This window comes from Chelonia mydas, chromosome 2 (assembly GCF_015237465.2).
Source record: "Chelonia mydas isolate rCheMyd1 chromosome 2, rCheMyd1.pri.v2, whole genome shotgun sequence".
NCBI classification, from domain to species: Eukaryota; Metazoa; Chordata; order Testudines; family Cheloniidae; genus Chelonia; species Chelonia mydas.
In genome coordinates, this window is record NC_057850.1 from 23,124,298 (window position 1) to 23,268,476 (window position 144,179).

The 144,179-nt window shown below is 42.4% G+C and overlaps 1 long non-coding RNA gene across 1 annotated transcript; it reads left to right on the forward strand.

The window, feature by feature from the left end:
* The first annotated feature begins 26,143 nt into the window (after positions 1-26,143).
* On the forward strand, positions 26,144-120,331 carry LOC122464218. The gene is made up of 3 exons (XR_006288158.1): positions 26,144-26,178; positions 113,461-113,537; positions 120,030-120,331. It is a non-coding gene; the product is annotated as an uncharacterized LOC122464218 (long non-coding RNA).
* The last annotated feature ends 23,848 nt before the right edge of the window (positions 120,332-144,179 follow it).

Consider the following 144,179-nt stretch of genomic DNA (forward strand, 5'->3'; position numbering starts at 1 on the left):
ACCCCATTATTCTGTCCATGTTGTACTCCTGGGGGAATTCTGCACCACTGCGCAATGCAGAATTTTGCTGAAATTAATGTTGTGCACACAGAATTTCCTTTTGCCCCCACAGATATTGGCTGCAGAACTGCTGGATGCCACTGGGGGAGTGGAGGGAACTGGAGGGTTCCCAGCAGCTGCAGTTCCCAGCACACCCTGAAGGAAGATAGGCAGCAGCATGTAGGAAACTCCATGCACGCCTGGACCCCAGCGTCAGGCCATTTCTCCTTCTGGATCCCTGGGCCCTGGGGGGTAGAGTGTGTGAGTGTCTAGTCTGTGGGGGGGGGCATGGCTGTGCTCTGATGTGTAGGGGGTGTGAGTGTCAGGGCTGGGAGGGGGCCTTGCATCTGGCCTCTGGGGGGTAGGAGATGTGAGCATCTGGGCCAGGGGGGACCAGTAGCTGGCTTCTGGGGGGTAGGGGGTGTGAGTGTTTGGGCGGGGAGGGGGGGCGCAGATGGGCTCTGAGTGGGAAGGGTGAGAGTGTCTGGGCCAGGGAGAGCCCTACAGCAGGCTCTGGGGGGAAGGAGAGTGCAAGTTTCTGCCCCCCCCCCCCCCGCTGGGCTCTGGGAGAGGAGGGAGCAGAGAAACAGGAACTGGGTTGTCGTAGAGGTTTCCTTAACTCTCTACTCCTGGGGGAATTTTTGTGTGTCTGTATTGTTACAGGCATACTTGCTGACAGGTACAGCAACTCCTTACTTAATGTTGTAGTTATGTTCCTGAAAAATGCGACTTTAGGTGAAATGATGTTAAGCAAATCCAATTTCCCCATAAGGATTAATGTAAATGGGGAGGTTAGGTTCCAGGGAATTTTTTTTTTTGCCATACAAAAGACTATATTATATACAAACACACACACATACACACACACACATCCCGTATAAGTTTTAAACAAACAATTTAATACTGGTACACAGCGATGATGATTGTGAAGCTTGGTTGAGGTGGTGAGGTCAGAGCGTGGGATATTTCCCAGGGAATGCCTCACTGCTAAATGATGAACTAGCAATTGGCTGAGCCTCAAGGGTTAACTCATTGTTGTTAGTGTAGCCTCACACTCTACAAGGCAGCATGAATGGAGGGAGGGGAGACAGCATGGCAGACAGAGACACAAACTGTGTGTGTGAGAGAGAGAGATGCTCATTTCCCCTTTAAGTACGCTGACCCCACTCTTAAGTACACTGCCTTGTTAAGTTAATCAGAAAGCTGAGACCCCAGCTTCTGCCAGGAAGCTCCCTTCATCCTGAGCCCTGTAGTGTGTCCCCCCTGCTCTATGGAAGATGGGGTAAGCGGGGTGCAGGAGCAGCGGGGAGGGGGACACCCTGACATTAGCCCCCCTCTGGCCCCCACCCCTGCACAGCAAGCAGGAGGCTCAGGGATCAGCTTCAAGGCAGAAGGCAGGAGCAGCACATGGCAGTGGGGGGAGGGACAGCTGAACTGCCGGCAATTGATAGCCTGTTGGGTGGCTGCTGCACAGGGAACTTAGGGGAGCAGGGAGCTGATAGGGGGGCTGCCGGTCCACCCTGGTTCCAAGCCCCCACCAGCTAGCTGCAACGGGCTGCTCTTCCTGCAAGCAGAGGACAAAGCAGGCGGCTGCCAAATGATGTTATAAGGGAGCATTGCACAACTTTAAACGAGCACGTTCCCTAATTGATCAGCAACGTAACAACGAAACAACGTTAATTGGGATGACTTTAAGTGAGGAGTTACTGTATATTGAAATAAATTACCAAAATAATTGAAACTAGCGTGATTATCTAGTGTTATTTTGACAAATAATATTTGCAGAATTTTAAAATATTGTGCCCAGAATTTTTAATTTTTTGATGCAGAATTCCCCCAGGAGTAATGTTGGGCCTGATTTGCCACTGCCTTGCACCTTGTGTAGCCATTTACACCTGTGAAAAATGGGACCAAGAGTCAATGAAGTTAAACTTGCATGTTTTAGAAATGTCTCGTTCCCATCCATTCACTGTAATGGAGCTGGGAAAAGAAGTGAATGTTTCTGGCTAAAAGCTCCAGGGAAATCATGATAAAAGGGGACAACTTTGTCAGGTCAGTTTAGGGAAGTAAAGATTAGGGAAGGTAAAGATTTAAACTCCTTCCTAAACCACTTCCTGTGTTTTAGGGAACATTGCAGAAAGCTGATGTCAAGCTACTAGACATGGAGCTCTATTTGAACCACTCTGTTATAACCACATATATAAAACCACATGCTATCACTGTTCTCCAATATCCATATAACTAAAAATGAGTTTAGAATTACAGTAGGGGATGGAGGAACAAGGTCAGAAAAAACAAAACCTTTCATTTTCCCCATCAACTTTTAACCCACTTTTTGAAACCAACCCTTTTCTATAAAGTTCTGAAAGAATTAGATACATTTTTTGCACTTTCTGTTTTTAAACTATCAGAATTGTAAGCACCAAAATACTTCAGGAAAGGTTGTTTCCACAATATTTCTGTCCATAATGCAAAAAAACATTTACCAATTTTATAAGCTAAAACAATTGAGAGAGTTTGGATCAGACTTTGGTACATTTAGATATCCAAACCCACACTCCAAACACTTTTAGCTTCACTCATCACTAGCTCACTAAAAACTAATATAAAGCTGTTATTGACTTTGCTGTTGTAATAAATCAAGTAATATGACATAACAGAGTAAATATTTTAATTTTTTGTTCATAGTTTCTGTAGCTACATGTCAAAGCTAAAATGAGAAGTGGATTGTAAACAATACCAGATTCATCCCTATCTACAATTGCAGTTCATGGTGGTTTTTTTTTCCCATTTAGGAAAAGATGCAGCAGTAAGACCTTTTAGGTTGCATATTTTTGTGGCCTCAGAGTTTAAAGAGAATTTTTCTATACAATGAGAATATAATGAGGAGAAGAGAACAGGGATTAAGGAGGATAAAATTCAAACATTGATGTGGCCAACAGAGATATTGCACAGATTTAAAATGTCCTTGGAGACGAATGAAATTGTATGGAAAACGTATGTGAAATTACAATTTTCTTCTCCCAGGGAAGTAACAGGCGTTTTTAATTTTTATTCCAACCCCTATGACTGAAAAGAAAAGTAAAAAAAATAAGTGAATAAATTAGTTAGGTGTACAGTGTTTAGCACTATGAAAAAAAATACTCCAATCTCTAATCTCTACACAAATATTTGTAGCTTCTATAAGAATTTCTCTTGGAGATTGTATCCTTCATCAAATAGCATGCCAAGTTACATATACATTTGAATCTGAAACACCATTTGGCATAAATTAAAGATACCATATATCAGAATTATTTCTGTTTGCAAATTTACAGCTACTATTGGTGCAAAGTCACTTGAGCACACAGTCCTCACCAGAAATAAGCATTGTGGGAAACAATCCTCTCATTTTTCAGGAACTTTTACTCCTGTGTTTACCCCCCTTCAGCATGTTTCATTCTTCAGTTTGGACTTGTCTTGACTAGAAAAGTACATCAACTTAGAATGCATCTCTGAGGAGTGGTGTTAGCTAACACTATGTTGACCACAACTCTGTAGTCAGCATAGACTGGGATAAATCATGTTCCACATCAGGGTATCTGTTGGTGAGTAAAGCTTATTGGGATCAGAGTTTTCCCATAACCAGCTGACACCATAATGAATACAACTTGTCCTTGTCTACACCAATCGCAACGTTCTGGACAACATTGGGTTAGTTAAAACAACTCCTCAGGGCTGTGCTCTAACATATTGCGATATTCTAATAAAGACAAGCCTTTACCTGTGAGACTGAACATATTCATAAATCATTGAAATTAGACAGTTCTTATCTCATTAGATAATTTCCTTCATTCTTATGCCTAATCAAGATTGTAATCTAGAGTATATATTTAAAATCTTTGTCCAGTCTAATTTCATATGACTGAAGCCATCCATCACTTCCCTCAGAACCATTTCTCATAGAATGCAAAGCAAAATCTTCCTACATTTCCCTTTGTTCAGTCACATCCCATTACTCTCACCTACACCATCCTCAGCAATGCCTTTCATACGTTGATATTAAAGCCTTCAAATACTGTCCTTGCACAGTCTTATAGTCTTCTGGGTTGTCAGTGAGCCAAGCATAAGTCCCTCCATCAGTTTTGTTTCTCTTTTCTGACTTCCCTCCAGTTAGCATACTTCTAGCCTTGACAAGCCCCAAAATGAGTACAATATTCCACAATTAGTTTCTTTCAACAGTGGTTTGTGACGAGATGCCTCTGTGTCGAAAGCTACACATCACACTGGTTGTTTTGGCTATGAAATCACACTGTATGTTCCAATCTCCTTTACTGTATACTATCCTCCCTAATCCTAAATGTTTTTTGAATGTCTGTGTCTTGGATTATTTTTCACCAGACGTATTAGCATGCATTTATCCAGGTGCAATTCATTTTGTTTTATTTATTGATACTTTTAATAAAGCTGGATGAAACTTTTTCCATCAACATATTGGTTTCACAGGAAATTTTGACAGGAAGGTTTAGCAGACCCAGGATAGGGAGGAAGAGTATGGATATGTGTCCATACAAACCAGAATAATCTGCAAATTAGGATACTCACCTAAGGCACTTATTTAGACAGCGCAGGGGTTAGGACCTGGGTCTCCCTGATGAGTGCCTTAACCATCAGGCTATTATGGAGTCTTACTTGGCCTTACTTTTATGAAAACTTTTTAAAGGTCTCAGTTTTGTTCCACATCAGAAAAAAACCCAAGTTTTGAAACCTCAGTTTTTTTCATGAAACAGAATTTTTGGTGCCAGACAGCCAGAATTTCTAACCTCCTTAGGTTTCTTTATTATTTCTCAGCCTGCACTGGTGTTTGCAAAATTTTAACATCTACAAATAAAATCAATGTGCTGCAATTCCTCAATGCCATTATTAAAAATGTTAAATGAAACTGGCCTAACATTAGTGCAGGCAGAGAATTTTGAAACTCAGTTGAAATATATTAGGGTTTTTTGGTACAATTAATTGTTTATAAATACTTAGGGCCAACTACTACATTGATTCAGAACTTGTGCAACCCCACCGCAGACAATATAGTTACAAGGGGTGTAAATCAGCACAGAATTTGGGTCAAATTTGTTAGGGTTCTGTTATCCTCTAGGCCCTGATTCTGTGTGGCTGTAGGTACCTTTCAGTAATACTTCATTGGCACCGGAGGGTGCTCAGCATCTTCCAGGATCGTACACTCGGGGCCAGACCTTTTAAAGGCATTTAGGTGCCTGAAGATACAGATAGGGACCTCACAGTATTTACGAAAGTGTCTAGATGCCTAACTCCAACTGATTTCAATAAGAGCTAGATGCCTAGGCATATTTGAAAAACAAGGCACTTTACTTGTGATGGAAGCTGAGTGAGATTTTTTGACTAATTTTTTGGGGCAAAAAATGCAGATTCGGCAACATCAAAACATTTAATGAATTAGTGTCAGTTTTACTGAATTGTTCATTCTGGAGGAAAAAAATAAACAACCAACTCAAATATTCAAAAGAATGCAAAATGATTCATTTTGACCTTTTCAGATGGAATGTTTCAATTTCAGTTCAAAATGACTTAGTTTCAAAATGTCCTTTAATTTTGATTTTTAAAAAACACAATCTCACAAATGAAACAAAACATTTCAATCCAGGTTGAATGAAATGTTTAGTTCAACCCAAAATGAAATTTGTTGGCTTTTTGATTTATTGAAAATTTCAGTCTTTTGTTCACCCCAAAATTATTTTGTTTAGATTTTTCAGAATTGTCAGTGAACCAAAAACCTCTGTTATTTGCACAGATCTGCTTGTAATATTTTTTCCATTATTTAATAAGGTCTGAAGTTAGATTTACCTGGAGGTAAATACCAGGATTTGCTCTTATTCTCCTCTTTATATTTGCTCAGTCCTAGCAAGCTCTGGCTCCCAGAGTGGGTTCTGCTTTGTTTTTTTTCTGTCTTTAGGAGATGGAAATGGCCAGGACATTTATTTTAAAGGTTTATTGATTTATAAAAAATAAATATATTTAAGTCACCAGATGTGTTTCCCAACCTGTTCTCAAACACAGTTCAGAAATTATGAACAGTTCAAGTTCACCCCTTTCCTTGGGTTTAGTTTTGTTAACATAGAAGTTAACAATAAGATAAAGTTATTCTCCAAGGTTCCTCCCTCTGAACGGCTCAGCCTACATCCTTGATCCTCTGACTATGTTAGGGTGACCAGATGTCCCGATTTTATAGGGACAGTCCCAATATTTGGGGCTTTTGTTATACGGGCTCCTATTACTCCCCACCCCCATCCCAATTTTTCACACTTGCTATCTAGTCACCCTAGACTATGTCTTTAGATTTCAGACTCAATGGATCACTGGATCACTGGATCAGCAGAACCCACTTAACATTCCCCAGCAGGATAAAAGCATTCCCCCACTGGATCATTGGATCACTGGATCAGCAGAACACACTTAACATTCCCCAGCAGGATATAAACAATGAAGTGTTTCAGGCGAATATTGCAAGTCCATTGATCATACATAAAATATATACATACGTTACCTGTACTTGACAGGAGGAATATTATCTTTGTCATCTGAGATTACATGGTAATATGAACATTTTATAGTGAGTATCCAATGTTTTAAAAAAGTATTTTATTCCTCTCTATTGAAATTCTAACTTGCTGAAAGGAAAACATCCCATAACATGATACCCCACAAACAAGGAGTGCTAACACAAGCAAACATTTACACATTGACCACTTTTAATTTGATAGCTACATAAAAGTATTCAGTTAGTTGCAGAAAGTGGCATAGAAAACTGCAAAGTAAAAGCCTCAGTAGGAAGAACTGGTTTGTTGTGCATGGAGATTAGCAGATGGAGACTTGTTGAGGGGTCCTGAGAAGTCACCGTTCAAATATCTTGATAGGCTCACCATCTTTGGGATGTAAAGATCTTCCAAGAGGCTCATGCTGCAGATACTTAAGAGTATAAGAGAAAATCATGTTTGTAATATTCACATAACTCTTATAGCATTGCCAAACCATTGGTAATCTCAATTTATTTAACCTAACAAAATTTGTGACCTCCAGAAGGGTACTAGTTCATTGAACATTGCTTGGCTGACCTGAGATAGAGAGAAAAAAAAGAGGGTAATTTTCTTGTGTGTTCATGGCGGCTGTTAACAACTACCTTTTATTATAGTTATCCAGATTCATTAGTTGACTAGTAGCCCCCCAATAACAATTAAAATTCACATTGTATTTAAGCCAATTCCAATGGTGGACTCTAGCCAAATAAATTGGATTTTAAGCCATTCCCCCAGAAGGTGCATGAATGTACCTCTGCCGTCATGAAACTTCCAATATTTTTGGCTGTCATCCTGAGAAGTCTTCTTGGATTTCAGTACATTCTGTAAATTATTTTATGTTTTTGTATTTGCACCATTATAAAATATAATTCCATCTGTTTTATCAACTGTGTTATACTACTTATGCCAGTGTTGAACTAGTACCTTCTCTCTCCTTTGACTAGTACATTACTGTAGTTCACACTGGTTTTGTACCCCTACTTGTTTTTCACTATTTTTTCACTTGCACCTACATCAGTGATTTAGATAATGGTATACAGAGTACACTTATAAAGTTTGCAGATGATACCAAGCTGGGAGGGGTTGCAAGTGCTTTGGAGAATAGGGTTAAAATTCCAAATGATCTTGAGAAACTGGAGAAATGGTCTGAAGTAAATAGGATGAAATTCAAAAAGGACAAATTCAAAGTAGTACATTTAGGAATGAACAATCATCGGCACACACACAAAATGGGAAATGACTGCCTAAGAAGGAATATTACGTACAGGGATCTGGGGTCATAGTGGACCACAAGCTAAATATGAGTCAACAGTGTAACACTGTTGCAAAAAAAGCAAACATTGTTCTGGGATGTATTAGCAGGAGTGTTGTAAGCAAGACGAGAGAAGTAATTCTTCCGCTCTACTCCGTGCTGATTAGGCCTCAGCTGGAGTACTGTGTCCAGTTCTGGGCACCATATTTCAGGAAGGATGTGGACAAATTGGAGAGAATGCAGGGAAGAGCAACAAAAATGATTAAAGGTCTAGAAAACATGACCTATGAGGGAAGATTGAAAAAAAGGGTTTGTTTAGTCTGGAAAAGAGAAGAAACTGAGGGGAGACAAAATAGTCTTCAAGTACATAAAAGGTTGTTACAAGGAGGAGGGAGAAATTTTGTTTTTCTTAACCTCTGAGGATAGGACAAGAAGCAATGGGCTTAAATTGCAGCAAGGGAGGTTTAGGCTGGATATTAGAAAAAACTTCCTAACTGTCAGGATGGTTAAGCACTGGAATAAATTGCTTAGGAAGGTTGTGGAATCTCTATCATTGGAGATTTTTAAGAGCATGTTAGACAAACACCTATCAGGAATGGTCTAGATCAGGGGTCCCCAATGCGGTGCCCGTGGGTGCAATGGTGCCTGCTGGGGCAATTGTGTGAGCCTGCAGGACACCGCACTGCCGAAATGCCGCCGCTGAGCGTGGCCGCCAGAGAACCGCCCGCCGAAATGTTGCCAAGAAGCGTTGCCGTTTCTCGGCGGCATTTCAGCGGTGACACTTCTTTCCGCTGCTGTTTCTTAGCGGCATTTCGGCACCGGGGTGTCTGGCGCCTGCCACAGTCTTCTGGGAATAGGAATGTGCTATTCCCACAGAAAGGTTGGGACCACTGGTCTAGATAATACTTAGTCCTGTCATAAGTGCAGGGGACTGGACTAGACCTCTCAAGGTCCCTTTCAGCCCTATGATTCTATGATATTGACTTTCTTATAACTAACGTAACATGGCATCAGTTGTCAGCTGCTTCATTTGTCTATATTACACCTCTTATATATAATACAAATAATGATATTTCTTTCTATCTAGCAACTTATTTGGCTGCCATCACCACAGTATCTGAGTACGTACCAGAGAGTTCTTCTGTTCAAAGAGCATTTTGTATATTCTAGGAAAATTCTGCTTCCCATTATTCTGGTGTAAATCTATAGTGGCTTCTTTAAAGGCAGTGGTTTTACTCTGAATCTACACCTGTGTAACTGGAAAAAAGCAGACGGGGACAGAACTTGCCCATATTTTTCAGGGCTGCAGGATCCATTCACAAATTCTATGTCGGGACAAATGCTCTGCTCTAAGATTAGCATCCAGAGGAAATGCTCCATTGCCTTTCCATGCGGGGCTCTGTTCCTTTGGCAGGAGGTTTATTTGAATAAACTGAAACTTTCTCGTAGACCATTTCCCACCTTCATTTTTGTTGTGCCTTAGTAGGGCTGGTCTAGAAGAGCAAAAGCACCATTTGTAAACATTTGTCCAATTTTTAAATGATATTTGAAACCACATTCATAATCTGTTATTCACTATAGCTGGTTGAAAATTTTTGAATGACAAGTTGTTTCACTGAAAAATGGCCTTTTCCCAAAAACAAAACTTTTATCATTATCAAAATTTTCTTTTATTGGGAGTAAACTTTAACTATTCATTTACAACTATTTGTCACATATAATTGGTATTCTCCTGTTTACAATTTTTTAGTCTTCCAGTTAGGAAGCAGAAATAATACTATGTAACTCGGATTACCAACCATACACCTTGGATAATGAAGGATGAATATTCAAAGCAAATAGGATAAAGACACTCCAGAGGCTGAGGCATATTTGCATATATTATTTGGCAAATATCTGTGAATAATAAATACACTTGTAAAAAGTAGACTTGGTTGGCAAATGTTTTGCAAAGAGAAAAAAGGATTAAATTAATCTGATGATGTATTAGTTATGAATGATTTGACTAGCTCAGCCCCCTGAGCTCACTTCTCCCCTTCTCTAATACCTGGCTGAGTTCTGCCTCATTATTTTCAGTCTATCACAAGCCAAGTTGCTCTCTCAGCTCCCACACAGGGCTTCTAAACTCTGTTAAACAAGTCAGTAGCCAACTTTAAAAATTCTTAGCACTATATTTTCTGCAACACCACATCTGAAAGCATAAAATCTCAGCTTGCCTAAGAACACCCTTAATAATAACTTACTTCTTTGCTGCCTTCTGGCTGGCTGCTAAGGTCACCTAATTATTTTGCTTAGAGATGGTCAAAATTTCCAACTGCCAAAAAATTTTGTTAAAAAATGTTGTTTTTTTCTAATGTATTCCTTTTCCAAATAAACTTCAAATAAAAAATTGACATTCTTTTTCATTTTTCAGAATTTTTGTGGAGAAAAAAATTCACTTTCTCACTTTTTAACTTGGGGTCGATTTTTTCCCACTGGAAAAAAGGAGAGGAAAAGTAAAAAAGCAAGTTTTGCTCTCCACTTTCTTTCTCCCCTCCTTCTCTTCTTTTTTCAGTGGGGGGAAAAAGGAGGAAAAATTAAAATAATAAAGTGGGATTTTTCTCACCAAAATGAAATGGAAAATGTAGTGAAAAACATTTATCAAAATTAAAAATATTTTAAAAAAATTAGTCACAAAACATAATTATCTTTTTTCAATCAGTTGTAAATTTTGCTGTATTGTTTTTACCCTTGATCTCTGTTATCCCATGAGCTGCTAAGCATCCTAAACAACCAATATTGGGCTCTTAGTCATTTAGACCCAGCGTCTGAAAGGGTTTTAGGTGCCTTACTCCCATTGGAGTTAAGCACCCAAGTTCTTTTGAGAATCTGGGCTTTACTGCCATTCATCCACTCAGCATCTAATTACCACTCACATCAGAAGCCCTTTATATTAGAGCCTGGTCCAAAAGCAACTGGCTCCATCCCTATAGCTGGTGCAGATAACTTCCCCCCGTGTGCTGCATAGTTTGTTCAGGGGCAAAACAATGCCCCCACCTGCTCCACATACCTGCTCTGCCCATTCCCTATTAACCTGTGTGTGAAGGGGAGGGCAGCCCTGACTTCTTCACTTCTTCCATTGCTACCGATGTGCCACAATGGGAGTAAGGATATCACAATTGGACCCTGAATATTTCCTGTTTAATTTATTCAGGTTTTTTTTTTGTAAATAGCCAAGCTGGTGTCCTATTTTTTGTCCCCTCCCTGCCACACACACTTTGTAAACTTTGTTTAAATTTGCTGAAGGCTTGTTAGCACAGCACATTTGAAAAACCATTTTTTGTTTTAACATCATCTTGCATAACAGGCTGCTTTCCCCAAGCTTCCTCAGTTGTAATAATAATTGAGAGTGCTTAAGAATACCCCGGTGATGTCCTCAAAAAATGAACACGACAGTGTCTGAATACTGTAGCTGCTGATTCTTCATCCTTCATAATTTGACATTCCACCTTCCTGTCTGAGCTAGCTCCGTGTGATAAATGAAAGCAATGTTTAGGCAGTGATCTATGTCAATCATAGGATGAAAGCGACAGTGCAGGGCTACATTTAAAAGTGACTTCCAAAAAGCCGTGTACATGATAGAATGACAATTTGAGAGTGAAACAGGTAGATTTTCAGGCCCCTAAAACCACAGTTACATGTAGTACAGGGTGTTTTTCTAAAGGCATTATTAAGTTCACAAATAATGTATTTTAAGGACCTGTTATAGAGGAACAGTCTGGGGAGTAATGGGTTAAAGAACCTTTCAGCTCATGGGTACTCATTCAAATCTAGCCCAGGCTTGAAGGTGACTTAGAGTGCTTACCAACTGACAGCTGTTTATTGACCTACAGTATGTCAGACATGTTGGTGGTCTTGGTCCAATTGCTAATGAGAGAATGTTCACGTCACACACATACAAACACCCTCTGCACATCCCCATTGGAACTGGCCTGAAGGGGCACCCTTACTGACAGCCTTAGCAGAGGGATGCTGGGGATTAATGGGCAACTCTCATGAGGAAATAAGGAATAAAAACGAACATATCTAGGAATGTGACAATGTTATTTCAGTCGAATGTCAGCCATCCAGGTTTGTCTTGTTAGCATTTGATTTCACCCTAAAGAGCATCTAATTGTTTATTAAATGACCTTGGTGTTCCTGCCCCTGTAACCCTGTCTGGCAGGCCACTGCACACATTTATTATTCTCTGAATGAAAATGTGCTTTCCAACATCTGTTCTGTGTTTGTTTTCCTTTAATTTCCTTTAACTCCCCTCCCCCCACTCGCCAGATCTCTCATCTGTGCTGGTCTGAACAGAGTAATATGGGCTGATGTTAATTCAGGGCTTTACCTCTGCTATGGTGCAACCTTCTTGCCTCTCTGTGCCAGGCCAGCAAAGTGGATGAATGCAAAGGGGAGGGGGGAAACAGGACTATGCATCTGCCTCCTCCCTGCCCCCTTTGCGGGAGATGCATCTCCAAGGCACAGCTTGGTGTCCTGCACTCCCCCGAGAGTCATGAGTCTATTATCCCTTGTGCTGGCATGGGGAGGGTAGTGTTTGCAGAGGCTCCTTGCTCCCACACCAGCACTGCATGCCTGTGTAAGGATCTGGTGCAATGCAGCTCATACTGTCCCTTGTGCCTAATCCCAAACAGGGCTAGCTCACAGGAAAAACAGTCTCCCTCTTTAACAGAATGTCATGTGGTTTTATAAAACCTGTGCTGTGTTTTTAGACAGCATTATGGACAATCTACAGGGTGTTTAACAGGTCCAAAATGCACTAAGGAGTCGGTGCTCTTCAATGGGTTTAAAATAAACAATTGTCCTTCTTAGCAGCACAGCCAGTATCAGTGGTTATGAACTACAAATCCCAAACCCTTCTAATTAGTGCTCTAATGAAATGGCCTGGCTATTTCAGGGAGATTTATTGCATCAGTACACTCAGATGCTCGTGGTGAACAAGGAACCTACAAAATGACGTGGCTTATCAGTGGTAAACGGCAGACACCAACAAACACTCTTATCAGGAATAAACAAGGACACCTACTAACAACCAAAAGAACAAGAAATGCACTGGACAGGACACTTCAAAGAACTGCTGAACAGGGAGCCACCTAAAGAGGAAGTAAACATACAGGAGGCAGAAGAAGATCTTGATATCAGCACAGACACTCCAACTAAGGAAGAGATCATTCAAGCCATCAAATCCCTAAAAAAAGGGAAAGCTCCTGGCAAGGATAACTTGAATGCAGAATTGTTCAAGGTAAATCCTAAATTCATAGAATCATAGAATCACAGAATACCAGGTTGGAAGAGACCTCAGGAGGTCATCTATCCAACCCCCTGCTCAAAGCAGGACTAAGCCCAACTAAATCATCCTAGCCAGATCTTTGTCAAGCCAGGCCTTCAAAACCTCTAAGAATGGAGATTCCATCACCTCCCTAGGCAGCCCATTCCAGTGACTCACCACCCTCCTAGTGAAATAGTGTTTCCTAATATCAACCTAGACCTCCCCCACTGCAACTTGACACCATTGCTCCTTGTTCTGTCATCCTGCCCCCGATCATTTTCGTTGCCCTCCTCTGGACTCTCTCAAATTTGTCCACATCCTTTCTGTAGTGGGGGGCCCAAACCTGGACGCAGTACTCCAGATGTGGCCTCACCAGTGCCGAATAGAGGGGAATAATCACTTCCCTCGATCTGCTGGCAATGCTCCTGCTAATATAACCCAATATGCTGTTAGCCTTCTTGGCAACAAGGGCACACTGCTGACTCATATCCAGTTTCTCATCCACTGTAATCCCCAGGTCCTTTTCTGCAGAACTGCTGCTTAGTCAGTCCCCAGCCTGTAGCAGGGACTGATTAGCAGCATCTATCCTGGCCCCTCTATTTACATCAGTATGGGAAAGGGAAAAAGTGCCAGATGAGTGGACCAGTGGGGTTATAGTGAAGATACCAAAGAAAGGAACTCTCAGTGATTGTAATAAGTGGTGTGGTATCACACTTTTATCTGCGCCAAGCAAAGTATTGTGTAAGATCATAGTCAAGCGTATATCAGAGGCAGTTGATAGTGTTATCAGAAAAGAGCAAGCTGGTTTTTGGAAAGGGCATGGATGCACAGGCCAGATCTTCACTCTACGAAACATAATAGAACAGTGCTTAGAATGGCAATGGCAACTCTACATAAATTTCATAGACTTTGCGAAGGCTTTTGATAGCATTCACAGGACCAGCCTATGGCTCATTCTGCGGGCATATGGAATATATTTCCGTATAATCGATGTCATCAAAAGCTTCTATTTCAACTTTACATGCAGTGTTGATCACAGTGAGCTCAGTTTTGAAGTCAAAACAGGAGTATGTCCGGGGTGTATCATGTCTGCAATCCTCTTCAACATTGCCATTGACTAGGTAATGCGGCATACAACAGAAGACATGACAAGAGGCATAAAATGGACACTCTTCTCATCCTTGAAGACCTGGACTTTGCAGATGATATCACTCTCCTATCACATACTCAACACCATATACAAGAAAAAACAACTGGACTCAATGCATTCAGCCAGCAAATTGGACTGAAAATCAACTGCAATCAGCCAGATATCATGACCTTTAATATTGCCTCACCATCACCAGTATGGATAGAGGATTATGTTCTCACCAATGTAGAAACAGTCACATAGTGGGGCAGCACCATCAGCTAGGATGGTGGAACAAGCCAGGACATCCAGAACAAAATCAATAAAGCCAGGAACACCTTCAGGAGCTTAAATACAGTCAGGAAATCATCAAAATACAACACCAAAATGAAACTCAAGGTTTATCAGAGCTGTGTACTTTCAACAGTACTATATAGTGCAGGATGCTGGGGAATGAGAAAGTATGACATGTCCAAACTGTCTTCATTCCATACAACCTGCCTCAGAAAAATCCTCCATATCTTTTGGCCCAGAACAATCTCAAACCAAGATCTATTGACACAGTGCAGCCGAAAGGATCTGAGCACCATCATTGCCAGGAGGCACTGGAGATGGATCGGTCATGGGCTTCGGATGGAAACTGGTTCCATCACCAGAGTAGCAATAAGATGGACACCTGAAGACAAGCAAAAATAAGGCTGCCCGAAAACAACATGGCAAAGAGCTGTGGAAGCTGAGCTTTAAAAACCTGGGGCACAGCTGGGGAATCATTGAAAGACTTGCCAGAAACAGACAGGAGTGGAGGAGCTTCGTCACTGCCCTAAACGCCAGAGACGTAATAGGAACATGAGGTGATGAAACACTCAGATGGGTGCAAAACCAAAACCACAGATCTGAGCAGTCCAAACACTGAAGGGAATGTGGTTGCCAACACTCCAGGGTTGTCCTGGAGTCTCCAGGAATTAATCTTAATCTTTGATGAAAGATTGTGTCATGTGATGAAACCTCCAGGAAGCCTCCAAGAATACTTCCAACCAAAATTGGCAACCCTAGATGGGAAAGGAGAGGGTGTAAAGGTCATATCCAGGGCTACATCCCCCATCCCTGCCAGCACCTCCCTAATAGAGATATTGGAAAGGAAGAATGCCCTTAAGGAATTTCTCTCTCATTATTCCACTGAGGGTGAGGTTTGCCTTTCTGCAGAATAAGCCATGTATCCAGGGAGCTGCATGAGATTAGTGCCATGCATGCAGAGGCCTTGTGCCCTGAGACCAACTCTTGAGTTCTGGTGTACCTATCCCCACTCCATGTTTCCTGATCCACCTGACTCTAAAGGTGTGTTATCTTTCCCAGATAATCTCTGCTAGGCTAGAGGGAGGTTTGTGCTCGCTCTGCCATCTCGACCCCTTAGCCAATAGAGAAATGCATATTCCTGACCCCTAGCCTAACCAGTCCATGCCCTCCTTCATCCCTGTGGATCATATCCTCATGGAGAATCCTCCAAAGAAAAAGAGAGTGCTGCCAAGGACCCAGCTAGCCACCGAGTCATTTTGCATGGACAAGGAGACACCATCCTACAGAAGGTGCTCTCAACTCATGGATCAGAATGGCACAACCTGGTCCTCAGATCTGAATCCAACATTTGTGATTTGCCCTGAACTTAGGACCTGAATGTTGCCTCGTGAACCCTTCACTATTTACACACTGGAAATAACAGGTTACAATAGCTACAGGGTGGTTTTATTAAAACCTTCTCTGAGAAAGCTTTCCCATTCTAACAAGAATGACATTCATAAGATCCATGCCTCCCAAATCCACTTGCAACCAAACACCCCCAAACTAACATAGGAACCAAGCAAACAAAAAGAGTAATTCTACCGCAAGCAGAGTTTTATACCTGAAAAAGTAAGAAGAGTCAGAGTCGCTAAGAAGTTCACTGAGAACTTTGCTATTGCCAATCTACTTTACATGAAAGATGCTCAGATACCATGGTGATAGGTGACAACAACTCCCTCCGCCCCAAGAAAGATAGGTTTGCATTAGTATGATGCTTCTTATGTTCAACAGCTAGGGCCATTCAACACCTAGAGATTCTCTTGTGCTCCTTACCCCAGAATCTGGATGACAGCTCTATTCTGAATGCCCTCCTGCATCATGAGCTATAACCACTTTAAACTCCAAAAATTACAAATGGTTCATGTCTTGTTCTGAATGTTTGTAAAGCTATCCTTTGGTGCCCTTTTCTGTTTATGCCCTCTGTATTAGGTGGACTCCAGTAATGTTGGTAACTGAGCTACATTAATATTCTATTACTCATTAAAAACCTATGCAACTAGCCTCTTAGGAAGTTCAGACAGTGAAATGCTACTTAGCTACTGTTACAACTTAGGTTGGTACCTTCAATACATGAAATTAAACGGATGGTCTCCTTTGGCCTATTTCTTTTCCATTTTACTTGTTGGGCCCAGTCCTGATTGCAGATTGCAGGTGTGCATTGCTGAGTCCCTCATTAACCCAGAAATGGTTCTTAGGCATGCATGCCCTGTAGACGTTTTATAAGATATGAACTGGTGCACCACACTGAGTTTATATATTATTTAATGGTGCAGTGACCATAACTGAATATACCGTGGACTTCTCGTAGACATATGTAGCCCCACCCAAACTTTCTAGACATATGTTTTTAGGCTGTCACTATACACCAGCTTTGAAAAGAGTCAATTCTCAGCATCATAAAGACATTTCAAGTCTACTGTTTCTCAAAGGTCCCTTTCAAATCCTTCTGCTTTCATTTAGTTTCCTTCATTTGTTAGGCTTGAGCCAAGTGTATGTTCATTTACTTTTGTCAATGTTAAATTTTATTTGCCACATGGCAGCCCAGTTACAGAGCAGACCCAGCTCCATTTCTTGCTCCCTCATTTCATTAATCAGTGAATACCAGCATACAGTTTTCAATCTGTCTCAGTCATTTATATAGATTAAAAACAGCCGAGGACTGTTGTGGGGAGAATTCCCCACAGCTGGGTGGCTTGTCTTACAGGTAATTGCTTTTCGCTTTGTTTGTTTTTGTAGTCACTGCATTCTCCATTTGCATGTCTATAGATTCATAGATTTTAAGGCCAGAAGGGATTATTAGATCATCTCATCTGACCTCCTCTATAATACAAGCCATAACATTTCATCCAGTTACTCCTGTATTGAGCCCAATAACTTGAGCAGATCTGGTCCAGTTTTTTCCCCTTACCAGAACACTCTTAAGAAGTTATTATGAATTAATTTCAGTAGGAATCCTATAAAATTCCCACACAAAGCTCTACAGTTTTCGGGCCTTTTTTATTGTCATAATATTTGGAACTTATAAGTGCCAACACTTACATATAAATACGAGCACTAAACTTCTGTATAAGTGTGTTTTCTTTCAAAGCCCTATACTTACATTAATTAATGCATCCTCATATCTCACAATGTGGGTGAGCATGTATTTCTATTTTTTGCAGATTATTGATGATAGCTCCGTTTTTATAGATGGAGAAGACGAGTTTAAGGACTAAGACCCACATCCTCAAAAGTATTTAGGCATCTATGTCCCACTGATTCCAATGGGAGTTGGGTACCTAAATACCTGTGAGGAACTGGACCTAAATTTTCAAACTTGGTTGTCAAACACTGATGCCTAAAATGCCTTACCAGTTTGCTATGTAACATTCTTTTAATATTAAACTCAATCTACATAGTAAGATCATAACTCTCTCTGTGTGTCACACTGAAGCATAGAATGTTTGTTGAGTCAATGTGAAGAGATGGGAACAGCTCTAAGCCTAGTTGAGAGCTCTTTGTATATAGAATATCATGCAGTTGACTCATCACAGTGATTCATGGTGTATCATCCAATTTTTAAGTTCTCAGCCATTTTGACTTTACAAATTACACCTGTGTGTGCAGCTAAAGTAAGGCATGTATCTATGCCATGCCATGACCATTGTGATAACAAAGGTAACTCAACCAGTCACCAACCTTACTTACTCTGCAGCTAATTTGTATTCAACAGTTTCATTGGTTGTATGATGGAGACTGCACAGATGGTGATTACTTGGCCCCACTGGCACACCCATGCAACAACATGGGCTTTCAGCTACTAGTGTTTAATTTAATACACCAGTGGGAGGTTATTGGCCTGATTTTCCTCTTCCACCAGAATAAATAAGGACAACTCAATTAAAATTAGTGTAATCAAACTGGTATAAAACTAGTGTTAAATATGTTAGAATCAGATCCATAAAAACTCCCATTGGTTTCAATGGGCTAGGATTTCATCCTAAAAGAATGCTGCTTTGTATTAGAAGACTACTTCCAAAGATCTTAGATTATAAGGTGCTGAAGGTATAATGGATAATGTTTTAATTTGGGTTAGGGATCCGAAAGCACACAGTAATGGACTTAGGCAAGTTTTGCAAAAGAGCAGAAGAGAAACTGATTGTTCCAGCAACACTGAGAAAAACAACAACCAATTGTTATAATACATAGTACTCAGCTAGATGTTACAACATGTAAAGAAAGGGCAAGAGAGTTTTTGATTCCAGTCTGAGATGAGTGCTCAGATATTAGACATAAATCAGTGTGATATACATGATCACTTCTCAAAAGCAAACGTAAGAACCAATGTGAGATTGTGAGTTCCGTGACAGATCATGGCAAAAGATAGAAAGGGGAGGGGATCTGAATTTTATGAAGAAACCTTTTGGTATTTAATGGTTACTACTGTCATTTAATGGAAGTTTCAAAACCAACAAAATACAGTGATTATTCATATTAAATTAACTCACAGTATGCAAGGAATGGAATACCAGAGGTTTTGGTTGCTGAAAATTGACCCTAGAATTTTAATAATTTGCTAAGATCTACCAGTCTGAGCCCCATAACTTATACATAGGTTAGCAAGATGTTTTGAGAAACCTATTCATACAGTGAAAAACTCACATAAAGGAAGCTAAACATAATTTGGATTATAAAGTCCTCAGGAGAGAAATGGTCTCTTTCTCTTTGTTTGTACAGTGTCTACCTAACCCAATCTTATTTTTTTTAAAAAAGGAGGACTTCTGGCACCTTAGAGACTAACAAATTTATTTGAGCATAAGCTTTCGTGAGCTATAGCTCACTTCATCGGATGCATTAGTGGAAAATACAGTGGAGAGATTTATATACACAGAGAACATGAAACAATGGGTGTTACCATACACACTGTAAGGAGAGTGATCAGGTAAGGTGAGCTATTACCAGCAGGAGAGCAGGGGGTGGGGAGGAGCCTTTTGTAGTGATAATCAAGGTGGGCCATTTCCAGCAGTTGACAAGAACATTCAAAAACTAGTCGGAGAACACTTCAATCTCTTTGGTCACTAGATTACAGACCTAAAAGTGGCAATTCTTCAATAAAAAAACTTCAAAAACAGACTTCAACGAGAGACTGCTGAATTGGAATTAATTTGCAAACTGGATGCAATTAACTTAGGCTTGAATAAAGACTGGGAGTGGATGTGTCATTACACAAAGTAAAACTATTTCCCCATGTATATACCGTCCCCTCCCCCCGCTGTTCCTCAGACGTTCTTGTCAACTGCTGGAAATGGGCCACCTTGATTATCACTGCAAAAGGTTTTATCCCCCCTGCTCTCCTGCTGGTAATAGCTCACCTTACACCTATTTAGCTGATCACTCTCCTTACAGTGTATGGTAACACCTATTGTTTCAGGTTCTCTGTGTATATAAATCTCCCCACTGTATTTTCCACGGAATGCATCCGATGAAGTGGGCTGTAGTTCACGAAAGCATATGCTCAAATAAATTTGTTAGTCTCTAAGATGCCACAGACTAACAGGGCTGCTACTCTGAAACCAATCTTATTTAGGCTTCCCTGTAGTACATACAATTATAATGACAACAATTATTGTCATATCTAGATGTGTTGGATATCAGAAATACACCATCAGATGGATGGCTGCCCCTATCACGAGGCAGCCGTCCATCCAAGCAGACAGATTAAAAGGACTTTGCTTCCCACAAGACCTAAGTGAGCAGGAAGTAAAGATCCTAAACCTCTGAAGGTCCCCAGGAATTGCAGGACTGGGAATGTCCATAGACACAGAAACAGGAGCTGTCCACATGGACATGAGACACTTGGAGGCCATTTTTAATATGGCCGTGTCCCTTTAAGAATAGCAATAAATGTTCAAGTGTTTATCTTTTCCCATTTAACCTATGTTTGAGGTAATTTATGACTTTTTTCTTTGGGTCTGTTTTATTTGTTGAAATTTCTTTTTGATTTTCTAGTTTTTACTGACCTTAGAAGCAGATGGAAATAAATACCCTCCTGCAACTTGAAAGGGCCACTGGCCACATTTTTCTAGTCAGTGAACAGGGCCCCACTGTTCGAATTACTCAGAAACTGAAGTTTTAATTAAGGAAAGGTCGCACTGAAATCAATCATTAGCAACAAGTAATGGCTTGCATTCTAGATAACAGCCTGAGGCAAAGGGGTGACTCTAACAAAATGGAGACCTGACTCTCACCTCGCTCAGTGCCCAGTCCAAAGCATATTGAAATCAACAGGAAGACTTCTACTGGTTTCAGTGGCATTTGGATCAGGCCCTTTTATGTGTGCAACTTAACTTTAGATGACTTACTTCTGATTTAAGCTGGTGTAAATGAGAAGACAATCAGGCCATGGATGTTCCCAACACTTCTCAGCACTTCTGAGAGAACTACATCTATCTCAAACCCTAAATCAAAGTGTATGTTGACATTGCAGATGGAAGTGTACTTTCCAGGTCAAATCGAGCCACACATACTAACTTTGATCAAGTTAGTGCACTAAAAATAGCAGTGCAGCTAAGGCGGTACGGACAATGGATTGGGCTAGTCACCTGGGTACATACCTAGAGCCTCAGACAGGATTGTATTTGGGCCACTAGACAGTGCTGCCAGCCACACCATCATGGCTAAACTGCTATTTTTAGCATGTTGGCTTGATCAAAGCTACTGTGTGCACGTCTGCCCAAATTGGAAATTACACCTCTGGCTGCAGTGTAGACATACCCAAAGGGTTCTCTGTTTATAATAGCAGTAATCCGTTTTAAAAAGCTACCTTCCTGTGTCATGCAGTACTCAGTAAGGCTGACTTGACTGTTCTGAAAAATCAGCTCCCTTTTCACATTTAACGACCAGTGTTTGAAACCAGAGTTCAATCAGTTTATAATTAAATTTATAATCAGTTTATAATTAAACCTAGATTACCTTGAAACAGAACGTAACTGATGAGAAGACTGTATTTGCTAGGCTTGTCAGTCCTACCTCTTTCATGACCAAAATCAATAGTTAATCAACTTCAATGACTCACAAAACATATGAGCCAGATACCATTTCCCCTATTGTATTTTATTGATAGAATTAGTTAATATCAAATCATGAGCGATGAAAAAAGTGCTGTGGATAGAACATCTACTTTTGATTAAGTAGAGATTTTGATAGACCCCATGGCCCTGATCCTGTGGTTGGATTAGTTAGGGCAGTGACCCTGTGCCCATTCAGAGAGCCACCGATTTCAGTAGGACTCCACAGGGTCCTGTGTGGTTTTATATATATTTGAAAAGTCAGAAATACATTTTCCATGGAATGGACATTTTTGAAAAATTCCAGGAAGGGATCCGGCAACCAAGGGGATGTGTAGCCAAGGAACAGGGCAGCTGGAAGCCTGGGAAGCTGGATAGTCTGGGAGCTGGATAGTTGAGAACCTAGGGTAACTAGGCTGGCTGGCCACTTGGTTCCATTGAAAGTTTTGACAGAACGGACACATTCTCGTGGAACATTTCAGTTCCATCAAATCAGCACTTTCCAACAGAAAACTGTTCCTTAAGAAAAATTCCATGCAGCTCAATTCCTAGGTCACTTAGGTGCTTTTGAAAATTTTACCATGTGTCCCTTTAAACGATTACAGTGAAGCTCCTCACTCTCAATGGTCCTAGAGGACATTGCTATCTTTCTATTGTAAAGTAAAGCTAAATTTAGGCTAAAAATGGGCTGCCGGGTTTCTGACTTGAGTTACTGTGATGCTAAAACAGGGGTGGGCAAACTATGGCCCGGAGACCACGTCCGGCCTGTCAGACGTTTTCATCCGGCCCTTGAGCGCTTACCAGGGAGTGGGGTCTGGTGCTTGCCCTGCTCCACGCATGCCGTGGTTCCACCGAGCTCCCGGAAGCAGCGGTATGTCCCCGCTCTGGCTTGTAGGCATAGGGGCATGCTGCTGCCGAACCACGGCCTATGGGAGCTGCAGGGCCGGCGCCTGCAGATGGGGCAGCGCGCAGAGCTGCCTGGCTGCGCCTCCATGTAGGAGCTGGAGGGGCGACATGCTGCTGCTTCTGGGAGCTGCTTGAGGTAAGCGCTGCCTGGAGTCCTCACCCCTGACCTCCTCCCACACCCCAACCCTCTGCCCCAACCCTGATCCCCCTCCCACCCTCCTAACCCTCAGTCCCAACCCAGAGCATCCTCTTGCACCCCAAACCCTTTATCCCCAGCCCCATCCCAGAGTCCGCACACCTAGCCGGAACCCTCACCCCCCACCCTGCTCCCCAACTCCCTACCCCAGCCCAGAGCCCCCACCCATACCCTGAACTCCTAATTTCTGGCCCCACCCCAGAGCCTTCACCCCCAGCTGGAGCCCTCGCAACCTCCTGCACCCCAACCCCAATTTTGTGAGCATTCATGGCCCGCCATACAATTTCCTTATCCAGATGTGGCTCTCAAGCCAAAAAGTTTGCCCACCCCTGCACTGAAACCATTATACACTTGGGAAAACCCAAACTGTCAGAGTCCTTTTTGAAAAGGATCATAATAATTTAATGCTCCTGGTTAGATCAACTCCTTAGGGACTTCAGTAAATCAAGGAAAAGGTCTTTCAACCAATTATCAAGAGGCTACTCTTTGAAAGTATTGTTATAGTGCCTATAAATCTGCAGATACATTCATTGGAAAGTCAAATACCGCTTTAATCAGTTATCAAGTCAAATCAGTTCTAAAGCCAGAAGAGCTGCCTCACAGTCCCAGAAGGATTTTTCCTGTCTCATCCTTATCTTTTCTATCTCTTACAGAAAAAAAATAAAGGTTGTGTTTATTCCCAGAATATATTTTTTCCAGTATTCCCAACATTTCTCACTCGTAAGTCAAATCAGAAAAGCTAGGGGGGATAATGAGATACAGGACAGTTAGAAACCCTGGTTCTCCATCATGCCTGAGATATGCTTGGCATAGAAACAGAGATGGAGGTATTCCTTGGCGGAGAGATTTGCTGCCTTTATAGCCACTGTGGTGTATCACAGCACAACAAAAATGGTTATTAGAAAATGCCTGCATGTCATTGGGCCCAATTCTGCTCTCACATAAAACAATGTAAATTAGAAGCACTCAGTGAAGTCAACTGAGTAACATGGATGTAAAACTGGTGTGAGTTCAAAATAAAGTTCTTTAGAATACATAGGTGATATCACTGGGGAAAGAGGTGGTGGTGGTGCATGAAATTTTTCTAATAACCTACACAACTCTATTTTATGCTCTATTATAAAACAATACTGACACAGGTATTAAAAAAGAAGCTGCCCATTTTTATTCATGTATATATTCATAGACTTCAGGGACAGAAAGAACCACAGTGAAGATCTAGTCTGACCTCTTGTATAACACATTCCATAAAGTTTCACCAAGTGATTCCTGCATCATGCCAATAACCTCTGTTTGAGCTAGAGCACAACCTTTAGAAAGACATCCAGTCCTGATTTAAAGAAATAGAGTCTTTCTAAACTTTAATTAACAAGCAGACACCAATTAACTAACTCTGTAATCTTTCTTAGGCATTTATTTGAAAGGCTAAAAAGGACAGTGTGAGCAGTGAGAGATCAAACAATTCAAAGGACAAATAAGGCAACCTACTCCAAGCACAATAGAAATGAGGAAGACAAGATCTGGGGAAATCTACAGGCTCTGTAAAAAAATTAGATTCTCTAGGTGCCTTGGTTTATCCAGCTCTAGAAGAGATATAAAAATGCCTGCTGTGCCAACGGCACTCATGAAACCCCACATTTGTAAACACCAAATAGGTAACTTCATCTCCACACAAGCACTCATGCATGTAACTACATGGCAGTTGCCTATCTGTGATATGAAATGCAGGTTTCAGGAGGTGCATGCCCATTTTTGCTGGTGCCCCCACTGTGTCATTCTTTGAAAAGGTAGCCCAGTGATTCTGGCTAGAAAAGAGGGATGATGGTTTTGAGATAATGGCATGAACTGGAACACAAGAGACCCATTTTAAATTCTTAGCTCTTACTGAGACTTGCCAGGTGACCTTGGGCAGGCAAGTCACTTAGACTGAGATTTTCAAAAATGACTAGTGATTTTGGGTGCCCAAATCGAAACACACTAACACAGCCTGGTTTACAGAGTGCTTGGCTTCTGCCCTGTGAGAATCAGGACCTTTTATGATATTGCAAGATGGGCACCCAAAAATGGCAGCATCCAAAATCACTAGTCATTTTTAATAATCTTTTCTTTAATCTCTTCCTGGCTTAGTTCCTCATCTGCAAAATGGGGATGGTAGTATTTCCTTTCTCCCACCCTTTGTGCGCTGGAAGAGGCTTGGGTTCCTAAAGCAGGTGTACTCAGTCCCAAGTCCAAGCTTCATCAGTACAGTGTAGACTCCAGAGATGGAATGAGGATGGCAGGAGAGAGAATTCAGCTTGGAAAAACCTTTCCTGCTTCCCATTCTCCAGAGACTGACTCCAAATGCATGTGGCTCTTGGCTGTCAGCCAGTTCTTGGCATCTGTACTCCAGCTGAGACCTTGCTATACATGGCTGGCCCTGCATGATCCAGCTCAAAGAGGAATTATTTCAGGAAAGTTCTATGGCCAGTGATATACAGGAGGTCAGATTAGATGATCACAATGGTCCTTCCTGCTTTATACTCTATGAATCTATGCCATGAAGTAATAAGGACACAGCCAACATTTCTGCTGATTAATCAATTGGTCATTTTGTAATTCAAATATCCTTGGGCACCAAATATTTTCTCTGCAAAGATTACAGATGTCACTTGTCATCGTCTCCGTATTCTCTTCCCTCCTTGAAAAATGTCTTGAATGCCTACGGACCTGATCTGGAGAGATGCTGAGAACCTGCAGTTCCTACTGATGTCAGGGAGAGGTGCAGGTGTTTGACACCTCTTAAAATCAGACCCTGAGGCCTAGATCCTCAAAGATTGTTAGGTTCCTAACTTCCACTGGGCCTAAGTCCTTGTTCCCTTTAATGCTCATACCAAAACATTGTACTAATTCAGCTCATAAGTCGTTATGCTCTAGGTCAAACGTGATCCTAGAAGTGGGAATCCCCTTGTCTAAATCTTTAATCCATACTTAGCTTTTGGCATTTCATTGTTCCGCCCTGCACACATATGGTAAGTGTCAGCCACTGCACTTCCTTTATGACTCACATACACAAATGTCACAAATAAACTTTCTGCAGAAGATTAATGTTAAATAAAGGCAGATTTTGTTGATAAATTGTGGCAGATTTCTGAGTCATTTCTGATATTCTCACTGTTCATGTTATTCATTAGGCTTTAGCTGTTAGGGGTGTTACACAAAAATGTAGAAGCAGTCCTTTCTTCAGGAGTACCTTCCTGGTTCTTATAATCCTCCTTAGTGCAGGAAATTTTTCCCAGCATGCTTTTCTGGGAGCTGGTCCTTTAAATATAGCAGAGAGGTGGCAGCAGCCATTTTGCAACTGACTTGAAGCTTGCTGTCCCTCCATCTCTTCCAGCTGGTAAGTACTCTTTAACTCCTGTCATATTTTCCCTTTTTTATTCCTGGAGAGATGGCACATTGCAGTCACATGCTGACACTACACTTGGTTCTGTGCAGGACTAAAAGGGAGGGACTTATATCCCTACCCTGAGGCCCGTCTGCTCCAGTGCAGGGATGAATCAGACCCAAAGGGACTACTCTACCCCTGTGTAACTCAATGGGAGTTTTGCTGTTGATTTCAGTAAGATCTAGAAATGGATATAAAGAGATGCACAATTCTTGCCTTGCACGGTTTATAATCTAAGGGGCCAACTGTGCTGTGAATACAACTTTGATTTTGTAGCCAGTTTGTGACACTCCCATCTGTCTTGGTTACAATAATCACAGTTGAGCTGTATCATGCTTAGCAGCGTTGTTTTGCAATACAGTCATTTGCCAGCCAAGCTTGTGTGTCCACACCCACCGTGCTGTCTAATTATGTTTGTATCTGTCCAGTTTGGGAAGATTTGTGTAGATCAGTGGTTCTAAACCAGCGGCCCTTGTGGCTCAGCTGTGTGCTAAAGGCTGCGCGGCCCACGCAGTGGGGTCTGGGTTCCTGGCAGTCCGACTGCCTGGCACAGTGAGGTGTGGGTTACCGGCCACCAATGTGGCGAGGTCTGGGCTGCCTGGTTGCACATTGTGAGCTGTATATGCTGCCCAAAATGATAAATAGGTTGAGAACCACTGGTGTAGATGTTCCATCCTGTCTCAGCAGAGGATAGACTGCCAACTGCACATGTGCATGATAGAATTGACAGTATGTGGGGCAATACACTGGGATGACCTACTACAAAGAAAACTGGGAGAAAGGCGAAGCAGGAATATTTATGGGGCTCCATCTATACTGCAAAATAAGTCTAATGAATATGGGGATTTTGCAAGAACAAAAGATGTTAGCTGCCATAGTTACTGACTGCTTATCAGGTTGCATGTGGATGCGAACCATGGTTAAAGTCAACTATGCTACTAAGTGCTTGTATGCTTGGTTAAAAATTGTAATGAAGGCTGGGCCCACAAGACATACAACACACTAGGAGACTCAGAGGTACTTGAATTTTGCATAGCTTCAAAGTCCATGCTTCCTTTTGAGGCTTTTCTTTTAGTTCACTTGGGATTAGGTTCTGCACCCCCTCCCCGCACTTGAATTAATACCTTGCTCCTCAAGCAGTCCCATTGAAAACAATGGGACAATGCTCAGAATCGAGTACTACTCAGCATATGAGTGACAGAATGAGGCTCTTAGCTTTTCTTTCCCTCTTTTGTGGTTGTATTTGGTGGAGCTGTAATGAGTTTTAGTGCTGGTGAAGGTGAGAGCTAGACATGACACTGTTTAAACCCAGGCATACTCCAGGCAACATTATCTCAGTTTTACCAGTGTCACAGACCTGTAGGGATCCCCTGACAATCCAATCCTGACATTCACACCAGGTGTCCCATTAAACAGGAACCGAAGATACCTACTATTTTATAGCATTTTATCATTCCTCCCTTCAAGATTATGATAACCTCAGCTGCCTCTAATTGTTCCAGAGAATTTACACAAACACTGGCTTTCTTCTCATAGCTCACCCTCCATAGTAAACAGCTGATCTTCCTCTTCTTAATGGAATATAGTTCCAAGTTAATTAAATTAATATTTTATGGAGAAGCTTATTAAGACTTTTAAAATAACTGCATTACAAAACATATTGGACAGCACTCAGTAACAGCTGAATGAAAAATAGAAATACAGGGTGCCAGAATAGCTCAACAGAACACACACAAGAAACTACAGTTCTCTCATAAATACAATATGGATGCCTGCATGAGAAGAACTGAAAAGTGCCTGTCATTGTTTTGATTTAGTTGAACTGGATTATTTTGGAATCTTGGTGTAATACCCTGGGTGTTTTTGTTCCAATCACAGTGGAGCAGTTTGTTGAAAACATGATTTTTTCCCCAGTTGTTCACTCTGAGGGCAAACAGAACTAGCAGAAAGCACAGGCACTTATGGTAGACAGGAGTGATGTAGTAGGACCTACTGTAAACACATTTAATGGAAATGAAACTAGCACATTCTATTGTTACCTTGGCTTTAAACTTTATTTTCAATTAAAATATGTAAATTGTATAACTAACATCCTGGCTTACTTTCTAATTAGCAACTGATTTTTTCCACAAAGGAAAAGAGTTAATCTTTACAGCTACTGCAACTGGTTCCCCCTCCTCCCCAAGATAAGTCTGAAAGGATAACATTAAATATCCCCAAGCCCTGAAAGGTATTGCTGTACAAAATACACTCAGCACCTCATTCTCTCTCCCTTGCACCACTGTAAATCAGGAATAACTCCACTGCCTTCAGCAGAGTTACACTGATGTCAAACTGGTGTACGGTAAGTGAATGGAAAATCTGGCCCTCAAAACTCTCCCCAAGAATATAAAAAGCAGATACTCAGGGGGCTGGAGTTTAATCTTGGCTCTACTGATGTAAATGGAATTATGCAGACTTTATGGAGTTGGAAACGAGATCAGAATCTAGCCCACAGCCAGCTATTACGTTTCAGACCTGGCATAGTTGGCACACTCACTTTCTTAGTTTAGTTACACATTATTATAGTAATGGGCACATTGATTATACACAAGAACATAAGAATGGCCATATTTGATCAGACCAATGGTCCATCTAGCCCAGTATCCTGTCTCCTCACAGTGGGTTGTGTCATTTGTATAGGATTAGATGTCAGTGGAGCACATGAGGTTTGATTTTGCCTCAAATAGAGCCCATCAAAAGGTTTATAATAATTCCATTGGTTCTTCTTATTTACATTAAAGATGGAAAGAGTTCCACACTGAGCACTAGAACATTCCCTGAGCGGATAAAGATTGGGTGGGAGGATCTCTTAGAAGAACTAGATCATGTCCGCTACCTTTAGGAAGAACTACAGAAAGCTCCTCCCCCATCCCCTAAAAGAAACAATGAACAAACTAACCATCTTTTTAAAAATGATCCTATAGTGATATGTAATAAAAACCGTGGACGAAGCTGGAAGACTCTACTTTGGAAAGGCATTTAACTCCCTCATCTCCCTCAGAGAAAACAAATCCATCAACTAGGGTGAAAGCTCCAGATCTAATTTTCTGACACCGCCCTCATTTTCACTCTGTCCCATCTGTGGTTCAGAGAGAAAGGGGATCCTCATACACCCACCTTCAGAGAGTCGTCCTACAAGGTCCCTAAGATATTAACAACCAGCCATGTCAGCCCTTTGGCTCCAACTCGTCCTGGGCTACACTTGGGGGGGTGGGGTTCAAATTAAGATACGCAACTTCAGGTACACTATTCGCGTAGCTGAAATCAAAGTATCTTAGTTCAATTTACCTGGCCGTCCTCATGGTGGCGAGTTGACCGTGGCAGCTCCCCTGTCGACTCCACTTACTCCTCCTGCCGAGGTGGAGTACAGGCGTCGATTTGGGGATCAATTTATCACGTCTAGACGAGACACAATAAATCGATCCCTGATAGATCGATCACTACTAGCTGATTTGGAATTCCTTAATAGAAATAAAATCTTAAGGGCCTGCGTCATTGAAGGCAGATGACCAATGCTCCCAACAATGCAGTAAGTGAGAGGTGACCAGTGAGGGGTCATGGACAGCTTGCTACTCAGTTCAAGACAATCACAGAAGTTATCCTTTTTGAGGGTTTTTCCCCGGCATGGTTTATTCTAGGAGGGAGGAGATGGAAAAGCTGTGAGAAAGGAAAGGAAAAGGGGCATAGAGTAATGGACTGAAAGGGAAGGATTATAGAGCAGAAAGTAGAAAAGGAGATAAGAAGATTGTGGTGGGGCCCAGGACTTTCTACTATCCATGATTCATGACAAATTCATGAGAGTTGCTACTTGCATGCATAAAGATAAGCATGTGTGTGTTTTCAGAATCATTTGGGTCTTAGCTTATGATATTGAAAAGCAGAGGTAGGTACCATAGGAAACACACTAGCAAAAGAATAAATCCCAAGAAGTTTGTCTGGCATTGAACTAATGATTCTTTAATATGCATTTATATACATGGGTGGATATACATTTAGATATATATCTATATTTATAAATATTTAGACTTATAGGTGTCTGTGATGCATATACAACGAACATATAGCTAAATGCACATCAAATACCTATACTGTACCTAAATATTTATCATATATATTTAGTCTATATCTCTCTGTTTGATAACTGTGAGCATTTCCCCATGGCTCTAGTTAGTTGTTTGTTGTGCATATTAGAGCCCAATGAAGGGACTGTCTGAAACAAGGTAAAAATATTCAAAGTAATATTCTGTTTATAAAGAAGAAAATGGTTGAAGGTTTTTTAACAACCATTAAGATATCTGTGCGTGGCTTTTTTTTTTTTTATCTTTGAATGGTTTTCCACTTACCAGAATGATTCTACATATGAATGTTGTAAGTGTTAGTGTTATGCTTGTATTTGATCTATCTGGGATGAAGGTCAGTTAAACAATAAACCAATAAAAATCCTATCTTGTGTTAATTTACAGAGCAGTAATTGACTACTATGAGGATAATTCCAAACTAGAGTTACGTACTAGAAATATAAATTTTGGCAAGCTCTCCCTTCTCAACGCTGGCACATAAACTTACTACATACATCTGGTAGGGCTGGTAGACATGCTGCATTAATATAATTTGTGAATTATTGAAATGAAGGAGCGATTATGGTCTTAATATGTCAAGGCTACTGGGAAACTTCATAGTAAGTGAATTACTGACTTGGAGAGTACTATTTGCACTAACTGCACATAGTAACAAAAACCTGAAAGAATTTGTTATGACTGGTTGTTTCTGTAGATGTGCAGCAACTGCAGTTATAACTGGAATAATTTAACCATTGTGGGCTTGAGTGTGACTATGGCACAGTGCAGCGTAAGGGGCAGTGCATGAGCTGCATTGCCCCGGAGGGCCGAGTCGGCATACTCCCCTACCCCTATGTCTAGCTGGCAGATTGGGTTGGGAGGGCAGAGTCATGGTTCAAAAAAGAACTAGATAAGCTCATGGAGGATAGGTCCATCAGTGGCTATTAGCCAGGATGGAAAGAGATGGTGTCCCTAGGCTCTGTTTGCCAGAAGCTGGGAATGGGCGATGGGATGGATCACTTGATGGTTACCTGTTCTGTTCATTCCCTCAGGGGCACCTGGCATTAGCCACTGTCAGAAGACAGGATACTGGGCTAGATGGACCTTTGGTCGGACCCAGTGTGGCTGTTCTTATGTTCCTGCTCCTCACCCACTCACTTATGGGGGGAGGATTGGGCACACAGCCCCTGTCTCATTGGGCAGGTCTAATGCAGTTGTTCAGGGGACTTGGAGGTCAAGGTTTTCTTTCCCCCACTGCCCTGCATGGCTGTATTAGACCCAGTCATAATCAAGCTCTTTATTTTTGAAGGGCTGGTGTTTTTGCATAGTCCTTGTAGGTAGCTGCCTAGGGTTCAGAGTTTGTAGGAGTGCCTCCAGCCTGGTTGCTTCCTCATCTCACAGCAGCTGGGGGAGACACCATTGCAGCTGTGGCCTCTTCAAGGGTTCCCCGCCCCCATCGGCAGCAGTGGTTAGGAGCTGCCATCGCAGCATAGCTTCAGCCCAGTTTTCAAGAAACTTTGGTCCCTTGCCGGTATCCCTCTCTCCCCACCACGCCTGCCTTCCATGCCAGCAGCATTACATTACACTAACACAGCTCCTGATGAGCTGCCAACCCCCTTCTGAAAACAGGTCATGGGGGAGGTGCTTAGGAGGGCAAAATGTCCACTGCTGTAGCATGCGCACCAAGGATACATCTACACTGCATGCTTCCCTTGGCAACGCGTAGAGAACCTACATGAGTAGCAGTGTAGACGGTGAGGCTCAGAGTAGGTGAGTAGAGTAAAGACACTTCTGAAGGGTGTGGGTGTGGAGCTGAGTACACACACGACATCATAGATAACTCATGCCTCATGCCATACTTTTGGGGGAGCCTCAATCTAAAGGGGAGGGACACATGACTGCCCCATGTGTATCCTCAGCCCTACGACCACCCTGCTCTGGGCCTAGCCTGGGGCCACCACATTCTCCCCACCCCACCAGAGTTAACTGTTGGACAGAGGGGGGCTCCATCTTCCCTCTGCACCTCCTGTCTCTGGCATGTTCCGCTGTTTTCCCTGGCAGCTGGGCCCAGGGGGCGACCAGGATGGAATCGCTTCTCACGTGGTTGTGAGTAAATGACCTAATGCAAAAAAAAATCAAAAGTTTTTAATTCACAATGAACTAAATCCTGCAATCTTTACTCAGACTGTATTCAGGCAAAACTGCCATTAACTTCAACCGGCATTTTCCCCATATAAAGATTCCTGCATTTTTTCCTGATGTAAACTAATATCCTTTATCTTCAGGGTGGGACGGGGGAGAACAACAAAAAAAAAACCTCCAATCAAAACAAAAACCGCAAACTATTAGAAAGTTAGAAAGCCATGGAAATGCCATAAACATGCTATTGCTTAAGTAAAATAACAAGCACAGTCCTGTATGCATCATATATTTTCTGGGGATTGTTCCATAATGTTTTATAACTTGGACTGTTTATTATGAAAACCAAAGAATTGTTTCTTATAAATTCATCTCCTCCTCCTGCTTATTTGGCCATCTGAACTAATCATCTTCTTTGGATCATAATCACCAGCAGCTAACAACCAATTTTTATATTAGAAAGAGAGCTATTATTTCAGGCTGGAAATAAACAGAAGCAAATGTATTTATTTATATGGATTTATAACATGTACACTGTCCGAGGTGTCTTTGGATGCTCGTGTGTTTATTATCTTGTGCGCGCTAATTGCCTCCTTTTTTAAAGGGAAAAGAGCGTTTCCCAAAACAAAACAAACCCCATGGCCACCCCACAGCCCTGTTTGGAGTAGCCAACATTGTCATCTAAGGATGTAGAATATGGATATATAGACACTAGGCCATCCTCCATCTTAGAAGGTGGGGTTCTGAACTGAGGAGTCAGAGCAGAGAGTGGCAGTCTGCATCATAGGACAGGCTCTGGCTTCTGTATTATGTAAAATACTGGAATAAAAGTAATATGATATATACAAGTTCTTGTTGCCGTGACTCCCATCTAGAGCTAGCTGGGCTACCCTTGGGTGTGCTTCTTTCTCTTCTTCACACACCATAGTAATAGCAGCAGCTGTACCAGACCTTTTGTGGCAAGAATGTAAATAATGACTTTAATACAGGAAAAGAGACATGAAACAAAGGCAAAAATATAAGCACAAGATGAAACCAACCAACAAAACAAGGAGTAATTCCTATAAGACTTTGTGAGAAAGAATAAATAACAAGTGACACCATGGGAGAATTCAGCTCCTGAGCTTCCTATCTGGCCTATGGCTTCATTAGCCTTTTAGACAATGTGGTACTTCGTGTTCACATTCCCACACCAGAGAAGGTGTGGTACTAGACACAAAAGGACTGATCCATCTCTTATGGAAGTCAATGGAAGTCTTTCCATTGGTAGGAGTTGGAATGAGGCCCCAAAAGTGGACACTATGATAGCTATCTCTTTGTCTTTTGATGTATTTATAGAACATCAATCACCAGGATATTTCGAATACAAAAATTTTAAGTATAATCTTGGTTAGGTCTTGTGTGATGGATCTCCAAAGCAGGAGACAACAACTCCCATCAGCCCTTGGGTTGCCAACCCTCCAGGGTTGTCCTGGAGTCTCCAGGAGTTAAAGATTAATCTTTAATTAAAGATTATGTCATGTAATGAAACCTCCAGGAATACATCCAACCAAAATTGGCATCCCTAGTCAACCCCTTTCCCACAGCTCCTCTCTTTCCCTTGGCCAAGTAAGGGGAAAGATTCTGAACGAGGAAGTGCCGGGCTCTGTTTGGAAGTGGAAGCAGCAGCTGCATGGCAGCAGGGTGCTGGAGAGAATCTGGAGGCAGGAACAGATGCACAGCCATGTGCAGAACAGGCTATGAGTGCTGGGCATTACTGCTGGGTGCAGGTCTGTGTGGGATTTACTGCTGAAGCACCTACAGTGCTTGCTTTTGAGACGTGGTGCACAGGGCACGCTACTGGCACCTTAGGGGGTTGGGATGCAGAGTAATCCAATAATTACATTGTGTTCTCTGCTCCACACCCAAGAGAATTCAGTGCTACTGCAGGTATCACCATGGGCACAGCTTGAATTGGATTCTGTGACTCAGCACATTTTTAAGGCTGTGATCTTGTTCTGTAGAATTTCAGCTTTCATTAGAAGTAAGTTTTTAGCCCTCATGGTTGCAGAGAAAACCTTCTAAACATGGACCAAGTGTGACCAATTAGACATCAGAGGTGTGAACTGACCCATCTAGCTCAATTGAATGTTAACTTAAAAGCCCAAGTTGATTTTAAAATGCCACCCACCTCTATCAATGGGTGAGGGAAATTGAAGGGGCCGGCGGTGAAAGGGAGACAGTCCCAGTAGCAAGGGAGGGAGACCCCTACCTAGGGACAATAGGTAGCTCCTCCCTCTGTGAGTCTCTGGCACCCCTTGGCCAGCTGGGAGAGAGGGGTGCTGATTGGCCAGCATTCCCCAGGTCCCAGGATTTAGCCCAGTGCAGGAGCCATGTGGAGCCTCTTTTGGCTCTTTTCCAGCAGCCCAACCCTACCTATGGGAACCTGGCCCGACAGAGGCTGCAGGTTTAGCTGATTGCCTGTTTAGGAGGCCAAGAAGAAATTTATTCTCCCATTGGCCAACTGGCAGAGGACCAGGGAGTTTTTGCCTTCCTCACAGCATCTTCAAGCCACAGTTGGTTAAATAGGAACGCTCTTAGTACCTAACTGAGGTACTGGGGTTATGTTGTTTATTCAGCGCAACTTGTGGCTGGTTTCCAATGTGGCTAAGACAATAAACTGAATGGTTCCCCAACATAGGTGATGTGTAGGGGGGCATGCGGGGTTAAGATCCCCCCTAGATTTCTGCTTGGCCTGCCGGGGGGTGGGGAGCCAGCGGCTTCTGCTCCCAGCCCTGGGTCTGGCTGCCAGGGACAGGGACCGAGCGAGTCCCCTCTTCCCCGCCCCCCCAGGCACGATTCCAGCTTGCTCCGTCCCTGTTCCCAGCAGCCAGGCCCAGGCAGGGAGTGGAAGCTGCCGCCTCCCCAGCCGGGCTCTCTCAGGCACTGCACACAGCAGCTACCCTGAGCAGCCACCTTCAGCCATGTGATAAGTGGCTCCATCCCACTCCTTGTCCAGGCCCAGCTGACAGGAATGGGGCCAAATGTACCAGGGGGAGGAGGCAGAGCAGGAGAAGGACAGATTTCCCCCCCCCCACCCAGCAGGAAATGTGGGATTGGGAGAGTGCAGCAGTCCCTGAGCTGGGCGCACAGTGGAGGGTCGCTGGGGAAGGCACAGGGAGCAGGTTCCCTGGCCTCTGCTTAGTCGGGGCTGGGGCTGGCTCCCGCTGAGCCCAGAGAGACGTGCTCCGTGCTTCTGTGTCCCCAGCCCCCCCAGGAGCCAGTGACATTGGCTGCCCTGGCTCAGGGAGGTGGGGCTGGAAGTTCCTCCTAGAGGAGAATGTGGGGCTGTCACGTGTCCTTCCCTTTACAGGGTCCCCACCACCAAGTATCAGGAGGCATGAGTCCTCTGTGTTCCCAGAGATAAAAGACTTGGGATTTTGGTGATGGACCTTGGGTTCATGTGATAGGATGATACCCTGTGATCTTTGCAGACCTAGCTCAGACCTTGTGGCCCTCACAGGCTGAGGTCTCCATCTTGCTGCACCCTCTGCCCCCTCGCAGTGAGGAGGATGCTAAGAATTAAAGAGCAGAGTCCTAGGGGGTAGGCTGAGGAGAGCCACCCTGCATCATGGGTTACATGGTAAGCAGCTCTGTAGCCCCTGCACTGAAACCAATTAAATGCCTGGTATAGGAGAGCATGGGTGATGGGCAGGTAGCACCCCTCCTCGCGTTAAAGTTTTATACAAGTTGCAGCCTGACACTTAATTCCATGAGTCTGTCCTCATTTTGCTGCTGTGTCTACATCAATGTCTCTGAACTTGGCTTGTGGGCAGAAACAGGGAGGGCATTGCTTCAGCAAATTGAGCCCTGCCCATGGGTTAGGAGTAGAGGGAATTGTATGGCCCATCCACCATGATACCAACACTCATGTGCAATAGATATGTATATTTATGAGGATTCCAATGTCCAGTTCCTGTGTACACCATAAATATAGATGCTTTCATTTTATAATTGAATTGGGCCTTAATATTACCAGGGCATTACAGTCCAGGAGGCTGCAGTTCTGGAACATTGTGAAGAATATTCTTAAACCTTACTGGTTGTTTTGCTTGCACAAAGGTTTTTAAATAGGTGCAGATTTTTCAGAAAGAAAACAGGGACAGAGAAAAAGACAGTTTCCAGCAATTAGAACAAGCCCTCTCTCTAGCCTTTGGCATTGACCTTGAACCTTCAATAACTAACAGGCCACATCTGTCCAAAATAAACAGAATTTAGCATGAACACTGGTGCTGGGTGGCAGGCGATGCAACGCTTGCCAGCATAGTCCTAGGAAAAGCCAACCATTCAGACAATGATGAGGCGCAGTTAAAGATGACTTTTTAATTGTGTGTAGCATGAAACTACACTTACGTGAAGGAAAAACTTAGCATAATGGGCATAGAATCACAGAAAGGACTGAAAGAGACCTCGAGAGGTCATCTAATCCAGTCCCCTGCTCTCAAGGCAGGACTAAGTATTATCTAGATCATTCCTGACGGGTGTTTGTCTAACCTGCTCTTAAAAACCTCCAATGACGGTGATTCCACAACCTCCCTTGGAAATTTATTCCACTGCTCAACTACTCTCATCGTCAGGAAGTTTTTCCTCATGTCCAACCTACACAGCACTTGCTGCAATTTAAGCCCGTTGCTTCTTCTCCTATCCTCTGAGGCTATTCCCCTTTCTACTTGTAACAACTGTTTATGTACTTGAAAACTGTTATCATCTCCCCTCTCTGTTGTCTCTTCTCCAGACTAAATAAAGCTAGTTTTTTCAATCTTTCCTCATAGGTCGCATTTTCTAGACCTTTAATCATTTTTGTTGCTGCCCTCTGGACTTTCTCCAATTTGTCCATATCTTTCCTGAAATATGGTGCCCAGAACTAGACACAGTATTCCAGTTGAGGCCTTATCAGCATGAAGTAAAGCAAAATAATGACTTCTCATGTCTTGCTTACAACACTCCTGCTAATACTTCTCAGAATGATGTTTGCTTTTTTTGAAACAGGGTTACACTGTTGACTCATATTTAGCTTAACACATTTATTTGGGCATAAACTTTCGTGGGCTAAAACCCACTTCGTCAGATGCATGGAATGGAAAATACAGTAGCAGGTATATTTATACATAGTACATGAAAAGATGGGAGTTGCCTTACCAGGTGGGGGGTCAGCCTAACGAGAATTCAATTAACAGTAGAATACCAAGGGAGGAAAAATCACTTTTGTAGTGGTAATAAGGATGGCCCATTTCAAACAGTTCAAAGTCTTTGTCTTCCAGATGTGTTTCTAGGTGTTGAGTTGTGGGTGGAGTTAGGCCACGTGATGATCTCACTTTCCCTTTTTTGTAGTTTCTTCCAGCTTCCTGGAAAGATCTATGTTTGTGACCTGGGGGGGTCTGCCCCTACTGGTCAAGCATTCTCCATTGTCTACATGTTCTCTCTGGGAAGTCTCCCTTGTATACAGATCCTGGGATAGTAGATTCTTTCTTTGATGGGTGTTGATCAGCCATTAATTGCTGTCTGGCTACTCCATGGTTGTACCTGAAAGGCTGGTTGTGGGTGTTCCCAACCTCACAATATATTTCCGTAACACACACATAGCAAAACGTCATACCTTCACATACAATGATAGCACATACAATCCAACAGGATATTAATGGTCAACAGATCAAAACTTTTAAAATGATACCTCACAAGGCATATTTTGTACAAACCATATCATTATATGATAGTGCTGAATATGGGGTGCTGCTTTGAGATATAGTGCCACAATCACCTTATTATCTTCTAGGTGTTTGCAAATTGATTGCTTGATTATTTGCTCCATTATCTTTCCGGTCTATAATTTCCTGGGTTGTTCTCATTCCCCTTTTTATAGATTGATACTATATTTCCCTTTTCCACTCCTCTGGAATCTCTCCGGTCTTCCATGACTTTTCAAAGTTAATTGCTAATGGCTCAGATATCTCCTCAGTTAGCTCCTTGAGTATTTCAGGGTGTATTTCATCAGGCCCTTATTTTCACTACATTAAATGTCCAATCTCTACTAAACTTTTTGGTGAAAAATGAAACAAAAAGATTGTTTAGCACTTCTGCCATTTCCACATTTTCTATTATTGTTTTCCCTCCCTCACTAAATAACAGCCCTACCCTGTCCTTGGTCTTCCTCTTGCTTCTAATGTATTTGTTATCCTCTAGCTAGTTTAATCCCGTTTTGCGCCTTGGCCTTTTTAATTTTGTTCCTACATACTTGTGTTGTTTGTTTATATTCATCCTTTGTACTTTGTCCTAGTTTTCACTTTTTGTAGGACTCTTTTTTGATTTTCAGATAATTGAAGATCTCCTGATTAAGCCAGGGTGGTCTTTTGCCACACTTCCTATCTTTCCTATTCAGTGGGTTAGTTTGCTCTTTTGTCCTTAATAATGTCTCTTTGAAAAACTGCCCACACTCTTGAACTGTTTTTCCCCTTAGACTTGCTTCCCATAGGATCTTACCTAACAATTCCCTGAGTTTGCTAAAGTCTGCCTTCTTGAAATTCGTTATCTTTATTGTGCTGTTTTCCTTTCTACTTTTCCTTAGAATCATGAACTCTACCCTTTCATGATTACTTTCATCCAAGCTACTGTCCACTTTCAAATTCTCAAGAAGTTCCTCCCTATTTGTCAAAATCAAATCTAGAACAGCCTCTACCTTAGTAGCTTTCTCCACATTCTGAAATAAAAAAATGTTTCCAATACATTCCAAGAACTTGTTCGATAATTTGTGCCCTGCTGTATTATTTTGCCAACAGATATTTGGGTAGTTGAAGTCCCCGATCACCACCAAGTCCTGAGCTTTGGATGATGTTGTCAGGTTTTTTTAAAGCCTCATCCACCTCTTTTTCCTCATTAGGTGGTCTGTAGTAGACCCCTACAATGACATCACCCTTGTTTTTTACCATTTTTATCCTTACCCAGAGACTTTCGACATCTGTCTCCTATTTCCATCTCAAACTCAGTCCAAGTGTGTACATCTTTGATATATATGGCAACACCTCCTCCCTATCTTTCCTGAGCAAGCTGTAGCCTTCTATAGCAATATTCCAGTCATGTGTATTATCCTACCAAATCTCTGATGTCAACTATGTCATAGTTGTGTTTATGCATTAGCATTTCTAGTTCTTCCTGCTTATTCCCCCTGCTTCTCGCATTAGTGTATAGGTGTCTAAGATATTGATTGATTTCCCCCCTATATTCCCTCTTGTCTCTCCCTTATCCCTGCTATAATGGTCCATGCTCTCCCCTGATTCTGACTCTTCTCCCAGGTCTCCATGCTTTTATTGTGATTGTTCTGCATGTATTTAGAAAAAGCCTCTCTGTTATTTTGTTAGGAACTCAAACCCATGTAGCCTCTATAGCACGTTCATTGTAAGCTGCAGTAGGACTTTTGTTTATTAAAGTAATTTCATGGTCAGCAATTGTTTCAGCAACTCTGAGAGGATCTTTTCATTTCATCCATCATCTGAGTACTTGGAATCAAGCCAAGTGGGTTTTAAATCTTTCTAGTTTTGTTGACAGTTTATGTAAGTACTAGCTCTGTTATGAAACATAAACGTGCCATTCATCACTCATCAGACTACAATTTCATTTTTATCTAGGCAGCTTGCTCTGGCTTTCTCTTCATTGCATTTCACTTCATTCTCCTGCATGCATATGGCCCTCTACTTAGTATTAATGTCCCACAGCACCTTGCACTGATGGTGGGGATCAGGGACATGCTGGCTTCCTTACAATAGAGTTGTGTAATGCAGATCACTTACCTTGCTTGCTCTGCAATATCAACTCGCTCTGCCAACTTGCAAATTCATTATTCACCATGTTTTATTACAATTGTTGTTATGATTATGAATCTACTAAAAGAGAAAATCCGAAGCATAACTTTGTGCCATTCATTTATTTTTCTCTTATGAATGAAATTTGCCAGGGTCAAGGATTATGAAACACTTGCACACAATGCAAACATAAATAAACTGAAATTATGATACTTAGTATTTATAGAATATTTTATCTGCAGTATTGTTGTAGCTGTGTTGGTCTCAGAATACAAGATAGACGTGGTAGTTGAGGTAATATCTTTTATTGACCAGCTACAACAGATGCAAAACCTGCAGACATATCTCCACTGTGACGATGATCAATTCCTCACATAACACACCTTTCAAGATTCATAGTCCGACACGTGCTTATCCTAACATGGGGTGTACCTCCTCCAGTGCATCGGATGCTACAAGGACAACTATGTGGGTGAAGACGATCACTATGCTCTCAAATGAACTCACAGAAAAATGATAAAAAACAAAAACACCATATTACCCAGGGGTGAACACTTTTCACAAAGTGGTCACTGCCTACCTGATCTGTCAATGCTAGTCCTCGAAGGAAACCTGCACAACACCTTAAAAAGGCGAGCTTGGGAACTTAAATGTATATCTCTTTTGCTATGTCTGCTCTAGAAACGCTACAGCGGCACAGCTGCAGCACTGGGGCTGTGCTGTTGTAGTGCTTTAGTATAGACACTATCTATGCTGACAGGAGGGGTTCTCCTATCAGGTTAGGTAATCCATCTGCCCAAGAGGTGGTAGTTAGGTTGATGGAAGAATTCATCTTTTGACCTAGCACTGTCTACACTGCGGGTTAGGTCAGCAAAGCTATGTATCTCAGGGATGTGGAAGTTCCCAGTGTAGACCATCCCTTAGTCACCAAAAGCCATGGTCTTAATAGGGACAATGGTTTTATGGATCATTACAACAATTTGTAACACACCATGCTGTCTGCTACACTTAATTGCCCACTTCAAATCCTTTATGCATAACAATCTAACCCCAATTGCCTATATCATTTCAGGTGACCACCTCCCCCATTACACCTTCTGCTTAATAATCTAGCCCAACTTATGTTTAACTCAGGCCTGGCCTACACTAAAAAAGTTAGGTCAAACCCAGCCACAATGCTCAGGGGTGTGAAAAATCCATATCCGTGAGTGATGTAGTTAAGTCAGTCTAACCCCTGGTGTAGACAACTCTAGGTCTCCAGAAGAATTCTTCCATCAACTCACCTGCTGCCTCTCAGGGAGGTGAATTACCTACCCTAAAGGGAGAACCCCTCCCATTGGTGTAGGTAGTGTCTACACTAAAGTGCTACAGTGGAGTGGCTGCAGCTTTGCTGCTGTAGTGTTACAACTGTAGACAAGTCCTTGTGCACCCTCCTTCCTTCCCCAGACCTGAAGAAGAGCTCTATGTAGCTTGAAAGATTATACCTTCCACCAACAGAAGTTGGTCCAATAAAAGATATTACATCACCTAGAATATTTTATATCATATGTAAAATATCTTTTACATTTTTATATATAAACGTAAATAATCAGTCCTCTGAAAAACCTCTGTGAACTAAGTAGGTATTTATTATCATGACCGTTTTACTGATGGAGAAACTCAGATACAGAGGTTAAGCATATATAGTTACTGTAATACAGTAAGATGTAATGGCAGTTAGGTGCCTATATACTTTTGAGGAGCTGGGCCTTAGTTACTTATTACTGCTCGTCAGGAATTTTCTGTTGAAATAATTTTCCAATGATTTTGGAAAATGATTTTCCAGAAAATCAAAATTTTTCGTGGGAAAATATTGATTTTTTTTTGCTGAAAAATTTTCATTTTCTGATTTGAAAATCTAAATGAAATTTTTTGTTTTGGGTTGGTTTGACACAGGATATTTCATTTTCTTGTTCTGATCCCAAATGTCTTGTTTCAGATAAGTTTTACAGACCATTACACTGTGGTTCCCTATCAGTGCATTGCCTTATGGGAGTTAAAGTTCACACCCTCATTCTTGTCCTATGGACCAAGCTCCTTGGAGGACTACATTTCCCATAATGCAGTGCATATTTTCTTCTGATCAAACTCTTCATAGTGGATCAAGGGGGTCACATGACTCTGGATGCATCATTGGAGATGTAGTCTGGTCAGAGACCCTAGTCCAAAGGAGAGAATGGGAGCATCAGGTTCCCGAACTATAACTTACATTACACAATGGGATATTGCATTTTAATGTTGAAGTGACTTGAAACAAAGTGTTTCAGGTCATTTCAAAACCCCACTCCCTCCAAAAACACTTACATTTCAGGAATATCTAAATGCTTCATTTTGATTGAAAATGTTGAAATGAAACATTTTGACATTTCCAAACTGAAATTTCTGTTCCACGAAAACTTTTGAAATTTCCATTTTTCTTCCTGATTTGGGATGAAAACAGATGAGGAAATGTCAACATTTCTCACAGACTGGAAATCCCAAATTTCACTGTTCTTTAATACTTATACATAGCCACACACTGATTCAATATCCGAGTCAGGACTATTCTTATTCCTTGTTATTTGTATTCCTATGGCCGGAGTCCCAGTCCTGGACCAGGACCCCATTGTGTTAGGTGCTGTACAAACACAGAACAAAAAAATGGGCTCTGCCCCAAATATCTTACAATTTAAGAAGGAGACAAGAGACAGATGCATACAGGCAGATGGGGGAGTACAAGGAAACAAGTAATTCTTGTCTCCTAGGTCTCCGCAAAGGCCAAATCAGTCACAATATGTTTCTCTGCAGTGATGATTAAAGATAGACAGATTATTAGTATTATACAATAGAATTAATGCCAAGTACCTGATTTCAAGCAGATGAACTTTGAACATGGTTTATGATCAGATTATTATCTTGTTAAAACAATGTGCCGACTCTTTGTGAGAAAATTCTTTTATGGGAAACACAATCATGGGTCATACAGTAGAAGATCACCCAAGAAGACCATAATGTCTGTCAAGAAGCACGACAGCTATTCACGGGTAGAGTAGCTGAAGACTACTTTATACCAAATTTATATAAAAGGCACATTACCTAGGAATTGGGGTATGTCTAATAAAATGTCTCAAAAGTAGCAAACCTTTAAGGAAGCTTTATTGCCAATATTTTCCTGCAACAGAAATATTCTTCTAATTAGTTTATACACACTCTAATGCAGGGGTCAGCAACCTTTCAGAAGTGGTGTGCTGAGTCTTCATTTATTCACTCTAATTTAAGGTTTCACGTGCCAATAATACATTTTAACGTTTCTAGAAGGTCTCTCTCTATAAAATACAAGTATCCATTGGGAATAAACTCTGTGCATTAAAATGACAACAGTGGGACAATATAGAAAGTCATAGAATGATACAACAAAATACACTTATCTGGATTAATGTGCAATAATGTCCAGCTGTACAGTATACATGGCGCTCACAACAAGTGAATATTGCTGCACGGTGCATGTGGAGTACACTGACTGTAGCTTACAACAGGTAATCCCTGCTCTGTGCCAAGTCCTCCAGTTTCCCAGGGCCTGAGGCTGGGAAGACCTCACATCTTTGTTAATTGCAAGCAAAATAGATCTTACTTTGTGAGTGTGCCAAGGATACAGTAAGGCTGGGTTTCGTGCACTAAGGCCATTGGGTCTTCCAAATGGTGGTCAGACAGTGCACCTAGGAGAGAAACCCATTTGAAAATGTTCGACTAACTATCTCTCTGTCCAGTAGTTGCGTGCCCCACCCTCATCACCATAATGTCTGAGCACCTCCCGTGTGCGAAGATGACAGAGTTCTTTCTTCCTTTCCTGCCACCAAGATGCAGAATTAAGCCTTACTTAAAAAAAAAAAATGAATGAATTAGTGTCCTTTAGAGCCGGGGAAAATATTTTTGGATGAAACTTTTTTATCCAAAAAAAATGCACATTAGGTTCAACAAAAACATTTTGCAAATTTGTATTCATTTTGGCAAGTTGTTCAGCCCCAAACTGTTTCTTGGCAATGTTGCGCTAGATTCACAAAACAGAGAATGAGGCAGGCCCTTTTACCCTATAGCCCAGAATTAGCACATTCACCTGGGTTGTGGGAGACGCAAGAACTTGAACTGAGGTGTCCCACAGCTTAGGTGAGTATCCCAGCCACAAGGATATAGGTTGGGTCTCTCTGTCCCTCCTGTTGAAATTGTTCCACTTTGTATAAATAATTAAATATTCATTGAAGCATGGGCTGGAACCTAGGTTTCTCCCCTCCCAAATGAATGGTGTAATGCCAGGCTATAGAGTCGTTCTCACTCACTCTGGCCCAGGTGGAATGTTTCTCCCCTGTTATCATTGCTGATGTTTTTCTGTATCGTAACATAGGTCAGATGACGGCAGTTATGGCTGGCTGCAAATTAATGCTGACAGACCTCTTGCCTGGCTGGCTAGTACACACAGTAGGCTGCCTTTTCCCTACATTGGCCTGGCTTCACTTCTCCTAAACTGTAAATAAATTGTCTAAGAATCAAACTAACACAGCATCACATTACACTAGCTGGTGCAATGAAATGGGCTAAACCAGATGTGGACTGCCTAGACAATGTGGACAAAAATCAATTTCCTAAACCCAGAGTAGTCAGATGCTGTTCCCTTAGACAGGATCTGGAAATAAACTTGTGCTACTGATTAAGTTTTATTTATTCTAAATATTAACTGATTTCCACTTAGAGTTATTTTGCTTTGGTGGGTTGTACACAGTGTGAGACACAGAGCTGCCCTGAAATAGCAGGTACTCCCACCTCCCACGACCCCGCCTTTGAGATGCCAGTTCTGTACAATTATAGAGTACAAATCTCAAAGCACTGTGGAAGGGAAAGTCAGTATCATTATCTGCCTATTACAAATGGGGAAACTGAGGCACAGATAGATGACTTTCCTAAGAACTGGGAATAGAGCCCAGTCCTCTTGGCTGTCAGTTCGGGGCCCTATCCATTGACCTACAAAGAGCAGCTCTCTCTCTCTTAAAGCCAGGAAGCTCCTGATGAGTTCCCACCATGCTCTATGGCTCACATCCAGAATCCATACACTCTCTTTGGGCTAGAATTTATTTATTTATTGGCTCAAGAACAGACTTTTTTTCCAGCATGCTGCGGTTCCTACTCAATAGGTTCAGTTCGGATCAAAACCCAACAATGGATATGTGAGGTGATGAGTCATCCCTGAACTAGAACCTGATTAATCCACATGTGGCAATGAGTCATTTCTGTGTTAGGCTCCAGCCAATCCACAAGCCAGGAGCTGTTCTGGTGACTCTTAGGCAGGTATATAAGCCTCCACTTTGGCAGGTGGGCAGGAAGGAGAAGAAATAAAGGCTCTGCCTCCCAAAATGCTCTTTACCAGGCGTAAACTGTTGTGTTAATTTAGATGGAATAAATGAGCCAATGCGTTAAGGTAACTCAGTCATTGTCCAACATTAAATAGTATTAAACAAGGTTTGGAATTTGGTATACAGAAACCTCAGCCTGCTTATTACCAGGGCAAACACACCATTAAACTTCCTTTTAACCTTTTATTAAAGATACAGAAAAGAAGGGGGAAAAGTTGAGGCATTTGAAATGGAAAGCATTGTCAGGCTTTCATTTTAACAGCATTTCTTGCTCCCTTTCCCTTTAATTGGAGAGTTCCAGAAGGGAAAACGCCCGTTTTTGACAGTCTTTTAGATGGAGTCAAAGACGATAACTATCCTTTTGGGGAAAAGAGAAGAAGTTAGTTGAGATGAGCTGGAGCTGTTGCTGATGCTGTTGAAGTTCCTGTTTCATTTCAGGTGGTGTTTGGGATTCAGCTGGAGCTGGTGGGGGTGACTGTCTCATCTGCTTCCCTCCTTAGCCAAGACCAGCCAGGACATCTCTCTGAGTTAGAAAGGCAAAGGCCCGGGGTCCCAGAAGATGGTGGGGGTGGCAGCCATGATGGGAAAGCTCGCTTCAGCCGCTTCTGTCTGTTCTTCCTCCCCCTCTGTTCTTTCTTTAAGGACCGACAAAGGGAATGATGGGTGAAATAGCCCATCCCCTTATTATTTTGCCCACCAATATCTGACACACCAATTTTGATTCATTAATCTCCGGTTCCACAGCTTCTGTTTTTTACCGAGCATGATTTCAACATAGTCCTTGAATTATATCAACATGGACTTTTTGTTTGGACTAATTTAATCTGTCTGGTTCTTCTGCACCTGTTTATAATCATTACTGAAAGCCACTTGACTGACTTTGTTAGCATTTGTTATAGCTTAGTCTAATATTTTATGAACTTTCATATACTTCTTACAATGGAGCTTACAATTAAGGTAAATAAGGCCCAATTATCACAACAAAACCCGGTCTTAATTACTGTCTCCCTGGTGCCGTGGGTTATCTCCTAGTCACAATCTTCTTCTCAGGCTGCTCCTGAGACAACACACCCACACTCATCGCCCCTTACTCTGGGCTCCTGGCAAAGCCACAATTGAGCCCACAGTATATAAATAGTTCTGGGTTGGAGCACAGTGTAATGAAATGGAAATGCAACTGGGAAAACAGCTAGACAAAATAAAATTGTCTCCTTGCGTGGCAATGATCAATTTCCACAAGAAATATTAAGAACATGACTTAGTGCCAAGGTTTATTTAGTCCAGGCATTCTCATGACATAATTTTTGATGGCCACTCTGACACTTTCCTGAAAAAATTAGGAAAAACAAATAAATATGTGCATGTACACATCCAAATCATTGTAATTTATATATCGCTAGCTAGTAAGTTGGATGTGAAAATGATATTTGTATGTTTGTTAATATCACTTTTCACAGCATCCTTACTAGCCCAGACTTCTCAGCAGACTTGCTAGCTAGCTGGGAGGCTGTGAAAAGTGATATTAACAAACATACAGATATCACTTTTCACAGCAGACTTGCTAGATAGCTAGTAAATCTGCTATGAAGTCTGCGCTATTAGGTCTCAGGGCTCAACCCTGGTACAAATCAAGCACTGGATGGGGGACCAACGGAGGCAGTGGGGGCCATGGGCGATTGGGGGTGGTGGTGGTGAGCCCTGCTGCATCTGGGAAGGTGGGTCGGAAACTCACCAGCCATGTGCTCCTCCAACGTTGTGCCCCATGTGTCTCCAGATGTGGCACAAGACGTTGACCCTTACCAGCGGCCCCAGCAACCAACACCAAGGCAGCACATCCAGGAGCAGCATGGAGGGGAAGGGCCAATGCTCCCTCCTTCCCCGGCATCACCACCCAGGAGGCTGTCATGGCCATAAGAAAAGCCACTGGTAGTACATTTCAGAAATGCTGATTTAGTCTAGCTGGTGAACTTTCTCTGGCCTATGTATATGAAGGGAGCAGGAATCTTGTGGTTCACACGTCCAGCCGGAACTCCAGCTAAAACCCAAAAAGTGTGAAGGAAGATCACATCCACAGATATTATTTGAGTTAAAAGCCAATTAAAACTCTGTTACCTTACCCAGTTATTCTTTAGGAAAGAAGGAATAATGTGCACAGACAAAGCAGGAGACCATGGAATTGCCACACATCTCAGAGAATTGCTATGTTTGGGCGAAAGTTTGCTACGCAGAGTAGACCAAATATTTGTGTACATATTTTAGAATGCTGTGTGTTGTTTAGAATATAGCGGTTAGCAGCAAGTCTCTGCCAGTAACCACACTGCATGGTTGAGTACAGACCTGAAGCAATTTAATTAAAGCCGGTCGGGAATTTTTTGACGCTACTTTTTTTTTTTTTGGTCAGGAAATGCTGATTAGTTGAAATTGAAACATTTCTGACAAAACATTTTTCGTGTCAAGGGTGAAATTTCTCATCAAAACGAGAGTGAGACCCCAGAATTGCTAATAGCCTGCTGGCTAGAGTATGCACAATGGATGTGGGAAACCCCTATTCAAGCCGTGCTCTGCCAGATTCACAGCGGGGGTTTAAATTTGGGTCCCTTACATCCCAGCAAGTGCTTTTGCCACTGGACTATTGGTTACTCTGGATGCCTTCTCTTTTCTCTTTCTCTCTTGTTTCATATTGGAACAAAAACAAATTTCAAAACCTCAAAGCTTTTCTGGGAAGCCCTAACTTTAATTAGTTCATTATAAGGAAAATGGTTACTTGTGTGTTAAGAATCTAGGGCAAATAGCTGCAGTTTGATTTCCACGTAACTGCATAAATCATGCATAGCTGGCATTAATGAATTACGCTTAGGGGGGAAAATACAATTTTGAAGCGCAGGCTCCAGGGGCCAATTTAAAGGTATGTATTTCCCTAAGCTGCACAGATAATCTGTGAGCAGTTGAAGGGGAAAAACATCCTTTGTTGGCCTGAAGATGTATATTAACTGTATCAAATCATGAACTGATGTATTATATTATATCTTTGGTGGGGTCAGCTATCCTAAAGGCTGCTTATTTCATCTAGGTTTTTGTTTCCATCCTCTCATGCCTGGCCATCAGAGTGTGTCTTAAGAGGGCTGAAAATATAGTGGCTACCAGACTTCTTTGCTTGTGTCTGCCGAGTGTTTAACGGAAGCTTCTTGAGGAAGGAGGTGAGGCATAAAGGACATGAGGGGTGAAGTAGTGGGAGAATATAAGCAAAGCTAATGGGAACAGATGAGAATGGGGGATAAGGAGACAGAGATGATGGTGGAGAGTGGGTAGGTGAGGAAGCAGTGGGTAGAGAGGAAAGGAGAAAGCAGGAGCCAGTAAAAAACTCAGGCAGAGTAAAAGAATGTGAACTGGGATATGAGAGAACAAAGATCTAGTAAGGGATCGGTGAAGGAAAAGAAGTGAGACCACCAAATTCTATTTACATCAGGCTAGATTCTGAAAATCTCAGGTTGGGTTATTTTACTTGGCAAACAATCCCATGGAAGTCAATTATAATGATTTATGTTATAGCGGCACTTGCCTGAGATTGGGCCTCCATTATGCTAGGCACTGTACGCACATTGTATGAAACCCTGAGAGCTTACAGTCTAAACAGAGAAGACAGACAAAACGTGGAACAGAAACAGGCCTAGAGGAGTGAAGCGATTTGCACGTGGTCACGCAGAAGGTAAGTGGCAGACCCTACAGTAGAGCTAGGTCTCCTAAGTTCCAGGCTAGTGTCCTTTCCATTAGACCATATTACCTCTCATGTGTCAATGTGGCTACCTACAATTTAGTGCTATTCAGTGACTAAGGCTATCAGAATCTGGCCTATTGTTTTAAGGGGAAATATACCCTCATCTCTAACTCCATAATTGAGGTTTTTGATCTGGAAACATGAAGGTTGTGTAGGTTATTTCCGACAACACTGACAGAAGTCGCTCCCAACCAAACAATTCCTTCAACCCAGATTATATAAACTACCCACAGCAGGGGTGGGGTGAAGGGGTACAAGATGGGGTACAAATGGATGGAATAAGGACTGAGCAAAGGGACCACTGCTCTGAATTTCTTAGTGCTTTTGGTCAGTTTGCCTCAGATTCATGTCTGTTTTAGTGTTGTTTTTTTATTATTATTTAATTATGTTTAAAGAAAGTCACAAACTGCTGAGCAAATGTGTTGCTGGCAGCAAGACCGCTGAATAAGGGCTGAGTGCCTATCTTGCTCCCCTGTTGTTACATAGGAGGAAAGCCAAACAAATGCCTTGTAGACATGTTGACTTTGAGTGTGTGAAAAAAAGATAACATAACAATGTGTTTTCTTAAGACTTGTGATTTCCTATAATGGAAGTTGCCATGCTACACACTAAGCAGACCTGTTAGTGATATTTATGAACAAAGACTCTGAATGACCTTCCAAGCCAGCATGTCGCTTGCCATTCTTGTTACAGAGACAATAGATGGTTGCTGTATATGTTACTGTTATGTATGAAGAAAACAAATAACAGCCCGGCTGTTTGCTTGCACAGTATTATTCAATAAAAGAGAAAAGTAGAGCTGGTGGCGGCTATGATTGCAAGGTCAAGTTTTTCAAGAGTGGACACATCTTTCAGGTTGTTGTATAATCACCACATCATGATCCGTTTTGGAGAAGTTTCAGGTTTAACATGAAGATAATTGGTTACATGCCAAACTACAATAATCCCCAGATTGTCAATCAGTTCCCATTTGCATCCCAAGCACACGCTTGTTTCTCAGATTGTAGGAAGAAAAGGAAAAAAAATAAGGTGGTATTTCTTTTGAATGTTAACAGATTTATTTTGTAATAGAAATTGTAGTTAATCTATTTTCTCCTCTGGTCCATGAGTGACACTGTCTGTATCATTAGTGTATATATTAAATGTCTGTCATATTTAAATAAAATATAGCTTGTTTCTGATCTCATTCGCTTTAGGCAGCTATACGCAATTGTAACTGCAATGACTTCATATTGGCTACGGGTCAAGTTCCACACTGACTTCAATGGAATTATTCTGAATTTGCACCAATAAAGTGCTTGAACTTTAAAGGGCAATTCAATTTTGAGAAATATTACCAGTTCCAGTAATGTTCTACAGTCTGCATTTAGAGAATTTCTCAAACCAGGACCTCTTTCAAAACTGAATGAACTCAGCATGGTGACTATAAGAAGCCAGAGGAGGATTTGGCCATATGTATTTATGTGCCTGCATGTTTCTTGGGCTTTATTTTGGAGTGAGATAAAAATGCAATTGTCAAGCAACATGATTTACAAATATCTTGCACGTTCATCTGGTTCCACAAACGAAATGAACTTACTCAAAGTATTGTGAAATTTTATTTGTTGGTACGCTGTCTTTCCATAGCTGTTAAGAACATTCTAGGCTCAGTTTAGCATCTTGATTGAGCAAGATACTACCCACTTGCTTAACATTAAGCACCTCACTAGATGATTTGCTGGATCAGATATGCTTGATCAAGATTCTGGGCTAGATCACCGGTTAGTGTAAATCAGCACAGCTGTGTTTAAGTTGCACCAGTAGTATTCTGGCCACCAGTATTTTTCATCCAGGTCAATATAATGATCCCCTTTGTAAATAATAGAGCAGTTTAAGGAGATCTGATTATTCCTGAATCACAGCACCATTGGTGTGGGGATTGACTCCGGAATATTATTCTGTTTATCGATTATACTAGATCAGAACATAAGGGTATATCTACACAGCAGCTGGGAGCATGTCTTCCAGCCCAGGCAGACAGACTTGCGCTTCAGATAGTATGCTGAAAATAGCGGTGTGGACACGATGGCATAGCCAGCAGCTTGAGCTAGCCATCAGAGCTCCAATCCAGTGGCTTGGGTGGACTTGGACTTAGGTAGCTAATCTGAGTTGCTGGCTGTGCAGTAACTACTATTTTTAGTGTGCTCGCTCGAGCACAGCCAGTGCGAGTCTGTGTGCCTGGACTGGGAGGCATGCACCCCAGCTGCAGTGTAGAGATACCCTACAAGTCCCATGGGCTTCTCATACTAGATGGAAATAATTTTCTAGATCCCTTCCTTAGAGACAATTACCAGGCAAAGGAGGCCTGTCCTACCCACTTACCTGCCAACCTCCCTTTCTATGACAACACCTAAAAGCCCAGTTGCGGTAGAGTGGCAGTGATATCTGCAATTAGCCTTTATACTAAATGCTCAGTCGACAGCCCTGGAGCTTACAATGATCTGTTTGTTGGCAGAACATGGCTGACGGCAATGCTGTGTTTGATCTCAGAAATTAGTAGTGGTAGGGAATTGAGGTAGAGAGGCATAGCCCAAGAGCTCTCAAAGAAATGGAAAGGGGTAACAACCAATTAGAATCATAGAGTCATAGAATATCAGGGTTGGAAGGGACCTCAGGAGGTCATCTAGTCCAACCCCCTGCTCAAAGCAGGACCAATCCCCGACTAAATCATCCTAGCCAGGGCTTTATCAAGCCTGACCTTAAAAACTTCTAAGGAAGGAGATTCCACCACCTCCCTAGGTAATGCATTCCAGTGTTTCACCACCCTCCTAGTGAAAAAGTTTTTCCTAATATCCAACCTAAACCTCCCCCACTGCAACTTGAGACCATTACTCCTTGTTCTGTCATCTGCTACCACTGAGAACAGTCTAGATCCATCCTCTTTGGAACCCCCTTTCAGGTAGTTGAAAGCAGCTATCAAATCCCCCCCTCATTCTTCTCTTCCGCAGACTAAACAATCCCAGTTCCCTCAGCCTCTCCTCATAAGTCATGTGCTCCAGTCCCCTAATCATTTTTGTTGCCCTCCGCTGGACGTTTTCCAATTTTTCCACATCCTTCTTATAGTGTGGGGCCCAAAACTGGACACAGTACTGCAGACGGGGCCTCACCAATGTCGAATAGAAGGGAACAATCATGTCCCTCGATCTGCTGGCAATGCCCCTACTTATAAATCCCAAAATGCCATTGGCCTTCTTGGCAACAAGGGCACACTGTTGCCTCATATCCAGCTTCTCGTCCACTGTAACCCCTAGGTCCTTTTCTGCAGAACTGCTGCCTAGCCATTCGGTTCCTAGTCTGTAGCGGTGCATTGGATTCTTCCATCCTAAGTGCAGGACTCTGCACTTGTCCTTGTTGAACCTCATCAGATTTCTTTTGGCCCAATCCTCTAATTTGTCTAGGTCCCTCTGTATCCTATCCCTACCCTCCAGCGTATCTACCTCTCCTCCCAGTTTAGTGTCATCTGCAAACTTGCTCAGGGTGCAATCCACACCATCGTCCAGATCATTTATGAAGATATTGAACAAAACCGGCCTGAGGACCGACCCTTGGGGCACTCCACTTGATATTGGCTGCCAACTAGACATGGAGCCATTGATCATTACCTGTTGAGCCCGACAATCTAGCCAACTTTCTATCCACCTTATAGTCCATTCATCCAGCCCATACTTCTTTAACTTGCTGGCAAGAATACTGTGGGAGACCGTGTCAAAAGCTTTGCTAAAGTCAAGGAACAACACGTCCACCGCTTTCCCCTCATCCACAGAGCCAGCTATCTCGTCATAGAAGGCAATTAGATTAGTCAGGCATGACTTGTCCTTGGTGAATCCATGCTGACTGTTCCTGATTGCTTTCCTCTCCTCTAAGTGCTTCAGAATTGATTCCTTGAGGACCTGCTCCATGATTTTTCCAGGGATTGAGGTGAGGCTGACTTGCCTGTAGTTCCCAGGATCCTCCTTCTTCCCTTTTTTAAAGATGGGCACTACATTAGCCTTTTTCCAGTCATCCAGGACTTCCCCTGATAGCCATGAGTTTTCAAAGATAATGGCCAATGGCTCTGCAATCACATCCGCCAACTCCTTTAGCACTCTTAGATGCAGTGCATCCGGCCCCATGGACTTGTGCTCATCCAGCTTTTCTAAATAGTCCCAAACCACTTCTTTCTCCACAGAGGGCTGGTCACCTCCTCCCCATGCTGTGCTGCCCAGTGCAGTAGTCTGGGAGCTGACCTTGTTCATGAAGACAGAGGCAAAAAAAGCATTGAGTACATTAGCTTTTTCCAAAACCTCTGTCACTAGGTTGCCTCCCTCATTCAGTAAGGGGCCCACGCTTTCCTTGACTTTCTTCTTGTTGCTAACATACCTGAAGAAACCCTTCTTGTCACTCTTAACATCTCTTGCTAGCTGCAACTCCAGGTGTGATTTGGCCTTCCTGGTTTCACTCCTGCATGCCCGAGCAATATTTTTATACTCCTCCATGGTCATTTGTCCAATCTTCCACTTCTTGTATGCTTCTTTTTTGTGTTTAAGATCAGCAAGGATTTCACTGTGTAAGTCAAGCTGGTAGCCTGCCATATTTACTATTCTTTCTACACATGGGGATGGTTTGTCCCTGTAACCTCAATAAGGATTCTTTAAAATACAGCCAGCTCTCCTGGACTCCTTTCCCCCTCATGTTATTCTCCCAGGGGATCTTGTCCATCAGTTCCCTGAGGGAGTCAAAGTCTGCTTTTCTGAAGTCCAGGGTCTGTATTCTGCTGCTCTCCTTTCTTCCTTGTGTTAGGATCCTGAACTCGACCATTTCATGGTCACTGCCTCCCAGGTTCCCATCCACTTTTGCTTCCCCTACTAATTCTTCCCGGTTTGTGAGCAGCAGGTCAAGAAGAGGTCTGCCCCTAGTTGGTTCCTCCAGCACTTGCACCAGGAAACTGTCCCCTACACTGTCCAAAAACTTCCTGGATTGTCTGTGCACCGCTGTATTGCTCTCCCAGCAGATATCAGGGTGATTGAAGTCTCCCATGAGAACCAGGGTCTGCGATCTAGTAACTTCTGCGAGTTGCCGGAAGAAAGCCTCGTCCACCTCATCCCCCTGTTCCGGTGGTCTATAGCAGACTCCCACCACAACATCACCCTTGTTGCTCACACTTCTAAACTTAATCCAGAGACTCTCAGGTTTTTCTGCAGTTTCATACTGAGCAGTCATACTGCTCCCTTACATACAGTGCAACTCCCCCACCTTTTCTGCCCTGCCTGTCCTTCCTGAACAGTTTATATCCATCCATGACAGTACTCCAGTCATGTGAGTTATCCCACCAAGTCTCTATTATTCCAATCACTTCATAATTCCTTGACTGTGCCAGGACTTCCAGTTCTCCCTGCTTGTTTCCCAGGCTTCTTGCATTTGTGTCTAGGTACTTGAAATAACTCGCTGATCATCCCTCTTTCTCAGTTTGAGGCAGGAGCCCTCCCCTCTCACGCGCTCGTGCTTGTGCTTCCTCCCGGTATCCCATTTCCCCACTTACCTCAGGTCTTTGGTCTCCTTCCCCCGGTGAACCTAGTTTAAAGCCCTCCTCACTAGGTTAGCCAGCCTAATTCAGGAAGCCTGAGGAGAAATGGACTCTTCCTGATATTTTTGGATGAAGAAAAGGGGAAGACAAAATGACAATCAGCTGTTCTCTTCAGACAAGAAGAAAGCGTGGCTATTAAGAATTAGCTTGATAGGGAAGCAGGGCTGCCAGGAAATGTTTTGGAAGGGACATGTTGTAAGACCCATTATCGTCTTAGCCTATTTAGTCCACCTCAAACTTCAAACTTATGATGCCCTTTTCCCACAGATCACACATCACTTTGATGTGTTCTTGTACCTGGTGACTAATAATGGCTAAATAAGTCAGAGTTCCCCACTTCTGAAGTCTCTCTCAGACTTCATCTGAGATTCAAACTTCCTTTTAAGTTCAGAAATACCATCCTAACTTTGATGTACAGGTAGGGAGAAACCAAAAGCATCTTATAACTTCTTAAGGTTCCCTTTTTACTAGGACTTGTAATAGGGTTTCTCACTGTTTGTGATGGAGAAGTAAGATAATCCTGATGTGAAAATGACTAACTCCTTATCTATTAAATACACAGGCAAAAAGAGTGACTGAAAAATGAGTCATATCATCATCATACTGTGAAGTGGTGTATGGTCTGTGGAGAGACTTCGTATTTGCATTCTTAACCTTAACCAGTAGAAGTAACAGATGGTACTCTGAAAAGAGAGAGGTCAGAAAGGAGAGATGGATATTAAAGGCAAATTTGATTTTGACTAAATGAAATCCTTAATGCTAAAAATACAGCTACTATTATGTTTGGGAATTCACCTGTCTCCCAATGGAAGGGGTTTTCTCTGACTTTTGTGGAACATGTTTATTTTTAATCTTATTTTACTTTTTTCAATTTTATTTCTATTTTTGGACTTGAGTTCTTATTCACTGGGTCCATTAAAGTCTGAGAGTCTTGTCACTAACTTCAGTGGGCCCAAGATTTCACCTCTGGTTGCATGGGAAGATGGATGCAGCTAGAGGTCTGAGTGGCTTTGCCTGACACATGCTTAAGACAGCAGCAGTATCAGTGCAAACCAAAGGGTAGCTTTCATCTAAGGCAACCACCTTCATATGTGGGTGTCTAAAGTTATGCAGCTTATGGTATATTTAGCCACCTGAAAAAATGGCCTGATTTTCAGAGGAGTTTATCACCCAACATTTGCCATTGGTGACTGGGGGATAACAGTTAGCAACAATTGAATTTATTAAATACAGACATCCAAAAGTTACCAGAGTGGAGGGTGAGAGATGCCTGAGAGGGGTTCTTGAGCTACCAGTGACCTCTCACTTACACAGCACTTACCAAGAAGTAACAGCACACCTGATCATTGGCTATGAAGAGGAGCAACAAAAGGATTAATGGGGAGCACACACAATGTTTATATTAATGAAGATCAGTCATAATAGAGCAAAAAGGCTTTGGAGACTGCTTTGGCTGCAGTTTTCTATAGCATAACTTTGGAATTACCTTATTGGCCTGCTAAACCCAGGGTTGTGAGTTCAATCCTTGAGGGGGCCATTTAGGGATCTGGGGCAAAAATTGGGGATTGGTCCTGCTTTGAGCAGGGTGTTGGACTAGATGACCTCCTGAGGTCCCTTCCAACCCTGATGTTCTATGATTCTGTATGATTCTATGATTCTAATAAAACACACCCCAATAGAGACAATTTTCTGACTCTACTAATATTGTACAGAGCTGTATGGGGACACCACTGGCTTACAACTGTTATATTTATGATCTCTGTGACTACTAATTTATGCAAATGTATCCAAATTTTCCATTGCCTTATCCTGCACCTCTCCCCACCCCATTTGTTCTTCCATCCGCTACATCTTGTCATAATCCTAGATTATGTTGCCATCATATCGTTCACTCTGCTTGTATGTTCTACCTATTTCTCCCCAACCAGTGTCTCTTGCCTATATCGACAATGTCTTGTTGTTTCCTTGTGCTGCCTCATTAGTCTATCTGTATCCATCTTATTGTCTCTCGTCTTAAACTTACATCATACGTTTTTGTGGGAAGGGACCAGGCACTTACCGCCGTGGGATCCTGATCCATGACTGGGGCACTTAGGCACTACAGTAACTAATAATAATAGATTGCAATCTCGCTGGTGCAAGGACTGTCTGTTTGATTCATTTGTATGCTACCTACCACAATGGAACCATTGTCTCTTATTGGTAAATTTGCAGTATAAATACAAATACATTTCTATAGAAATCTATTGGTTTCATTCTTATTCTATTCTGTAGATCTTTGCTATAAGGGATGATTCTGGCCTCCAGAAATAAGGACAGTCCATCAGAATGTGATTAAATATGACCTATTTTATTTAGTTGGGGATTGGTCCTGCGTTGAGCAGGGGGTGGGACTAGATGGCCTCCTGAGGTCCCTTCCAACCCTGTGGTTCTATGATTCTATGACCTGATAAAAAAAGACCTCAGGAGGCAAAAATCCATAAACAGTTGCATAGGTAGATGCATGCATGTACATTTGCTCAGATCGGAGAAAAGTGCTGCTGTTTGTGCATTCTGATATTAAATAATACAATACATTACAACCATCCCATTAATGCCCGTGGTACTTTAAAATGATTCAAATATCATTATCGGGTAGTCTATATAGCAATGGTTAGTGTGAATCGGTAAGACTTTGCTAGCGTCTGATAGTTGGAAAACAGCTTGACAGTTTTAGCATATTTCTATGAAAAGATAAAATCGGGGTGTCACCCCTGTCAGAAGTAAAATGGCAGCCACACTGGTGCTGTATTAGGGCCCAGTCCTTCCATCCTTACTCTGGTGACCGTCCCACTGACAGCACACTCATGTGAGTAAAGGCTGCAGGGCTGGAATAAATGTTCTGCGTATGAAGGATTATTGTGCAACAAAAGTTTCCATGTACTGCTAATGTTTTAAAAAAGGTCTGAAATATCCTCTGCCTTTCTTCTAATATTCAGGGAGCCGGCAGGAGAATACTGTATAACCAACCAATGAGTTGTCAAGGTATTGCAGTAGGCATTGTTTAGGCATTTTAACTACCTATTTTTAACAATGAAGTTCCTAGTTGTTCCACAATGAAGGAATAGGTTCATCATCAAGACCATTATGTAGAATAGCCCTTTCCCTACTTGTGGGACTGATGTTCTTGGCATGAAAAGACAACATGGTAAATGTAAATGATATGTGAGAAATTCTCTTGGCACGATGACCAGCTGTGGCCACAATGATGATATGTTGTGAAATCCAAATGAATAGCTCATTATGGGGGGAAAAGCTTTGCTTGAATGCTATGCAGCATCTAGGAAACCACACATCATTTGGGGGGAGAAGAGAATGTTCTATTGATTCCTTGAAAAGATTCAGCCCATTGCTTGCGTGGGCACTCACAGCATTGTTGTCATAGTATCTTCTGTCTTCATTTCAGCTATGCTAAAAATGTTTACCATTTCAAATGTTCTGATCATTATTTTACAAGGCCAAAGATTAACACATGGAGAAAAATTCTGAGGGATATAGAGGCTCAGGGAGCCCCCTCTCCACCTTTATCTAGTGCTTCTCTACACTAGAAACTATATTGGTATAGATAAAGAGGCACCCCTCCCTAATGTGGAAACCGTTATACCAGTATAAAACCATTATACCAGTATAGCTTTTTCCTGTAGGAGAAGTAATAAGCTATACCAGTATAAGAGACCTTTATACAGGAATTACTGTATCCCCAGTACAGGGTGTACCAGTATAGCTATATGGGTAAAAATCCACACCCCTCATCCATGAAGTTATATCAGTTAAACTTTTATGGACCAGGAATGCACAGGAGACAGGCAAAATGGAGACCCAGGGTAAAACCTTGGCCCTGTTGGAGTCAGAGTTTTCCTATTGACTTCAGTGGGGCCAAGATTTCACCACTTGTGATTGTGTAAGTACTAAACCATGGAGGCGGCTAGTGTACATAATGCCATTGGCCAGCTTGGACTTTTCCCTTGCTGCATGCAGAAAAGATGTTCCTCCACTTCTGAGATGGTTATATTATTTGAAAGAGACTTCTTATAGAAGACATTTGCCAAGTACAGTGGTATGTTTCTGAGCTGCCATGAGTTATCATGTTATATGACATTATCTCTATTGGGATGTCTTGTGAGATAAAACATCACTGGGTAACTGAACAAATGTTTGAACAGTACTTGGAAAAAGTAAAGGGCTCTAGCAGGACTGAATATTCTCCTTCAACTCTGAAAGGAGTTGTCACGGATATGTGTCGCTGCCGTACCAGATTCCTTCCCCTCCTTACACTTTCCTGCTTCAACAGCAAATTGCATTGCTACTGTCCTTTTGATATAAAATTCCCACAGACATGACGTTGATGTTCTTTTCAGTTTGCTTTGCAATATGATGGTTGAGCTCTTCCCTCTCCTCCTCCTCCTCCTCCTCACCAGGATCTTTGGTTACAGATGTTTCCTCTGACTTTTTCACCTTCCAGCTCCCTCTTTCTTTGACAGCTAGTTATCTGGTTCTCGAAGGTTGCTTTCCTCTAGGTCTGGGCCTCCCATAAAAGCACCACTTTGGTATCATCCGATTCCCTTTGCACTTGTAGTCCAGCACATTCTCATTCGGTCTGCTACCTCTTACTATGTCTCCTTTTACCCTCTCAACATTATACAGATGCAAAGAAGCTTGGAAAAGCTGATGATAGGAAGCCAATCTTTTATATAAATCTATTGAAATGAAACCCAACTCCAGACTTCAGGAGCTTAGCCCATCATTATATTTTCCCCTTTTTTTAACCCCATCTGCATCTTCTAAAGCTCTATTTCTCCAACCCTCGTCCCCAATTTCCACGTGGCATCTTCCTCAGTTAGGTAACCTTAATGTCTAAATATCATACGCTTCTATATAGCATTTGTTTAATACATAAAAGACATAACAACAACCCTGGTAGTGGTACTAAAAGAAATAAAATGATGGTAGTTGGGTGTACTACACTTCTCACACTGTACGGTGAATGAAGGGAGTGGTTTGTGGCACATGTTTCTTTTTATTTTCCCTCCTTCACTCTCAGCTGCACAGCACATCCACCACTTTCCACTGCGTATTCTGGTCTTGTGCTGGTCTGTTCAGGCTTCTCAGTGTCATGTTGATGGATTTGGCTTCTTTCTCCATTGTTTGGGTTACCAGCCCCATGCACAACCTTAAGTCCATGGCTCCTTATTCATTATTCAGAGCTGTCCACCTGCGGACACTCCCCTGTCTGCCACCCAGAGGACATGCTTGTTAGCTTCTGATGCCACAATTTGTCCACATCCTTTCTGTAGTGGGGGACCCAAAACTGGACATAATACTCTAGATGTTGCCTCACCAGTGCCTATTAGAGGGGAATTTCTATCAAAAGACCATGTAAGAAAATGTGGTTGTGTTTTAATAATCAACAGGAGTTCTTTCTCAACTCTTTCCAACTACGTCCTTTTACTTTCCTCACATTTCTGTTTCTAATTGATAGATAACTTCATAATTAGTCCATTTTATCTTAAGCAATGATAGATACAACAATGTATACCTTTTAAGTATAGCTGGTTTAAATTCAAAATTACTCATCCTAGTTCTTTGTCTCTATTCCCAGGACAAGATTGGTCTAGATGCAATCTGTGGTACTTGCACAAGCCAATGAATACAAGGGCCCATTATTTTAAGGGACTCTTTAGGGCTGTAATGTGTTTAACAAGCCTCACTGGACTAACATTTAACATGTGTGCCCCATAGAACCCTCTAATTTACCACATGCCATCTATTTCATCTAGACCAATATATGGCTGTCTACCAGTGTAGCTCTGTCGGTTCCAAGGGAGTAATAACTGTCAAGTGTTTTAGTGCAACCTTTACTGGCTTCGGCTTGCTAAATAACTAGCTGGTCTCCTACTTTAAGGCTACATGCCGAGACTGAAGTTGGTAGGGCCTGCATATTATTTCTTATCATATTCACTATCATCACTTTCTTCAGAAAAACAAAACAACATTGACTAATAACCATCACATCATAATTTTAACCTGGTGAATTCAAAATTTTACACCCTTGCAATTGTGGAGCGTGTGTGTGTGTGTGTGTGTGTGTGTGTGTGTGTGTGTGTGTGTGAGGAGGGAGGTTGTAGAATTTAACATCAGAGCAGAATTCTAATATCTAAACTTCTAGTTGCAAGATCAGAAATCTGGGATCTTGGTTACTTGAAAACTTTATTGCATAGTGGAATATTTTCATTATAACAAAAGTAGATGTATACAGCAGTTTCTGTATGATCATGACTGGGAGCAGTTTACTTACCACAAGTTTGGTTCACTCCTGAAAAGAAAATGTGTCTCAAAGTGCCCACGCTTTTGTGTTGGGCTTCCTTAAAAAAGTCTTTGCATTGGACTGGATAATTGTTGTATCTTGCAAATGTTCTGTTTGATAATATCATTGCTTCTTCCCTGTCTAGTGAAATATTGGGAATGTGTATCTTTTTAGCTGAAGTTGAGAGGCTGGGAAAACACAACTGGCAAGGAAGTTGTTTCTTTAAAAAAACCCCCATATCTTAGTGCGAGAGGCTAGAGCACAGATATATGTGTGTATGAGGGAGAGACAGCTAACCGAGACACTGACAGTTTTGTAGGCTTGGACAGCAATGGAGCAAAACAAAACCTTGTCTTCCGTTCTGAAATGACTTGAAGAACAATTTTAAGATATGGCTCAGTGATATTTCATGTCAACTTGTTTGCTGTGTAGAAGATTGTGTTGTGGTGGCTATTTTATGACCTCCTTCTCCTACACAGTCCTCCTACATGTTTATTTTTAAGGAAATGTTCCGTGCTGGTTTATAGAAATCACTACTTGAATACAATTGTGTGCACTAGTCATATATATGCAAAGTCTTCTCTGAGCCTTAGTGGTTTTGTTATGGGTATTTTGCTGTTTGATTTGTTTATTATATATATCATGAATTACTGTTTGATTTAAATTCTCTTTAGTGAAGTCTCAGTTCCGTTACAAGATGTGGTTTTAAAAAAAAATGCTGTTTAGATGGTAAAATGTGGAGTAGTTGAATTTGTATGAGTGTCCTATTTTATTACTGACTGAACTGGTAGATTTATGCCCCGATCCTTCATTGAGATATGCTAGAGCAGACCCCTGTGCCTATCCAGGGCCCTTTTTTGAAGTCTCCATTTTCGCAATGCTAACTTCAAAAATGTCACAGGTTCCCCTGAGGAGCTCCACATGGGCACTGTGCTGATAGCTCCTGATAAGGCTTGGGCCTCAGGCTGTTCTTGTCATCACTGTCACTTACTATTTATATATTTTTAATTATCAATGAACCATTTTCTAGGCTGATCAATTTGCACATCAAATTGTTCTGGTGGGTGGAGGTGTCATTGTAGCTCAGAAAAACATCCTTTACCCCTGTGATGAGTCTTGTTTTTACACCTTTATTGGGAGAGAGGTACTGAAAGCAAGAAAAGGGAATGATGACTAACAGTGATGTCAAACAGGAAATGTTGGTAAAACTGTATGAAGTGCTCTTACATAGAACAGGAAGCCAAAAGATGGTCTAAACTGGGGTTGAAACTGGACTACAGTGTTCAAAGCCTTTGTAGGATGATCTATAGTTAATACCTATAGTTTTAAGGTCAGGCTTGACAAAGCCCTGGCTGGGATGATTTAGTTGGGGATTGGTCCTGCTCTGGGCAGGGGGTTGGACTAGATGACCTCCAGAGGTCCCTTCCAACTCTGATATTCTATGATTCTATGATACCTATCTTCTGTTCTGCTCCTAAACACACATACCCTCCATATTCCCTTTGGGCTTGAGGAAACTGAGATATGAAATCTCTGGCAAATTGTCTGATGGAAGAAGATGATCCTCACACCTTCTTGTCAACTGTCTAAATGGGCCATCTTGATTATCACTACAAAAGTTTTTTTCTCCTGCTGATAATAGGTCATCTTAATTAATTAGCCTCTTACAGTTTGTATGGCAACTTCCACCTTCTCTGTATGTGTATATATATATCTTCTTACTATATGTTCCATTCTATGCATCCAATGAAGTGGGCTGTAGCCCACGAAAGCTTATGCTCTAATAAATTCGTTAGTCTCTAAGGTGCCACAAGTACTCCTGTTCTTTTCACTGTGCTAACTGGCGGTCTGAAGCTTATGCCAGTTAGTTCTCTTCTAAAGAAATCAAAGCAGCATGGATCTTATGTTCACGGTTTGAGGTGGTTTTATAATTTGACGCTGCTGAAAGGTGCTCATCTTGCAACTCTTGAGAATGTAGTCTTCATAGAACAGGCAGCTGCAACACAAGTTCCCTGACAATCTCCTGTCACTATGCCTCCAATTTCTTAAAACGGAAAAGGGTCTTTGGAGGGACCACTTGCTCATTCAGTCTTTGGCTTTTCTTCTGAGGGTACCATTTGCCATGCATTCTAAGATTGGGACAGCCTCCTTAGGAATCAGAGTAGCAGCCATGTTAGTCTGTATTCGCAAAAAGAAAAGGGGTACTTGTGGCACCTTAGAGACTAACCAATTTATTTGAGCATAAGCTTTCATGAGCTACAGCTCACTTCATCGGATGCATTCAGTAGAAAATACAGTGAGGAGATTTATATACACACAGAACATGAAAAAATGGGTGTTTATCATGCACACTGTAAAGAGAGTGATCACTTAAGATGAGCTATTACCAGCAGGAGAGTGGTGGGGTCGGGGTGGGGGGGGGGAGAAAACCTTTTGTAGTGATAATCAAGGTGGGCCATTTCCAGCAGTTAACAAGAACGTCTGAGGAACAGTGCCGGGGGGGGGGGGGGGGGGAATAAACTAGGGGAAATAATTTTACTTTGTGTAATGACTCAACCACTCCCAGTCTCTATTCAAGCCTAAGTTAATTGTATCCAATTTGCAAATTAATTCCAATTCAGCAGTCTCTCATTGGAGTCTGTTTTTGAAGTCTTTTTGTTGAAGAATAGCCACTTTTAGGTCAGAAATCGAGTGACCACAGAGATTGAAGTGTTCTCCGACTGGTTTATGAATGTTATAATTCTTGACATCTGATTTGTGTCCATTTATTCTTTTACATAGAGACTGTCCAGTTTGACCAATGTACATGGCAGAGGGGCATTGCTGGCACATGATGGCATATATCACATTGGTAGATGTGCAGGTGAACGAGCCTCTGATAGTGTGGCTGATGTGATTAGGCCCTATGATGGTGTCCCCTGAATAGATATGTGGACACAGTTGGCAACGGCCTTTGTTGCAAGGATATGTTCCTGGGTTAGTGGTTCTGGTGTGTGGTGTGTGGTTGCTGGTGAGTATTTGCTTCAGGTTGGGGGGCTGTCTGTAAGCAAGGATTGACCTGTCTTCCAAGATTTGTGAGAGCGATGGGTCGTCCTTCAGGATAGGTTGTAGATCCTTGATGATGCGTTGGAGAGGTTTTAGCTGGGGGCTGAATGTGACGGCTAGTGGCGTTCTGTTATTTTCTTTGTTGGGCCTGTCCTGTAGTAGGTGACTTCTGGGTACTCTTCTGGCTCTGTCAATCTGTTTCTTCACTTCCGCAGGTGGGTATTGTAGTTGTAAGAATGCTTGATAGAGATCTTGTAGGCGTTTGTCTCTGTCTGAGGGGTTGGAGCAAATGTGGTTGTATCGTAGAGCTTGGCTGTAGACAATGGATTGTGTGGTGTGGTCTGGGTGAAAGCTGGAGGCATGTAGGTAGGAATAGTAGTCAATAGGTTTCCGGTATAGGGTGGTGTTTATGTGACCATCGCTTATTAGCACCGTAGTGTCCAGGAAGTGGATCTCTTGTGTGGACTGGTCCAGGCTGAGGTTGATGGTGGGATGGAAATTGTTGAAATCATGGTGGAATTCCTCAAGGGCTTCTTTTCCCTGGGTCCAGATGATGAAGATGTCATCAATATAGCGCAAGTAGAGTACGGGTATTAGGGGACGAGAGCTGAGGAAGCATTGTTCTAAGTCAGCCATAAAAATGTTGGCATACTGTGGGGCCATGCGGGTACCCATAGCAGTGCCGCTGATTTGAAGGTATATATTGTCCCCAAATGTGAACTAGTTATGGGTGAGGACAAAGTCACAAAGTTCAGCCACCAGGTTTGCCGTGACATTAGCGGAAAGCAGCCCTTGTCACCAACATGGGAATGCCATATTTCACATCCCAACTGCAGGACAACTCATTAATGATGCGATTTCTCCTGAAGTATTTACAATAAAGCACCACATGTGATATCATTTTAATGAAGGACCATTTCTGAAAAGCATAATGAGATTAGACATTAGAGATTAGAACTGCGGCCAATGAGAGCTGCGGGGTGGTGCCTGCAGGCAGGGAGCCCCCAGGGGCCACAAGGACATGCTGGCCGCTTCTGGGAGCGGCATGGGGCCAAGGAAGGCAGGGAGCCTGCCTTAGCCCTGCTGCACCACTGCCTGGGAGCTGCCCGAGACAAGAGCCGCTTGGCCAGAGCCCGCACACCTCACCCCCTCCCATACCCCAAACTCCTGTTATGTCCTGAGTCTCTTCAAACACCCACTCCCTCCCGGAGTCTGTATGCTGCACTATGCTGCACCCCCTCCTGCACCTCAAACCCCAGCCCAAAGCCCCCTTCTGCATCCTGACACCCTACCCCATCCCGGAGCCCCCTCTTGCACCCAAACTCCCTCCCAGAGCTTGCACCCAACCCCGTGCCCCAAGTTCAGCCCAGAGCCCCCTCCCACACTCTGAACCCCTCAACCCCAGCCCAGAGCCTGCACCCCTTCCTGCACTCCAATCCCCCGCCACAGGCCGGTGAAAGTAAGTGGGGGGTGGGGGAGAGTGAGTGACAGAGAAAGGGGGGATGGATTGAGCGGGGCAGGGCCTTGGTGAAGGGGCAGGGCATGGGCAGGGCCTCAGAGCATGGGTGGGGCAAGGGTGTTTGGGTTTGTGTGATTAGACAGTTGGCAACCCTAGTGGAGATAGGTGCCTCCTTCCAGCCCAAGCTAAGTCCCGTTGAGGAGCAGGACTCAGGCCACACCCCTCTCTTTGGCATTTTCTACTGACTGTCTTAGGCAGCTTCCCACTCACCATGCAGGCTTTTGTGAATGCCATTCTTAGGTGTCTTATGCTCCCCAGGCATGGTGCTGGGATCCTGGGTGCCTAACTGGGGGCTGCAGATCTGTGGTAAATCCCTATTTTTCAGGGCATGTGCTGATTACCATCTGAGGGCAGGAAAAAGTTTTCCCTCCCATGGTATAAAGGAGCAGAATCAGATGAACTTACATGTAGTTTTACAGCTTCCTCTGAAGCATGTGGCTTTGGCCACTGTTGGAGCTGGAATATCTGACCAGATGGACCATGGAGATGTTGTGGTAAAGTAATACTAATATAATAATAAGGGTCAACTCAGGGTAATATGTATGTCACTTTGTGCCTCAGAAATGAAAGGAGAACTGCTCTGGGCTCAATGTCATTGTCAGAATTGCAGTTCACTGTTGATTCTCCTCAGCTTTGTATTTATCCAGCTTCTGCTACGATTTTTCACTCTCTGTTTAAATAGAGGTATCTTTATGTAGCATTGTATAAGTGCGGCAGGATTCCTTAGAGCTACTGCAACAATCACAAGATTGTCTTATTTTTATTATTTTGGTTTTTACGGCAATATGGTTTGCCGTGCTGATGGAGTGAGCATTCACGCTAGACCATCCTTATTCTATTTGTTTGTTATTGAAAGAACTTGGGTACACAGACAGGGAATCCTAACCCAAGAAAAATATGAAATCAGCTGGGCTTGATGCCCAAAAGACATAGGAAAAACTGATTTCTTGAGATAAACTGAAGTCAAACAAAACCTGCTCCATCTGGTACAATTATAAACTTAGTGTCTTATAAACAAAAACATGTTCTGTGACTACAGTCTGTAATATAAAAACTCCCAAGGAGCTATTGCTCATGGCAGATCCAGCTCTAGTGCCAATCCCCCCTTTTTAAGTAAACCTACAACATAAAAGAATAGAATATTTGACAGGTGAGAAGTTGCATGTGTTTATAACCGAGGTGTGTGCCCCTGGACAGCAGTATTGTGGAGTGGCATGCTCAGCGCTGTTGTAGGGCGTTAAGAGCCTTCTATCAATCTTCCCTGCCACCAGCAATAACTCCCTCCGGCCTATGCAGGCTCCCAAGAGAGCTGCATCCACTCCTCTTCAACCAGTCATAAGGATAATCAAATTCATGCCTGCACAGCTCAGGAGTGACGTTCCCTCCATTCCCTTCCAGTGCACTGAGCAATTGGCGAGGTGCATTGTAACTTGGGGAATTTCCCCAGGGCCGTGCAAATACTGCAGGGTTAGGCTTAGAAGATGGGGCCTTTTGGCTTTGTTGGGAGAAAGGTAGCATCAGGGAGAAACTGGTGGAAGGAAGTTAGCTAGGGAGAGAAGTACAGCAGCTTCCAAGAAACATGAACAACCCATTCACAAATGTGGATTGAGGGCGGCAAAGGTCTAAAACTTGAGGCTTAGTTCAAATGGGCTTGAGGACTGATGGGTGACATTCACTCCTGTGCAGAGGGGCAGCTCCAGGGCTATGCACTACTTAGATGAATGGATTTAGGGACAGAGACATAAAGGAGAAGATGTGAGACCAAAACCAAAAGTGGCCTAGGCGTAAAGGAGAAGGGAGTCATTGAAACTTCTTAATGAATCAAACTTCATGTCATCACTTCTGTAAGATGAAGCAGTTGAACCCTCTCTTCTCCATATTATGTTCTGTATTCTTCTGGATTTAAGGCACCATAGAAAAAAAACAAGGGAAAATGGTTTGCTATTGTGAATTAATAGCCTGCTGTGTAAAAATGTCACTAAGGTGTTGAAGAAAGAATAGCTTACATCCTGTTCATTATGCTTAGAAGGACTAGACTGGGGAGGCCAGAAATTAACCATAGAGTCAAACGGTAAAATCGCCTAGAGCAGTGGTTCTCAACCTATTTACCATTATGTTATGTGGGCCCCATCCAATACTACCTGTATGGCCCTGAGGATATCACATGGGCCTCAGCTGTGTGCTGATTGGGCTGCAGGTTGAGAACCTCTGACCTAGAGGTTGTTCAAGGACCTATGTACTCTCTTGACCCTCCTGAACTGGATTAATGGTAAAACAGAACGTAACTAGAAAGAAAAACTAAAGATTTGTTGGTGTCTTTACTGTAACCATCTATCAGTACCCCATGAGCAGAAAATTCAAATAGTCCGCTTCTCTTCTTTAACCCAGAGAGGATTTTATAAGATGTCCACCAAAGGAGCAGGAAAGAAAACAAATTTTTAAAGTTAAACCATATTGCTAATCCTAATATTTTTTATTAAAAACAAATATAAAATACTCTTTTGTTTGACTGTGACAGGACAGCTGTGCCATTGGGTTTAGACCAGAAAGAGCTTCCAACTGTACTGTTGCAGGCAGGCCTGCAAGCATCAGTAAAAGGAAGGATTTTCAATTTTTCTAATGGGAATTCTCAATAGAGGAGAGATGTAGCTTGTTGTTGTTCTTTATTTTGCTTTCGTTTTAATCACTCAGAAAGTCATACAGCCTTAGGAGCTGGCCTGCGGCAAAACTGCAGCCCTATAGACTGTGCCATGAGTGTCCAAGCTGTATCAAAAATCTAATATTCTCCTGTCAGAGGCTGCATGTCTCAGAGGAGTGACTTGTTCAGTCTTAGAGGGAGGCAGCTGAGCTTTCAGAGTCCCAGTGAAACCTGCTTGGCATCTGGTGCTGGTTACTCATCCAACAAGAAGCAAAGGTACCTGGCAGCAGCGAGCTGGGGAGGAAGGGAAGAATAATTGAATCAGGGCTAAGAGAAATTGAAAAATACAAGCAAATTGAAAACATGAACAAAGTTATTACTTGTGTATGCCATGTAATCATGGAGACAGACAACAAGAATAATAATTCACCTTGAGAAGGTTGAGTAAAGTGAGGGAAGGTGAGGAATGCACACTGAGGCTTCAGACCAAGACATGGTAGGGGAATGGTTATAATAGCACTGATGGATGACAGCCTTATATCGATGGCTAGAGGCCAAACTGCTATATTAAGAGTACTGGTAAGCTTCTCAGAAGTAGAGCTGAGCAAATATTTGTTTTTTTTTCTGTTTAGCCACCAATAAACTAATAATAAGATTTGTTTTAAACTGAAACTAAAATTTTTCAACTTTTCTCAATGAAACAAAATCATTCATTTGAGGTTCAATTTGACTCAAAATGATTTTTTTTTAAATTTCATTATATCCTTGGTTGTATGTAACTATTGCTGAAACACCTCTGTACCAGATGCCTGGAAGGTAACTAATGTAATGCTGATTTTTAAAAAGGGTTCCAGAGGAGACCTTGGCAATTACATACTGGCGAGCCTAATTTCAGTATTGGGCAAATTGGTAGAAACCGTAGTAAAGAACGGAAATATCAGACACACAGATAAACGTGCTTTGTTGGGGAAGAGTCAACGTGGCTTTTATAAAGAGAAGTCATGACTCACTAATCTATTAAAATTCTTTGAGGGTGTCAACAAGGGCAATCTAGTTGATATAGTGTACTTGGCCTTTCAGAAAGACCTTTGACAACGTCCCTCACCAAAGGGTTTTAAGGAAACTAAGTAGTCATGGGATCAGAGGGAAGGTTCTCTCATGGAGCACAAACTGGTTAAAAAATAGGAAACAAAGGGTAGGAATAAATGGTTAGTTCTCACAATGGGGAGAGGTTAACAGCAGGGTCCTCCAAGGATCTGTGCTGAGACCTGTTCTGTTCAGCATATTCGTGAACGATCTAGAAAAGAGAAGTGAACAGCAAAGTGGCAAAGATTGCAGATGATACAAAATTCTTCAAGATAATTAAGTCCAAAGTTGACTGCAAAGTGTTACAGGGAGATCTCTCAAAAAACTGGGTGACTGAGCAACAAAAGGGCAGATGAAATTCAACCCTGATAAGTCCAAGATAATGGACATTGGAAAAAATAATCCCAACTACACATATATAAGGATGGGTTCTAAATTAGCTGTAACCACCCAACAGAGGAATCTTGGAACCACTGTGGATAGTGCTCTGAAAATGTCAGCTCAATGCACAGCCGTGGTCAAAAAGGCTAACGATGTTGGGAATCATTAGGAAAGGAATAGATAATAAGACAGAAAATGTCATAATGCCACTATATAAATCCAGGGTATATGCACATCTTAAATACTGTGTCCAGTTCTGGTTGTCCGACCTCAAAAGGAATATAGTGGAAAGAATATAATGGAAAAGGTTCAGAGAAAGGCAACAAAGATGATCATGGGTATGGAATTGCTTCCTTACAAGGAGAGAATAAAAAGATTAGGGCTGTTCATCTTAGAAAAGAGAGGACTAAGGATGGACATGGTCAAGGTCTATAAAATCATGTATGGCGTGGAAAAACTGAATAGAGAAATTTTATTTACCCTTTCCCACTACACAAAAACCTGGGGTCACCTGACAAAATTAATAGGCAAACTTAATACAAACAAAAGGAAGTACTTTTTCATATAATGCAGGGTTAACCTTTGTCATTCTCATTGACCTGGGATGTTGCGATGGCCAAAAGTATACATGGGTTCAAAACAGAACTAGATAGGATCATAGAGGATAGGTCCATCAATGGCTATTAGCCACACTGATCAGGGATCCCACCCCTTGCTTGGGGCGACCCTAACTGTCTGACTGCCAGAAGCTGGGAGGGGAAGACAGGGATGGGTCATTCCAGCTGCCCTATTCTGAAGCTCTGGTGCTGGCCATTGTCAGAGACAGGTTACTCAGCTAGATGGACCATTGGTTTGACCCAGTATGGCCATTCTTATGGGATTATTTTACCCTTAAAATAAACAAATTAACCTAAACTGCTAAACAAAATCTAACTATTTTGTTTCAAAAATGTTTAAATGAACCATTTTTTTACTTATTTTTTTAAAAATGTATTTGGCTAAAACCATTTTCTGAATTTGACACACATTCAAGAATAGGTTGTTTCCCCAAAACTGCATTTTTTTCCAGAGAATTTACTATTTGAAAAATTTCACCTAGCTCTACCTCAAAGCCTTCAGCACAGTTGATCACTAAATGTTTCTGACCCAATTAAAAGACCTAGATATAATGGTTGGCAAAACACCATGATGGCTTCACCCATTCCCCTTGAACAGGATCCAGGGAACCTTGATGTTCAGCCCTTGTTTATCTGTTTTGACTGATCACGCTGGGAATGCTCAGATACCATGCTGGATTCTTCATCATTCATGACCCACCAAAACAGCTGTGATCTTATGGGACAATGAAGCAAACAGTCCCCACAGAATCTGCCAAATAATATATTAATTGATTACTAATTGGTCAGTTCTGAAATGGACTCCTACCAGACTTTATTGAATCAATGTTACTTTAAAACTGATTGATTTAAAAAACAACAACAAAAGGTTAGAAAACATATTGATAGTGTCTTAATTTTTCCACTTGGGAACAAAGAGGAAACGTTAACTACCCACACCTGAACTGCAAATAAGCCAACTGTTCCATTTGAACTGGTACTGCACATGCAAAACATCATGCTACAGCATGTCCTTTTCCTAGAAATATAGCAGTCACAATATTTTTTTGGTAAAACACCAGGCAAGCAGGGGAGCAATTTAGGTGAACAAATGACTTCCATCTGTTCTGAAGGAAGCATGAAAGGAGCTTCATTATGCAATTATAAATGTGCATGCAGCAGCTCCAGTTTTTGTTCCATGACAACTGGAATATCATCCAAGTATTACATGTACTATACATATTTCTGAGTGCCATCCATATTAAAGAGGTAAAATGCTATCTTGGAGTGTTTTAATTACTCTTGCAAGATGTATATTCCTTTTGGGGTCCTGTTTAAATAGTGCAATCAAATAAACGTCCCTCAACTTTGCATCACACCCTCTCATTGAGAAAATATATGTTCTTTCTACTGGTTCTTATGCTTTGAGTTTAATAACATGTATTTGGATTCTATAGAGTACTGTCATTGCTGATAAACAGATGTTTAGATCCTTAGAGCTCTTTAGTATCTTCATGTTCTCTTAGTCCACTTCCCTTATTTGAACAAAACAGTTTTCTCTCCCTTGTCTATTTAACAATATACTTTGCAGTTATAGGGTGTCTTTCATCCAAAAATCTCAAAGTGCTTTGCAAAAGTGGGTAAATATTATTAAAACAGAGGGATATTGAGAATAAGGCCAAACATTCTAAGAGGGCCCACTAATTGGGACTAATTGATGTCCCAATTTTGGATGCCCGACATGATACCATGATTTTCAGAGCGACTGAGCACATGGAAGTCCATTTGGAGTCAATGGGTGCTGCACGTGTTCAGCATCACGTGGAAAAATTAAGACCCTGTGGTGTTATGCACATCTGATTCAGGGTGAGCAAGATTTGGACAAATACCTTGGACCAACATTTGGAAAAATGTCCATCAATTTTTGGTGCCCATTATCAGTTTCCCAATGCTACACACGGAGTCAGTGGCAAATGGGACTAGCATACAAGTCCTAGACCTAACTCCTAGGCCCTGTTACAAGAAAGTGCTTAAAAGTTAAGTACACGCTTGAGTGCTGTCATGAATAGGGATAGGCTTGAACATGTGCTTAAGTGCTTTCCTGGATCACAGAGAGAATCTGCTGCTTTAGCTCCCAGACAATGCTGCTTTCTGTGTGTGAACAACACCCATTGTGCCCAATTGCCTCCTAGTATTTGAAAGGCATTTTAAGAAATTTGCCAGATATTTCCTTTTTTCCTACCCATGCCCTTCATCTCCTCTACACACTCTTGGTTTATGCTCTCCTTAAAACACACTTCTTTCCCAAAACCCCCTTACATTCACCTTCCTGAGAACATTGAAGTAAACTATCACTTGTGTATTATATTTGAGATTTGGCGAGTCTTCAAGAAAGTATGTTATACTGATAGCTCAAGACATGTTAATACCAATAGTGTATTCTTTTTTGATGAGGTTACAAGTTTGATTGATAAAGGCAATAGCACTGATATAATACACTTAGACTTCTGTAAGGTGTTTGGCTTGGTACTGCATGATATTTTAATTAAAGCGCTAGAATGATATGAAATTAACATGGTACACATTAAATGGATTTAAAACTGGCAAATCTCAAAATGTAATTGTAAATGGGGAATCGTCATCGAGCAGGGGCATTTCCAGTGGAGTCCTGCAGGAATGGGTTCCTGGCCCTCTGCTGTTCAACATTTTTAGGCATGACCTGGAAGAAAACATAAAATTATCACTGATAAAATTTTCAAATGAAACAAAAATTGGGGGAGTGGTAAATAATGAAGAGTACAAGTCACTGAATGATTTGGATCACTTGGTAAATTGGCCACAAGCAAACAATACAGTATGTGTTTTAATATGACTAACTATATACCTCTAGGAACAAATAATATAGGCCATACTTGCAAAATGGGGTCTCTATCCTGGAAACCAGTGATTCTGAGAAAGATTGGGGTCATGGTGGATAATCAGCTGAATATAAGCTTGCAATGTGATGCTGTGGCAAAAGAGCTAATGTGATCCTGAGATGTATAAACAGGGGAATCTCAGATAGGAGTACAGCAGTTATTTTACATCTATGTTTGGCACAGTGAGATGGCTGCTGAAATACTCGTACAGATACAGACAGACATCAACTTCCTTTCTGTATATATATATCTTCCTACTGTATTTTCCACTGCATGCATCTGATGAAGCGGGTTTAGCCCACAAAAGCTTATGCCCAAATAAATTTGATAATGGGCTCTTTAGTGTAGCAAAAAATGGCATAACACGATCCAATTGCTGGAAGATGAAGCTTGAAAAATTTAGACTGGAAATAAGGTGTATTTTTTTAACAGTGAGAGTAATTCCCATTGGAACAATTTTCTAAGGGTCATGGTGGAGTCTCCCTTATTGACAGTTTTTAAATCAGGGTTGGATGTTATTTCTAAAAGACCATCTCTAGCAATTATTTGGGGGAAGTTCTATGGCCTGTGCTATACAGGAGGTCAGATTAGATGATCACAGTGGTCCCTTCTGGCCTTGGAATTTATGAATCATTGAGTATGTTTACACTGCAAAGAAAAACCCACAGCACCAAGTCTCAGAGCCAGGGCCAATTGACTTGGGCTTGCGGGGCTTGGACTATGGGGCTAAAAATATCAGTGTAGATATTTCTGCTTCGGCTGGAGCCTGGGTTCTGAAACCTGGTGAGTGGGTAGGGTCTCAGAGCTTGGGCTCCAGCCCTAATGGGAACATCTACACTGCTATTTTTAGCCCCACAGCCCAAGCCCCATGAGCCTGATTTAATTGAGCTGGGGTCTGAGACTTGGTGCCATGGGTTTTTCTTAGCAGTGTAGACATACCCTATGAATCTGCAGTATTTGGGGCCATTAAGTTACTGTGTGGTAGGATTTTCGGGAGGATCACTTTTTACTTCTTAGACTAGGCCTCATTTAATTCATAGGTTTCATTCACCATAAACCCTGTTGTCCTTGACAGCAATGTAAAGGTCGCTTCTACATAAGGATGTGAAATATCCTTGAACAACTTCTCTAATACCTGAGGCCCATGAGCCCAAGTCATATGACAAGGGCCATTGGTGGATGTTTAATTGCCCTGAGGACATATCCTAAAAGCCCCAGTTCCAGCTGAGGGCATATTTTGCCTGTGCAGGTGTAACACCGACAGACTCCGGTCATCAGCATTGAACCTGGGACCTCTGGAGCTTAGTGCATGAGCCTGTACTGCATGAGCTAAAAGCCACATGGCTCTTAGCTAAGGCTGTAGAGCAGACTCCTTAATCTCGCTCTAAGTGGTCACAAGATGGGACAGAACCCCACACCCAGGAGGTGTGTGGGTTACACAGGCATGGTGGTAGACAAATGTAAGACTGTGTTCTGAGGACCCTCTTGAAATCTCTGGTATAAGAGGATGTGCCAGTGGTGGGTCTGGAGTCAGAAGAGACATACTGAGAGACTGTAGAGTTTCCTAGCAGTGCTGCAGCCCACAAGGTAGCCTCAGTAGCCTGCCTTAACTAGACAAGCCCTCAGAGCTGCCAAAATATCACCGTAAGCCCTGCACCCCCTTTCCTGGAGAAAGCTTGATAATAATCCTCACCAATTTGTACAGATGAACACGGACCCAAACCCTTGGGTCTTAAGAACAATGAAAAAATCAATCAGGTTCTTAAAAGAAGAATTTTAATTAAAGAAAAGGTAAAAGAATCACCTCTGTAAAATCAGGATGGAAAATACTTTACAGGGTATTCAGATTCAAAACACAGAGGATCCCCCTCTGGGCAAAACCTTAAAGTTACAGAAAACAGGAATAAACCTTCCTCTTAACACAGGGAAAATTCACATAAAACAAAAGATAAACTAATCTGCCTTGCCTGGCTTACCTATACTGGTTGCAAATTGGAGACTTGGATTAGGATGGGTTGGAGAAGATGGATTTCTGTCTGGCCTTTCTCAGTCCCAAGAGAGAACAACCATGTAAACAAAGAGCACAAACAAAAGCCTTCCCCCCGCCCCCCACAAGATTTGAAAGTATCTTGTTCCCTTATTGGTCCTTTGGGTCAGGTGCCAGCCAGGTTAGCTGAGCTTCTTAACCCTTTAGAGGTAACGGGATGTTGCCTCTGGCCAGGAGGGATTTTATAGTACTGTATACAGAAAGGTGGTTACCCTTCCCTTTATATTTGACAGGCTTATTGCCTGAGTACAAACCCAGCCCACCCCTGGGTATATACTTGGTTGGCTAGCCTCTGCTGCCCTGGCCGCGCTGCTGTTTTGAGCCTGCTAGCTCCAGGAGAGCACGGGCATGTCTGTCTAGCTGCGCTGGAAAGCACCTTCCCGCTGTACCCTTGGAGTCAAACACAGAGTATAACCCTGAGTGTATGTTAGGTGAAACAAAAAAGAAATTAATTACATGAAGATTGTGGCCCAGCTCTGAGAGGATAGGAAAGGACTTATACAAACGTACAGGAGTAATGGGCTAGATCCTTAGCTGTACCAGAGATACTTTTGGCACAGATGAGATGGGGATGGAAAGCACTGGTAGCTGTTGGCCATCTCTGTAATACCCTGATCCAGAGATTGGCCTGATGATCCCCAGTGATACCTGAGACTGTTTTAAGTTATGCCCAGTTGACCACAGCCCCAGTGGTCTGTCCTTGCAGCCAGGAATTGTCAAGTTATAATGGCAACCAAACATACCCCTTTTATTTCTGGGAATGCCCCCTACACTGAGGTCCCTGAGAAAGGTGTCTGTGAAGGGGGAATGTTAGTACATAGTGGATATAGTGACTCTGTGCCATTATTGGCTTCTCCTTATGCAAGGGGAATCCACGGGGAGTTGGTTAAGGAAGCTTTGTGGCATGCAAAATCACTAGAGATGACCTATGTATTGGGTCTCTTATATAGTAAACCTATATGCCCTGCAGATAACCATGCTAAATAATAGGCACTATAAATATGTAACTAAACAGTGTAAACATATCATGAGGTTATTTGTCACATTATTTAATGTGTACAGGAACAAATCTGTACCCACAAACCCCACATTTGCAAACACAAATTAAGTTGTCAGGTGCACAATATTAAATGATTTTTCACAAATGCCCATTATAAGTGGAAACAGGATCATATGCATTTGCAAATCTGTGCATGCTCTCAAACTACAGACCTCTTAAGTTTGTCTTCAGTTACCTAATTATCTAATTCTAACAGGGAACTCCAGTGCCTTCCCCATTAATGTCATCATATGACCTAAACGTTAGATATACTAGTTCACTCATCTCAGACTGGAGTATCATTCTGCTATGTTCAATTTACAGGCCCCTTTCCAGTTTCTGAAAAAAAGGTCGTTTAAGTGATTGCAGATGCTCTTAGTAACAGATGTTCAAATTCATGATATTCTCAAGATCCTGTAAAATAAAAATTCACGTGGGACATATATGTACAACCAGCACCTTGTATCTTCCCAGTGCAATCATGTTCTTGGTTAATGCCAAAGATAATGGAATCAGTTTCCTCTCCCCTTCCCATCATCCTAGTAACTGTCATTTTCCTTGATTTTAGTACTGCTTATTCTGCTGGGTTCCGAATATGTCCCAAAGAAAATTTGTTGTGCAGTGTGGCAGAAATACCGGTTTTTACAACGATTTTCTAGGGTTTTCATTTCTCTGCCACAAAAATTCCTGCAATGTCTTACTGGAATGAAATTTGAGACTTATTTATTGGTAAAGCATTAAAGTTACAGGGACCAGAATATCTTTCCGGGTTCCAGTAGGCTGACTTTTATTGGCTGTGGATCCTCACAGGGGAATTAAATTTAAAATAAACATACAACCATCAAGAACTACATTTTTAATAGAGGCAAACTGAATTTGAACCTCACATTGTGAACTCTGTTCTAAATAAAAAAGCCATCATTTACAAGAAGATTCTAAATTTGGCAAATTGAGTTATCCTATCACTGCTGTCCTCTAGAGATGAATTTAACCTATTTAAAATATTTCCTTCCAAAATATAGAAAAGATTGTCCTAGTAAATAGCATCAGCTGATTCCTTTTTATCCTGTGTTATAGCCACTGTCTGATTATGGCTAGCCTGGTTTAAATTAGTAATAGTGCAAGAGAGATGGATATGAATGTTTTAATGTCTCTGTTTTATGAATTCTGTTTGATTCCCATGTCTCAAATCTGGCAAGAGAAGATCTAGTCTATTGGCTTACACCTTTCTAAGTGTCTTACATCTGCTTTGGATAGCAAAATAGGTCTATATATTTACTGCTATTACCCAAGTCTCTGCCAGCTTTCAGGATTATTCATATCCTGAGATTTCTAAAGGAAGGAGGAGTCTCCTCGGTTTAACTGCTATAATAGATGCAATGCACAGTGTTGAATCTGACAATTTCGTTAAACATTTAATAAAACATGATTCCACTGTTTTCAGACTACTCATAGCCTCATTCATACAATAACCTCCATTGGCACAACAAGGTGCTTTAAACCAGCATTTTTCAAACTTTGGGTCGAGACCCAATCGTGGCCTGTCAGGCACTGGGTCGCTCTGGTCAGCACCGCCGACCAGGATGTTGAAAGTCCCGTCGGCAGTGCTGCCCAGCTAAGGCAGGCTAGTGCTTACCTGTTTCGACACCGCGCTGCGCCTCGGAACTGGCCATCAGTGGGTCCGGCTTCTAGGCAGGGGGGACTACAGGGCTCTGCATGCTGCCCCCACCCTGAGCAGCGGCTCCACACTCCCATTGGCCGGGGTGCACCGGAGATAAGTCCATGCCCCAACCCCAGCCCTAATCCCCTGCCCCAGCCCTGAGCCCTCCCCCAAACCTGGAACCCCTTCATGCACCCCAAACCCCTTATCCCCAGCCCCACCCCAGAGCCTGCACCCTCAGCCCAGAGCCCTGACCCGCTCCCACATCCCTACCCCCTGTCCTGATCCCTCCCCAAACCCAGAGCCCCTCCTGCACCCCAAACTCCTCATCCCTGGCCCTACCCAGGAGCCTACATCCCCAGCCCAGAGCCCTGACCCCCTCCCACGCCCCAACCCCCTGCCCCAGCCCAGAACCCCCTCCCACACCCTGAACCCCTCATTCCCGGCCCCACCCCACAGCCCTCACCCCCGCACCTCAATCCTCTGCCTCAGCCCTGAGCCCCTCCCACATCCCAACCCCCTCATCCCCAGCTCCATTGGGTCATGGGGATCAACAATTTTCTTCAAAATTTTCCCCAGAAAATTTTCCCCAGAAATTTTCCCCAGAAAAAAAGTTTGAAAACCATTGCTCTAAAGTGTCCTTTTGAATATTAGATCTCATTGGGGTCTGGACAGTTTGAAAAAAAAATAGCCAGATGTTATCTGTCCATGTAATCATCTTAATATAGCTGTTCATGAAAAGTCCCCTATATCTCATTGCTAGCTGTCAAATTCCCCTCACCCACAGTTGCTGTTTTATTGTTCTGAATTCATGGTCCCACACCCACTGATGCCAATGGAAATCGAATTGGGCACTTAGGGTTGGATTGATGAAGGTATTAAGGCCTCCAAGTCCCATTTTTAGGCATGACTGTGATCCACAGAACTCCTGTCTGGCTGCCCCCTAACCCTGTAGATGCCTAAGATTCTCCTCTGAGCATGCACGTTGCAGCCTCACTCAAGGTACCTGTGCACCTACCGCCTTCCTGAGCATCTGTGTTACTGCCTTATGACGGGTGTCTGGATGCCTAAGCCCCAGAGTGATTTACAAATTGGAACTGTCAGGGTTCCCTCCCCACTCTGAACTCTAGGGTACAGATGTGGGGACCCGAATGAAAGCCCCCTAAGCTTATTTCTACCAGCTTAGGTTAAAAACTTCCCCAAGGCACAAATCCTTTGTCCTTGGACAGTACGCTGCTACCACCAAGTGATTTAGATAAAGAATCAGGGAAAGGACCACTCGGAATTCCTATTCCCCCAAAATATCCCCCCAAGCCCGACACCCCTTCCTTGGAAGGCTTGAAAATAATATACCAACCAAATAGGTAAACCAGATTCTTACAAAACAGAACTTTATTATTAAAAAAAAAGTAAAAGAAGCACCTCTGTAAAATCAGGATGGAAGGTAACTTTACAGGGTAATCAGATTCAAAACACAGAGAATTTCCCTCTAGGCAAAACTTTAAAGTTACAAAAAACAGGGATAAACCTCCCTCTTAGCACTGGGAAAATTCACAAGCTAAAACAAAAGATAATCTAACGCGCCTTGCCTTATTTACTTACTCTTTTTGCAATATTGAGACTTATTTTAGGATGGTTTATAGGAGTAGGAGTTTTCTGACCTGATGCTTCTCTGCTTCCCAAGAGAACACACAAACAAAGCCTCACCCCTCCACCCCCGCCCCCGATTTCAAAGTATCTTCTTTCCCCATTGGTCCTTTTGGTCAGGTGCCAACCAGGTTATCTGAGCTTCTTAACCCCTTACAGGTAAGGAGGAATTCTAGGCTACCCTTGGCTGTATGGTTATGATAAGGACGGATAGGAATTTGGCTGCCCAAGCCATGTGCAGGGGCCCATTCCCATAGGCGGCTCTGAGCACACCAATTGGGTCAGGCCCCTGAGGCAATTTCAAACAAAACAGTCAGGGGAGGAGGGCTGCCTCCTTCATGGTCTTTAGCTTAGTGGCAGGATACTCACCCAGGATGTGGGAGACCCCCAGTTGAAATCCCCCCACCTTCTGAGGGGAAAGAAGAGATTTGAACAGGAACCTGCCATCTCTAAGGTAAGCTATGGAGTATTCTGATGGAGAGCTCCCTCAGTCTCTCATATGTGTTGAAGCTGTTTCACAAAAGAATACTTAAATATTAACTGAGCCAATGCAAAAGTTAGAGTGATTTGTAGGGTCATCGCACTCACCTGAGAGGTGGCAGATCCCTTCTCCCCTCAGGAGGAGAGCGACTTGAACCACATTCTGGGGGAGTACCCTGTTCACCAGGCTGAAGGTTCTGAGGGAGATCCTCCCCTGGGGTCATTTTGTTTTGCATGCCTCCTAGAGGGCCAAGTCCCTATCTTCCCCCAGTTCATGGATAGATGCCTCTGTGCAGCCTGGACTTAGGCACCTGTCTCTGACAGAGGGGTGGGCATAGGCAATGACTCTGTGGATGCTCCAGGGCTGGAGCACCCGTGGGAAAAAATAATGGGTGCTTAGCGCCCACCAGGAGCCAGCGGCCCCCTCCCTCCCTGCGCCTCCCAAGAAGCTGTTCCGTGGCATGCAGGAGGTGCTGGGGAGGAGCGGGGATGGGGAGCACTCAGGGGAGGGGCTGGGTAGAGGCAGGTTGGGGGTGGGGTTCGGGCAGGGCCTGGGGTGGAGTGGGGGCACAAAGAGGTGGGTTGGGGGTTTGGGGGAAGGGGGCAGGAGGGAATGGGGCCTGGGACAGAGTTTGAGTTTGAGCACCCCCGGGACCTGGAGGAAGCCAGCCCCTCTGGGTGTTCGGCTTAGCCCTGCCTTCTCCTCCCCCTTTGGTGCCTCCCATTGGCTAGTTTAGCTGTTTCCCCATCTAGTGTGCTGGCTTCGTGGATTTCAGTTTTAGGCCTGTATCTCTCCCCATTCATTGTGTAAGGAGTGTAGGCTCTTTACTCAGGCTTTGTGGATCACAAAGTTGTTTCTGTGATTTTCTAGGTGACTAAAAATTAGGTTCCATGACACACATCATTGCAACACCTAAGTCCCTTTGTGGATCCCACCTTTAATCTCTATGCCAATAATTTATTTCCATTTCCTAATGTCAGTTTAGGTCCTATAATTCTGGCAGGTGTTGATCATTCTCTATTTCCCGTGACTTGTAAGAGGCATTTAACACCTCACAGGATCATATATTCAAGTAGTAATTCATAGAACTAGTTCTCAGTTTAAGTTGCTGCACTCCATGCTTTGGTGCTGGAGGTCACAGAGTCAAATCCTGCTGAGGACCTGTAGCTGGTTGTTCTATTATGTCTTCATATTTTCGTGTGTGAGTGGCTACTTTTTACATGAGTTATTGATGAGCCCTTTGTGAGGTAATGTCTGTCGGGGCTTCCCCAGCTCCTTTGCTAAACACAAGCCCCTTTCGTAGTTCCAGATTTTTAAGGCTCCATTTAGTTTCAGTCTTTGTAGGAAGAGTGCTGAATTTTATTTTCATTTCCTCCCACACAATGGAGGATAAACATTTGAAAGCAAACTCTGTACAAGAATGCATGTGCAATCTGAACATGTCCATAAACCTTGGCAGAGTGCATGAACTGAATTCAGGTAGTAACGGTCATATTTTCCCTTTAATACTACCAAGAGGATTGTAAAATGAAGTCCATTTGCCAGGAAATGTCCTGCAAAGAATTTAAACTATATTTGCATGTCCATGCACTAAAGCATGGCTTCTTAAGTCCTGTTCTTATACCTATCTTATTTGATTTGCAAAATGAAAGGGAAAAGAAAACAAATATTCACGTGTGTCTGAATTGATTGTATTGACTGACAAGACAGTTCTTCCACCAATCCAAGCAATTTTATGTTACAATGTGTTATCCTACTGGTGGATGCTACCTCTTAGTAGTAGAATACTACCCCAACTGTGTAAAAGGGCACATCCTTCCCATTCTTCTCTGTGCCCTGAGGACACTACGTGGAATGGAATTACTGTATTTCCAGTGCATAATTGTGTGAGTTGGAGTGCCTGCTCTAGGAGTCCTTGGGGACTCACTCTGTACCCCTGCAACACAGCAGTGCACAGGAATATAGGATCCACCCACCATTCTCCCCATCCCTGTCCCTGAAGAAGCCCTAAGTAGACTGTCCAACAGCTCAAGCTGTATTCTGGAGACAAATTTGGTGCATAGTGCATTAGAACTGACAATGCTTCCACACATTGCTTCAAAACTATTTTTACAAGGAAGATTGTTTGTTATGTGTACCTTTGAAGACAGTATTAAATGGAATTAAGCAAACCTTAAGGTGGGTATTAGGAAAAAAATCCTGAAAGTGAAACCCATTACTTTACGGTTGTCTCCCAAGGGAAGTGAAATAAGTCCTATCACGTGGGACACATTGCTAAACTGGACAAAGCGCTAGCAAACATACTGCAAGTAACAATCCTATATGGTAACAGGATGGACTAATCTTATGATTCTCTGAATATATCATCGCTTAAACACTACCCAGAGGACAATGGTGTATGCTGAATGTTCTTGAGCAGCGTATTCTGTAGTTGGTACACATATACATGTACACAAAGAGGCATGTAAGTACTGGGAGATCAAAAGAGCCAGAATGGAGCTCTTAGACTGTCATAGATAATTACAGGGATCCTCATGTAATAGTTATTTGACTGGCAACTTGTAACATGTCCTTGGTTTCAGAATTATGAATCACCTTTAAAAATGTGAATGGATACTATTATATCATACACATCAGGAAAGATCCTATCACAGGGTGGGCTGGCCCTAGGCCTGGGTACAGCCCTTCCCTGTTCCATGTTCTGGCTCCTTAAGGACAGTGGTTGAGAATTCTAATCTCTACAGGAGTCAGGTGACTGATAGCGGGTCAGGTGATGGCAGGGCTATAAAATTGCTGACGGTGTGAGTAGGATGTGCATGAGTGGTGGTTCTTAATGGGCTGGTGGGGTGGCATGGAGAGCTAGGCGAAGGGCTGGGAAAAGTACGCACGAAAGGTATGCTGTTTGGACTAGAAAACCAGATAGGAAGAATTAAACTGACCAAGGAATATTTATGAGCCCCTGGAGCAAAGGAGAGTGAACCCAGAATAATAAGGTGAAGGTTTGTATCTAGAAGATGGATTGCATATCCTGGGACACCTGGAGTAATGAAAAAGCTGAATGTGAAGCCCCTTTTGTAAAGGAGCTTGGGCTGGGTCTTCTTGAGCAGGAGGGAGGGAGGGAGCTTCCCTGAAGCCAATGGGAAGAAGGACTTTGTCTGGGAGGGGGAGAAGTCTCATGGTTTTATTGGATTCTTTCATTTTCCTTCAAAGGGGGCACTTTTGGTTTGGCCTGAGGGCTAAGTCACCCAAGTATCCAACCAACTGGAGGGAGACTGTAAGAGGAAATCGGGACAGGATTGTAACTTGATGCGGAGACTGGAAAGTTGGCTCTTTTGCACCCCCTTCCCCTCGAGACTTAAAGGAATACAAATATGCATTCAGGTTAGCAAGATATCATTGCACAGAGATAATACTCTAAAATTCTAAAATTCTTGCTATGAAAATCTTGGCTGACTCAGACTGTCTGAATCCAGTTAAGCAAACAAAGCTTTATTGTGTAGCTGAATGACAATGAAGCCCATACTTTAAAGTAAATGATTCAACATGATTTACTGAAGGTTGATATTGACAAGAAGGCAAATGCCAAGATTAATCCACAGAAGAAAGTGAAATAGCACAGACATATATCATTGGGATGGGTATTTGAATCTTTTTTTTCCACCTTAAGTGCTCCCCAATCAAGGAAGTCTTTCAAAACAAAGCTGAAGACAATGTAGGGAGGGATGGGGTGGGGAAAACGGTAAGTTTAGTTGTTATGAGTAGCCATTGGATTTTGCTCACAAATTAAAGAAACTTTTGTCACAGTGAGTTAAGTTCATAAAGTTTATTGGAACCCACTTTTATGTTCTTGTAAGACAGCACTGGCAAAGGCTATTCTCATTTGGCCTACTTCTTGTTCCTCTACATGCCATTTCATCAGCTACATGCATCAAATATGATTCCAATTTTTTTTTGTCCCTTGTTTGTTGGACCATTGAACCTGGGTAAATGAAGGCATATGGCCAACCATATGGTAACAATAACATCAGCACTACAGTGAAAGAAGATCAAGAGTCATATATACATAAGGTAATATGGAGTGAATTTATACAATTTCTGAAGAATATCACTATTCTGTTTTCTTCTATGATATATATGTTCTCTGGGTTGACAGAATGAGGTCAGATCCAAGATGCATTACGTTAAAAGTACTCATCATAAATAACTTTTTCTCTTTTATCTGTTCCAAATTTTGATCTTGCATATAACTCTAATAATAAGAGATTACAGTAAATTGGGGACTATTAGTATTTGCCTAGAAAAAGTGTAGTTTTCTTCTCAGTAAAACTACGCAAGTAGAAAATGGTATAAAAGTGCGTCTAGTGTTCAGGATAGAGGAGCTAGAAATTAGGACAGCAGGTGGGGTTAGAAATTCTGCTCTGCTTTATGTTCCAGACAACCTCCCTTTGAGTTCAGAATATTCTGTTTATAGGAATAATCTATTATTTTAATTGGGATACTTGATAATTGTAGTGTTGGGGAAAACAGTATCCCATGTAAGCCTGGTCAGAATTTTTGTTGAAAATTTTCAACCAAATAAAAATAAATTTGTGAAAAGATTTGCAAAAATGTCTTACCATTTTTTAACTGAGTTCTAATCTCAGTGAAACAGAATGAAGCAGCCAAGTAATACCTCTTTTTAGATCCATTCCCAGGTTGGTTTGATATAAACTTGTTTTAGGGTTGCCTAGCTTGCATGTGGTTTATCACATTTCAGTTATGTGGATTGGAGAGTTGGAATGATGGCCAGAAGTTGCATTCAGAGCTGATCCTACCAGAATTTGGTAGAGTCCAAATACTACAGGAACTCTCTTAGAAATACATGCAGTAATAGAAGTGAAGCAATTGCAGCTTTTATGGGAAAGGAGGAGATGCTTCCTTTGAAATCTTATGGAATTCAATGGGGGGGGCTATTTTCCCCCAAACGTGTCTCTATCAGTAAGAAAGAGGCCCACTCTGAAACTATGGACAATTTTCAAACCTGGGCATTTAATTAAGCTCCTAAATCTATATACATAGTTAGGCTCCTAAATTCACATACATGGGTACCTAAGTAGAATCTCCTATTTAGGACCCTAATATCAGTTGGTTGATATTTTTCAAAATGTCTAACCCAAGCTGTCTAGGACTGAGTGCTGCTACAAGGAGTCATGCTGTAGTGGAATTGCTACAGACAACTCTGGAGACTACCACAAAAGACGAGGTACATGTGAGGAGAGAAAAAAATGGTGATCCTGAATTTTAATTACAATAACCTTTTAATTAAGATCCTACTTTAACTACAATAACCTGTGATGTTACACCAGTTATGCCCTGGAGAGTCTTTCCCTCATAATTAGATATTCAAAAAAGAATGGTATCTAATGTGATAGAGCTACTAGGAATTTCAGTGGGAAACATTCCTCTAATAAAGGCTTATTTTCTGTCCTATAATGTAGAGGAGCCCACCTGAGGATGTGGATGAGAGGGAAATGTTGTAAGTTTGGAATACAGTGGAAGGCCATCTCATAAGAGGAACTGTACATATTCTCTTTTCTTTTCTGAGAGAGACTGAGTTCTTTAAATACTTTGCCGGCATGTAAACACTTTTTGACAGTGGGGTAAAAAAAATCCTCCAAACAGTCATCTAATATGACCTGACTAGAACTTAAAAGCTAAATGACTTCTCTTTTGTTCTCCTGCAATGACAGCTAACATCCCAAGGCAATATTCATCCATGACCATTCATTATGGATTGACGACATGATTGTAATAGAGAAAGTCATAACAAATGAATACTAATCAACTTCCACTGGGATTAGTGACAAGTGAACCTCAAAGGAGTTAGATTAGTTCAGATGGTCTCAATAAACTAGACCAAATTCTCCTTTAACAGACACTGGTATAAATCAGAAGTAGCTCCATGTAAATAAGAAAAAGTTACATGGGCGTAAAGCCAATCTTGGTGAGAAGACAGTGAGGACAAAGCAGTCTAATATTAACCCTTGTCTCCAATATAGTTATTGGTTTTATTCTAAGGTAAATGTGTCTACGGGCAGTAAAAAAAGTGGCCAGATCCTCAGCTGGTGTAAAATCAGTGCAGTTCACCCAGAGTTAATGGAACCAGACTAACTTACACCAGCTGAGGATCTAGCCCAGGCTGTTTAATTTACAGTATTTGCTACTGCTTTTAGAAAAGGAGTACTAGTGGCACCTTAGAGACTAACCAATTTATTTGAGCATAAGCTTTCGTGAGCTACAGCTCACTTCATCGGATGCATCCGATGCATTGGATACATCTGACGAAGTGAGCTGTAGCTCACGAAAGCTTATGCTCAAATAAATTGGTTAGTCTCTAAGGTGGCACAAGTACTCCTTTTTCTTTTTGCGAATACAGACTGACACAGCTGCTACTCTGAAACCTGCTACTGCTTTTGACAGTTAATTTCAATGAAGATATATTAATACTAAAATGGTGCTGAGACCCCAAGATTTTCTTCTTCCAGATTTGTTTCTTAGGTGGAGGCTAGAAGTCCACCCCCTCCAAATTCACTTCTTTTCTCATAATGTATACCAAAGCCAACAATTTCTTCATTCTACAGTCAGAGTACAAGCGGAGCCACTCAAGGCCCTTCTTATTCTGATGAATATGTAAAATGTGTGGGGTTTTACTTTGATTTTAAATGTAAAAAACCAAATGCAAACTTCATCTCTGGAAGCAAACAGGGCCAGGAAAAGCTGACTGTTTAGAGCAACCCAACTTATGCCAAGTTCAAGAGCATAAGGTGAAACACTTCTGCTAATCCATTTGTCTGAAGACCATAAAAGGAGGAAATGTTAACTAAGTTATTATGCGGTGGAATGGTGAGGTGGATGAACCATGGGGTAAAGGTGAATTTTAAATAGAAAGTTACACAGGAAAGAGACTTGAATATAGATTGCTACTAATGTTAGGGACTGTCTCTCTGTCACACACACACACACACATTTCTTTCTGTAGGTATTGCAACATATTGCTGACATGTTGTCCCAAGTAATTACACAGGGAATTGAAAGTGTTCAGAATCTTTCAGGATCAGGCTCTTTTTTAGGCAGTTTTTACTCAGTTCTTAATCTGTCTCCCCTTGGGTACTGAATTTTGTCCTAGGTGAGTGACTGGTGCACTTAATAAAGGTTTGCAATGGTTGAATTGATTTGACACACCATCCACCAATTAGGGTGGCAGAGAAAAAGATTGAAGCCAAGAGGTAGGTACTAGCGCAAATTATTTCTTTTTGGAGAGAAGATGGATTGAAGGCTATGAAGGAAAAGTAATAAGGAAGGCTTAAGATATCCGCCCTTCTGCAGTTATTCAGGGGCTGTTGCTTCTTCCTTCTCAAATGTGTGTGTTCTCTTAGTACATACAGCCACTCAGTGGTTCCTCTTGCTTTAAATGCTTTGAAATTAGAGTACGCTTTGGAGTATGATTCTGTTCTTTCTGTCACAGAGAATACTCCTTACTACTTGGAGAGAAATGGATTGGACTACCTTTGTCAACAATATTTTGCACCCTAAATCCCCATTTGTATGAAACTAGCACTTGTGGGTTTGCATTCCTGTCTTGGGTTCATGTTAATCTGTAACTCCAAGTGCAATTAAAAGGTTCGAACCTGTCTGAACAAAACCTGCCAGGCTTGAGTGATAGCATGCATGTGAACTTAAACAAACAGGTTTTAAGCAGCTCTAGTTGTAGACCCTGTTTACATTGACACTTGAAACCATGTTAGCACCTTCCCGGTAAAACCTATGTCTAAACACAGTGGTGATGACAAGGTCACCCTGGCCAATCGGACTAGACATAATCATGTTGTGAAATGTACCTCAGGCTATAACACTGTTCTGTAAAACAATAACAGTAACATCTTCAACTAATGGGGACATCCCCTAGATCATACGGGCCTCATTCTGTTCTCAATTACCGAGCTGTAAATTACGCTGCTGTAAAACTCCTGTGTGATAAGAATCAGGCCCTATATTTTCTCACTTCTGTATGTTTTAATCAACCATTCTCTTCCTGAGAATGTAAAGCATCCCCATTGTTAATGCCTGACCATGTAATATTTCTGTTCTGCTGCAGAGAGTACCTGTAATAAATATACTTTATTTTCCCAGGTCTGACATTACTCATTGCTTTATCATGACAAAAGTTAACTATCCATTGCCACATTTGCATGTACTCCATAAGAAATGTGGGGAGCTTTAAAAACAGTGGGTAAATAGTTTTTTTTTCCCAAGCAGTTGTTATGAATAATGGACAGTAAAATACACAGCTGAAGCTACAGAAAGGGTATTTGATTTTTTTCCACCATATATAAAACGGAATGCTAATCATTTAATTTTATACGGTTGAACACAGCCCCAAAATCTTGGACGATGGTGGGAAGAGAAGCAGCGCTACAGCTGTGCAAAGACTTCAAAGTTCTGTTTTAAAGGGGTTCACCCATTCTTTTCATGCCAGAACTAGTTCAACATGGGGGTTGTGGGCCCTGAAGTCTGAAGAGATTCAGATTCAAATGAGCCTGCTATTCCCATGACTGAACTCTTAGGCAATATTTGGATCCCGTCCAACTTGTGTCACTGGTTTGCTGGAACCAGAGATGGGGAAAGAATAGGTATTCAGCACTTCATATTTTCAGAGCACTCTACAAATATTAACTAATGTTCAGGACACCCCTACAAGGTAGGTAATTTATGCACAGCTCACAGGTTGAAGGGTGTGTGTGCAGAAACAGAGGCAGAAGCACAATTTAACCTTGCGACAGAGAAAAGCCTCAAAATGTTCAGAGAGAAAAGCAAAATTTGACCACACACACTTTGTGCAAACTACTGCTGGCTGAATGCAGGACAAGCTCAGCACAAGGCTAATTTCCAGTGCATTTGAGTGGCATGATTCACACACCTATGGTTGGTCGAGCAGTCTAAGATCAGAGCTAACATGCCGGAGATCTGGGTTCAGGTCCTGAAAGGCCAGTGGCAGTTAGCACTGGGCTGTGAATGCAGTTTGTATGTATCACTTTCAAACAAACCTTTCTTACCTATGGGTCTGACTCTTCAGGGTGCTGTGTCCAACCATTTTTTCCTAGAGGGTGTTTTATTACAATGTGTGAGCTTTGAAAGAAGGAGCAGAGTAATAATTAGAAGGGGGTTTTGAGAAGAGTTTGAAACACCTTCTCCCTGGGGAGAAATGACTTGCAACAGAGAACACACTTGGATTTCTTAGATACTTTCCTTTCCATACAGGGGCCATGTTATCGAGTGCTACCAGGGAGCTGTGGATAGGGTGCATATTAATGTAGGATTTGCCATAGCAGATCAGTGATCAGACTGGCATTTAAATAGCTGATGCTTCAGAGGAAGGCAGAAAAATCCCAAACCACAATGTATTCAGGGGTCAAATGCACTCAGCAAATCCATAGATTCCAAGGCCAGAAGGGACCAATTGTGATCATCTAATCTGACCTCCTGTGTAATGCAGGCCATAGAATTTCCCCCAAATAATTCCTAGAACAGATCTTTTAGAAATAACATCCAATCTTGGTTTAAAAATTGCCACTGATGGAGAATCCACCATGACTTTTGGTAAATTGTTCCAGTGGTTAATTACTCTCACTGTTAAAAAATGTACCTTACTTCCAGTCTGAATTTGTCTAGCTTCACCTTCTTGCTATTGGATCATGTTACACCTTTCTCTGCTAGATTGAATAGCTCTTAATCAAATATTTATTCCCCCTGTAGATTAAGTCACTCCTTAATCTTCTCTTTGTTAAACTAAATAGACTGATCTCTTTGAGTCTATCACTAGACAGCATGGTTTCTAATCCTTTAATCATTCTTGTGGCTCTTCTCTGAACCCTCTGCGGGTTATCAACATCCTTCTTGAATTGTGGGCATCAGAACTGGACACAGTATTCCAGCAGTAGCCACATCAATGCTAAATATAGAGGTCAAATAACTTCTTTAGTCCTACTTGAGATTCCCCTGTTTATGCATTCCAGGATAGCATTAGCTTTTTGGCCACAGTGTCACTTTGGGGAGCTCATGTTTAACTGATTATCAACCGCGTCCTCCAAATCTTTTTCACAGTCATTGATCCTGTATAGTCTCTGATCCTGTAAACATGGCTTTCTTTCTTTGTTCCTAGATGTATACCTTTACATTTAGTTGTATTAAAACACATATTGTTTCCTTCCTAGTGTACAAAATGTTCCAGATCGCTCTGTACAAGTGACCTGTCCTCTTCATTATTTACCACTCTCCCAATTTTTGTGCCATCTGTAAACTTTATCACTGATTTTGTTTTTTCCAGGTCACAGATAAAAATGTTAAATAGCATAGGGCCAAGAATCAATTCCTATGGGACCTCACTAGAAACACCTGCTCAATGATGAGTCCCCATTTGCAGTTACAATTTAAGCTCTATCAGTTATCTAGTTTTTAATCTATTTAATGTGTATCGTATTTATTTTATATCATTCTAGTGTTTTAATCAAAATGTTGTGTGGTACCAAGTCAAACGCCTTACAGAAATAGAGGTATATTACATCTACACTATTATCTTTATCAACCAGATTTATATTTTCATCAAAAAAGATATCAAGTTAGTTTTTAAGGCTCTATTACCCTCCTTTAATTCTTTACTAATCAAGTCCCATATCTTGCCCACGATCAATGTCAAGCTGATAGGCCTATAATTATCCAGGTCATTCCATTTACACTTTTTAAATATTGTCACAACATTACCTTTCTTCCAGTCTTCTGGAATTCCCCCAGTGCTCGAAAGATTATTGAAAATCAACATTAATGGTCCAGTGAGCTCCTCAGCCAGCTCTTTAAAACTTTCGGATGCAAGTTATCTGGACCTGCTGATTTTAAACTATCTAATGAGAGGAGCTTCTGTTTAACGTCCTCTGGAGATACTAGTGGAATGGAAAAAGTGTTGCAATCACTATATGATGAGACTATATCATGTTCTGTTCCTCCAAATACAGAATAGAAACATTTATTGCACACTTCTGCCTTTACTGCATCCTATGTCTTCAGTAGAGTAACTTTCAATGTAACTGGTTTAACTGAGGATAGAGTGGCTCTTCAATGAACAGTGTTTAACATCAGTTGCTTTAACGTATATTGCCCTCCTCACTGTTGTATTCTAGCAACTACCTGCTACAAAACCTGCCTCCAAACTTGAAGGGAGCATTCTTTTAAATTAAAGAGCAATATATTTTGGAAAATATATATATATATATATTTAAATTGTTCTTTGTGAAAGGCATGGTTATCCATCTGTGTAGATTGACTTTATGGGGCCGAAACTCCAGTTGAAAAGAATGGGAATTAGACCAGAGTGAACAATGAATAGACACTGCAAGATTTGGTCCCTAACAACTAAAGAATATTAATGATACAAGATACTGTATGGTTCTAAAAGTACTCAAATGTCAGACTTCAGACCCTTGTGTCAGTCAAGAAAGGAAAAAAACACTGAAGCCGCTGGAACTACTTATGTGTTACTTATTGGAAGGATTGCAGTCCCTCATACAATGCACATTGTATCCAGATGAGGTAATTGCAATTTATTTTATTTATCTATCAATGAACTCTTAGAAATTGAGATGTGGGAAGAATGTGACAATTCTGTCACTTCCCCCTCCCCCCCTCATTTTTCAATCAAAAATGAAGGAAAGGGTGTCAAAAGTCAATTTTCCCCTAGTTCTATATTCCATTATAAGGATGTCTTTATTGTTATTATCATTATTTTTTAAAGATTTTTTTTTATTTAAAGTAAATATATTTTTTCAAGACACTCTAGGGAAGCCTGTTCTTCTGCAGGGCCCAGTTCTTTCATCCCTATTCATATCCGGGCAATATCCTACTCCACTAATAGTCTCACATACTTCAGGGAATAGGAATCCAGTTCACTATCCCAAACAGCTGCATTGACAGCTACCTATTTCAATGGAGCATCTTTCAGAGTAAAGTGCTACACAACATGAACAAGACTTGAGACCTCATTTAATATCAAGATACAATACTGTCCATGCAGAATAATGCATATTTCTCGAATTTTATATCCATTACAATAGGAAAGGCATGCAGCATGACTTTTACACTTAACTTGGGTCCTCCTTTGTGAATAACATAACAAATAAAAGGCCTACATTTAAATTTAGGTTGGAAGAATGGTCTTGTAGTTAAGGCACTAGACGGGGACTCCGGAGCTCTGTGCAGACTCCCTGTGTGGCTTTGATCAAGTCCTTTAACGTATCTTGTGCCTCCATTGCCTTCCCTCACATTCCCTTTGTCTCTGGCATCTAGATTGTAAACTCTTTAGTGCATGGACTGTCTTGTACTATGTGTTTGTTCAGAAGCTAGACCATTGGAGGCCCCGCTCTCCATTCTATAACATGGCTATTTATTAATCTTGTTTCAGTTTGTTTTCTTGATTGTTCAGGAGTATTTTAAGGAATTTAGTATCAAAGCCTTGTGCTTAATCTGTGACTATATTTACTTTTATATCTTGCACCATCTGTAGCTATGCTAACAGTATATATTACATTCCATCTGACACTGCACATTCCCACTCACATACTAGTAACATACAAATAAATTCTGTGTGGAATTGGGAATCCCACCTCGTGTGTGATTTAAATGTTCAAAAATACATTCAAGCCAGCTGTGAGGGACATTTTTAGAGGAAGAGGGTCTGAGATTTTTTGGCACTAAGCCAGAATGTATCTTATTCCTTTCAACTTGCATTCATCTTACTGGATGTTTTTGTACAAATATATGACGCTTAACTTTCATATTTACTTTGTAATTCCCATCTTATTTAAGAGAAATTCATCTGTCCTGTTCCTTGTCTTCACTTTTGCAGCAGAATGCTATAGGGAATGAAGAAGGGTCAGGCCAGCTTGTATCAAGATCAGGTCAACTTCTCTAGGGCTAAGCTGATTTTGACAAATTGGCTTTCTTAAATAGTTGCAAGCATCATCTCAATCATCCGTTGGCTCCCTTTGGAGATGTGGGCTTATGCTAATGAAAGAGATTTATGTTGGAATTGTGTAGATTAACATTAACATTAAACTCCATTCACCTCCACAGCTGACTCATCCTCTTAACAGAGATAAGAAGGTTGGTTAGTGGGACCAAGTAGCCCCACACCCATGCTGCATCCTTTCTCTTGGCTGGCCTCTGCTCTGCAGTGACTCAGAAGAAGCCGTCATAGTGGGCAAGTGAAAGGAGAGCAATTTACTTGTATACAAAACAATGTCCTGAACTTGACCTCAGCTAAACCCAGCAATGTGGCACTTCTCTAGTACCACAGTCTAGTGAAGCATTGGATTGTGCCCAAGCCCTCCTGCATTGCTGAGCTATACGTCTTAAATGCTAGCATGTCTACTTATGCTTGATTTTTTCTGGCACCATAGTGGTTCCTCCAAACAGCACAATGTTTTCTCAAAACAGATTCAGTACATCTGATGCTTCCTAGCATGCCCCACTTATCACAGGCAAACTTATTGGTAGAGGAATGGCAGTACAGTTTGTGCCCAGTTTGTGCCAAGTTTGTGCAATATTCCAGGTGCGGTTCAGCACAGCCATATAGGAACGTGCCCTTGCATAGGTGTGCAAAAAGCCTTCCTCCTATCTAACACTTGTGTGGAGGTGTCAAGTAGAGGACTGCTCCTTGGTAGCAGCCGGTAGTCCCATTTCTCCCCTCTCCTTAACCAACCAACAGCCACAGAGAAGAAAGTATGAGACACTTCCTAAAATACAGTTAAATTAAAACTGCAGATCCAGCCCTACTCATGGGAATAGCCTCACTCAGGTAACTACCCTGCTCATGTCAGGAAGGCAATCTGGAAATGGCCCTGCGACACTGTGCTGCTGTCTTATATGGTAGTGGTGTGAGCTGCATTCTTTTGGCCTGACATGACGGGTGTACTTCCACAGCCACAGTATATGCCCTTTGAAATGACATTGGGTGTGGAAGGCAGCTTCTCTTCCAAGAGAGACAGCCAGGAGCGCTTTGGACACCAAGACTTAAACTAAGAGTAAAATTTACCCCTAAAATATTTAACACAGCCTAGATTTCCTCTGGTTTCACATTGTGGCTGTACAGAAACATATTCCATAGGTCTTATTCATTGCTATGGGGAAGGTGCTACACATCTCCCGTTAGACAGCAGGGCTCCCTTCTGATTGTCCCGTTCTCCTCTTGTACTTGAACTAAGGGTTTGATTCCGCAAACACTCACTCACATGAGTAATCCTTACTCATGGAAGCAGTAATGTATGGGCTGCAGGACTGAGTCTGCAGATGGCAGTATTGCCACCCTTAAGCATTCAAAGATCAGGAGTCTGGCTTAAAACTGTAGAGTCACAAAGAGAGTTCTTTTTATTTGCCTTCAGGTTTTTGAGTCCTAGCGTTCTTCAAGATGCCAAGCACTTCTTGGCAAGTAGTAGGGCTAGAAACTTTTTTAAATGGAAGTTGAGATTCTCGCTATCACAGGACTCTAGGAGCTAAGGCTTTAAGGGGGGCAGAAATATCATGAGACTTATGATAAAATCACAAGAACTATGAGCTCTGTCGGACAAGGCCTTTGCAAAATTTGAAGTAATTCATTGAAGTCCATGTGAGATCAGAATCTGGACTCTCCGTCGTCTTATGAAGCATAAAGGACACCTAAGGTGCTGTTGGAATCATGATTAACTGCACATGCAGACCTGTGATATGAAACATAGATAGAAACTTATCTAGACTAATTTTTGGTATAGCAGTGACCTAGGAAATAAAATAAAAAATTGTGTGTGTACATGTGCATGCATAACCCTAAAGAAAAAAAGCAAAGGCCATAGAAATATACTGGAAAAATCTTCTAGACATATATACAATGTAGTGGTATACTCCATACAAGTCTTGAGTACCAGAAGTACTAAAGATAATAAATCATATTGTCTGGGCTATGAGGAAATCATTTAAATTTACTGTAAATAAATTAGAGAAGTGGGGCTGGCAAATAATTTTTTAAAATGAAAAACAAATGTACCCTAAAATTATAGGGAACAGTCTTCAATATCATGCAATTTGAACTGTAACACATGAATTCAGCATTGCACATTTAATCTGAAATGGCTGCCATTACTTCTACATTGATTTGGCTACAGCAGCCTCAGAAAATAAATATGAAATCGCTTGTAAACCCATTACTAGCCAGATGGCTGAAAAGGGTCATGAATGCGAGGAAGAATAATGACCTGTTGTGGGATCCAAGCAATAAATGTGGAAGCTCTCAACGGACACTCCAATATGTACATGATGGGGCTGGGGAAGGGAAGAGAGCATTACAGGGTAAAGAGAGAGCCTTTATCAATGTTAGAACTACTTCTAAATGTATATCTACGACATTTTTAAGAGAAAGTAAAATACAGCCGCATGACAACAGCTAACTCTCTTTGTTTTATGCTTATCCTAGTTTATATGCACTATACTCCTACATTTTTATATGTGCTTCTCTGTTTGGATATCTTCACAAATGTGACCTAGTGGAAAAAAATGTTTAATGGTACAATAACTCTCAAATCCTGTGTTCCCAGGCTATTTGTACACACCATTCAATCTTGGCTATTTGTTTTGAGTGCAGTTGGTTCTATGTTCATTTTGTCTTCACTGTGGCCCTGAACCCAAAAACATTTATTCCCATACTTAACTTTACCCGATGCCTACTTTAGGTCTTTTGAACCATATGGGACTATTCACATGCATAAGTGTTTCTAGGATTAAGACCATAGTTCAGTTTTTTTCAAGAGACAGTGTGGGCTAATGCATGGCACACAAGATAAGGGTCCATGAACGCCTAAATTCTTAAACTTGGATCTTCTGGCCTTGGGTCTCCATTTCTCCACATGTAAAATGGAGTTTATAGCAGTTACTAGACTTGTCTCTGGGGGCTGCTATGAAGACTAATTAATGTTTGTAAAGTATTTGAGTGTATTATGATGATATCAGGGATGGCCTAAAACAAGGCTATGTTTCTCTGGTTGAAGGACATCTTGCAAACATAAGTGCCCTGGTGTTGATGGCAAGGCATGGAGTACAGGGTTTCACTTGAAAGCTTAACACTTAACAGAAAAAATCACCCCTTTTTAAGGCATTCAGCCTCATTACATTCTTTATGTCCTTCCTCTGAAGCATTGGGGATGCTGGAGATGGGACACTGGTTCGGAGGGTCAGGGTGCTGAGGTGCCACTGAGCATTCTCTTTCTCAGGGGCTTGGCTTGCTCACATGCTCAGTGTCTAACTGATCTCCATATGTAGGATCAGGAAGGAATTCTGCCCAGGTCAGCTTGGCAGTGACCTGGAGGGTTTTTCACCTTTCTCTGCAGTGTGTGGGTGCAGGTCACTTGCCAGGATTATCTGAGTATAACTCACTTAATCATTCCCCTATCATTGCAGGGGCCTCAGGTATAGGTGAATCCTCCTATTCTCTGCCTGTGGTACGTAACAGTCTAATCTCCTGTGGGCTGTAATACTTTGGTCTAATTTTGGTTGTTGGGTTTAATGTGCAGGTGCTGGGTGGTGTTGGTGACCTGTAATATGCAGGAGGTCGGACTAGATGATCTGGTGGTCCTGTCTGGCCTTAAACCGTGAGTCTAAAAAGCATGGGTCATAATGCTCAGGCACTTGTGCTGGTGTGTAGATTTGAGGTTGGTGGTAAATTGTTCCTGTGTGTGCCTAAGAGTGCAATCTACCCCAAACAGCATGGAGGAGAAGGCAGGGCTATAGCCTTGACCTCTCTTGTACTGGCCTAGGGAGCTGACCATGCGCAGCAAGTAGAGGAGGGATGGTATAGCCTGCATAGTCTCCTCACACATACTTAGATTCTGCTTCTTAAGATACAATTCCTCTAGGTCCTTCTCATGTGGGGAGGAAGGGAGGGGACAGCCGTGTACCACTTTCACGCTGTATAAATTGTGTATGGTTCTTTCTTAAATGTGATGTTAGCCATCTAAATGCAGAATTGCTCCCTGTATGGCACTATATTACTTAGGTGCATTGCTTGGTTGCTTGAATATTAACAAACAAACGCATAGTTTCTCATTTGTATCTTATTTTCTGGATCAAATTTTGGTAGGAAAAATGACAAAGGAAAAGCGAAAGACACTAGTCGATATTATTCTCTTTAACAAGTGAATGCTTCTCCTCATTCAGTGAGTGATATGAAAACACCAAGTTTTGACTTGGGAATGTTGTAAATCAACTGATTTGGGGGAAAAGCATTATTTTTAGAAATAGGGCACTTTTTAGTCAAGTAAGGAGGACTCTTATTTTGTGATAAAAGTTCTGTCTTACCACTGCAGCATGTCACCAGCAAAAGTTGTTATGAGAAATAGCATCTATATTTTCTCTGATACTATAGTTTTCCATTTCCTAAACTACATCCCAACACTTCATGTTCCAGATAAGGAAGGAGCCCAATTCTATATGCAAATTAAAAGTCTTTTCAACAAATCGGATAATGTGTCCAGCGTGCATTGTCTATATCTGCAATCAGATCAGAGACAAGCTTGAAGTTCTAAGGTTTTTGCATTTAATAAGGTCACAGATTAAAGACTTTGATCTGCAATATTATTCAGCCTCCTGTCTGATTCCAGCAGGCAGTAACCCACACAGTTTGGAAACATTAAAGTGACATACTATATTTTAGTGTCTGTTGCAAGGAGACTTCCTGAGCAGTGGCAGTAAGAGCTAGCATAAACTGTTCATCAGTTTCCAACACACTAGGAAACTCATATGGATACACATGAAAAAAATCATATTGTTGGGAGCGTAGCCAGGGAAAACTCTTTGTGGTTGTGGATTCCCTGAGTATATTATTCTTGCGGCCAGCATCACTCCTCTGATTTCAGTGCAGGTATCTTTTATACTTGTATACTCATCCCATACCTTCTGAGTGCTCTACAAGCATTAGTAAATGTGTTTTTCACTGCACCACTCTAGATAGGGAAGCTTTATTATCCACTTCTTGCAGACGGGGAACTGGGACATGAATAGACTTGCCCCACAGGAAGTCTGTGGCCCAGCTGAAACTTAACACTGGTATCCCGAGAGCCCATTCAGTGTCTTAACTTTACAGAAGAACACGTGAAAAGTGATTCACACCTCTGGAGCAAATTGACCAGTTCCAGTGCTTAATGTGCGCCAGGTCATGAGGGGGTCGCAGATCTGGGAAATACATTTTCTAAAAAGGGAGCTGTGTAACTGAAGGGGCAGCACTTTTTGAATACCACCTGAGGGAAAACCCTCTGATTGGCTGCTTTCACCACTTGTCTGCCTTCTGGGAAAAAACAACCAATCAGAGCTGCTGCAAAAAGCAGGCAGCGCTCTCTTCCCCTCAGGAGCAGACACAATTCTCAGAAGAGGGAAGCAGGAAGGAGGGACCAATGGAATGGTTCTTCTGTTCCTCCTCCATCCCACCCCCCTCTCTGAACACCTGGCCTGGGAAGGGGGAGCAGGACATCACTGCAGCACCCCAGTCCTGCCGGTGAAGATGCCCAGGAGCTACAGGTGGAGCTGAGATGGCATTGGGAAGGCAGAATTGATATGGAGGGTATAATTGATAGTGGGCTAAAGGGGACAGAATTGATGGGGTTTTGGGAGGATAAAGCGGATGTGAAGACTGGAGGAATAATAGACCCCCTGCTTCTTCCAGATCACTTTAAGCATTGAACGACTTGCCTTTTTGTATATTCACTCTAAAGCTGAATCCATCATCAGGATCCTGGCTCCTATTCCCTACCTCTTGTTCTTATCCAGGGAGGGAACTTAATTTCATGGTCATGTCTCATAGATCAGTTTTAGTTCACTAATGACTTAGGTAGGATTTGAACTGGTGATCTAGCGGTGAAAGGCTCTATAACCCCATTACAAATTCCTTAGCCACCCCTTGTTCTCCTACCTTAGGGCATCAAACAAAAAAATTTGGGGAAAAACTTTTCAATTTAATTAGCTCCATCTCAAGTCCAGCTGATGGATTAGTGTGGAGATCTCTTGCTGTACAAAACACCAGATTTTCAAAGCTCCTATAAGAAACCTCTTATGCTCACCCATAAGTGATTGCCTCTTGTTCACCACACCTAAATTAATTCTCTCTCAGCCTTTTAAGCTTGGAGAATTAGTACACACATAAGTGTGCCTGTCAAATTGGATTTCCTAGTTTCACCTCCAGTTGAACATTCTCCATCCAGTGGTCTATGAAAGGGAAGGCATAATGTACTACGAAGCAAAAAATTTAGAAGACACAAAAATTGCAATGCAGGCTTTCTTTAGAAATTGAAATAATGACCATGTGGCTGTTGTGATTGCCTTTTATTAGGAGAAACTCCGAGTGTGAATTTTTTTTTATGTACCATTAAAGTATCTCAAGGTGTAATAAAGTAGAGAGTGCATGATTTCATCATGTCTGTAAACGTTCTCTCCAAGTATAATCATGCATATTGTTAATATATTTTGTAACTCCCTTCCTGCGCTTTCTTTTTGGTGATGATTGTAACATCATGCCCATACTGTTCCAACCTCCCCCCGCATCCAAAAATCTATTTTTGTGTGCATTTGACACAGTTTTCTTTCTCATGTAGGGAATATTTCCACCTCTTCCTTCTTATTTATCACCACAAAATTAATAGAAGATAGAGAGGGAAAAGACCTTTTACATCATCCTTCTATCTACCAGTATATTCTCTGCAGTATATTTATAAGTGTGTAGTCCAGTTTAGTTTTAAACAGAGCTTCTGCCACTTCCCATGGACTGTTCCATGGCCTAATATATCTCGGTCATAGGAAGATGAGGCAAGTGTATTCTACTTCCCAACTTTTATGGAGGACTGTATATGTTTGTGTAGGGGGTGAAGAGGAAAACACCACTCTCTGAACTCCAAAACAGCCTACTTCTCTCAGATGGCACAAGTGAGTAATAAAAGTTGCTCAGACCAAGGTAAGGCTCTGTGGCATGGTGATAACCAAGGGAAGAATTTTTTTTGTCCTGATGCTGCGGAATGGGAGCTTGCCTACCAATCTCTACCAAGCTGAAGAATGAAAAGGAAGGCTAAGGGGCTTCCTTTCAAATCCTCATAACTATGGCAGATGATTGTGGTGGATTAGCAGACACCTTTTAGAGAAGAGGGCAAGGAGGTGGTAAGCTTATGACCCATAAGACACTTCTTGTGGCTTTTGAATTTAATCATAAAAAATTCTTCACAAATCTACTTGTGGCCAGTTATGTGCTCCATAATTTGAAATTCATAGGCCTTTCAGTCTCTATGATGCCATCTGGTGTCTTATGGGTCATAAGCTTACCACCTCCTTGCCCTCTTCTAGTCAGTTTTCCTAAGTTGCCCATCACTGACCGTCTTCAAGATGAAAACAAAAAATTTTCCTGGACTACCACAGTATAAGAGTAGAAAGTGCTTGTCTTCTGTCTTTTTCATGTTTGAGTGATATCTTTCTCTTGTGACAAGGCAATTTGTGGTTAGGGAGACTCTGCAAGAGATATTCCATTAACCTTTTATCCAAAACATGGAAATGCATTAATGAACTATTCAGACTTCTTTGTTGGTGCCTATTTCAAGATTTATTACAAATTAGCCCTACGTGACAATGCTGGGAGCAAAACCACAGCTAACAACTCTGATTCCTTTAGCTTCCTAGTTGCGGTTTTAATTAAAACATGATATGAAGACCTTGAGCTTCAGTCTACATCCTAAGAGAAAACTCCAGTGAACGTGTGGGACTAGAGTTCAGAAACAAGAAATGTTTGTAATGTCCTACAGACACAAAGCTGGAAATGGTGTAGCTGAGCAATGCTTACCTAAGGTACCACTACAAGCCACCACTATTTAGGGTATGACCCAATGCCCATTATAATCAATAGACTTCATTGATAGGCATTGAACTAGGCCCTGCTACTCTATATTTTGTCAGGGACTATTGTACCCCAGTTGGCCTCAGGATTTGCCATCTTTGCTCTTTTTTCCTATGTTCAGAGTGCTGCTTCAATGCACCTGAAAATTCAGCACAGTTGTTTGAAGGTAAGAGTAGAGGCTAAAGTGGGCAAGGCCTACCTAGAGGTGCTTTGAGAGGCACTGTGAGTATTGCTAGATCAGAGGTCAAGGTTCAGATTGAGAGGCCATGGGGAACAAGCAGAGATGGTGTGATCTTTATTGTGATCTCTAATTTCATGCATTTAACACACAAACGTCTGGCCATTAACTGCCGTTTGAACACCATCAAAGCAACATAACTGTTTAATTTCTCTGTATAAATATCTTTAAATCAGACTGGCTAAACAGTGAAAGAAAAGACTTGCAAATAGAAGTGCTGAGGGTTTGTCTCTTTTGATGGCCTTATTCATTAGTCATATATATTTGACTGACAGCCAGGTCATTTGTGAAAATGTTCACAAATTTAAAAAAACATCATGAATTTTAGCATGAATGATTGTAATGAATGTTTGCTATTCTCCTGTTTAGACACCTTCTCTCATGTAGCAGAAATGTGATCTCATATCACACAGCATGCATAACAAATACCAAATAGTTGAAGGGGACGTTTGCTACCTACTTAGCCAACACTCAAACAACAAACACATCTGCAGAAATCAGAGTTGGTTTCCAGAAAAATCACTAACCAAAGGAAGGGCAAAATTTTCAAATTAAATTATTGTTCATCTGGATGGACATCAAGCCCAGCATTGCAACAAAAGAGAATGAGACAAGTAAGACTCCCATTCTTAAAGTTGGGTATCCAAAGCTTGGCACTTAGATCCATAGTTAGGCACCTAATTGTCCTGATTTTCAGAGGTGCTGGGCATTTGCAGCAGTGAAGTCCATCCATCCATCCATAGCAATACTGTACAACATTTTTTGCTAATGTCAGCAAGTGATTCTCACTGTGTGTTTCCAAGGCACTCCAGTTCCAAGTTTGATGCAATTCTGATCCCACATCAGTATGGAGTCCAGACTAGTCGTTTTATAACATCTATAGAGACTGCAGGCTGAAGCAGTCAAGCAGACTTGTGCAGTAAACTGAGGTTAAATGTGTTTAAATAAAGTATTTAAGGCTAAGGCTCTTAACCTTGAATTTTTGTTGTAGATGTTTTATATATTTGTAAAGTTGTAAGTTTAATGGTGCCTGCCGTCTAGTCAGGTTAAACAATTAAGGCCCCAGGATTTCTGACGAGGATGATTCAAAGTAAGTAGTTATCTATACATTTCACCGTCAAAGCCAGCCAGACTGGAGATGTTGATTCTTTTCCTCATGAACTCACATTTTATATAATTCTACCTGCCCTTCCAGTGACATTCTTGGAAACCATCCATGTTTCGGTCCTCCTGTTACACGTCAAGGTTGTCAGAAGCACAAGATAATAATTCATATTCTGGACCCTAGATAAAAGAGTCTTATAGTTATGAAGTGTTGTTGGAGAGGGAGACTGAAACCTTAGATTTTTGGCTCCTCGTTTGTACAAAGGCTGCGTACTCTCACTAACCCTTTCTTTGTGCTTCTGCAGTAGGTCAGTATAGTGGGAATCATTTGGACCATGAATCACTCATCCACTTAGTTTAGACAGACAGCCCTGGTGGCCCTGCCTGTCCTTCTGCTACAGAAAGCAAGTTTTGGCAGCACACCTTGTAAAGTTCTACAGAGGCTTTCTTAGCTTTCCTTCATTGTGTGTGAAAAGTTTAGAGTAACAAGCCATTCTGTAAGTTCCGGGCCAAATCGGCCTGCCAAACGCTCACTACTTCTGCCTGGTTCACAAACACTAATCCATGCCAGACTTCCTCCTACCCAACCTTATGAGAGAGGAAGGGAAAAGAAACTCTATTCCAGCCACCTCTCTTTCATGTTTTGGGGTTCAACCTGGACCAGTGAGGGGCTGCATCATTGCCTGTCCTGCAACTCTGGGTGCCTTAAATGCTCTGCTGCTGTGTCTCACAGCTCGGACACGGACAGTCAGTATAAAAGCATGCAGGTCACACTCTGGCTTCCACCGCCTAGTTAAGGTTTGCAGAGTGACCCCAGCACACACACACCCCGTCCCGAATTTCCCTAAAACGGTCTCCCTGCAGTGTCCAGCCCTCTCCTGGAACACTCACAGAAGTTAAATTTGCTGCTCTTTTAAAAAGACGCAAACAGCAGCTTGTTATCTTGATTGGAGTTAACAATCACTTCTGTTCAATCAAAACACTGGGTGGGTTTAGATAAAAAATAAAACAAGTTTATTCAATCAGAAAGAGAGAGGTTTTGAGTTCAAATATAAGGGATAAAGATAGACAGGGTTTCAAACAAACAAAAGTAAAAAGTACACTGTCTAGTACCTACGACCTCACTTAACAAGCTACAGTCTTTGTTCAAGGTGGTTTCGTCACCAGTCTTCCTTTTCCAGCAATGGTTGACACGCTGTTAGTTAGGATCCCCACAGAGTCAAAGGCGCTGGTTTTTCTTGAGTCCTCAGGTGAAGGACAACTTAGGGGTTCTCTGCCCCTCTCTTTATAGGCCAGTAAACCTTTTCAAATTATCTCCTTCAAAGTTTATTGACCCTGCTTCAAGAGACAGGAAGGCTTCCTGAGAGTGTAGTCTCCATCCTCGTTGAGATGTTAAGTGATCATTTTCCACCCAACATGTTCTCCTGATTGCTTTGTTTGCCTGGCCTGCATGGTCACACCTTGCTAAATTTACATGGGAGGTACTTCAAGCAGGTGGAACCGCATTTCTTTATCTGGAAGAAAGAACTGTTTATCAGTTTCCCCAGACATGCCTGGTTTAAACGCATTTTAGTCACAATTCTAGCACATCTGTATAATCCTTTCTGGATTGACTGCAAAAATATTAATGATCAATGAGTCATTAGTTTTCCAATGACATATTACACAACACTTTTTAGATACAGATTATAGCAATAGTGAGTTAGGGAGAACTGAGCTACTCAGGGCACTTGAAAATCACTACTAGATACCAGGGGAGCCTCTGGCCATCTGTTACAGGGATGCTGTAAGGGTCACACCCAGTCATCTAAGTCTCTTTGTATCATGTCTTCTCTTTAGTATCTGTCTGTTGGTCACTGCTTCAAGGAGCATGCAGTCTAGTTGTGTCTTCTACAACAGTGAACACATCCATCGTGGGCACGTGTGATGGAGTATATAAACCCCACACTAGCATGGAAATGGTTGATGAGCTGCAGTGGCCCTGCCCTATTGCACCTACAGATCATGGCAGGACTGGAGGAGGAGTTAAAAAGAGAGAACCCCATTCAGATGGGGGCAGCCTTGGGAAGGGATCAGATGGTTGAGCTTCTCCAGCTGGGAAGAGAGGACTGATGGCCTAGAGACTCTTTGTCCTCACAGAAGTAGGGTGCTGAACCCCGGAGCTGAAGGGGAAAAAACAGGCTGGCACTGGAGCCCAGGGAGCTCTGAAGTGGACATTGGTATACCCAGGACCCCGAAGGAAGGCCCATATGCTGGAGGGAGCTGCTTATGGGTTTTTCTTTGTTTCCTTTGTTTAAGCTCTTTTGCTGACTATGGGCTGTTTGGTGGCATCACTGGGGACACAGAGTCAAGATAGGGACAGCCACATAAAGCAGCTCGCACCAATGCTCCAGGGCCTTGCAGACGTCAGCCTAAAGGCTTATCTGGCAAAATGCAAAATAGGGAACCACAAAGGCACCTATTTGGGCTATATCATGGAAGGAGGCCTTCTGTGGCCACTAGTCTACTAGATCCAAGTGTTGACAGACTGTCCAGTGACTATGACGAAGAAACAAGTCCAGAGCTTTGTGCCACCATTGCAGGCCCCCTCACAGACCTAAAAATATGGATGCTCAAGGAAGGTTCAGTGATCAGAGGCCTTTGATAAGGCCTCCAAGACATTACAGGAGTGTTTATGATGAGAGCTGGTCCTTTTTAATCTGGACTTCTCAGATGTGGGATTAGGGAAAGTCCTTTTGCAGGAGATTGAGGGTGAATAAATTGATGTAAATGGGAAGCTGTTTTCCTGAGAAAAGGTATACTCTGTCATGGAGAAGAAAGCAATGATGGTCAAATGAGTCATGAACTTACTATGGTATTATTTTCCGGGAAACTTCTTTTCTTTGTTCACAGACCACACTCCACTCAGGTGTTAGAAGGTTAAAACTGACCATGTCTTACACTGTTAAATTTGTACCATATCCAGTTTCTTTTTATGTGAAAAACTCTTATGTCCCTCCCAACCCCTGTTTCTTATGGAGAAAAACCCAATGTCTCTCTTACAGTGTTTACTTCCTTGTTGTAATGAGTATCAAGGATAGAAACAAAATTTTGGAAGTAGGTTTTTCGTTTGATTACCTTTTGCTCCCTCTTCTGGCTATTTGGCTTAGCAGCAGCAGAGCAAAAGATTGGAAGTCTGTGCATCAGTGGTGGCATTATTTGGTTTATCTGAAATTGCTTACATATTTGACAGCTGTTGAAAGTCCAGAGGACATTCCCTATTTGCTTTAGGACAATTTTAAGCCAACCCACATTCTAACCCTTATATACTAAATTGTCGTATTTCCTAGGCTAGTGCTGAAAAGTACCAGAGTTCAATACATAAAGTGAACAAGAACAGCAAAGAAAGCACCACTCAAATTTATAAGAAACTGATTGGATGCCCCAAAATTGAATGTATTGAGAAAAGTTTATGGGTTGAAGAGGAGGAGGATATTTTGAATAATGATAGCCGAATTGCCTGAATGCTTCAGTAGATACCACGACTAACAGACTCCCAGCCTGATCGGAGTGGACCGTTCTTTTCTTGTTCTGTTATTGTGTTTCCTGACTCAAACTCTCTTCTGCTATGAGTGATAGTAAGCATTCTCCCTTGTCCCTTGCCAATCAGAATTAAGTTACAGCTGTCTGCCCCTATAACTGGCTAGGATACATAAACACAAGCATTGCTACGTTAAGTGCTTCTTCCAGTGGTAAGAAAGACCACAGAGACAACTGGACACAGGATGTTGAGCACATGGCATCCCACAGCACTTCCAAAGAGTGGCCATGATGATGAACCCAAAAACAGGCACCAGGAACCAGACTTTGCACCCATCAACTAAAAAGGTGGGATGAAGCAATCCCTGATACTTAAAGGAGTTAGACCAGAACTTTGGATTCCTAAGATGAATAGCTGCTGTACAAAAGAGGTGCATCACTGGGACAAAGGCCTTAGGAGCAGTATGTTGGTTCATTGTCGGATATGAATGTGGCTGCACCACAGAGGAGAGATGCATTTGTATACTGAACTGACTAAGAAGACCCAAGGAAATACTTTGTCTGTGTAAAAAGAAAAGAAGTACTTGTGGCACCTTAGAGACTAACCAATTTATTTGAGCATGAGCTTTCGTGAGCTACAGCTCACATCGGATGAAGTGAGCTGTAGCTCACGAAAGCTTATGCTCAAATAAATTGGTTAGTCTCTAAGGTGCCACAAGTACTCCTTTTCTTTTTGCGAATACAGACTAACACGGCTGTTACTCTGAAATTTGTCTGTGTAGAAAATAATTCGACCACAGTATCTGGTGTGACTGAAGGCAAGAAGGGTGCAGCGTCTATGAGTGTACAGGTTTCAGAGTAGCAGCCGTGTTAGTCTGTATCTGCAAAAAGAACAGGAGTACTTGTGGCACCTTAGAGACTAACAAATTTATTAGCGCATAAGCTTTTGTGGGCTACAGCCCACTTCATCGGATGCATAGAATGGAACATATAGTAAGAAGATATATATAACATACAGAGGAGGTGGAATTTGCCATACAAACTGTAAGAGGCTAATTAATTAAAATGAGCTATTATCAGCAGAAGAAAAAAACTTTTGCGGTGATAATCAAGATGGCCCATTTAGACAGTTGATAAGAAGGTGCAAGGATACTTAACATGGGGAAATAGATTCAATATGCGTAGTGACCCAGCCACTCCCAGTCTCTATTCAAACCCAAGTTAATGGTATCTAGTTTGCATATTAATTCAAGCTCAGCAGTTTCTTGCTGGAGTCTGTTTTTGAAGCTTTTCTGTTGCAAAAGTGTCACCCTTATGTTTTTTACTGAGTGGCCAGAGAGGTTGAAGTGTTCTCCTACCGGTTTTTGAATGTTATGATTCCTGATGTCAGATTTGTGTCCATTTATTCTTTTGCTTAGAGACTGTCCGGTTTGGCCAACGTACATGGCAGAGGGGCATTGCTGGCACATGATGGCATATATCACATTAGTAGATGTGCAGGTGAACAAGCCCCTGAAGGTGTGACTAATGTGATTAGGTTCTATGATGGTGTCACTTGAATTAATATGTGGACAGAGTTGGCATCGGTCTTTGTTGCAAGGTTAGGTTCCTGGGTTAGTGTTTTTGTTGTGTGTTGTGTTGTTGCTGGAGAGTACTTGCTTCAGGTTGGGGGGCTGTCTGTAAGCGAGGACTGGTCTGTCTCACAAGATCTATGAGAGTGAGGGATCATTTTTCAGGATAAGTTGTAGATCTTTGATGATGCGCTGGAGAGGTTTTAATTGGGGGTTCAAGGTGACAGCTAGTGGCGTTCTGTTATTTTCTTTGTTGGGCCTGTCCTGTAGTAGGTGACTTCTGGGTACTACAAGCTATCAGGAACAGTATCCCCGATAATGTCACGGCAAACCTGGTGGCTGACCTTTGTGACTTTGTCCTCACCCACAATTATTTCACATTTGAGGACAATAAATACCTTCAAGTCAGCGGCACTGCTATGGGTACCCGCATGGTCCCACAGTATGCCAACATTTTTATGGCTGACTTACAACAATGCTTCCTTAGCTCTCATCCCCTAATGCCCCTACTTTACTTGCGCTACATTGTTGACATCTTCATCATCTGGACCCATGGAAAAGAAGCCATTGAGGAATTCCACCATGATTTCAACAATTTCCATCCCACCATCAACCTCAGCCTAGACTAATCCATACAAGTGGTCCATTTCCTGGACACTACTCTACTAATAAGCGATGGTCACATAAATACCACCCTATCCCGGAAACCTACTGACCACTCTACTTACCTACATGCCTCCAGCTTCCATCCAGGACACACCACACGATCCATTGTCTACAGCCAAGCTCTACGATACAACCACATTTGCTCCAGTCTCTCAGACAGAGACAAACACCTACAAGATCTCTAGCAAGCATTCTTAAAACTACAATACCCACCTGTTGAAGTGAAAAAACAGATTGATACAGCCAGAAGAGTACCCAGAAGTCACCTGCTACAGGAACTGATGGGCAGCCACAGACAGAACCCAGGACAGCTGGAGCAGAGATTAAAAGGCCCCTTCCTGAAAAGGGAATGTCTCCCATCTCTGCTTTAAAGTATATATAGCAAGTATTTTGTGGCACAAAAGCATGTATTTGATCTCTAGTGATTATTGCTGAAATTCCTGAGAAGATGGACTCAACATGAGCAGTGGTTAAAGTAGATTGAAATAGGATGGAGAGCTCTCACTGCACCAGCCAAGGAGAAGGAGGAGCACTGCTTTCCCCAAGCCAGGGAGAAAAGGGGGTACCCCCACTGCTTCCTGCACAGAGGGATAGTTGATCTTGTCTCCCCTACTCTTCATCTTCCTTTCTTTTAACCTTTCCTTTCAAGTTGCAGTGGGGGAGGTTTAGGTTGGATATTAGGAAAAACTTTTTCACTAGGAGGGTGGTGAAACACTGGAATGCGTTACCTAGGGAGGTGGTAGAATCTCCTTCCTTAGAAGTTTTTAAGGTCAGGCTTGACAAAGCCCTGGCTGGGATGATTTAATTGGGGATTGGTCCTGCTTTGAGCAGGGGGTTGGACTAGATGACCTCCTGAGGTCCCTTCCAACCCTGATATTCTATGATTCTATGATTCTAACCCCTGGACATGAGCCACTGCAATTACAGATGGGCGGCCGCCCTGCTGTCCTCAGTGGAACCAGTCCGTTGATGCAAATGGTTCCAGTGCATCCAACAGCAGATCTTCAATGCTGATGAGTAAGAGTGCACACTGTCTTATCAGCATTGCTGTGATCCTGCAGTCCTTGCTCAGGGCAAGGCCCTCATTGACTTTAATGGGGGTTTTGCCTGGATAGAGGATCAGTCCAAACTCTCTTTACAATGAGAAGCTGTGAGAAAAAGCATATTTGGCTGCCCTCCATAAAAGCCAGTGACCTAGTTCATATCCGTCTCATCCCACTCTTACCCACAGTGAGTGTGTCTCAGTCATCATGCTTGCTGCATTGTTGTCAAGTCCCTTGTTAACATTTCCCCTTAAAAGTTTGGTCTTTGAGGTCTCGAGGATCACCAGTTTAAACCTCATGAAAGCTAGCTGTACAAAGGAATAAAAACCCTAAATACAGAACAGATGCTCAAGGGCATGTCGGAGATGAATGTATTTTGCATGCGGAGGCATCATCACACTCTTTCACAATCATATCTTCACCTGGGCTCATGTGCTGTACATCTGTAGCTTGTTTGAAAAGCAGAAAATTATAGTGTGGGAGACCCTGAGGTTCTGAAGTGGTCTTTTATCTTGTATTTCCTTTCTTTCCATGGTTTCTCCATGCTTTTTAAAAATCTGGTCAAAGGAAAATGGCAGTAGAATAAGGAATCCTTCTGATTGCTCCATCTAATTACAAAGGAGATTAGAAGAGTTGATTACCTTAAAATTACAAACTGCCTCTTCTTTATTTACCTAGATACTTATGTAGGGTAAAGCCCTTGAAAAGGGACTAGAGATTTTGGGTGCCTCAATGCTTGGGTGTCCAATCTGGCACACCATAAAGGTGCCATGCTTTTGGAGGGTGGATATTCAGTACTTTCTGAAAATTGAGGCTCCTTTTAATATATCTGAAGTTGGGCACCCAAAAACAGTCCTCTGAAAACATTGGTTGCTCTTAACCATGTGGGTCCTAGCTCCCATTGCTGGTATAACTGAGCACTTTGAATATAATAAACACAACCACAAGAGCTGTTTGATTCTTACTTATTGATTGTGCTAGTTGACAAATGTTTCTCATTATTCATTGATAAGCTACTGCCTTTTTCTTTCTTCTGCCTTTTTCCAGTATTTAACTAGCCTAGTAGGGAGCTGTCCTCTTCTGGATCCCCGATTGAGACACTGGAAATGCAGCTCGCCACTGGGGTGCCTGGGGAAAGTCTATACTCTCAAAAGCTGCTAACTAAATTCTTTTAAATGAATTAAAATAACTTTTCCATTTTAAGTAAATGAGTTAATTTAACAGGGGTAAAACCCCTGTTTAAAAAGAAATAGAATTGGTCATCCAGTCACTTGGAGAATGAGCTTCTCCCTTCTTTTCAAATGGTGAGCTATATTGCCTGGGCCTGATCCTTCTCTCAGTTCCACCACCAAAGTTGACTCACTAACTCAGGTGTAAAATGGATCAGACCATCTTTGCCTCAATCTGCTTCCCAGGGGGAGGTTGTCTCTGAGTATCAGCAAGCTGCCAACCCCTGCTAATGGAGTCACTGGGACCATGCACTGAATGGAGGTTCTGAAACAGCAGCAGAAACTTTTAAAAGTAGATGGGACATTCATTTAATATGTACACAGTGGTATCCTTAGTTGGGGCCGGATTCTCCTCTCATTGACACCATTGTAAATCAGCAGTACCATTCACTTTGATGAGGCAAATGGACTTATACCAGAGTAAAACCGGTGTGAGAACAGAACCAAGCCTTTCATTAAGTATTTCTCCAGATACCTAAGGGATTATATGTAATCACTGCAGTTTTCTTTTAACAGATGGAAAAACAGAACCCCATATCATATGGCCAGCTCTCATAATCAATAGGCTGTGGAGGGGAAAAACACCCCTGTAGGAAGATTTGAACCAATCTCCTTATGTTTGTAAAGTAATCCAAGGGATCACTAGACCACCCCATAGCAGATAAGAAATAAGGTGTTTGGGAAGCAAATGAGCTGAATTTTTATACTGAATCACAGTTATATAGCACAGATGTTTCTGCAATTATACCAGTGCTGGGAAAATTCAGGGTGGACTGTCCTTTAAACTTTAACTTCCTCCTTTAGCGTGGTGTTACAGTGTCAGTATGCTCAGTATTAATAACAACACAGGCAGGAGTACAGTGGCCTGCTGAATCCCCACGAAAGGTAGTTATCTTGCATTGCTTGTGCATCTTTTATCATTGTCTTTATTTAGCACGTAAAAGAAGAAACACCTTGTGACAGGTCCTCCCTGGGGTCTCACCTGGAACTGAGGTACAGCTGAGCCCTCTGTCTCACCAATCTGGGTTCCCTCTTGCACTGTGATGTTGTGACAAGCTGCAAAGCCCTACAAGCTTGCACTCACAGGAACATTCACATGCAGGGACCACCCCCAGGTGTGTTCATGAATGCTCTGGCCAGCCACTCAGGAACCCACAAAAGAGAAGCTACAGCCAAAATACTGCCAGCTCCCAAGCCTAAGACCCCAGAGCTGTACCATCCTGCCCTGGTCAAGACCCGAACAGTATGAATTTATTACCCAGTCTGCCACTTCTACAAAGGAAAGAAGACGTAAACCAACGCTTGTTCATGAGCTGAGATTTATCCACTTCACACATCAAACAACACACAGTGTTTTAGGTAAAATATAAAATAGATTTAACTACAGAAAGATAGCTTTTAAGTGATTATAAGTGATAGCAAACAGATCAAAGTAGAAAGAAAAGGAGTACTTGTGGCACCTTAGAGACTAACCAATTTATTTGAGCATAAGCTTTCGTGAGCTACAGCTCACGTCATCGGATGCATTCAGTGGAAATACAGTGAGGACTAATCAATTTATTTGAGCATAAGCTTTCGTGAGCTACAGCTCACTTCATCGGATGCATTCAGTGGAAATACAGTGAGGAGAAAATCTCCTCACTGTATTTCCACTGAATGCATCCGATGAAGTGAGCTGTAGCTCACGAAAGCTTATGCTCAAATAAATTGGTTAGTCTCTAAGGTGCCACAAGTACTCCTTTTCTTTTTGCGAATACAGACTGACACGGCTGCTACTCTGAAACAGATCAAAGTAGATTACCATAAGAAATAAAACAAAACCGCAATCTAAGCCTAATGGACTAATTAGTATTTGAATCAAGCAGTGTCTCTGACCCAGTTATATAGTACAAGCATACACAGACAGGCTTCCTTCTTTCCTGCCTGGGACCAGCACTCCCCCGCCCCCCTTCAGTCTTTTTCCTCCAGTACTTTCAGCTATATTGTTGTAGGGAGAGTGAGGTCCAGTTATGATGTCATTTCTCTCCTTTTATATCTTCTTCCTACTTGCTGGAGAGCTCTTTTGCTGTGACCTGGGTCAAACAGTTCCCATTGTGTAGTGCTAACCCTGAGATGTTTCTATTGTACACAGTTCCTGGGGTAATCCTTGTGCTTGTGTGCATTTCCTCAGTAAGCCATTGACATTGTTTGGCCTTTTTACTGTTGTACCTGAAAGGCTGCTTGGGGTGTTCTCAACCTCACAACATGTTTCAGTAGCACATACATAGCCAAACTTCATAATTTCACATACAATGATAGCACATACAATCCAACGAGATATTAATGTCTAACAGATCAAGACTTATAAAATGATACCTCGCAAGGCATATGTTGTACAAACCATATCCTAATTACATGACAGTGGTGAGGGTGCCAGGGTGTCACTCACCTTTTAAACCAAGGGATGCCCTGCACCCCAAAAGGTTTATAGCTTCATTAAGTCTCCAATCTGCAAATCTCTCAACAATATGGACGAATGTCCAAAGCTTCTATAAATGTCTTTGATCTACAAATTTAGGTTGGAAATCTCTCAAAAGAGAGAGCTTTCTTTTGAGATTGACGTGTCTTCTTACTTCCTGTCAGTGTGGAGTTATCGTGAGATCAACTGGCTGGAACTTGGTGGCGTATGAACAGCAAAGTGTTTTCAGGCCTCCAAAAAGGTGAGAGTTTTGTCTGAAGATTTGGTGAGATGTCTATTGTTAACCCACTGCCAGTTCAAGTAAGGTACAAAAGAATCATCTAACTTGGCAGCCTCTAATGCTGTAGTCCACTAACAAGACACAGGTAGAAACAACTGAATAATACCTGATTGCAAGGGGATGTGGTGTATGGTGCTAGTACTGAGGTTTGCTTATGCATCCTATCAAGGGCCCTGATTCAGAAAAGCACTTACTTCCCATTTCTAGTGTTTTCTTGAATAAAGGTGGACTAAAGCATGTGTGCAAATACTTTCCTGGATTAGGGTTTGCTTCTCTGTTTATCTTATGTGTTTACAGTCTAAAGGTGTCTTTGAACATACCCAATGCTATGGGATCTGAGCATTCATCAATTATACACTTTGCCTTTTTTTATCCTCTGTTCAAAAAGTAAAATAATAGAAATGTTGGCAAACAGTGAGGAGACATGCAAAATGCTCTGAAGGGTGAGAATAGTAGACCTGGGTTAGAAGCTCTTTACGAGGTTATCTTGTGATTTGTCTGTAGTGGTAAAGTGCCTGCGACCCACTCTGTCTGCCAAGAGGGTGCACGTTGGGCAGAGAGTGGGTGAATAGTCCATGGTAGTGCTTCCTCTTCACTCCTTGAGGGGAGATCTGTGTTCCTGGTGGTGCATAGACTCAGCACTCTGAGATTGTGACTGATCTTTCCATGGAGATATGGAGAGCCACTGAGGGGCCAGGGAAATCTGCCTGTCAGCTAGAAGAAGCAGAAAATACTGGTGATGTCTAACGCATGTCTCGTGTGGGTAATATCACAAGCTATTCCCCAAGTCTACAACTCAGATTATGGGAGCTGTGTGCAAGGCTCAGCTCTGCTCTGAAAACATTATAGGCTTTCTTTGTTGGCTGTCAGGTTCAGTTCCTCCTTAAACCAAATTGTGCACTAGCTGGGACAGCTCACCTGAGGAGAGAGACAGAGACGCTCTGAAAAGTCAGTCTTAGGCTATGGCTACACCACAGAATTTACAGTGGTGCAGCTGCAGCACTGCTAGTGCAGATGCTCTGAGCCAATGGGAGAGAGCTCTCCTGTCGACTTAATTACTCCAGCCTCCTCCCCCCAGTGACAGTAGCTATGTCGGTGGGAGGACATAGCGCTGTCCACACTGGCTCTTAGGTCAGTGTAACTTACGTCACTCGGGATGGGGGGGGGGGCTTATTCACACTCCTGAATGACATAACTTATACCTACTTCAGCTGTAGTGTGTACATAGCTTTAGAAACAGAGAGCTCTTGGGGATAAAGAACTGTAGTGCTAGGTAAAGTAATTCCACCCCGCTCCCCACCTCGGAGCCAGAATAATCTGCTCCTCTGCAGGCATAGCTGGATACAGCTGATGAGGATGATGGGGGCTGACATTTACAGACTGTAGCACCTTTCTTCCAAAGATGTCAACATCCCTGAAACACTTGAAAAACGATATCTATCTATATCTGTAGACATACACATACGTAGGGATCATTTCACCCGTCCCTGGAGTGAGTTGCTACTAGGATGGGAGGCAGCAATGCACAGCAATGCTACAAACTCAGGGCAGACAGTTAATTACTCACTTGAATTTCTAAAGAAAGTGATGTATTCAAATGGCTAGTTATATGTATTTCAATAACATCTGAAAGAACCAACCAAGACCAGGACCCCATTGTTGTAGGTACAATACGTACACAAAGTAAGAGAGAGTCCCGTCCCCAGAGAGCTTATAGTCTAAATAGATAAGACAGATGGGAGAAAATGAGTATTATCCCCATTTTACAGAGGCACAGGAGGAAGAGAAACTGAGGTAGAGAAATGAAGTGATTTTCCCCAGATGTCACAGTCAGGCTGTGACAGAGTTGGGACTAGAACACAGATCTCCTCAGTCCGAGGCAGTGCCTTAACCATAAGGACTTTATCTGAAAAATGAGTTGAACTACAGTTTTGCCTCTACTTTAGAAGTATGTACTTGAATTTACTCAGGGGGAAATGGCTGTCAAATGGCAGAGCTTAATCATTGCATTTAAATGCAGATTTGGGGTTCACAAAACTGGACTAAATCTTCCGGAGAGTACATGTCTAAGCTGTGCGTGTAGCTTCTGATGCAAGTAGCCAGTAGGGGACTTAGTCATTACAGCATTGCAACATGATTCTGCAGTGTGGCTAAAACATGGCTTAGTCCTACCTACACAGTCACAAAAACATTGTTATAACATCACTGGGGCACTTGCCTCTTATAACTTGGGCCCCAGTTTTTGGCTGCTTGGTTTTTCCTGCATTATACCTAGGTGAAGGTATCCATGTGTGTAAGTGTTTGCTGGATCAAACCTTTAGGCTGGAACTTTTAAAAACATTTATTTATAATAGCCCCCATGATGTGTGATGCACTTTCCAAACATCCAGGACTCAGAGGAGCTTGCCATCTGAGGACAAACAAGGAGCCAAAGTTTAGGGGAAGGGGAACAATAACAGGTAACTCATATACAAGTTGTATCAGCTCCCTGTAAGTAGCATGGCTGAAGCAGATAGCGGTCTGGCAATGAGCTGAGGGATGGTACTATGCGTAGGCAGCCATATGGAAGAAGGCACAGATTTGGTGATTGTAAAAGGAGCTGACAAGCAAGCAAATGAAGCTGGGAACATTAATGGAGTGAAGAGGATGAGGGTTATGTGAATCATACACCAAATTCCTTATAATGATTACATCACTATTTGGTTCCATCTACACAAGCAAAACCAACGCATGCTATAACCTGGCTGGAGCACTATCATGTTGTGACAACCTTCATTTTGGTAGTTTCTACCATCTCTAAGGTGCATACTTTGATAGAACCACATTCAGAAATCTTGCCAGAACCTTGGTGAGTGATAGTCTGTCCAAAGCATGCATATTCTAAAGGCAATCCCTGTCCACACCTAGAGAACCAAACCATGATAAAACAACGTCAGCTTCACATTGGCCAGAACTGTGTCTGGCAAACATTTTAGTGTGGAATTCTCTGCTCAAGCAAATTGGTATAGCTCTACTGACTTCAATGGAACTATGCCAATTTATATGGGCAGACAATTTGACCTTTTTGATCTTTACAGTAGTTTATCAGTGTCTGTTCCAGTATATGTAGGGTCTGTTCTTGCAGTGGTCCAAGTATCAGATGGAACAGTGATTTCATTCCTGCAAACACTTTTATACTTTGTACATAACTTGATGCACAGGGCTAGTTCCGTTGTTGGGTTGAGTTGCATGTATAAAGTTAAGCATGTGTTTAAAAGCATTTGTGAATCAGCGCCTTGGTCAGAAAGGATTAGTTTTTTCCAGCATTGAGAAAACCCAATAATGAAGGTTTAAGGACCAGATTTTTAGGGCAAATTTTGTTCTCAGATTTGTCTGTTTGCTGCAGGTTTTTGTTTAATAAACAAACAAACAAATAAAAAAACAGCCTAATCCATTTACTACTTCTTTTGCAAAGACCTGGTTACAAAGACAAAAACCTCACCACAGCTGCAGAAGGGAGTAACCAGTCCTCTGTATTATCAGCAGAGCTTGGAGTGTTTGGGATAAAACCACCTGGTGAGTCGACTTCCTTATTCCCTCACGCACAGAGGGAATTGTGTTAAAGTCAATCAGAATATCAAATGGAGGAACATAAGAGGAAAGCAAGACAAACGGAAGATAAAACGGAAGTTGGGCCCAGTTCCAGAACTGTGGAGCCAAACTCTCCTGAACTTCCATGACGGTTGGTTCCAGATTAAAATCTAGAACTGAACCTCCTCTAAATAAACCCCAAATCTTTGACAACACTCTTTGCTTTTCCTGATCTCTAACTCTCCGAATACATTGAAACGTGTGTTGTGATTTGCCCTTTGCTGACATCCTTTCTCCCAGGTCTTTTATGATCTGCATATGTCTAAGTGGTCCTTTGAAGCTTAATAACAAAGGATAATTCTTCAGACTGGAGGAGTCTGAATTGTTTGTGACTGCTCAGGTTTGCCTTAGGAAAGCTGGGGTGTTTACTCTCTTCTTGCTGGGTGCTCAGAACTGCCACTAAAGCAAGTGGGAGCTATGTGCATCCAGTGAGAGAAGTATGTACCCCGATGTATTTTCTTTACATCCCTCATTGCTCAAGCTGTGCTCGCTCTCCCCTCTTCTGGTCCGCTCTCTCACCAAAACAATCAAGCGCAGAGGAAGATCACAAAACAGCGCTCTCCTTGTGAAAGTTACCTTATGGTTTCAGTAGCTCTGTCATCTTGGGGCCTTGCAGCAGTTTCAATTTTCTGGCAGCTTGACTGCTCAGTGGCTCAGTTTTTTTTGACTCTCTCCCTTCACTGGGAGCCTAACTATCTCCAGATGTTCAGGAGCTTTTGCAAGTGAGCGGGAAAGGACTTGATCGCCAGTTTGAGTGTCTGGCAAAGAGCTCACTGCAGCTCTTTGTTTAGGCATCCAGTTTGCCAGGAGAAAGCATGCAGCATAGCCTTACTCCTTAGCCCTGTATATATTTAAATACTCATTACACTCAGCATTAGGTAAGCAGCCCTTCCTTTTCCCACAGCTTAGTTATGTCTAGGCGTCCAGATAGAAAAATAGTAACATGTCATTGCTCTTCATAGTATTTAAAAGTATGTCAGTAAAGTGCACAACAAGAAATGGCCTACGTGGTATAAACCAGTTTCAGATTAGTAGGAGGGCCATAATTATTTAAAGTGATGTAGCTTTTATACATGTGTATACCAAAATCCAACCCCCAAACCACACTCTAATACCAGCCAGTATTTCAGAGAATGATGGCATAATTTTCAGTGTGGAGAAATGATTACTAAATCATAACACTGGCAGAAGCATTGATAGTTATTAAGGGCTAGATCGTGACTTGGCCTATACACCCACACAAGGCAGATATGGGGAGCAATCCCTTTCGTGTCTTTGCAAGAGCTACTTGGACCTTAAGTTCAGGCATGTGGGAATAAGAGGACATTATTCCAGGAGCAGGGGGACAGGGAATAGGCAGAGCCTTGGCTCCACCTCCACTTCATGCCGGTCACCGTAGCTGAGCTGACACAGGGGTGTTGTCATGTCCTACTATACAGGCCTGCAGCAATTTACTCCCATTGGAGCAAGAAGGAGGTAGGGAAGGAAGTGTGATTCAGAACTGGGTCACAAAGCCTCCTGCACCAAGGCTGCTTTGAGGGCAGGCAAAAGGGGCAGTTTGCCTCAGGTGCCTTGTTTTAGAGGGCCCTCAAACTAAGTGGTATTGTGACCTGATGCACTCAGATTTGGCCTGGCTGCCTGTCCTTCAGGACAGAGGTGGCTGGGTCCTAATCTGAATGAGTGGCGCCAGAGTGTGCTGGAGCAGGGAACCAGGCCCAGCCTCATGGGACAGGAGCCGCTGTTGTGGTATGAGCGAAGGGTGGGCTCGCTCTCTGACTTTATCCTTTCCCCATCTCCTCACCCCAGACCTCCCCTCAGTGTTTTTGACCCGTGGTGGTGGTGGTTGTTGTTGTTGTTTTTTGGAAGGGTGCAGGAGCCTCGGTTTCAGAGTTTGCCCCAAGACCCCCAGAACTCTGTTTGGCCCTGCATGCACCACCCTTGTCTCAGATCTGTGTAGAGTTACAATCTAGCCTAAAGGTGTGGGGTGCATGATACATATTTCAGATGATTTTGAAATATTGGAGGGATTATAAAAATTGCCATGATGCAATCAAGAAAGTGAGTATAAACCTTCTAGCCATGATGTACTACTGAAGCGGATTTCTTCAGGGACACATGGGAGAAACAATGGTACAGTCTCAGGAAATGAACAATTAAAGAATGTGTCTTTAATGTAATGGAATTTTTTTTTCTCTTCCTGGTTAACGGCTTACTTGCTTAGGGATGGAGGAAATGTAATACATTTATGATTACTGTCTGTGACTTTGTTATTGAGAGAGTCTGATGAGTTAATGAAATGTTTCCTATATGCCTATGTTGCTTTGATTCAATGGGGTCTCTTGCCAGGGAAAAAACAATAGCAGCGGGTAAGAACATTCCAGCACACACCTGAAAGACGGCAGAAAAGCTATTGGCTTCAAGGATCCTGCATCCTGTCTCCAGATTGCAAGACTTGGTCTGCCAGTGCTGGGAGCTAATAGGACTATAAACAGTTAAAAAGTGACTTGGGCCCAGATCCCCAAAGACATTTAGGTGCCTAACTCTTTGGTCTTTGCAAGGGGGGCGGGATTAAAAGACTGAGCAGGCATTAAAGACACACTCCTGAAAGCAAAAGGAGTGAACTGGATTGTGAATGAAGGGAACGGACTGCCACCCAAATCCTAGAGATCTTGGGGAGTCTCTTGAAAGCTTAGACCTACAAGGATTCCCACATGGTATATGGGTAGACACTGGCAAAGTCAACATGTTTATAGTCTGTTTATTGTTTCCAGATGTTTGTATCTAAAATGCTTTGGTTCTGACTGAACAATATTTTGCTTTCAGAAGGCTGATTAGTCAATGGATGCCACCGGTCATAGCTTCCGAGGAGCAGAGCTGCAGATATTGAACCTAAGGTGGGACTATTGAGGTAATCACAGCACCAGAGGAATCCAGCTCAAGGCTGAGTCTGAGACTGGGAGAATCTTGTGAATGCACCTTGAGAGAAAGAGGTGACATTTGAGCCTGAGATGTGAGTGGGGGCGAACTCAAAGAGACCAGGAGTCAGAGGTGCAGATAGACTTGTCATGGTGACAACAACATCAAAAAATATCCCAAACCCCTTGTATAGTATTACTATAGCATTATAAAATCATTGCTACCTACTGTTTGCTTGTTTTTTTTTTTAAGAAAACCAATCTGGGTTGTTTTTCTTTCTGTTGATCAATAGATCCATGCTTCAATTATAGAGTCATGCTTCAATCACTTGAGTAACGGTTAAACACTCTGTCAGTTTCCAAATGGGCTGCCTACAAATCCTTCTAAAACTCATAAAAAAACAATTAATCATGCAGGCATGGCACTGCCACGCTTTAACGTTTTGACATCTGTTATGACATTATGTGTCTCATTGAGTTACAAGACAGAAAAGAAAACTAATGCAAAAAGTGTGTGTGTGTCTGTGTCTGTGTCTGTGTCTGTGTCTGTGTCTGTGTCTGTGTTGGTGGATGAAGAAGTATATAAATATTCATTCCAAAGAACTACGGCCAACGCTCATTGGCTGATATTCAGGCATATTAACTTTGATTTGCTTCCCCAACTCCGAGCTTGCCCAGCTAATATCATAATATTGGAAGCACCCTTGATCTGTCACAGGAGGATAAAATAATTAAACCCCATAGACCAGACTCTCAGCTGGTGACAACTGGCATAGCTCCATTGATTTAAATGGAGCCATACTGATTTACATTGTTTGAGGAGCTGGCCTCATGTCTTATTTTCAGAGTAACAGAGAACCTTTAACAACTATGATAAGATAACTTTTCTGGAAGGAACATGGCATTGTTCTGCATGTCACTCTATGTGCATGACTGTCCTTGATGTCTTTGGGGTTTCTGTGTATGGAATGATTCCAGAATAAAGCCATATCATAGATCCATCATTTGTGTGTGGTAGCATTAGGGGAGTTGGGCTTCAAACGCCATATTTGTGTCTGTCAAGTATATCAAGAATTTGTCTCCAAGAATGTGGATGAGTGTTCTCCTGTGCGAGAAGGTAGAAACAGGACAATTGAACTGAGCAAGGACTGAAGAAGTTTGACTGGCAGCTGGAAGTATTAGCAGGAGAGAGGGTTGTTATGTGAAGGGAAAACTGGGGGAAAAATTGTACTGTACTTGTGGTAAATTGCTTTTTTTGTTGGTTTGTCTTATCTTCTCTAGGGTAAGCTGCTTGGGGCACAGACTGCCTTCTGTTCTATATTTGTAAAATGCCACCGCACAATGGGGCCCTGCTTGCTACTACCAGATTACAAAGAGTAAATAATTAAACAAAAACGGTGGGGCATATTGATCGATTGTTCTCCACATCCCTGAAGGGAGGACAAGAAATAATTGGTTTAATCCGCAGCAAATGAGTTAGATATTAGGAAAAACTCCCTAACCATAGGGATATTTAAGCTCTGGAACAGGCTTCCAAGGGAGTTTGTGGAACCCCCATCATGGAAGGTTTTTAAGAACAGCTTAGACAAAGACCTGTCAGGGATGGTTTAGGTTTACTTGGTCCTGACTCAGAGGACCTCTTGAGGTCCCTTCCAGCCCTACATTTCTACGATTGTGCACACAGGTACACCTCTATGGCTGGCTCTCTGTAACTTCATTAATTTCACTGGAGTTTCTCCTTAGTTTCTCCACAATGAGGCTCTGATCCTACAAACACACACGTTTACCTTTAAGTACTTGGGCCACCCTATTGTGGTCAATAGGATTACTCACATTTGTAAGGTTTAGAACATGCGTAAGTGTTTGCAAAATGGGGGCCCAAGTGAAGGTAGAGTTGGACCTATTGACTCCGACTTGCATGGACATAACTGAGAGTGCAACTTGAGCTAATAGCTCCTTGGCTCTTTGTGTTACCCCCCACATCACCCTTGTGCACAAACCTTGTCCTTCTGTCTAAAAAGTTGTTTCATTGTAAGTGACAATTCCAAAGTAGGAAAAATATTATTTAAAAGCAAACACATCAAGATGTAACATTAGAATCAGTTTCACTGTGCAATGATGATTGTAGATTCTCTGCAATTGGATCACATGAAAAGAAAGACAGTTCAGGAGGAAGAATGGCAGCTTTTTTTCTTTTTCCTTTAAACATTTGGGCACTAGCAGGGAGTCTGGAAACTTAAATCTTCAAAGAGAGAGAGAGAGAAGCAGCATGTCATATTTCTCTGATGGCTGCCATGTCTCAGTTTACATCTGTTTCCTGTACAAGGAAGCACAAGTAGCAATGAAATCACAAGGAATAATGCCAGTGCTCATTATTTATTTTAAACTGAATAATCTTAGTTGAATTTACAGTTTGCGTCCATGTAGCCATAAAGCACCTTTTAAAGAAAACAGTTGGGAAATACTTTTAATGCCTTTTAAGCCGGGGAGCATCTATGTTAAATAGGCAGACTTTAAATCATGCTTCCACTGGATGAAGAAATGGCCAATTAGGATTTCCCAGAAATTTAGTGCTGTAGGTCATGTGACCCAGCTAGTGCATTCCTGTTTCCAACTGCAGACACAAAGCTCACATGAATCAGAGTCTATGTATGTTCCTAAGGGTGACAAGGAATCTTGGATGCCAAAGGGAGTGGGGAAAGAGTAAAATTAACTAATTTGAATAAATTAAATTACTTGCACCACAGAGCAATTAGCAAAAGTATTGTGAATTGTTACAATAGAGCATAGAAACAGGGTGGGCTTTTTTTGACATTGTCCTTACAGCTCTATTCATGCAGCTAAAGAGACAATAGGAATTGTATGAGCCAGAGTGACTCTTGGTTAGCAGCATCACAGAACATCAGGAAGATCTCTAACATGGTTTTATTAGCGGAACAAGGACATTGTAATCTTTGTTTTTGTTTGTTTTTGTAAATATACAAATTAGCGAAGTGGGTATAATATAGAAAGGGACCTATGTTCAGTACAATTTGTTCCACCAATAACATCACCACATACATCACTGAAGTGCCTAGAGAGTAAGCAAGTAAGACCACATTTGTTTTGAAATAAAATAGTTGTCAGTGCAGCCAGAGGTGTAATTTCAGAACAGCCTCTATCTCTGGCACCTGGCTACCATCTTTATTTTACTTTCAATTTCCACCCATTTGTAAACCAACATGGGCATGGGGGTAGGAGACACAGTAATAGATTCCTCCAGTGTTGACTGACTGTCCTTTCCTTATGGAAATAATCAGAATGTGGGAAATTTTCATTATGTCATATAATCCAAAGCACTGGATGATTTAAGCACTTTGGGCCAGATTTATAAAGGTGCCTACGTGCAGAACCTCAAAGGTATTTAGGTATCCAACTCCATTGAAGTTAATGGGAGTTAGAATTTTCAAAAACTCTTAGGGCCCAGATCCTCGAAGGGTATTTAAGCTGGTGCTAGGCACTTATCTGCATCTTTATACTAAATACTTTTAAAAATCTGGCACTTTGTCTTTAGTAAATAAGTGCTGGGACAAGATTTTCAAAAGGGACTAGCAATTTTCAGTGCTGAGATACTTTGAAGGGACGGACCTGAGTTCCAGAATGCAGCTGCTCACGACTTTCTAATAACTGGGTCCCTTTAAGGATTTTCAGGTTGAACACCCACAATCCCTGGTCACTTTTGAAAATCTTGGACAGAGCCTATTTCAAATTCTCTTTTGATAGCTGCTCTAGCCTCTTCAGGAGCAGCATCAAACATCCACAATGCTATAATGGCTGCCATCTTGTTAAAGAAAACTGCCCCATTCCTGCCCTTATGCTGGGGCTGCAAGGGGGGAGAAGCAGGGTGACATACCAGGCAGCTATATTGCCAGGGACTCCATACTGGGTGAGCCTCCAACTAGGGAAATAGAGGAGATTTCTGCTCTCTTTGCACTGAGCAGAACAAAGGGAGTGAGAATCTGTCTCCTGACCTCCCTTATCTGGGCTCCTGGGGCTGATCACAACAGTCATGGTATTTTTGCATAAGTTTCCCATCCCCCACCCCAAAATCAAGATAAGAACATGCAAACTGCTTGGAATACAATTAAATCCATTTGGGGTGGAGAAGATTGTTATGCTTGTTAAATCTTTGTATACATTTTCTTTATCACATTTATCAATTATTTGTAATAGTTTTGGATTTATTGAAAAAATATGTAATGCTGTTTTTAACACTATCTAATGTGTAGAATTAAAAGCCATTTAGGGTTGCACAGGATAGAGATTGAGCGCTAAGCAAATAAATGGTTAAATCTGTTCTGCTGTCCCTCTGCCTAGATCCTTTACCAGTGGATGGAAAATTGCCTGGCATACAAGTGCAAGATGTAGCAGCTGAACGTAAGACCCCAACGCACGCTCTTCCTGTGCTCATCAGACAACGGTGCTAGTGGTTCAGGAATTCCCTTTGAGGTCATGTAATTAGAATGCTGAGCCAATAGCTCGTTCGCCCCAAAAGCATCAGTACCTTTGACTCACCTTTGTTCTTGAGGATAACTTGCATTATCTATAAAATCAGTTCCTGTACCAATTCCTTATGATAATATATGCAGGACTTCTCTGTCATCTGGCTAAATAGATGCACTGCCTTTGGGGATCATTCATATCCTGTTACAAGGGTCACTTGTTCTTCAAATGTTTCTTTTCTGAACAATGAACTTCACAGCTTCTGTGTGTACAAAATATTGGGCAGCTTTTCCCTGCCCCAAAATTGCTACATGGGAAATTTCTATGAACAAAGAGTTTGGCGACGTGGGTTGTTGAAGGCCATGTGCAAGTTAGATTGGACACTTTGCATTCCTTTGTCTTAGCCTCTGAGACTGCTTAACCTGCTTTGAGAGCTCACATTATTCTTTTACTTTCCCAGAAGCAAAATCTCTCCACTGCATGTTTGTGTGGCTGTTTCCCCCTCTCATTTCAGTTGAGCCCAAAAGAAGTTGGCAAACTGATTTCCCACTGGAAGGAAAATGCCAGTGATAACAGTAAAAACGTAAGACAGGGATGAGAAGAATAATGGTGTAAGCAGAGATGGGTCCAGAACAAAACCCTGGATAGGAACATACCCAAATCGTGTAGCTCAACCTGTTTCTGATAACCATAAGGGGGGATTTAACTACCCAGCCATCAGCTACCATAGTGCGTGTGCTTACAGGCACACACACCTGGCAATTAGGCAGTTTGAAACATGGTATTTGCAGATAACTTCCTAAATCAGCATGGGAGAGAAGGTATCAAAGAACACACCATACATGACCTTTCCTTTTAAGCAGTGTGAAGGATGCAGTCACAGAGATAAAGGCAGACAAAAATCTTTGACAAGAGTGACCACAGTGTAATAAGTAAGGTACAGGGTAAATACCAGGGTTATCAGTAAAGAGGATTAGAGGAAATCATTACACATTAACAGGGCAAGCTTTGAGAAAATGACAGTAGCATTGGAAAGAGCTGACTAGGATAGGGGAAGGAGGTCTATGACCAGCAGAGGGGAAATGGAGGTTTCTAATAGCAAACATATTCCAGGCTCAGAAATGAGCACATTGCTCAGAAATAAGAAAAGGAGTACTTGTGGCACCTAGTAATATAAGAAGGGTGAATTAGATGAATTTGGTTGACAAAGGAAGTCATAAGTACTAGGAGGAGAATATAATGTTTAACATATATCAGGGCACAAAATATAAACTAAATAAAGAGGATTATCAACCAAAACTGGAAGGGTGTAAAAACTGCTTTGGAAAATTAGCACAGGTAACACGCAAAGCATTCCTGTGACATATACGGTCCACTTATTTAGGTTTTAATTCTACCAAATATAGTCAGCTGGCACGGTGTTGGTTAACTAATGAGTCAGAATTATGTCTTCCTTTAAACGAATGAATGCTTGATGAAGAAAAATCCTTACAAGTACACATTTCTCGTATCTGAGGACAACAAAATGCAGGGGTATAGTAATCATTTATGGTTGAATCTAGTCATAAATGTACAGGATCCAGGGATTTGTATTCCTGTCGTCTAGAAAAATGCATTGAAGGATCCACTGAGAGAAGGATCACTATAATTACAATGTGTCATTGCTGTGGGTCCCTGTCAACCAGAAACTTCAATTTTGGGGTCTGTCATTTGCCCTTAGTAGGGTCTTCAATCCTGGCTCTGGGCTCCTTTAAATGCAGCCCTTTGTTGGGACTCCTAACATAGTCCTGCCCACTTCATGGGTTCACACTGCTTTATTTGTACATGGGGGGACATGGGCCCACTTACTACTCTGGCTTCCAATCCAGGGACCCTATAAGCAGTAGCTACACCCTGTTTGATTTCCTAGCTGGTCCCTTTGTGCTTCACCTTTATCTCAGGTTAAGGTTCTTAGGACCTCTCCCTCCCTGCAAACCCAGATAAGCAAAATGCAGCCAGAAACAGACTCTGGCTAGCCCTTAGGCTGCTTAGGGCAGAGACGAGTACCTTTCCTTGCTCCTCTGGCCCCCAGCCAGGTCCTTTTATCTGAGCCTGCTGTGCTCTGATTGGTGGCTTCTGTGCAGCCTCTCTAGGCAGGCCTGGAGGACCCACCTTTGCTACTCTTGTTCTTGGGTGGGGCGCACACACACACACAGAGCCAGTTCTCTTGGCTGGCACATCGGGGGGACAGGAGAGGATAGCCATGGTTCTGTCTACTGTCTGTGCATGTGTCTCTATGGGAAAGTATTTAGGGTGCAATCCCATATGTTCCCCCGAATGCCAGGGCTGAAGATAGAGCCATGCCTTATGTGGTCATGCAAGTGGAATAAACCTTGCTTTCCTCTACTGGCTAAGTAAGAGCTTGACCCACTCTAGCCCTTAGTTTGTAAGCTCTTCATGGGTGGGAGTGTTTCTTACAGTGCATTGGTATAGTGTCTTGTATGATTTGGTCATACAAGAAAATATGGATGACTGAGCTTGATAAGTGTATTGAGGGGGTGGTATAATGAGACTGCCTACAATAGCATGTAGCTGATCTGTGACTGCTAGCAGCAAATATCTCCAATGGGTGGGGACTGGAAACTAGTTGGGGAGGGTTCTGAGTTACTACAGAGAATTCTTTCCAAAGTATATGGCTGGTGGGTCTTGCCCACATGTTCAGAATCTAACTGATTGCCATATTTGGGGTCAGGAAGGAATTTTCCCCTGGTCAGATTGGAAGAGACCCTGTGGGTTTTTCACCTTCCTCTGCAGCATGAGGCATGGGTCACTTGCAGGTTTAAACTAGTGTAAATGGTGGATTCTCTGTAAATTGAAGTCAAACCATTTTTTGAGGGCTTCAGTAATTGAATCAGAAGGTAGGGATCTATTACAGGAGTGGGTGAGTGAGGTTCTGTCACTTGCAGTGTGCAGGAAGTCAGACTAGATGATCATGATGGTCCCTTCTGACCTTAAAGTCTATGATCAGGACTGCTAATTGTTATGGTAATACACATGAGTAAGAATGAAGTCAATCGAGTTACACCAGTGTAATCCTCATATGAGAGCTGAATTTGTGCCAGAGACATTATGGGACATGTTTTCAAAAGCGTCCATTAGAGTTGGCATCCCTAAATTATTTATTCCCCAAAAACTGAGGCACCAAAAATTATTTGCCTTTGAAAATTTTGGCCTAAGTGATTAAACCAAGGCCATAGCATGAGTAAGTGTCTAAGACAGACTTAGAATCACAGTCTTCCCCTACACTAACTGCTAGACCACAATAACAAGATGCACACATGCATAAAAAAAAGTCCCATGTTGAGATGAAATGCTGACATTTTTCACAAAATGAAATTTTTCAAAAATTCTTTCAGGTCAATTGAAATTTTTTCATTTGCATTTTGAACCTTTTAAGTTTTTTTTAATTAGAAAATGCAGTAAATTTCTAAATGTAAAGTCATTTTAAAATGAAAAATTGAAACTTTTCATTCTGTAAATGTCAAAATGGGACATCTACATTTTTTATCAATTTTTAAATTATATTTCATTAAAATCAATACAGTGTCACCAAAAAAAATGGTTGAGTTGAAATGCCGTTTTCTAATGGAAAACTGTTCCAACAAAATTCTTCCAACTGGCTCTAAAAGATATGCATAATTCTAGACCACTTGTTTGCAAAGAAAACTTTTGAACTGTAACCTGAAAATAACACTAGTTCAGGATTGTTTTCCTGAGTCTGAAGACCAGGAAAGAGGCTCGTTCACCTGCACATCTACCAATGTGATATATGCCATGATGTGCCAGCAATGCCCCTCTGCCATGTACATTGGTCAAACCAGACAGTCTCTATGTAAAAGAATAAATGGACACAAATCAGATGTCAAGAATTATAACATTCAAAAACCAGTTGGAGAACACTTCAATCTCTCTGGTCACGTGATTACAGTCATGAAAGTTGCGATATTACTACAGAAAAACTTCAATACCAGAGTCCAGCGAGAGACTGCTGAATTGGACTTCATTTGCAAATTGGATACAATTAACTTAGGCTTGAATAGAGACTGGGAGTGGATGGGTCATTACACAAAGTAAAACTATTTTCCCATGTTTATCCCCTCCCCACCCCCCACTGTTCCTCAGACGTTCTTGTCAACTGCTGGCAATGGCCCACCTTGATTATCACTACAAAAGGTTCCCCCCACCCCCGCTCTCCTGCTGGTAATAGCTCACCTTAAGTGATCACTCTGGTTACACTGAATGCATCCGATGAAGTGAGCTGTAGCTCACGAAAGCTTATGCTCAAATAAATTTGTTAGTCTCTAACGTGCCACAAGTACTCCTTTTCTTTTTGCGAATACAGACTAACACGGCTGCTACTCTGAAACATGGGAAGCAGTGGCTCAGGGATGTAAACTCCCCTGCTCCCTTTAATCTCATTTGGTCATCCATTGTCTAAACCCAGACTTGTATGAGTTTAACTAAAGATGTGATTTTAGACTAATTTAGTTAAACTAGTGCAACTTTTGTGTGTGAACACACATATCAATTTAAACTTGGTTTATAGTAGTTTGGTTTGCATTCATAAGTTTAGGACTTGTCTATATGATAAAGTTGTATCAGCTTAATTTAATGTATGATTTATAAATCAATTTAATTAAACCAGTGCAACAGGTCAGGTGGACACTTCTATTTTGGTTTAAACCAGGTTTATTTTGGTTTATCTTAAATAGATTAGGAAGTGGTTCAAACTAAACCTAAATAAACCATTCTTAGCCAAAATAAATGTCAACACTGGGATTTGCACCAATTTAACTAAACTGGTTTCAAAACCAATTTAAGTTAAATTGATGTAATGATCTTGATAGGTCATTACAGGTGCAAGCTAACCTAATATAAACAGTTTTAAACCAGTATAAAAGTGTCCACAGACAAAAATTGCACTGGTTTAACTAAACTAAAGTAATCTCCGTGTAGACAAGCACTGAAGCCCAATGACACACTGATGGTAACACAAAATATTTAATTGCTGATCATTTGACCAGGGAACGTGGTAGAAGCTGACAGTTGCGCACGGAAGGAAATGCAGAGGGATGAACAGAGGAAACATACAAAGGCAGGCATGAGAGAGAGGAAATGAGCAAAGACAATGGAGAAGGAAAAAGCAGTATCGTCAACTCTCATGATTTTGTCATGAGTCTCATGTTTCCCTTAAAGCCCCAGCTCCTGAAGTCAAGTAGCTATGTGATGCTTCCAGCCTTCATTCTTAAAGAAAAAGTAAATTTCTAGTGCTCACAACTGTGTAGAAAGCTTCAGAATGTGACCCCGGTGCACCTTAAAGGCTCAAAAAGCAGAAGGCAAATGAAAAGAACCCCAAATCTGTTATTTGTCCATGATCTCATGATTTCAAAGCGAGTCTCACGATTTTTAGTGAGGCTGACTCTCATGATTTTTGAACATTTGGGGTTGGCAATACTGAACTTGTGAAATGGCAGGAATAGCAATCCTGAAGGGGAACATAATTTCCCCGCTCAGAAATACTCAGTATGACCAGAAGGTACTGAACAAAGAAATAACTAAGGCCCAGATTTTTCAAGGTATTTGGGTGTTGCAGCAGTCAGCATCGCAGCTCCTAACTGATTTAGGAGCCTAAATCTCATTTTTAAAATGGGATTTTGGCTCCTAAATGCCTAAATCCCTTATGAAAATTGGACTTCGATACCTAAATCAGTTAGGCTTTGCAATGCTGAGCACAGTAGTGCCTAAATACCTTTAAAACTCTGGGCCTGAATGCCTTTTTACTATATAAAAGCTATATTCTACCCTTGATCTATGTGCAGACGTCCCTGTGAGGTCAGTGAGTGCGTTACTGGGGGACTGATAAGTTTATGTAATTTTAAATTCATACCCAAGCGTCCTGAGAATAATTAAAAATGGAATTTGGCATTCTCCATGGACTGAGTGTGATAATCCAGTTCTAAGCAGTTGAAGTTCACAGATGATGTACTTTTAAGGCATAATTGTACAGGTTTTTTTTTCCTCTTGTGCCCATAAAACTACTTGTGAATAGGTTATCCAATGAAATTAGCACTTTTTTCTGTTTGCAAATCATTTCTGGCTTCAGTTATGTAATACAGAATATGGGTGTTTCCTTGTTTCCACTTAGTCACTTAAATAACAGTATATGAAACAATAAATTAAGTACAATGGGGCATTTTGTACAACGTGTGTTTTGCGCAATGGGACATATCCTGATCCTATTGAAGTACATAGGTGACCCCCATTACCATAGTAACCAAGCATCTCAATCTAGAATGTATTTATCCTCAACATCCCTATAATGGAGGGCACTGTTATTAGCCCCATTTTGTAAATGGGAAACTGAGGCACAGAGGAAGCAAGGGTTTTTCCCAGGATCACACAGAAAGCCTGTGGAAGACAAGGGAATTAAATCCAGGTAGTTCCTTAACCACAGGGCCATCCTTCATCTCTGCAGTGAGCTAGCTCACATTGACTTAAATGAGACCAGAAGTTGACCCGGTGAGCAAACTTTTCTACACAGTTCTAGACAATGTTGCTTTAATTATCATCATTATTTTTATTTCTTGTTAATTCAAGTCCCAATTGAAAAAAAAAAAGTTATGTCTGTGCTTACCTCCATCCCTCTTTAACAAATGAGTTTAGCAAATGTTTAGGTCCTATTGGTGGCTATTGCGTTCCAACATACATATATTGATATAGCATATGAACACCATGAATCATGTCCCATAAACTGAGCAGCATCATTTGAACAATGGGTTATTTGGGATGATGTTGGGGGGATCTGGGGAGAGGGATGTTCCCATATGTATCCCAACAACGATGGGTTAAAAAAAATCCTTTTGAAAGTAAACGGTGGTATTTTCAAAAATTAAAGTCAATGATAGAATTCCATTTGACTTCAATGGGAACAATGTTAGGCCAATTTTGAGCACGTTTGAAAAATCCCACCCAAAGGAGTTTTTAGAGTTAAGAACACAGGAATTGCCATACTGGATCAGACCCTGAGTTCCTGACAGTAGCCAGTACCAGATGTTTCAGAGAAAGGTACAAGAAACCCCATAGCAGGCAAACGTAGAATGATTTGCTCCCCATGAAAGTCTCATTCTGATCTCTAATAGTTAGAGATCTCTTCCTTCCAGAACTACTTCTGGCATTAATTATTATAGTTCTGAGTATTCATGGTATCTATATAATAACTGTCTAATCCAGGGGTAGTCAATAGGCGGCCTGTGGTCCAAATCCAGATTGCAAGAGGCTTTTGACCGGACTGTAGGTTACACCAGGGCTCAGGGCTGAAGGCCCACTGAACGGCACCCAGGCTGGGAGCTGACGCCCTGCTGGTCAGCATTGAGACTCAAAGCTTCAGCCCCATGGCAGGCACCAGGGCCTGGGGCTTCAGACCTGCCGGGAGCTGCCAGGGTTCCCACGGGTTTGAAAATATTTACCGGAGCTCTCCTCCAGTGGGCTCCGGCTGAATTTAAGCCCTATTTAAGCCCTGGGGCTGACAAAGGGAGCCCCGCTGCCTGGGGCTGACAGCCAAAGAGCCCGTGGAGCCATAGTTAAAGTTGCTGCCCCCCATCCCAATCAAATTCTGAAATGGTGCCCCTGCGTCATGGACCCTGCAATTAAAATGTCCACAATTCCTACTAAGTTCCTGGGGGTGCATATTTCCTGTCGGTCTTGGAGAAACCTCCTCTGATTGGCTGCTTTTCCCCTTGCTGATAGTCAGGGCTGCTGCAGGAAGCAGGCAGTGGTCTCTGCTCCTGCCCTTCAGCAGGCGCCATTCTTACAGGAGACAGGAAGGAGAAGAAAGCATTCAATGGCTTGTGTCAGCTCTGCTCTTCCCTTCCCTCTACTCTGTGACAAGGGGAGGGTTCTTGAGCCTCTCCCTGTTCCCCTCGCCCTCCCTGCACCTGTGGTGGTGGGGGAGGTTAAGAGCCCCAGGAACTGCAGGAGGAGCAAAGGTGAGCCAAGGTAGTCCCACCTCTGGCACTTTCGACATTTAACAGCACTGTGTTAAAACATGGCAGCAAGAAAAAGGAAAGTTGACACCGAAAATCATTCATTTAGAGAAGAGTGGACCGACGCTGTTGTTAAAAGTGGGAACATCAAACAGTACTATGAAATGAAGCACATGGATTTTGACCACAAATATCCACTAGGCTCCCATTTAAGATCAGACAAGATCACTTCATTAAAGGATGCATATTTTCAGAGCACAAATATTATTTCAAAGGCTACTTGTGCTCAGGAAAAGGCAACTGAAGCTTCATTAAGGTGTGTGTGGGTAATGGCAAAGCACAGGAAACCTTTTCCAGATGCGGACATTATTAAGCAGTGTACGGTTACTACAGCTGAAACCCTTTTTGCGGAGAAGAAAGACATTGTTGATGCCTTCAGACAACTGCCACTCTCAGACACAACAGCTATTAGGCGTGCTGAGATCATGGCACAAGATGTTTTCAAGTAGTTGTGTGAGAAACTGAAAAATGGAAAATTTTTCATGGCAGTGGACAGATCCTGGGATATCAGGGACACAGTGCAGCTAGCTCTGTATGTCTGGTTTTTTTAATGGAGAAAAATTTGTGGCAGATTTATTGTCCCTTATACTGCATAAAAATCATACGACAGGTGAGGATTTGTTCAAACTGTTTTGTCTAATGAAGGTTTTGATGCGACTCAGATTGTGTAAATTACAACAGATGGCGGTCCTGCCATGATCGGTACTCACTGAGGGCTTGTGAAACGTCTGCAAGATCTGAACCCCTATTTGATTTCCTATCACTGTGTAATCCACCAAACGCATTTTGTGCAAAGCCTAGCAATGAGTATGCTAATGTAATGTCTATGGTTATTAAACTTGTCAACTTCCTTCAGTGCAAGTCATCGCTGCAACACAGACAGTTCAAAAGCTTTCTTTCAGAAGTATCTGCCCATTATGATGCCCTGTTGGTTCATAATGACATCCGCTGGCTGAGCGGAGGGCAAGTACTAAGAAGGCTGTGTGAAATCTGAGTTCATGTGGAGGAATATCTATGTAACATTCCAGGGGAAAAAGCAGAAGAGCTACATGCATTTTTGAGGGTTGCCACAAGCATGAGCATCCTGACCTTCCTTTTTGATTTCACATGTCACTTAAATAATTTCAACTTAAAGCTACAGGGGCAAAATCGCAATGTAGTGGATCTCCACAGCAGTGTCACTTCATTTCAAAACAAACAGAGTTTCTTCAAAAGTGATTTGGAAACTGGGAAGATGCTGCATTTCCCGGTGCTGCTAAGCTGCAGCGGCACTGCAGACGTGAATCAGATGGCATCATCTCTGGACAGACTTCTTCAAAACTTCCAGCAGGGGTTCCAAGAAGTTGAAAGATTTAAAGACATCTTCCTGTTTGTAAGGAACCCATTTGTGGTACAAGCAAATGGAATGTGGTGTGATCAAGCAAAAGCATCTTTTCCAGATATTGAAAAAGCAAAACTACAGTTGGAGTTTACTGATTTACAAGAGAATGGTGTGGCATACTGACACTACATCTGAAATTTTCTGGACAACCCATGTGCTGGACTCCACATATCCACACTTGAGGAAGGTGGCATCTAACATTTTGACTATGTTTGGCTCGACGTACATGCGTGAGTCAGCATTCTCAACAATGAACAACATTCAATTGCATAATCGCTCCATTCGGACTGATAATCTGTGCAATTGCCTCCGTCTTGCCTTGACTCAACTCACTCCAAACTTCAAGGTCCTTGTCCAGCAGAGGGCCTGTCACTTTTCCCACTGATGGCAAGTAGTATAATTATACATTATTCACACATATTTTATTTTAAATTTGCATTGCCATATAAAATTACATTTCAGTAGTGATACTACAGTTTTAACAGGTATTTCACAATAATTATTCCTGATTCTTTTGCTTATGATATGAGGATGATATCTGCTGGGGGGAAAGTCATTGATGGGATTTAAAATGGCTGAGGAGTGCAATTCGTGCATTACAGGTTTTTCCACATATTTGACAGGTGGGTGCTTGGAGAGAGTACAACTGCTGGCCATTTCTTCGTCTGCTGCCATTTCTCAGCCTCTTGAGCAAGGCAATTCTCTTCAAAACAGGCTGAGACTTGATGTATGATGCGACTCTATTGCAGTCTGTTGCCAGCTAGCTCTTCCCAATTCATGGGGTCAATGCCTCCCTTCTTAAGATATACTTTCAGGTGTCCTTGTAGCATTTCTTCTATCCCATGTGTGTCCTCTTACCATAACTAAGTTGAAAAAAGAGGACTTGCTTAGGAAGACTGGTATCAAGCCATCCGCACACAGTGACCAGCCCAGTGAAGTTGATGTTTCATGATCTTCGCCTCAACACTGGTGATGTTAGCTGCACAGGGAATGCTGGCACTGGTTCGATGGTCTTCCTATCAGATACAGAGAATCTTCCTAAGGCAGCACTGTTGGTACCACTCCAGATGCTTAAGATGGCTTTCATATGTCACCCATGCCTTGCACCCATAAAGAAGAGTGGGGATAACTACTGCATTGTAGACCAGGATCTTAGTTTTGATCCACAGATCTCTGTCAATAAAGACACAATGGAGCAACTTTCCGAAGGCTATACTGGCACAACAGATCCTATCTTCACTTTGCACATCAAGATTGGCTGTTTGGGAAAGGTGGCTACCAAGGTAAGGGAAATGCTTAAGGTTTTCCAGGGGTTCACCACTGATGACAAATGTGGGAGAAGGGGGACAACTTGTACTGGGACAGGCTGGTGGAGCACCTTAGTCTTCCCAATGTTGAGGGAAAGTTCCAGGCTGTGATAGGCTCCTGAGAAGAGATCTAGAGTGGATTGTAAGTCAACCTCAGCATGCGTGAGCATAGCACAGTCATCAGCATACTGAAGTCATACACAGTCAATATGCGGTGGGTGTATATATGTGCAAGGCAGTTGCGGTTCTCTTCCAGTCCATCTGGGAGGGAGACCCTGCCCTCTCGCTGCAATGCTCCTAGAGTGACTCCATTTGGGGGGAATTAGTCAACAATTAATAGGCTACAGCCTGCAGTCCAAGCCGGACAGCAACTGATTCTGGTAGCTCCGACACTCAGCCAGAGTGGGACAGCACACAGTCAATGGTTCTGGCCCCGTCAGGACAGGGCCGTACTCAGCTAATGGTTCTGGCTTGCAGTCAGGCTGAGCAGTAGGGAGTCTATCTGCCTGAGGCCCTCAATACTGCCCCACGCTGAATCAGGAAAGGGGCTCTGGCCTGCCATCAGGCAGAGCAACACAGCAGTCTAGGGGATATTAACTCTCTAGTGGGAGAGTCAACAAAACTGTCTGGCATCCTAGGGCGGGTGTCAGACCAATGCAGGCCTCCTGGCCTGAAGGTGGGAAGGCTGCCACCCCTGACGGTGTGGTGGCAGGGGGTAGAGGGATGCTGACCCATCCGCTCCACTATGTCCCAACCCAAGGCCCTAGCAGTGATGGAATGGTCAGCCACTGGGTCAGGGGGGAAATCCCACTGCAATGTGCTGGCCGGCTTGCAAGTCAGTAACACAGCCAAACCCTATTCGGCTTCCTGGGGCTCCTTCCTATGCTCCCAGTCTGGGGGTACCTTCATTCCAGGGTTGTCGCTTATCTCGATAGGGTAAACGGCTAGTGGCAGCCCCAACAACTCCTCAGTGTTCCCTGTGTCTGGCAGCCCTGGGGAGTTCCTCCACATCTCTGGCCCTGTAGTGAGTTTCATCGGCTCCAAGCTCCAACAGTGGGGGGGGGGAGGGAGACGTCCTGCTCCTCTGGCAGTTCTCCAACTGAGCTGGAGGGCCTGCCTTTTATATTTCTGGTTCCTGTCCTGCCTTTCTGCTTCCAGCGGGGTGGCTGCAGGTATCCCAGTTCTGCCTACCGGGGGCGGTCGCGGTTCTCTCCCTGTCTGTCCACGCTCCCTCATTACAATTGGTTATTGGAAAGACTTGAATCATAAAAGATAAAAAGTTCATGTGTACTATTATTTTCTTTCAAACTCAGATATTGATATTAAATAAACCACAAAATGCTTGAAAGGTTTGAATATATTTACCTATCTATATACATATATGCCTACAATAATTTTATTTGGAAAAACACATTCAAAACTTAAAACACTTGTCTGAAAGTGTTTTAATGCTAATATTTGCATCTATTTGACATTTTATCTATGTACTTTCTCAAAGTCTCAGATGTAATTTATTAAATCGCTCTTGGGGGTTGTTTTTAGGTTATACAGCGGTTTGATTCTATTTTTCATTTAATGCACTAAAAATATAAGCAATATGCCCTGGGTATATTACACAGCATTGTATGTGTTCGTTGAACATGAGCACTTGTGGTGTGAAAAGTGTTTCTCTGAAGTCCAGTCCTTGTCTATTCCTTGACCAAGAAATTTTGACCTGGACAAAAAATAATTGACTACCCCTGCTCTAATCCCTCCTTGCATCTTGCTAAATTCTTAGCCTCAACAACACCCAGTGGCAATGAGTGCCAGAGTCTAATTACATGTTGTGTGAAAAAGTACTTTCTTCTATTTGTTTTGAACTTGCCAGCTTTCAGTTTCATTGAATATTCCCTGGTTCTTGGGTTATGAGATAGGAAGAATAGAAGCACCTGTTCTAACTTTTTTATAGTAATAGTTTAAAAATGAAGGTGGATAACTGACACCCATATCTAGGAAAAGCAAGTTGTATGCTTTATGACCCATCATAGCAAACAGTCACCTGCACACCCACAGAATAATAGTAATAAAAGAGGAATCTCTAAAAGGTGGCTTGTGCCAGAATACCTGCTAGGAAGAGGTTTATGAGTGAGTTATTGAATCACCTGAAATTAAGCCAGCAACTCTATGAAAGAACTTCACAATTTTAAGGAACACACCACCCAATTTCTTACAGGCTACATATGTGGTCTCTCTGAAAATAATCTGTTCTTAAGAGGGGAGGATGGCCTCCCTTATCTGGCATACGCATTAAATATGTTTCACATTTGGATTTTTTTTTACTCCCTTCACTATGAATTTGGGTCCCAGGGGAAAGTTTAAACTCAGTGTGACAGTGTGCCTGTCTGTGCCCCAGCCTTGTCAATCCAGTTGTTGACAAGGAGGAAAAACTTAATTGGAGAGTCATGCTGCTTTATTTCAGTTGCTCTCTCAAAAATAGATATTGATATTAAGTAGCCATGAAAGGACTTTTTGTGTATGGCTTTATCCTGTCATAGCAGGGGTTTCTGCAATGAACTGAGGAAATGTGAGATGAAGTGGGAATATAGGCATGGGGGTGGCGGGTGGAGAGAAGTGGCTAAAATGTCAGGAATTCTTTTTTGTAAATCTAAATGTAGAACTGAAACCAGACCTAAATGTATTAAATAACTATCAAGCAGAGAATTACTTGGAGCTGCCTTTGGTTCTATGTGGAAGATGCCTCTCAAAATACTGAGTAGCTTCATTTGAGCTGGTCAGTTATAACACCGTGTCTTCATAAAGCAATAGGGGGGATATAAACTGTGGGGCAGATCTTCAGCTCTCTGTAAAATGACATCTCTATTGACTTCTGTGGAGCTATATCGATTAACACCAGTTGGAGGTTCTGGCTGTGGATGTAGAATAGCCATGGACATCTAAAAAAAAGAGGCCATGTAGGGAGAGAATAAGAGTTTACAAAAACACTCAGGGTATGTCTACACTACGAAATTAGGTCGAATTTATAGAAGTCGGTTTTTTAGAAATCGTTTTTATATATTCGAGTGTGTGTGTCCCCACAGAAAATGCTCTAAGTGCATTAAGTGCATTAACTCGGCGGAGTGCTTCCACAGTACCGAGGCAACCGTCGACTTCCGGAGTGTTGCACTGTGGGTAGCTATCCCACAGTTCCCGCAGTCTCCGCTGCCCATTGGAATTCTCGGTTGAGATCCCAATGCCTGATGGGGCTAAAACATTGTCGCGGGTGGTTCTGGGTACATATTGTCAGGCCCCTGTTCCTTCCCTCCCTCCGTGAAAGCAAGGGCAGACAATCGTTTCGCGTCTTTTTTCCTGAGTTACCTGTGCAGACGCCATACCGCAGCAAGCATGGAGCCCGCTCAGGTAACCGTCACCGTATGTCTCCTGGGTGCTGGCAGACGCGGTCCTGCATTGCTACACAGCAGCAGCAACCCATTGCCTTGTGGCAGCAGACGGTGCAATAGGACTGGTAGCCGTCATCGTCATGTCCAAGGTGCTCCTGGTCGCCTCTGTGAAGTCGATCAGGAGCGCCTGGGCAGACATGGGTGCAGGGACTACATTAGAAGTGACTTGACCAGGTCATTCTCTTTAGTCCTGCAGTCAGTCCTATTGAACCATCTTATGGTGAGCAGGCAGGCGATACGGATTGCTAGCAGTCCTACTGTACCGTCTTCTGCCAGGCAGGCAAGAGATGAGGATGGCTAGCAGTCCTACTGCACCATCTTCTGCCGAGCAGCCATGAGATGTGGATGGCTTGCAGTCCTTCTGCACCGTCTGCTGCCACCCCCTTTGTTGATTTTAATTCCCTGTAAGCCAACCCTGTAAGCCATGTTGTCAGTCGCCCCTCCCTCCGTCAGAGCAACAGCAGACAATTGTTCTGCGCCTTTTTTCTGTGAGGACGCCATACCACGGCAAGCATGGAGGCCGCTCAGCTCACTTTGGCAATTAGGAGCACATTAAACACCACACACATTATCCAGCAGTATACGCAGCACCAGAACCTGGCAGAGCAATACCGGGCGAGGAGGCGCGGTCACATGAGTGATCAGGACATGGACACAGATTTCTCTGAAAGCATGGGCCCTGGCAATGCATGCATCATGGTGCTAATGGGGCAGGTTCATGCTGTGGAACGCCGATTCTGGGCTCGGGAAACAAGCACAGACTGGTGGGACCGCATAGTGTTGCAGGTCTGGGACGATTCCCAGTGGCTGCGAAACTTTCGCATGCGTAAGGGCACTTTCATGGAACTTTGTGACTTGCTTTCCCCTGCCCTGAAGCGCATGAATACCAAGATGAGAGCAGCCCTCACAGTTGAGAAGCGAGTGGCGATAGCCCTGTGGAAGCTTGCAACGCCAGACAGCTACCGGTCAGTTGGGAATCAATTTGGAGTGGGCAAATCTACTGTGGGGGCTGCTGTGATGCAAGTAGCCCATGCAATCAAAGATCTGCTGATACCAAGGGTAGTGACCCTGGGAAATGTGCAGGTCATAGTGGATGGCTTTGCTGCAATGGGATTCCCTAACTGTGGTGGGGCCATAGACGGAACGCATATCCCTATCTTGGCACCAGAGCACCAAGCCGGCGAGTACATAAACCGCAAGGGGTACTTTTCAATAGTGCTGCAAGCTCTGGTGGATCACAAAGGACGTTTCACCAACATCAATGTGGGATGGCTGGGAAAGGTACATGATGCTCGCATCTTCAGGAACTCTGGTCTGTTTCAAAAGCTGCAGGAAAGGACTTTATTCCCAGACCAGAAAATAACTGTTGGGGATGTTGAAATGCCTATAGTTATCCTTGGGGACCCAGCCTACCCCTTAATGCCATGGCTCATGAAGCCGTACACAGGCAGCCTGGACTGTAGTCAGGAGCTGTTCAACTACAGGTTTAGCAAGTACAGAATGGTGGTAGAATGTGCATTTGGACGTTTAAAGGTGCACTGGCGCAGTTTACTGACTCACTTAGACCTCAGCGAAACCAGTATTCCCACTGTTATTACTGCTTGCTGTGCGCTCTACAATATCTGTGAGAGTAAGGGGGAGACGTTTATGGCGGGGTGGGAGGTTGAGGCAAATCGCCTGGCTGCTGGTTATGTGCAGCCAGACACCAGGGCGGTTAGAAGAGCACAGGAGGGCGCGGTACGCATCAGAGAAGCTTTGAAAACCAGTTTCATGACTGGCCAGGCTACGGTGTGAAAGTTCTGTTTGTTTCTCCTTGATGAAACCCCCCGCCCCTTGGTTCACTCTACTTCCCTGTAAGCTAACCACCCTCCCCTCCTCCCTTCGATCACCGCTTGCAGAGGCAATAAAGTCATTGTTCCTTCACATTCATGCATTCTTTATTCATTCATCACACAAATAGGGGGATGACTACCAAGGTAGCCCAGGAGGGGTGGTGGAGGAGGGAAGGAAAATGCCACACAGCACTTTAAAAGTTTACAACTTTAAAATTTATTGAATGCCAGCCTTCTGTTTTTTGGGCAATCCTCTATGGTGGAGTGGCTGGTTGGCCAGAGGCCCTCCCACCGCGTTCTTGGGCGTCTGGGTGAGGAGGCTATGGAACTTGGGGAGGAGGGCGGTTGGTTACACAGGGGCTGTAGTGGCAGTCTGTGCTCCAGCTGCCTTTGCTGCAGCTCAACCATATACTGGAGCATACTGGTTTGATCCTCCAGCAGCCTCAGCATTGAATCCTGCCTCCTCTCATCATGCTGCCGCCACATTTGAGCTTCAGCCCTGTCTTCAGCCCGCCACTTACTCTCTTCAGCCTGCCACTTACTCTCTTCAGCCCTCCACCTCTCCTCCCGGTCATTTTGTTCTTTTCTGCACTCTGACATTATTTGCCTCCACGCATTCGTCTGTGCTCTGTCAGTGTGGGAGGACAGCATGAGCTCAGAGAACATTTCATCACGAGTGCGTTTTTTTTTCTTTCTAATCTTCACTAGCCTCTGGGAAGGAGAAGATCCTGTGAACATTGAAACACATGCAGCTGGTGGAGAAAAAAAAAGGGACAGCGGTATTTAAAAAGACACATTTTATAGAACAGTGGCTACACTCTTTCAGGGTAAACCTTGCAGTTAACATTACATACATAGCACATGTGCTTTTGTTACAAGGTCGCATTTTGCCTCCCCCCGCCGTGTGGCTACCCCCTCAACCCTCCCCTCTCCCCATGGCTAACAGCGGGGAACATTTCTGTTCAGCCACAGGCAAACAGCCCAGCAGGAACAGGCACCTCTGAGTGTCCCCTGAAGAAAAGCACCCTATTTCAACCAGGTGACCATGAATGATATCTCACTCTCCTGAGGATAACACAGAGAGATAAAGAACGGATGTTGTTTGAACGCCAGCAAACATACACTGCAATGCTTTGTTGTACAATGATTCCCGAGTACGTGTTACTGGCCTGGAGTGGTAAAGTGTCCTACCATGGAGGATGCAATAAGGCTGCCCTCCCCAGAAACCTTTTGCAAAGGCTTTGGGAGTACATCCAGGAGAGCCGCGAATGCCATGGCAAATTAATCCTTTCACATGCTTGCTTTTAAACCATGTATAGTATTTTAAAAGGTACACTCACCAGAGGTCCCTTCTCCGCCTGCCGGGTCCAGGAGGCAGCCTTGGGTGGGTTCAGGGGGTACTGGCTCCAGGTCCAGGGTGAGAAACAGTTCCTGGATGTCGGGAAAACTGGTTTCTCCGCTTGCTTGCTGTGAGCTATCTACAACCTCATCATCATCATCATCATCTTCTTCGTCCCCAAAACCTGCTTCCGTGTTGCCTCCATCTCCATTGAAGGAGTCAGACAACATGGCTGGGGTAGTGGTGGCTGAACCCCCTAAAATGGCATGCAGCTCATCATAGAAGCGGCATGTTTGGGGCTCTGACCCGGAGTGGCCGTTCGCCTCTCTGGTTTTCTGGTAGGCTTGCCTCATCTCCTTAAGTTTCACGCGGCACTGCTTCGGGTCCCTATTATGGCCTCTGTCCTTCATGCCCTGGGAGATTTTGACAAAGGTTTTGGCATTTTGAAAACTGGAACGGAGTTCTGATAGCACGGATTCCTCTCCCATACAGCGATCAGATCCCGTACCTCCCGTTCAGTCCATGCTGGAGCTCTTTTGCGATTCTGAGACTCCATCATGGTCACCTCTGCTGATGAGCTCTGCATGGTCACCTGCAGCTTGCCACGCTGGCCAAACAGGAAATGAGATTCAAAAGTTCGCGGTTCTTTTCCCGTCTACCTGGCCAGTGCATCTGAGTTGAGAGTGCTGTCCAGAGCGGTCACAATGGAGCACTCTGGAATAGCTCCCGGAGGCCAATACCGTCGAATTGTGTCCACAGTACCCCAAATTCGACCCGGCAAGGCCGATTTAAGCGCTAATCCACTTGTCAGGGGTGGAGTAAGGAAATCGATTTTAAGAGCCCTTTAAGTCGAAAAAAAGGGCTTCATCGTGTGGACGGGTGCAGGTTTACATCGATTTAACGCTGCTAAATTCGACCTAAAGTCCTAGTGTAGACCAGGGCTCACTGTCAAAGGCTGAAATGCTTATTAACTACTCTGTTCCAGTCTTTGTTGCACAGAATAAAAGTAAGAGTACTTTAAGACAATAAAATCCCACAGTCTTTCTGCATGTAGAACTCCTGTAGAAGTCAGTGGGAGTTCTACATGTGAGAAGACTGCCTGGGAAAGTGTCACCATGCAAAAATCAGGAGAGAACAGGCCCCAATTAAAATATGGACTAAATATATCAACAGAAGCACTGAAACCATTGGCATCTGTGGTCAGTGGGCCATTCTATCAGTGACGTGATGGATCAGTATGAGTATTTGCTGTTCATGATCTTCAATACAATGGTCCTCTCCGTGTTAGCTTTTCAAAATTTCAAAATTTGGTTTTTATTCCAATTTGGAATGAAAACAAAAAAATTCAAAATTCTCTGTGAAAGAGACTAAGAGGTTGTAAGGCAACGTGCCTGGCACTCAACTATGGAGCCACGGACCCTGGAAGCCCTGGGATCCCAGCTCAGGGTCAGCTTGCCTGGCAGACTGCCTGGAAGCCCTGACTGAAATGGGAGCTCAGGTGACTCAGAGCTCAGGAGGCTAGAATCCCTTGGAGCTGCAGAGGAGTCTGGGAGCTAGGAGTTTGGCTGGCTGCCAAAGAACTAGGAGCCCAGGTTCTCCAACAGCCCACCTGGGACTGGGTGGGTGAGCTGGCAAGAAATCAGGCAGGTTTTGAAACCTGTTTTGGTTCCAGCACAACTTCGTCAAAACCAAACCGTCTCAGTGAAGCATTTCAATTTTGATGAATCGGCAATCTCCAATGGAAAGAACATTCCATCGGACAATTTCCAACTGGCTCTTCTTTTCTCCCCAAGAGTCATCCTCACAGGGCAACGTGTGCTGATACTGGGAAAATGTGTGGATGGCGTTTGGCGGAGTGGGTCTCCACCTGTAGATCTCTTGTTCTATTTGGGTCACAACTGCCACATTTCTGTAACAATGGCAGGCCTGTGGTGTTAGTGAATGCAGCATAAACTGGTCTTTTGAAAAGGCAACTGGACTGATGTGCTGATGCCACAGCCGCTTCTGGCCAAACAGAGTGTTGCATGAGAGTACACTCGGTCTGGCAGGGTGATCAGTTGGTCCCTCTCACCCAAGTCCTGCTTGGGTGTGTGGGTTTTCTCCTTATTCCTGGCATGGTCAACTCATCCTGGTGTCCAAGGGGCCTGAAAAACCCCTCAGTTCTCAAGTGTCTCAGGCAGTTAGCAGGGGAACCCAGTC